A 144,179-nucleotide genomic window follows, 5' to 3' on the forward strand; every position below is an offset into this window, starting at 1 on the left:
GAGTCTGGCCCAAAGCCTGTTTTTCCCCCCATTCGGTCATCCACAGTGTTTGATGCATGGCAATTTAAATCCCCTCTTCTAATTAAATGTGATCTGCACTTGAGCTAAATGACATTTTTACAGAAGGCTATCTCGTACCTTCAAGACAAGGTGACATTCCACTTTCCATTATACAGGATTATAACAAGTAGCCGGACTCTCACAAAGTACGGCTTGAGCGCTGACTCTCGCTGCAAAAATCAGTTATGGTGATGTGCAGGCAGCTTTGAGGAATCAAAGGGATTTGGGACTTAATTCACAGCTTAGCCATTACATCCCAGGTGTCAGCACAATGCAAAGTTCAGCACTAAATCATTAATAAAATAATGTCATCAGTGGTTTCCTGAAGAGTTTGTTAAATGCAAGGAATTCCAGTGAATTCTTTCTGTATGGATACTGTTTATACACAGTTGTACAACAGTGTATCTGATATCTGTAATCTGATTCTTCAAGTTGCGTTCCAGGAGTTTTGCAAAGCACTGGGACTTTTAGTTTGCTTCAGTCAGACTGTCATTGTGTGTATTAGTAGTGGGGATTTTTCAGTAAATCTTTTTGCTGTTTACATTGTTATGCGAATAGGTGGCAACAAGTGACTGGCTTTACAAGCGAGTTATTTTAATCAGTCATTCAACCCATTTGTTCAGTCGCTCTGGTAAATTTAGAAACGATGAGTTATTTGAATCATTCACTTAATTGATTCATTCAAAAATGCTGAATCCTTCAGGGATGATGATAGAGTCGTTAGCTATGTTTCCATCCAAAGATTTTAATTAAACTTATACGCAAAACTGGAATATTGCATAAAACATTCGCAAATAAAGCACTGTTTCCAACCAACGAGTCAAAGAGAACAAAATCGTCACTTCCTGGTAAACTGGCACTTAATATCACTAAGAAAACTAGGAGAAGCCACTGATATAATGTTCATATAAGATAAATTACTTGTGCCTTAGAGCGAGCAGACGAAACACAATAAATGCAGTCATTGCTTTCGGATGTGGATGCCAGCTGTTTGGGAACGCAGTCGTTTGTGTAAGACAATTATACCGAAATACTTTGAAAATAGACTCATGACCATAACAACATATAGATGCTGTGAACGAGATCAGTCCGATGCAGGTCAAGTTATCTCACAGCGCAAAGTCACATGACTTTTCCGATGTGCATGAAGGAATTTAATTAGTAAATGTGTTTCCATCATAGTTTATGTGCATTTTTTCTTATTGGATAAAAAGTTTATCCTACTCAGATGTGTGCATAAGTTTCTTATGCACATTTTTTTTTATTTATGCACATCTTTTTATATATATGCGATATTCCAAAATGCATTTAAAAATAGGTGGATGGAAAAATAGAAATCGAATCATTCGCACAAATTCTTTTAGAAATGAAACAAGTCTTTATGATGAGTCATTAAATTGTTCCATTAAGGAACCAAATCAACCAAACCAAGTCTTTATGATAAGTCATTTGAATCATAAACTCAGCTGATTTGTTAATTTAGGAATTAAATGGGTCTTTATGAATGAGTCAAATAATTCTTTACTCAACCAATTTGGTTGCAGCATTTCTGCTGTAAATTTCTTTTTAATTGTTTCCACTGGTTGAGCAAAATGAGGCAAAGTAACTGTGGCGGTTGTGTCTAAAATTTAATTTAATATAAATGTTTTATTTGTTGAACTGTTTATGAAAGTGTTATCACACTATTGTGCTGCCATCTTGTTAGGCTAATAACTTCTCAAAAGTGGTCCAAGCCAATTTTGGTAGTTATAATGTAATGTTTTCTAATTAGTAATTGCAATTTTTGAGTTTCACACTAAAGAGGGTCTTTGGGACACTTACTTGTTGGACTGTTGGACTGTTGTATCACTGTGTTGCTTTGCAACACACAAAGCTGGATGCTCATGCTTTTAATAGAAATAATTTGTTGGCATAGAAAATTATATATAAAATTAATATACAACCTATACCTGGCCTTTTTTTTTTTTGTGAAACATAAGTGTGATGTTTAGCACTAACACTATGCATTAAACAGTTCAAAAGTGTTCACTCACATTCAATATGTCCAGTGTTGAGGAGGTCCAGGAAAATGGTTGTGATCCACTGGCATAAAGAGAACAGTCATTAGTAATAAAGTTATAGAAGAGATTTAAATTTCACTTCATGATAGAAACGTCAATCCAGAACGCAGATCATGTTCATACGACAATGTCCCTTAGGTGGATTAATACTACTACCATAAAACTAATACCACTCATCACCCCTGAGCAGTTATGTAGAGGATTTTCTGTACATTCAGCACATTGAATGAAAAATGCTATTTACGCATGACTCATGGAGTATTGTTCACTTCTCTTCTTGAGCGATCCATTTTTACCTTTCAAGTTGGGTGGCCCTAATGACCATGTGTATATATATATAGAAAGACCGGAACTATTATGGCAGTCAATGGATTTTCCCTGTTGGAACATTCAGATGAGAAAATATTGTAGAAAACAATAATGTCTACATTGGATGCGGCAATAACAGCTGTCACTTCCGGTGTAGCCACAGTGCAAGGTGGCAAGTAAATAAGTGTTGAATTGCACTGTCTGTTTGCTTATGTGCATCAATCAGAGTGTAAAATAGTGAGAGATGTTGAGGCAGGTGAAAAGCGTTTGGTTAATCGGGAATATTGACCTATTGTGCATCTTGCTGCCGAGCCCTGCTTGATATAATGATTGATAGGTTGGGGGCGTGATAGGCTCGGAATGCATTTTCAAATCCACATTGATTTAAACTACATTATCGCAGGGTATTTAATGAAAATGCATTTGAAACATCTTAAGTGTAAGTGTCAATGCATTTAAGAAAAGACATTTAAATCACAATTTTGCTACCCTTTTGCTGCACATTTGGCTCAAAATGCATTTGGATATTCACACTGCATTTTGCTAGTATCACAATTAAAATGCAATCTCAAGTGTCCTACCCGTAAGTCTATAAGGGCCCTATCATACACCCGGTGCAATGCGGTGCAAGGCATGGCGCAAGTGTTTTTACCAGTTTCAGCCCGATGCAGTTCTCATTTTCCCGTCCTGCGCCGCGTTGTTTAAATAGCAAATGCATTTGCGCCCATTTGTGCGCCCATGGGCGTGCTGTTATTAAAAAAAGGTGTGTTTAGGCGCATTGTTTGCACGTTGCTATTTTGAGGAACTGAAAATAGATTGCGCCATAGACCAACTCAAATCTGGTCTAAAGTCTAAAGTCAATGACGCAATTTTTTATAATTTTTTTATTTAAAGAGAGCGTTAGTAGAAAATGCCCCTCTGGGAGGGTCCAAAACGCGCATTTACTTTGCTTATCATACACAGGGATGCATGGCAGCACACAAACATTTTTAAATATGAAAAAATAAAAGATTAAAATGTAAAAGATTATTATTGTTTAGGCTACATGAATATAAATATGCCTACTTGTCATAATGGATAGCCATTGCATGTATCAGATTTAGGCTACATGTATTTGCTTGCGCACGAGCAGCTCTGTTTCATCTCTGGAGTCGCGTTCAGTCTTTGCGCTTTAAAAATTCCAGCATGTAAATACCAAATCCACTATGGCACAAGCGCAACTCCCTCTTAAAGGGATGGGAGATGACACTTTGATTGGTTCATTGCACATTACGCCCAAAAAACACCCATTACTCATTAAGAGAATAGGGACAACCCGTTTAGACCATGCGCCCGAGCGCGCCAACTGTTTGTGCTTAAACTAGCAAAAGTGGATTCGGACACACCCAGAGTTCACCTGCTCCATGCTAGATCGTTAAAATAGGGCCCTAAATGTATTTAGGAAAAATGGCAATTAAATTATCATTTTGCTGCAGTTTTTGCTTGGACATGTTAAACATATCTAATCAATTTGGGTAATACAATTTTGTTTTAATTTTGCAACTTATAAAGCGTTAAAATATGTTTTTAATTTGCATATTAAAACTAGTGTAGAAAATAGCAAATGTAAATTATATAATTAAATTTTTATTTTCATTTTGCACTAAATGTTGCACATAGTGTACATGTATGTATGGGAAAATGTAAATTGAAATACAGAAATACATTGCCATTTTACATATTCCATTGTCATTTTGCATATTACATTTCAAAATTAATTTTGCTACCCATATGCTACCCTTCCATAAAGTTTGTCTTCAAAGGGCAATGCTGTATTATATTCACATGCTCAGTGACATATAAAGAACTCACGTTAAAAGTCAATCTTAACAAACCTTTTTTTTTTAATCACCAAGGTTTGGCATGTGCAAAAATAAACCCATCATATTCCATAGTTCATTATCTACTAAGAAAATATAGCAAATTTTTAAGCCTATATAGCATATTTACACAAGTCTTGCATGCATCCTAATTGGCGTATGATATAAAGAGTGTTGCAGGAGTCTTATGTGTAATATTTTCTCACATACTGTGTGACCTCTGAAAAGCCTCAGCAAGAATTATTGCTTAACATGATGGCACATTCCCAGTCACTGCAGATTTAGGGTTGGCAATACCATTAGCACATTTGCAAGCCTTTGGAACAGAGAAAAGCAGCAGTGTACCGCCAGTGCAGTCAGCAGGGAAGATCAATGAAGGACAAGTGCGTTTAGTGGCTGGGACTGAGAGCCACATTCCCTCTTGCATTGCTTGTAACATGAAATCAACTCTGTAAGCTCCTGACATTTTTCTATATATGACACAGATGGGGTTGTATTCACTCCAGCGGTGTAATTCATTGGGCGATGAGCATCGGATGTCCAAATATTCATGATTTGATGGGAGGGTCCCCCACGGTTCAAGCTAAGTGTTGATCAGAAATCAGGTTTTAAGTTGTTGATACTCCAAGACAGAATAATTCTCTCATCAGACATAATTTTTTAACCTAACATGACTGGGCTTAATATAGCTGGTATGTGTGGATCCAATTTCGGTGGCTTTGCTGGAATCCAATTTCCAGCGGCATCTCGCTTTGTGATAGCAGAGCTAGCTGAAGGTGTGATAAATTCTGCTTGATAAGAACAACTAATGACGGACTGGTAGAGGGAAGAAGATGATTATGTTTTACATACTAACCTTGGCTGCCAGGGCCTGTCCTTTAATGACAGCATAATTCAGCGTTCACCTTGGGAAGCTGCCATGGATTTTAGTTTATGAGGTCACCTGCATAACCTCAATCATTCAAGTACAAGCTCTGTCTTTGCATCAGTAGCTCTCTCATTCCCGTTTTTAAGGAAAGGCTTGTGCCACTGATGCCCCGCTGACTTCATTTCCCCTTTTCTCTTTATTCTAAACCCTCTTTCTCTTCATTCTAGTTCTCTGAATTTAAAAGTTCCCGGCTTGTAAAACCAGTGGTGTTAGTGTATTGAACAGATTTGGTGGCTTGTCATTTATTTAGTTTATTTGATTTTACTTTATTGGATTTGCTGGCTTGTGTCCTTAAATGATTCATTATTTCAAAGTTTAGAGTTCAGAGTTAATTGTCTACATTAATGTAGCATTTACATTAATTAATTTGTCAGAATTATATATGTATGTATACTGTATATATATATATATATATATATATATATATATATATATATATACTATATATATATATATATATATATATATATATATATATATATGACTCCATTTATTTAGACCGTAAACACAGTAAAAGCAGTAATACTGAGAAATATTATTAAACAAAAATGTAAAAATTAAAATGAATTGTTATGTAACATTCTACACTGAAAAAAAAATGTCATAGAAACAGTTTTCATTCAAAAATTGCTAGTAAATTTCACAAAGAATCAGCAAGTAACCACTGAATTACTGTAAATGTTACATTTTGAAGTAAAAAGAGTGAAATAGTATTTTCAGGGAAAATGTAGCTACTCTAATAACTTTTTTACAGTGTTGTATGCTGATTTGGTGCTCTAGAAATATTTATCAATGTTTAAAAATGTTGTGCTCCTTAATATTTTTTATGGAAGCCATGATAGAGGTTTTTTTCAGGATTCTGTCCTGAATAGAAAGTTCAGAAGAACAGCATTTATTTGAAATAGAAATCTTTTGTAACATTATAAATGTCTTTACCGTCACTTAAGATCAATAAAATGCATCTTTGCTGAATAAAATAATGAATTTCTTTCAAATATGACATATATCAGAAATGTAATCATGTTCAATGAAAACATGAGTAGTCAAATCTCCTTAATCTCACACAGGTGCCCTAGCACTACACAATTTTTCAGTTATTATTCATTATTATTAATATCTACTTACTAATCAGTTCAACTTATTTTGTGAAATGTTTTGAATGAAAATCAGTGCGTATGTACTGTATATGTATAAGTGTGGGTGTGTGTGGGTGAATGTATGATGTATGCTTTTAATAACAGTATTTTGATTAAAGCTTGTTGTAAACCTTCTGTAGAAGGAACCAAGTTTTTGAGCTCCACCAGCCTTGTAGTTCACTGATATGTAACTTCTACTGCCACCTCATATTTTGCGAGCTCTTTTTGTATAGGACAAAGTGTCCCATGGGATTTGCATTATTAAAGCACTTTGATGTGCTTTACTTGTTTTCATTCTGGAGAATGTATTATCCTGTGGTGTGCGAAGGGGTAAAGTAGCACAGATATGTTAAAAGGCACCGGCAGCCTCCAACCAAAGCACAGGGAGAGAGGACGCTTTACTCTTCAGACATCACAGAGGTGCCATCTGTGAAACAGTACATGAGACGATGCGAGCGGCAGAGGAAGTGTTCCAGATAACCTCCACAACCCCTTTATTTTGCTTTATGCCAGATCACTTTATGATAGTGCCTAGCTTGCATATTCCCTCAGGGAAAGGATTTTCTGTCTGTGGCACTTGTCAACATTGACATCCATACACAGATCACAAAGGGGCTTTAGTTCTAATGCCGCAAGTGTGCGTGGCACAGTGACATTGCTGTGTATGCATTTTTTTGTGTGTAGCAATTTCTTGCCCTTGTCTCTATTCCCTTTAGAATCTCGAACTTCAGACACTTTGCTGCATTTTTCATAAATCAGAACTAACAACTTTGTTAAATCAAATTCACATCCCTTTTACCTTTTTTTTTCTTCCATCCACTAAGTCAAAATACGTTTTACAGCAACTAATGCATTTTTCAAGTAGCTGTTTTTCAGACTGTTTGTTCCTTTTTGTTAAGGACCACTTTAATGCTAATGTGAAATAGCTCTCCGAGAAATCACTGCAAGGTCTGACATGCCTTGCCAGTTCAGCTCTCTTACCCGAGCCTGTCACTGTTCCCGATGCTGTAGACAGCAGAAGAGCTTTGTGAGACATTGGAAAAGCTTGGTGTGTGAGAACGTCATGCTTGTCCTAGACCAGCTGTCCATGGCGAGATCTTAAAAGATACAGGCAGGAATGAGCAATTTAGATATTTTCAGAGTGAAAGACGTCAGTATATTTATTTATCTATTAATTGATTGATTTATTTGCATGTAGTTATTGAATAGTTAGAAATTCAACACATCAGTCTGCAAGATATGTTAGAGATATTACAGTTAAATGGACAAAAATTGCACATTGCACAACCATTTATGTAAGTTATGCATGCTATTTATATATGCGTATGAATGCATCTTTCATCATTTTTAGGAACCTGTCAAGTGGTCTAACAAACGATTTTGAAATGCCTCAGATTAAATTAAGAAAATTAGTGGAGATGCTGTAGACGGTATGGAAAAATAGCTGCTCTCTAGACATGCATACGGACTAATTTTTCCTGTGTCACTACATTGCCACCTAGTGATGGTCACTCGCTTACCTTTTTGTCCGGAAAGATCAAAAATGATCTAAGATTGAGAAAATACTGCTGGCAAGACATTCCCTGTGAAAGTTGCTACTCAGCATATGATGCAGTGCATTTAAAAGTAGTATGGTGGAGACTTTTTATCAATATAATTCAAACAGCAATGTGGTGCATTGTGAAAAGCATCATCTGCAGTGATTGAAACTACTCAGAAATGCAGCCTGTTGAATTTTGCATTATGCTCGATGCTATAAACACCACAAATAGACTTGTTTTCTTTGCTGAAGTTACACAGTAACTTGGATTGTAATACATTTTTAATCTGCGAAGTGCATTAATTGACACAGTAGGTTATTACTTGACAAACTGCATTAATCATAAAAAGTGATGATCAATGTAACAATAATGCAGTGTCATAATGTATTATGAATGACGCGCTGCATGAGAAATGAATTTGTCAGCTAGGACCACATATTTGATTGTCTGATGCAAAGGCAAATTAAAGAAATGTTGGTTGAAGTTAGATTTCCTATATGTTTTCTGGGCTTTTAAATGCCGAAAACAAGTTCTAAAGGCCTAATGTGAATACCAAAAGGGCCCCAGTGTACGGGAGTCTCTTTTAATATCTTCAGAGTTGTGGATGTGTTTGTAAGACTTGCCTAGCTTAACTTAAGAAACAACCTTAGGGAGTTTTCATGTCCAATCAATAGTCTAGTCATCAATCGGAACTGGCTCATCCCTGCTTGCTTGTGCTTGATCAACAGTTTACATGCACAAGGGACAAGGCCTTTGCTTAAATTCCACCCCAGGCACAGTGAAAAGTAGGAAAAAATAGTCCAGTCCTTAGTGGGCTCCTCATTTGTGTGGGCCCAGAACAATACTCCCCCATCCATCCTCTTGATGCAGACCCATGACCTGCGACAAAGTTTTTCTGATGGAAGCCAGCATAGCAGCATCAAGACATACTAATTTAAATAATTTTTTTGCATTCTCTTCATATGACTTTAATTGCAATGCCACAGAAGCAAGAAATCTTAGGTGAGGAATCAGATCAAGCAGTTAGATGTTGCTATGGTTGCAAAACACAAGTTTACATGCGCAAGACTAAGTTAGTCACAACATCCAAAAAAAATATATATATATATATATATATATATATATTATATATATATATATATATATATATAGCGTTAAATCTAGCTTTCTGGAAGATTAATAATCATCACAATGTCACAATGTATGGTATCATTACATTATCGAATTTAAGAAGAAATCAAAAGCCTGAGAATATTATGCATTGGTACTGTGAATTATGATTCATGCACAGTTAGATGCAATCTAATCCTTATAAGCTTTTGCAGAAGCAGCATCATGTCCACTGAAACTGAAGGAGCGTGTGCGCCCTAAGAATTTTCATCCAAATGGATTTTAAATGCATGTTTGTCTAGAACACTGTGTCAGAAATCACCCATTCACATGTCTAAATTAGGTCAGCCCAATTCAGTCTCATTTTCTACAGATCATTGCTTTCAAAAAACTGAACATTTTGTCATCATCTACCCTTGCTCATTTTACTGCTACAGAATAAAGCTGTTCATTTCTGTATATTAAAAAGGCATGTGATCACCGCCTTTCATGGGAGTTGCAGTTTTTTATTATATAAAAGTTGATTAATGTATTTTTAGAAATATATTTAATTCTATTATTGTATTTTTATATACTGTAGGTTATACGTTATTTTAAATAATAATAATAATAATAATTCTATATTAGACCAGAATTTGAACCCAGGTCACCTTTCTTGCTAATCAAACACTGTGCCGCTAGACTAACATATCTTATGTGTTTAATGAACTAACAAGCTGTGCAGTTTATTTATTTTTAATTAGTCATGTCTTATCATGCCTAGGTAAGCAAGTGAGCCAGGACTGCCATTGGTTTCTTCTAAAAAATAAAAATAAAAAACAAATGCATGATGTACCTTATACTTTGTAATTTTTTGTGTTTGTGAACATTTCATGATTTGTTAATGAAAATCCATATTCTACAGTTCAAGAAAACATTTTTCCTTCTTTATTTCTTCCTTTAAGACTGCAGCTGGTTGCACAGACTAAGCAACCTAATTGGACAACTTTATAAGCTGAAGTTCACCTGGTAATGTAAGAAGTGTAACAGTGCCGCGACAAATGTTCTTGCACCTTTGGCTACAGATGAGATGAGAAAAGACACATTCATGAAGAGACTCGATTAGAGTTGTATTTTATCAAAAATAGCCACCATCTCTGCACTCAGATTCCTTGTACTAATTAATTTATTATAATTAGCATCATAATGTTTGTCTTTGCTTAGAGGAATATTCTGGGTTCAATATAGCAACACACACACACAAAATTAATAAATTAATTAATTAATAAAAGCTTATTGTATTGCATTGCACAGTTAAAAAATAAGTTTATGTGAAAATATTAGCAAGTGATTTATTTCTAGGGCTGGTCCGAATACCATTTTTTGAGCTTCGAAGCTTCAGTAGTAATCAACACCGAATATTCAAAGCTTCGAAGGGAGGGGCTGAACATATTCTTCTCTCTAATAAAGGCAGGAATCTCTGTGTGTCAGTCTGTTTGCATTTTCTTTATTGTGTCGAGAACCGTTCATCCAATCGACTTCACGTGTGGTGGGTGTGTTGCTGCGGACCCAAGGGAGTGCAGTGTGCATTTTGGTGCAATATGGACACGCTACATGTTCAGAATGAATAAACTTTTAATAAACTACAGAACAACGCAAGCCGGAAGCGGCGTCCCTCATGTGGGCAGGGCTTATATGCTCCAAGAACAGACACTGCACTAGTGATTCAAAACACACAGGTCTTTTAAGAGCAATACTTATATAGAAATATAGAAACATTATTATTAGGCTGGGCTACTGTACTTTTTTTTTTTTTTTTTTTATGGCTGCCATATTCGCAAGTATTTTCCAAGCAAATTAAGTGCACGTTTTTATCATGTGTAAAATTACTGATAAACATGGCGGATAAACCCAGCTCATTTTTTTTTTTTTTACACCAACAATATACTATATGCTTACTACTTACAGAACTTTTGATTTTTCGAACTTGATGTGCTGTTGTGGTAGGCCAGTTTCAAATCGCATATCTGGCAGACTGCCTTTGTCTTGTCCTCACTCAATCTGAAGTGCTTCCACAGCTGAGGTCTTCTGCATTTTTGTCTTCTCTTCCAGATGAACTGAATCATGACGTTCACTCATGGGCAATCATAAGCAGCTTTTACACTATTGGGCCGAATGGTTCTCTTTGCTTAACGTTCCATTCCGTGCCGATCCAGGCCAGTCAGCACGGATACGGTTTCATTTTCCACTGTGGCGCTTATAATGGAGCTCCATGGAATGCAATACAAATGCGTCAGTCCTTGCCTTGGTAACGCAAGTGTAATATAAACAGCGATATGAACGATGATCAGATATTTCTGTTTTTGGGAACCTGGCTTGTGGGATTTACTTCATTCAATAACAGAAAAAAGACAACTCTCTACGTGAAAAATAAAATAAACAGAAGGCGATGACAGGTATAATATCAATATCAAGCACAAATGTTTCCTCCACAGACCAAACTGTCTCAAGACATTTTTTTTTTACTTTTTTTATATTGAACGTAGTGTAGCTGTTTACTTGGCTGTTTGGAGAAACTTGTAGCCAGGCAACAGAGTGGTGGAGTCAAGCACACGCACTCTAACAGGACGGCTATCTAACCGCACCTAGAATTCCCGATAGTAAAAAAAAATGGCTATATTCAAGCGCGAATGAAGACCATTTCATGGGGGATGCCAGGTGCTCAAAAAAAAAAAAAAAAAAAAAATTATTCGAATCTCAAAATTGAAAATCGAATGCCAACCCACCGAACGAATATTCGAATAATCGAATATTCTGGTCCAGCCCTATTTATTTCCACACTAAAATCATAATAATGTTAACACACTGTAAATAAAAAAGTAATAAACAGTTTTAGGAGTTTAAGAAAATACTATTCCAGTAGTTCTACTTAAACATTTCATGTTTAAGCCTGTGTGTTATACTTGCCATTTTTTGTAACTATTAGTGAAGTTTACTAGCAATTTCTAAGGAACAGTGTCTAGTTAGGCTCCATTCACTTCCAATGTGAGTAGCTCACTGTAACCCAGATGTTTGATTTTATTTTTAAAGAAAAGGAGGGACAAGTGGAAATTGATTTTTGTGATAATCAACATTACGCCACAAATTCTGTCGACTGGGTTTGACTTGTACCGAACCTAGAATATTCCTTGAATACGTTCATGAAAAAGTGTGCTAATAAGCACGTCCTCTTCAATACCGCAGCCCTCCGTCTGTGTGTAGAAGGAGCACAGGCTACATCAATACCACATCACAGATCTGCTCTATTGATGTGGCAGCCAGTGTAAAAGTGAAAGAGGGGAAACGGGGACCTGTTATTAGGACTTAACATAAAAGTAGCAAAATTGAAATAATTCAGTTTTGCTTTCATGAAGGAAATAAAGCCGTGCGAGAAGAATAACACAGGTGTCAGCGAGCTTAGAGGCGGCAGCTAAAGCATTGAGAAGTGTAAACTACAGAAATAGAACGCTAGTAAGACTACTGCAGCATGCAAATGAGTTGATAATGGATCTTTAGTAGCACACTATAGCGCGGCCTGTGTTATCTGTTAAGAAAACAGAAAGGTAATCATATTTTTATTAATCTCAGTGGGGTATTTGCATAGATTGCAGCTCGCTTTCCCACCGGAATTCCATGTTCCAGCACGGAGGCTCTTAGGCTTGCCATTTAAACGCTAACCTAATGGGTGAAGATAAATGACCTCTATGTTTTGAACTTGGCCACACCGCCTACGGCAAGAGGGGAAAGTTGTTGTTTGTCTCCAACAACAGCAACAACAACTGCGTGTCCTTGTTTTTCTCCATGGCAAGCAGTTCAATTTATGGTCGGACTCGTACTTTGGTGCGGTTGTTAAATCATCCTTATAAATTAAACAGCAGGTGCTAATTGAGGAAGGGAAAAACGCACCCATAATTATTAGCATCCAGCAGAGACACATGTCGGAGGACAGGCATCGGACGCTCTGCTGCCTTGACAAATAAGAGCAAGTCGAAAGTAACTGCTGCCGTGTATGTCAGCAAATATAGGTTGAATTTGAAAGGCATAGCATTTTCTTTATCACTTTTCCTCAAATAAGTGGATTTGCTGTCTACCTTTGTATTAGCAATAGAGTAGTGCAAGTGAGCAAGGCAGATATGAAGCGACACATCAATTTATGTATTTCCAAAGCAGAAGCTGGCCATTTTTGTTGGTGAAGTTGATTGCACATTTTAGGATTGGCTGTACCTTAACCGCTCGGATGTCTCGATCTATTGTACTGTGTCGCCAGTATAAACTGATTTAACGAACATCTGGTTTTTAAAGTGTGCCTAATGATGTCACATTCATCTTACTCTAAATGGCTTAAGTGCATGTAATTATATTTTTAATTAACCATGAATCTGTTTCTGTCAATTACAGCAATTTGTCATTTTCTTATGAAATATACAGTGCGATGTGAGACGGGATGCATTCAGTCAAATTAAATAACATATCTTTTTCCTCGGATCGTTTTAGATTTTCTTTTAGGCATGACAGGGAAAAATTTAATAGGTCCTCATCTGTTTCAGCTTCTCAGGTTTCATAGTAGGTGGCAATTTGATTACCTAAAGACTAAATTGCATTTTCCTTCCAATTGTTCAAAATGCAAAACCAACCATGTGTTACTTTGAAATAAAACATTGAAATTAATATAATCTTGTAATGTATCAATTGGCACTTTTGCCACTTCTCCAAAGTGGAAGCATATTTTTTGACTTAAATGATGAGTTGCACGTATCAGTCAGACAGTCGTTCCGTCTCCTCACTGCTCCTTTGATAGGCTTTTTTTTTTTTTTTTTGATGGATCGCTAATTCCTCATTAAAAATGATGAGCTCCTTCATCACCTTGCTTTTGAAAAGGTTACTCCTTAGCCCAGAGGAGCAGAAGGGAGTCCTTCGCCTCCACCTGACAGCTTTCTCCCAGGTTTGCTCATATTGATCAGGGACTTCAGGTTGCCTTTCCTCCATTTGAACCCAATGTGGTGTCTGCAGTGCGGCATACTAAAATGATGTATAATCAATGATTCATAAGCACCAACCTGGCTTGTGCAAAGCTATCAAAATTATACAGTACCATAGGCGATGACTTAGTGCTGAAAAGACCTGGAACCATCAACAAAAGGTGGATAAAATGTGATTCTTAGTCCATGTTAAGGTATGGTTTAAGAAGAACAAAAAGACATACACACATAATTGGGATGAATGTATTGTGTACTATGTTTAAGTTTGTATGCAACTAATTTGAAATGCTCTATCTATCTATCTATCTATCTATCTATCTATCTATCTATCTATCTATCTATCTATCCTTACAAGATACTACTGTTCTCAAGGTTTCTAATCTGAAGTCAAATTCTCTGATGATGAATGTCTTATATACAGATACAATGTCTTTATTGTAAGAGTTCTGACACACGGCAGAGCTACAAACATCTGTATCGAAAATAGAAGTGTCCTTGAGGATGAAAAATCAGTTCATCTTATTTCAGCTACTTGTGTGGGAGAGCCGTAATTGAAAAAGTTAAGTTGTTGAACTAGTTTGCAACACATACTGTGTGTATATGAGAGAGAGAGAGAGAGTCAGATTTAGTCGCCTAAATTGAATCAGGTCAACTGTATCATCACGAATACAATTTGGGCCATTATATCTCTAGTCTTTGCCATTGGACAAAGGGGTAAAATAGCTCTATAATGGTTAGAAAATGATGTAGAAAGCAAGGGGCATGAAGATGTGTTGAGCATGACTCCAGACATGAGTGGAAATAGTGAAGTACAAACAGATATAATTCCTCCTCTACCTCTTTAATCATTTTGCCTCATTTTAACAAAGAAACCATTAATAATGTCATGGATATTTAGAGTGTGCTTTGATAAATGAGATCCTGCCCCCTCTGTCTGGTGGGATTCCCATCCTCTTCTGAAACCCTGAATTAATACAATATCGCCGCCTGCTCAAAAAAAAGGACTTCACAAGTACTAGTATTAATTACAAGTGGGAAATGACTTTGTTCATCAATCAAATAATTTTCCTCAACTTGTCAAAAGCAATGCTGTCGCACTATGCATGAAGCCCCCTCTGCTTTGTTAACGGTGCTATTGTTTTGACAGAGAGTGAATGGAAAGCAGCTGCCTCTTGTTCGTCTGGTTGTCATGAGCAGCTCAGCCACCCTGCGGAGGCAAAGTTCACTTATAAACCCCAAACAGAGCGGAAACAAATTATCACATCAAGGTAGATTAATAGCACGTGCTACGGAATAATCATTGCTGCTTTGAACGCGAGAGACGTCTGTGACAAATGCTTGAAGATCTTACAGATCAGCCTTCCTTGTACTCACTGAGCAAGCTCTGTGTAAAGGGCAACTCAGATTGCAAATCGTGCTGTTCTGTTTTTTGGATGTGCTAATTTGAGGGATGAATTCACAAAGAAGATGCGTTGTTTTTGTGGCAGTATTTTAGCGCAAAACTTCACTGCCATAAGGGCCAGTCACACTACATTTTTTGTTCCATTAACTGCCATTAATATAAATACATACATGCGAATTTCGCAGCATTCCAAAGCTGGAACCGTCTGAGAAACCAATAGATTAGCGTAGCCTCATAGCTGAATTAAAAAAAACGCAAACTTTAAATCTGCAGGATTGGAGCGTTGCAGTAATATGAAGTAGATGTTTTTACATGTTGCATTTATACTATGTAGAATTATTTTTAATAAATGCTGGAGAGTGTGATAGTATATTGCAACCATTGTCTGTAGAAATTTTGCATGCACAAAATTTTGTTTTATTCGCAAACAACTTGCCATATAGCACAAGATTATTTTGCTGAATTGCAGACATAAGAAGAGAAATAAATGTAGCAGGTCATATGAAACAAATGCTTTAAGACCAAGCAGAAGCTTCTGCCAGCTGGTGGGTGGGACTAATTCACAAGCAGTATTCCTATTGGCCAGTGCTCACTTTTCACCGTCCGCTTTTTGTTTTCAACTTTGCACCAACACAGGATTTGTATTATTATTATTATTATTCTTTTGAGAGCAAATGCTGAGAAACACTTGCACGTTTTAACTTTGGTTGGTTCAAATATTGACTACAAGATACGATTTTATAGATAGTTTGTACTTAAACTCCCCATGAATTGGGACACAGCTATTATTTGTGGCCGAATGTGCACACGAGTAGAAACTAACTTCTGTCTTGTAAACTCTCAGAAAGTTTAGCATGGTAATGTACATGACAATGTTAATGTGTCTGGTCTTGGCGGGATAGATCTAATATGCTACTTCTGCTGCAGCAGAGCAAGTACCAAGACTGCCAGTACATCCACAGACATGCTGCTGTGAGCATGTAAGAAATACTGCTGCTGCACATATATATGAAATAACCCCAGTATATAACATACATGAAATCCATACAGGTGGAGCTGGGGAAGGTGGAGGGTTTCTGAAGCATGCTGCAACTGCTACAACAAGCACTAGCCAAGTATTTGAAATGTTTAGCAGCAAGTTCACCCCCACCCACCAAAAAAAAAAACACAATTTCTATCACGGGGGACCACTTGCTGAGTATTTTGTATGTAGTATGAACGTAAGTAATATGAATGGAATCAGGCCTTAATACATCCATCATGTTGTTATACAGTGCCTACAGTGTCAGCTGCTTTGCTGTTTTTTATAGATGGCCTCATAGGAATCAGATTGGAATCAGTGCACTTCAGAATCTCAACAGAAATAATAGGTCATCCTGTACTTTTCGCCTACTGTTTTATGAACGCTATGCATTTAGACATACTGCTCATTTCACATAAATGCTACTGCTTTTCACCTACTATATACAGTAGGGAAGTGTCTCAGCACCACCAGCACCATAATTCTTGTTGTGTTTAATAAAATATTGCATTTTCATTCATACACTGTCGCAACAGTGTACTAGTTCTAATTATTTAAGCTCTGCTTGTGAAAAATGCTTGATTGCCGGCATTGTTTATGGAGTTACGTGATTTGCATAATTCTTTTAGTGAATCGGGTTAAAACAATGCAGAGAGTGTGCAAATAAACAATGCTATCAGCAGTCCTACTTCGTTCTTAGTGAAAAGTCTACAACTGGAAGTTTCAGTAATCAGTCTCATTATATGTATTTGCATTTGTACCAAGATCACAGAGCTTTGTGGCTTGACTGTATATCTTAACTGTTATGTAGTGAATTGTATTGTGACTTTTTTTTTTTAGATATTTCTCTGCATGCAACAAAATTAAATACTTCAGCCGCACTGCTTTGATCACTCAACTTGCTGCTTCAGTGACTACAGAGGAGTTCTGCTTGTCATCAGTAAAATTTTGTTTCAACAAAACTTCAGTTAACAAGAATTTCTGATAAGGGCTCTTAAAAGAGGAGATGAGCTGTACACAGTGCTGTGAAATTCACCTTAGCAGTTTGTTTTTACTTTTCCTGACAATCAGAAATATTCACAAAACAAGTAACATTCTTATCTCAGTATTGTTCTTTAACCCTTGTTTTTCTTCCCAGATTACGTTTAAAATCACAAATGCTTCTAAACTAGTCTAGAGCTACTGCGTGATACGTGGAACCATTTTCAAGATGCTGTTTAAGAAATGTCTTGCTCTCCTCAACCTTGCACTCGCTGAAACAGTGAATAAGATGTAGGCTCTTGTGGATATATGTTTGATGAAATTGACACACATTATCGATTTTCCCTTCAGAGAAAATACACAATGTACAGTCTGACATGTCAGCTGGAGAAGTAAAGAGATTTAACTTTCAGCAAGCGCCGCTCTCACAGCCAGAAGATAGTTGGCACAATGTTTCTTAGGATGCAACCACTGTCTATTTATTTCGCCTGGAGCAAAGACTGATATTGCTGCATTTGCATATACATGCATTTGTAAAGATCCAATCAGACATCAAGGTGCAAACACAATTCCAGAATTCAAGGCTTAGACGGGGCTCTGTGAAACAAATGCACATAGCCTAGGGTGCTGGGGAAGCAGATAAAGCGGCTAACTGTATCTAGCTGATAGGACTGAGTGAACATTATTATTTACAAAAAAAAAAGGAAAAGAAAAAAAAGTGGTTGGCATTTTTAGGTGAAAAAGAAAAAAAAGGGTAGGTTTGGACATGTTTGTCCTGTGGACTTTTCGAAAATAAATTAATCCTCACTAGTTTATTCAATGAGTGGGCATACACTCATCAAAGGAGCATTCAGTCATTTTATGAAATATTTCCACTGGATTTCAACTGATATATTGGATTGAATGTCATTCTGTGATGGAAATTATATTTTAAACATTTGGTAATTTGTGTAAAAGAAAAAAGTAATAGTAATAAATTTCATAAAAATATTAAAATGATATATTATTATTATTTTATACTTTTAGATGATCTCATATGTCTAAATGCAATATGTGATCTTATATATATATATTTTATTCTGTATGGCTGCTGGTATGAGACAAGGGTAAAACAATTAAAATCTATACTTAAAAGTCTTTTGAAAAGTAGCAACAGTAATTGTTTTTTTAGAATTAACTTTTCATAATTAATGTGTTTAACGTGACCTTCTTACAACACAAAATGAAAGATGAAATTTGATTTAATTAAAATCATCCCCCCAAAACATAAAGGCACTAGAGTTTCATAAAAGATCTTTTCAATGTCTTTTCATCAAATACATATTTATAATTATAGCCACCATTTCATGTTGACAGATGTTTTAAGCTTTGAATAACAGCTTTGTTTTTTTGTTTGTTTTGTTTTATTTCTTATTGTACTTGTGTGAAGTGAAGTTTATACTTTTACAATTGTAACGGAAATGAACTGCATTGTTGAAATCTTCAGTAAATCATTCTGTACAAATGAGAAAGACTTTCTACATAAAAACCTGCAAGGTTAAACTGCACCGTGTTCTCATACAACACATTGTGCATGGAATACTTGAAATTATTATATTATTTCATCCGCATCAATATGTCACATTCATAATATTTTACATCCCAGAAATGTAATTTCTGCTTGCAATAATGTTGCAACTTATTACTCCCAAATAACAGACCAATGCAAGGCTCAAATATCCAGCTCAAGACATTCACATCCCACACCCGTGCCTTCAAAAGGATTTTATGGTAAAATCTCTCATACTAGTTAGACTGCGGTGATTTAAAAAGTTGAAAGAGAGCAGAAGTCAGGAGCTCTGGAATATATTAAACACAGTATGAGAAGATAGCAGAAATTTTCATCATTCCGAGACTTCAGAATGCATTACCAAAGAACAATTTCAACAAGCTCTTAGTACCTCTCATTAGACGGTGTATCAAACCAGAACAAAACTCACTTCTCCTAACTACGTGGAGGAAGTGGATTGGAAAATTAAATGGAAGAGACAGCACAGCCTTTGCCATGGTATTGTCGCCAGGCCTCGTTCACGCTCAAAAGTCCCTCAGCTGCTAAATTACATGCTCTTTAATATCACATCATTGGCTGTCTTTGAATGCCTAAGCATATCAGAAAACACATAAAAATAATTGCTCGAAGACCCATTGTCTCGAGTTCACTCGAAGATGCCCTTACTTTTGAAGATTTCAAAGTTTGCATGCTGGTGTGAGTTGGTAAAGCGAAGACCTTCTTCTTGACCAGCTTCTTTTTAAACCTGGAGTTTCACCGAGCATCAGTGGCAAGTTTGTCTGCAGGCTTTCTTTTTGTGTAGCGGTGACAGTTGCTCAACTCATGGTGAATATCTTATGAGTAATATTTAATTGGGCTGGCATGGCCATGTCAACTGCCCCTCCTCTTTGCTTTCTTATGCATTGGAAGCAGTCCTCAAATGAGTCGAGTCTCTCATCTCTGTCTGCTATAGGGAATCAGATAAAAGCCTCTTCAGAGAAACCTGTTCCTTTGCATAAGCACTACAGCCAAATCAAACAGTCCTTTCCTTCATTGTGCTCTGACAGCAATATGACAAAGGTACACCTTTGGTTCTTTCCAATGGGACAATAGTCGTATCATGCACATCAAGGGAAGTTTTAAACATTTCAAGAGCCCTGAGTTGTCCTTTGCATGCAAATATTCTCTTTGCCTCTGTGCATGTGTGGCTTGAAAGACAGAAGGCTCACGTTCCCCAGAGAACAGTGGTTTGAGAGCACAGTTTTGCCCGTCTTTGGATGCTAGCTTCATCCATATGCATTGTGCATTATTTTTATTTTTATTTTTTTCTGAAAATACCCTCAGGCCTTCCAAGATGTAGATGAGTTTGTTTCTTCATCAGAACAGATTTGGAGAAATGTAGTATTACATCCCTTGCTCACCAATGGATCCTCTGCAGTGAATGGGTGCCGTCAGAATGAGAGTCCAAACAGCTGATTAAAAACATCACAATAATCCACACCACTCCAGTTCATCAATTAATGTCTTGTGAAGTGAAAAGGTGCGTGTTTATATTTAAAAAAAAATGAATCAACATTAAGATGCTTTCACTTTAAATTGTCACTTCTGTGCAAATTACCAGTCAGTAATTCATAATAACAATTCCTCCAGTGAAAAGGTCCATCCCCTCTTGCTCTAGCATCAAAATCCACTGACACATTTGTTTGGAACCGGAATGTTTTGGACTGATTTTGCCTGTACATGGTGCTTGATCTGTGTATATTTCTCTCCTGATTCAGATAAGACTACTTTTTCACTGGAGGAAGCAACATTATGGATAGAGGACTCGCCTCTACTATTTTAGCAGAAAGCAATGGTTTGAAGTTAAAATACCTTAATGATGGATTTCTGTTTATTTTAAACATACAAGTTTTCACTTCACACGATTTTTAATTGATGAAGTGCATGGAACTATTCCTTTAATGCACTGCACATAATATGTGTGCAGAATAGACAAGCTTATGTTTTTGTAAGTTGAAGGCAAAATGCTATTACTTTTTTGAAAATTAGCCTTTGGTTTGGACTGAAATTAAAAGTAATTTACAATAATTTAGCAAAATTAAAAACATTTACAATACTCTATATAGAATATGAAACTATATACAGAATGTTTACAATTAGTTGCATAAACATATGCCAAACAGTTTTTTTCTAAAAAAGCTCTAAGAATAGATCCGTAGTTCACAGACAAAATCCACCACCTTCAATACATCTGCTGTTTCTGATCAGTTAAAATATTATTGGGCCCTTCTTTATGATTGCAACAGTAAACTACTTCCACTGCAGCATTTTTGGCTCAAGTCTAGGATTCTGAAATCTTTATTCCCTAACAATTGGTCTGAAGACGAAAGTCAACTATAACATGGAACAGACAAAATAACCATCCAATTCACTCAACAGCCTTTTGCAATCACATATTGAAATGGAAATTACACCCTCTTGGAAGTGCCTAGCTGATTCATGAATTACTTTTGCATTGATTGTGTGTTTTGCATGCATCCAACAACTTGCATTTTGCACAGTTGCTGATAACATATGGAGTGTTGTAATCTACAGCCAATTGTGTATTTTCACTGCTTGAAAGTGACACAAATCATTTTTGATCCATTCTGCAAGATTTATTTATTTTGCCACTACACCCATTTTTTTTTTTTTTTTTTTTTTATACTGAGGAAATCTGTGCAAAATTATAGTGCCGCCGTTCAAGACAGAGCACAATGTTAAGGGACAAATCAAGCAGATTGCGAGTCCCGCAACTTGGAGAAGGTAACAAATGTGTCATGACATGCCAAAAATAAGCAATTCTCCTAACAGAGTTGTAAAACACAGCAAATGATTAAAGTGACAGAAGCAACACTACAGAAGCAACACTAAACCTCCCAACAGTGTGTAGAATTATTCTGATTGTCTCTCTTTTAGCTAGTAAAATGAACAATTTTAAATGTATGTCAGAAAAGTTGGCATCTCGACACAGGTCAGCCAGAGAGTTCTTGCTTTTTCCATCATTTAACCAACCTACAGATGACCTTCCAAATCAGGTCTGATAGCGGACACCATTGACTTGGCCTCATCCGTGTCTTGTTTGAAGCTCTCTTATGTACTCTGTGTGACACAACTATTTCTAGCTGATAGTGCATCTCGCCCCAAGTCTTTGTGATCTTAGATATCGTGTTTGACTTTGCCAGCTGATCAATATTCTATGAATTTTTGAAGCTCATTTAGTCTTGGGGAGAGAGAGCAGCCAAACATGTTGGGGCATTTACTGGGCCTAAAAAAAATAAATAAATAGGACATTTCACAGTACAAAAAGTTCTGTTTCTCTTTTGCTTTAAAACACAGTGTATTGTATGCATAAAAATATCTTGATTGTTTGTACAAAGTTGTTAGCCGTCAGATTGATTTTCACACTTCATAACGAAGCAGTTGTTTCGGAGGGAAAAAAGGCAGAATGTTATTTGCTGCACACCATTCGACAGATGCATCCTCTATTCCTTTTGATCAAATGACCATCATACTGCAAGCTTTCACTGTATCCTGCTGTCATTTCATTTAGTAATACTGGAATTGTAAGACCCTCATACTGTGCTTTCTGCCAAGAGATTATTAGGCACTTCAGAGTAGGAGATGACAAAGATGTTTTGAAGAAGGTGAGTAAACTCATCCTCCCTGGCACTGCTTTGTAATTTGTGATGTAACAGTACTTTAGCTAGACTAATGGTGGCAGCAACACAAAGATGTATAAATGTAACAGAAATTGATGTCTGAGAGGTTTGCATGTAGAAGCAGGTCTGATCCAGGAAAGCACATTTTCAGTTTAAAACTTCCCACTCATAGATGTGCATCTGGTGAAGACCATTCAACTTCAAGTCTTCTAAAGATATGCAATGATTAAACTGAAATAGATGTCTGAATATGCTGGACATAAATTGTGTGCAGAATAGACACACTTAAGTTTTTATTATTATTATTATTATTATTATTATTATTAAAATGTATTTATTTACTTCAATGATTCAAATGATTTTAAAATGTTTTTAAAAGTTTCTGAAAATTTCCATGTGATTATAGGCCTAAAACAAAAAATGGCAAAAAAAAAAAAAAACACCAAAACAACAAAATTACTTTTCCATCTTTACACAATTTTTTTTTTTTTTTCTCTGAGTAACATTGTTACGCCAGTCACTCAAAACATTAATTCACTAATAAAACATGAATCATTTATTCATTTGATTCGTTCAAAGCACAAATTAGTTTGAGAATGGAACAATTGACTCTTTATGAGTGAGGCATTGAGTCATTAATTCAACAGATTCATTCAGAAATATGGCAAATAGCAAGTATGTTTATGAACAAGTCATTGACAACCAATTCGTTCAAAACACTAATTCATTCAGCAGGTGTATCTCTCTTGCAGACGCAACAATTGCTTTTGCTTTGCTTTGTTTGGCAGGGGAAAAATAGGCAAAGTGGCAATATTGTGTCTAAAGTGCAAGTTGCTCAAAATTCATAGCTTTTTGTTTGTCGAATTGTTGTATAAAAGCAAACTCGCAACTGTGCCATTCTGAATTTGAGCACAGCTGTGATTCTGCGTGAGGCTGCTGGTAATACCCCTGGTGTGATATGTGACATTGCTTAATTATCCAGCATAGAGTTACATATTCTTGCAAAATGTATAATATATCATAGCTGAAACTTTGTATGTTTGTTGGAAGTACTTTTGTTGCAAGAATTTCCCTTGAGAGAATGCAACCGGACCCGATCATAAGTTTAGCCACCTGTCCAAGAGATTAATTTGAGATGGTTTGTAGTGGGCTTAATGATTAGAGGTACACTCTGGTGCAAGAAAAATAATCACATTAGCTAGTGTCATTAGCACTCCTTTCCCCAGAGGTTAGAGCGTGTGGCACTGTGTGCAACTGAAATTAATTCCCTGACCTAATCAGAACCATATTTCAAGACATGAGTTTGATTTTCTTTTCTTAAGGCTGTTATAGAATTTATAGATTAGATACAATGCGGCTTCCGTAATTATTAGTTACAGTCATGTAATTATATTCTGCAGTAGTATTCCTGTCTTGAGCATGCAGTAAAGGACATGGTTTACACCTCACATACCTCAGTGTTTATTTATCTCCTTCCTGCAAGAAGTTTTAATATGCTTGTTTATTATGCTGTTGTTATAATCACACTGCCATTATAAAAACATAAGGGAGGTTATAAACATGGGGGTAAATTGGACTTGACACTGTGAATTTCAAATTGTAAATCAGGCATAGGCAAGAATTCACTTTTTTAGTCATGCTGAAAGCACACTTACGGTATGTCAAAACAATTGTCATTTCCGAATGAGATTATAGTATCAGTTAATAAGAAATCCATGTTTTGCTTTCGAAATGAAAACATCCTTATCTTCATCTGGCGCCATCAGAGGAAGTCATTAGAATTGATGTCTCCTCAGGACTTAATTCTACAGAATCCACTAGTATTATAATGCACAAACAAATCACTGATTTAAATAACAGATAACAGTTACATTTAACTTCAAACACAGCTTGTATTGTTTTTGTGCTGAAACTTTGGTTATGCATAGACCTTCAGCTCAGTATGGATGACAGCTGTGCAAGATAAGTTGTGCTGTTAAAACGTTTAAGGGCAATTATTTGTAAATTGTGGCAATTGATTTTTTTTAACAGTCCTGAAAATGCATTTTGTTAGCACTGCATTATCACTATAACTATTTTGTCCTCATCTCATTGTGTGGATGGGCAGAATTTTCACTCGGCCAGCAGGCTCCAGCTGTCATAAACATGGATTTGACTTGTTTTAAAGGCTATAAGGGAATGACAGGCTACTGTAAAATATGCTTTCAGACATTACCCTATGTTGGTGCCAGTTCTACAGCTGTGCCACCACTTGCCACAATTTATATGAATCATTCCCACACTCCCCTTGCTGCTTGTGACATACAGTATTTATTGAAAATCTATTCAACACAAGCATGACTTTCAAATATGGCTATGCTGCATGCTACTGAAGAATGAACGTAATACGTTATACTGACCATAAACATAACTTTACAAGCCAGTGCCTGTCATAAAAGATGTAGGGTGTGTGATTATGAATTTTGCATGTTTATCATGCTGGATGACAATATGGCAAAAAATGAATAAATCTTTTAGATTTATTCAGAGAATGAAAGAAACATTAGTCAGAATGCCATACTACATTAATGTCTTAAGAAATCGATGATTACAAACTTATTAGGTTTATTTCAGATTATTAAATATACACTGAGCTGTTTCTGTTTCAAAATGAAAAACTGCAAAAGTTCCATAGTGCTATTGTGACCATATCGTAAATATTGATATTTGTTTACGTTATATTTACTTTTAAATTCATTTAAGAGACAAAAATGACCTAAAAATGAAAATAAGGCCATCCAAAATGTAGATGAGTTTCTTCATCAGAACAGATTTGGAGAAATTTAGCATTCCATCACTTGCTCAACAATGGATCCTCTGAAGTGAATGGGTGCCGTCAGAATGAGAGTCCAAACAGCTGATAAATACATCACAGTAATCCACAAGAGAGATCTATCAGTTAACATCTTTTTGAGCAAAAAGCGTCATGTTTGTAGGAATCAAATCAATAATTAAAACATTTTTTAACTTCGAGTCTTGACTGAATCAGGAAAGACATATGCACAGACCAAGAACCTTTTAGATACGAAAACCATTCAAAACAGTTTAAAACAAATATGTTGGTGGATTTTTATGTGAGGAGACAACAAGTGATGGACTTTTTTTAATGGAGGATTATTAGCAATTATGGACTTCTATTTTAGTAAAAGCAACATTTTAAAGTTAAAACATCTTGATGATGGATTTGTTTCTTACAAACACACTTCACAAGACTTCAACTGATGGACTGTAGTGGTATGGATTACATGTGGATTATTGTGGTGTTTTTATCAGCTGTTTGGATTTATGATAAAAATACATTCTGATGGCACCCATTCACTGCAGAGGATCTATTGGTGAGCAAGTGATGGAATGCTAAATTTCTCAAGATGTAAAAAACAGACTCATCTACTCACAAAACTCATCTTCATCTTGGATGACCTGAGAGTGAATACATTTTAAGCTTACAAAGAAGTGGAACATTTCTGGAAAATTTCCAAAACTTTCCAGAAATTTTGGAAACTTTCCAGGATTTTTTTTTTTTTTGAAACTTTAAGGAAATTTGGGGAATTTTCAGAAACTTTTGGAAAGCTTCCAGAAATGTGCTGGCCGTTTGAAACCCTAATAATTTTTTTTTTTAGCAAATTTTCATTTTTTGGGTGAACTATTCCTTTTTATTTTAAGAAATTAATTCAATACTGTTCCAATAACAGTTCTGTGAAAGAAAATTTGAGTAAAATACATAAGGGAATATAAAAGCTGTCTATAAAAAATATATAAAACTCATTATTTAGACAAACAGTATAGCTGCAGAGAAACTTAATCTAAGATGGCAAAGAAAGGTGTGTGAGAAAAATTCAGCACCTTTTCTTGTCTTAACCCTGAGCAAATACAGTGCGTCATCAACCGCTCAGGAACAAGAATCTCTTTGTTAGTCTGAGCAGGATTTGAGTAAACTCTGAAACAGTGCTTATTGCTCAGTTATCCACTTTTGCTATAATGAAAAGCATGTCCTGAATCTGTCATGGGAGATTAGGTGAATGTGATTACTGTTGTCCTTTTGCCAGTGTTGATTTATACCCAGCGGCAGTACAGTCGAACCATCAGCATGTGTTTTACCTCTCTTTATTCCAGGGAAGATTAACCAGGTTGAATTGATGATAAGGACTTAAAAACTGTTATCGGAATTGTAGTCAAAATAAAAAGAAAATGGATATTTTACTCCCAGTGCCATGCAAATGTATTTACCCCCTTACCGGTTTAGAGTGATTGTTCTATTATTAGTGCGTATGGCTATATTTGCAACAGTTTTTGAGGGTGTTAATACTTCACTTATGAAAGTGTCATCTGATTGCATTGCTTTGTAAGGAGAAGTTGGGAATGGCTCAGGTATACTCGGCCATCCTTTGTTTGCTGCCCATTATAACATCCATGCTGGAGAAAGGTCAAGCAATGTGTCTGACATCCAGCTGAAGATGTGCATTACTGCTGTGTGGTCTTGTACTTCACACACCACAGAACAAGTGACATTTTATTGTGACATATTAAAGAAGGCCTCAATGCATGGATCTCCAAACCTGCTCCTGGAGAGCTATCATCCTGCAGACTTCAGTTCCAACCCTGCTCCAACACACCTGTCTGTAATTATCAAGTAGCCCTGAACACCTTGATTAGCTGGTGTACATGTGTGTTTGATTGGGGTTGGAGCTGAAATCTGCAGGACAGTTGCTCTCCAGGAGCAGGGTTGGAGACCCCTGCCTTAATGCCTGAAATCTTGCTTTTTGGAAAGCTAGCCAGCGTCTTCGTCTTGTCGTACGCTCGGTTCAATGCTGCCAGTATGACGGGGATTGTGGGATGAACTTTTTGTTACTTCACTGTGTGCTTACATAAACAAATATCATCGTGTTTAGTACTTTGGAAACTGCCTACAGTTCTGTGTTGGATTCAATTAACTGAGCAGTCTTTATCTTTACCCGGTCCTATGTTGGCAATAGCTGTGAATGTTACAAGCGTGGGTGCTTTGAGAACAGCTACTACCTAACTGAGAGTGTGAAGAAGCCATTTTCTTTTGGCTCTAATTAGGATATGACAGATTGTAATGCAGTCCAGGTTCAACAGAGTTTCTTTGTAATATTTTACGTATTGTTGTTATTAAAGGGATAGTTCACCCAGAAATAAATATTCTCATCGTTTACTCACCCTTGTGTTTTTCCAACTAGAACAAAGGAGATGTTTTCAGAGCGTTCACACTGCTCGCTTTCATACAATGAAAGTAAATGGTGACCAGAGCTGGTAAGCTCCAGAAATTACAAAAAGCACAATAACAGTGTTGTATATATTTAAAATTGCTGCCAAAAATGAGCCAAATCAACATTTTGTCACAACTTCATTTCTTTACATTTAATCTATTTAAATTTGTGTGGGACTCCATTTGGAGAGTAAATGTTAAAAAGGTGTTATTTAACATGTTTTCGAGTAAAGGGAAACACTTGCTCTTGTTTAATGGTCAGTTTTGTTGAAGGCTTGTTATGAAAGTTTCTGTTATGTTGCATTTTTCATCTGGTTGCCGCTTGCTTTGAAGTTTTTTTGATCAAATTTTGATGGGTTTGAGTTCAGCTTTTACACTGAATCTGAGAATAATTAAGCCAAATCCATCTGTCAAAGAACAAATCATAGTCCGAATAGGAAAACATGAAAAAAGAAAACAAAACATGAAAGCTGATTTTCTCAATCATGATCCAAATCACTATTGTAGGTGTTTTGAAATTAAAATCTTTTTTTTTTATGTTGTTTGTATGTGTCTTATAGCCACAACATCAAATGTGATTTTTTTTTCTTTTTTTTTTCTTTTTTTATGTTGTAAAACTTAACTTTACATAGGCTACAGTTCACTGCAGTTTTCAGCTGGGATGAACACTTGAGGCAGAAATTTATTTCTTTTTCATACAAATTATGATTAGAGGGCCAGGATATTAATTAATAAAGATCTTCATGCAGTTCCTTACAGAATATTATGACCTCAAAAGGTTTTTACTTATTTGTAAACGAATACATGTTGAGGTTTGCATCACTTAAAAAGCTCCTTATGTATAGCTTTTCTGATGCACAGTAATAAACCTGCTTGGCAGCTCACCTAGTACAGCATTACACTTGCGATGCAGAGCACCCCATAAAACACAAGTCACAATAAGAGCTCAAAGAAGCAAGCTAAAATGGCATGGTCGCCTCAGCAAACACATTTTTATCTTGCGTTTATTTTTAACACATTATTTTCAAACACAATGAATCTTGGTTTGAATCGTTAGGGCCTTCATGAAAAGTTTATAATATACCTTGGTTAAAATTTCTCAATGGTACTGTAGCGTAAAACAACACCCTTTTTATACCTTGTCAAAACAGCTCTGTTCACAGCGACCTGTTTCGGTTCATGTCCCTTTAAATGCTAATGAGCATTCACACAGGGCATAAGCATTAATGCTTGACAGAGGGCGTCTGCACTAGGGTATCTGCATAAGGCGATCTAACTGGCTGACGCCTGCGTTGGCTCTTGAAAAGTTGTTTTCAACTTCTCCCATGAGCAATGGACCCAACGCGACGCGATGGACCCATAATTTATTTCGCCAACGCTTGACGTCACTCCATTCAAAGTAAACGAGAGGCGTTGATGCCGACGCCCCATGTGAATGGGTCATGAGACTGTTAACTCTAGCCACATTTGTCGTGGAACTTGCTAACTAGCACATTATTAGGAAAGGTGATTTGCAAAGATTCATAATAAAAAAAAAAAACACTAATTTCCTTTGTAGGTGAAGCTGGATCACGAATGATTCACACGAACATAAATGCATTTAGGTAGATCGGAGGGCACATTTCCTTCAAAACAAAAGTAATCCACTTTTGGATTTTTTTAAAAAAAGCACTGGGTAGATTTTTATCAATATGGGGTGGATGTGTAAACACAGTGCCAATACACATTTATGTTCAAACACCATGTAAAATGAATTTTGCATCCGATGTCCCCCTTTAAGCACCACTTTCAAGACATCCAAAGGTTGGGAGTTCGAGTCTCGGGCCGGCAGGAATTGTCGGTGGGGGGAGTGTATGTACAGCTCTTACTCCACCCTCAATACCACGACTGACAAACTCTCAATACAAACTCTTTCTTTAGCAATCCAATGTTGCAAAGGGCTAAGGTCAAAAGCTTTACAGAAGCATTAGAATTTCAAAACTTATTGAGGGAGTGGCCTTGCCATCAGCCATGTTTGGTGATTGAAGGGAGGTAAGAGAACCGGCTTAATTAGTTTCATCTGAAGAATTATTGGGCTCTAATATAATGGTGCAATTCATCTTTCTCACCATCTGGTCCAAGAGAAGTGCTCCAGTGGTGCTGATTGCCTTCCCTGGTGCTGTGTGGAGGTAATAGGCTGTTCAAAGCCGGCTCCACTGTGGACAGCTGAGCAGAGGTGGGGCAGCAGCATCTGGGCTTGTGCTTGTCACCAGCTGCCTGTCACCCAAACTCCCTTAACTAGCAAGCGAAACCCACTCTATCCAGCATTATGCGCTTATGCTGTAGGGGACCAATCGTTATGTCTTTGGAGGCCTGACGAATGGGCTGATGACACCCAAGGTCGTTAGATGCTTCGTTTGATAAATGGTGTTTCAGTTTCTTGTGATTACTGAACACTAATTTACCCTAGACCTGAGTGATTTTGTACCATTTTGAAAAATAACAAATGGACTATCGTCTAGTCGGAGCAATCATACTAATAATCTGTGTAAGAAAAAGGTTCAAAAGAAATGTGATCAAACCGTTCATCTCCCGCTGAGAGCGTTTTCAAAAAAGCAGTCAATAGTCAAAAGAATAACAAGCTTGACTCAAAGGGCATTGTGTTTCATACTTTCACCCAACAGGCCCTTAGTGCTCCATCCTTGTCACGAGAATATTGATGTCTAATTTTAGAGCCCCGAATAATTACAGAGTCCGGATGACATTTTGCAGCTGATGTGTGGTCTCAGCTAACTCACCTTTTTGACCCAGCCCATCTCCCCTCACAATTATATGAAGTGCGGTTCACAGAGGTCTGCGCTTCATACAAACAAAATATCTGTAGGCAGATTTTTGTTCTTTAAACTTGTGATGCATGGAGCACATTACCTAGCAATCTCGATTCAAAGTCCCAATTAAAAGCGAACGGGGCTTGCTCTTCATTACCCGAACTCCAGGCAATTTTCGGGTCATTAAGCTCTACCTGTATCTGTGGAAATATTTTAGAGGTGAACATCTGGAGGTTGCGAGTTGGAGTATAAAATGAAATGCCTCGCCGTCCTCTCTTTGCCTTTTGTCCTGGAGAGGCCAAAGATAATGAAATGTAATGCCACGTGATAAGGATCTTGGCAGCGTTTTCTGCGACATAATCATCATCGTTTAATAAAGCAGTAAATGGTTTACGGATAATGTTAATTATTTAGCCTGGGCGTTGAAAGGCAACAGTGCTGTAAATCCCCACCTTGCTCATATCACATTGTACGTTATTTTTCAGAAAGCTGTTTCTGTTTACTCTCATGTGTAGATGCAGCTATATAAAGTCTTTACATTTTAATGCCGTGATAGTACAGCATCATTCCTCAAAGCCCTCCAGAGCTCTAGTCTCTATTCACCGCTGTGTGTAAAAGCCTTTTTATCTAAAGACCTCCTCTGCGGTGTCCATGGCATAAGGTAGCACATCTTTTATCACACAGAGGGAATAATACCCCCGAATAACCTTTGTTAAGCTCGATAATATGAGCTCTGTGCATGATATGATTCACTCGTCAAAGAAATGCTCTATAATGGCACCGAAAAAGATTAGTACGACATACACAAGAAGATATGTGGGAGGAGTCGTATATTTAACCATATTTAACAGATTGTGTGGGAGGAGCCTGACGTTTGAAACATTAATTGCGCTCTGTAAATGTGCAAAGTTTTGTGGCAGATTGCAGCGCTGTCTATTAAAGTCTTCAGATCTTTCATAGCTTCAAGGATTGTATAAATGTATTTCTTTCATTCATTTTTGTTTGAATAATTTAGACATTCATCTATGTTAAATGTCCCTACCACTGGTAGATCCAGATGCTGTTAAAGTTCGCCTCGGGCCGACTTCAAGGAGTTTTCGTTGATCAATATTTTTAAAGCAGAGGTACGAGTTAAATTTGTATGAATTATTAACTCCGCACTTTTGAGAACTACTGAAGCAGAATTAAAAGCAAATTGTGAAATTAATAAATATTAACTTTATAGCCAGACTGAGGTGATTTTGATCTAAAACTACATGCGCTGAAAAAAGAAGAAAGCCTTTCCAACAAAGAACTGTTTTATGATTTATGGGAAGCCCGCGTAGTTCAAGCATGCAATATTCATGTTTAATACTGTCCTTCACTTTTTCAAAGCAAATTTTATTCTTGCCTCAATATTGATTGGAGAAGCATGCAGGGAGGAAATTTACAACTGATTTCATTTTAGATCTTTATGCCTGACAATTTAGTTATCTAGATACTCTGGAGATTCAAGTGGTCACATTCTGCGATAAACTTGTATCCTACGACGGCCAGCTAAAGCGGTGTTTTGTTTCTCTAATGGAATCGGAATAACTTAGCAAATATTGGCAGCCTGAAGTGAAAAGAACAACCAAACGCTTTTTCTTCCTGCTCTCACAGCAGGTGGAATAGAAACATAAAATCACAGGGTTCTTCAAGCTTGGGCTGCCTGAGAGACCAGCGCACTATAAAAACAGCAAGATGAGTCAATGTTGCCATCTTGTGGAAGGCATAAATATCCAGTCACATGGCCAGCTCCCTCACGCAAAGACCTGCTCGTTAGAGTCAAAAGAGAACAGATACATCTTGATATGTGATGAATGATGTTAATTAAAATGACAGCTTGCTCCCAATTAGCACACCGAGTATATATAATATAGCTATTTATATGGATATAAACATGTATGACTTAGAAAGATGTGATTTAAAGAGACTTAAAGTTAAAAAGTAGCCTTGACACCTCGAGTTAAAACAACAACAACAACAACGAAAACTTTCATTGCCATTGGTTTGCCTTATGGAGCTGCTGTAATGATCACACTCAGCGGAGTTGTGAGTGTTTTTAAACCCTCTCTTGTTTCTGTGACCATCGTCAAACACTATTTAGAGTCTCGCTGGAGATTTGGCCGCTTGTTGCATTCAGGATGATCCACAGTAATCAGCTCCTTTGAGTCCGTCCTTCTGTGCCTCAGCACATCTTGCTGTGTCTTTATGTTACATCATTCTCCGCATGGCACATTATTAAGCTTATGGGAGCATGCTGGAAGAAAGCCTTGCCCTCCGATTTGTTGTTGCAGCGAGCCTCAGCTGTTACGAGCGCAGATGGAACGCATGCCGACCAACCCAGCACAAGCCATTGAAAGTAATTTATGCATGCTTCTGGAGGACATTCTTGGCTTTGACGTGACTCACATTGCTGCGATGCCTTTGAATGTGATATTAATGACATGAGTTGGCTATGTCAACAGGGATGATTTTTAAAAGGGAACGGAAGAACGACATCAGGCTGTCGGTGGATTCCTGCTTTGCACCTACCGGAACGTAGTCATCTGAAATTCCGACCAGGTGTCGTGTCACGGTGATGCCTGGTTATGCGGTGGTGTTTCTTGTGTGCGCTGCGGCAGATTATCAGAGCTTAACATGCCACACTGGAGATTTATTTTATGTAGCCCATCCTCCAAGTGGCAATGCATGATCCAGGTGCTTATTTCCCTTGAAAACACTGTGAAGGGCATGTTTTGGGAGAGTGTTAGAGCTTGAAACACAATGAAAGTGGCTTTTCTGACATAGAGGCTGCTGGTTTCTCTTGCTCAACTCCCTGTGACAGGACTGTGACTGAAAAGCTCAAAGGCATTGGCAAGAAATCCCTCACTGGCAGACACAGTGTGCCTTTCAATTTATCCCTCTTCACGGCATCATACCTATTAACTCTTGCTGAGTTTAATTGCATCTTCTAATGCTTTCTCTTTTATTCTGAGCATAGTTTTTCAGTTCATTATATAGCATGCAGTCCAGCAAGTTATAGGGCCCCCTGAGTAAAACTTACCTATTATACTGAAAAGTGCAAATCTCTTTAATTTCCCCTAAATTAAATGGACTTCAGAACAACTTAAGGGCCATTACTGTTATGCAGTACCTTTAGCGCTCTGCAGCTTTACTACAATGAACGTGCCACCATTGTATGATATAAGCAGACTTTCAGAATATGCTCTGGTCAAACTCAGGGACTTCAGCTATAACTTGATTGTTTATACATTGTAGGGCTGCACAGTGTATCAAAATGAAATCAATATTGCGATGTGGCTTAATGCAACTGTGACATTGTGCAGGCTGTGATTTAACTAAATAAATATATGTTTTTACATCCATGTAGTTCATGAATAATTTAGTGGTTCAGCATCTGAGAACAGTCAGTTATGATTTAAGTCAACATAAACAGTTAAGAGAGAAATCGGATATGTATCAGTGCATTGGATCTGTGCATTTACTCGTAAAGCGACAGTAGCCTGTACAGTACAGTCGAGGCCTAATGGTTAGAGAGTCAGAACTTGTAACCCAAAGGTTACAGGTTCGAGTCTCAGGTCTTGCAGGGATTGTAGGTGTGGGGGTGAATGTACAGCCATGACTGATGTGAGACCCTTGAGCTAGGCATCGAACCCCCAACGGCTGCCAGGGCGCCCACTGCTCCAGGTGTGTGTTCACAGTGTGTGTGTGTTTGTTCACTTCTCACTGCTGTGTGTGTGTGTGCACTTGGATGGGTGAAAGGTGAAATGCAGAGCACAAATTCCAAGTATGGGTCACCATACCTGGCCACACATCACATCCTTTCCATAATTTATACAGTGAAGACTATGCAGTGTTATTTTACTTTTGATTATTTAATATCTGTACTTGAAAGCTATTATTAGACCAACCTGAAAAATGTGAGCCACTGTGTATTCGTTAGTGTCTTGGTTGAATTGTATTTATTTGTGCTATTGTTTGTAGTTTGTTTATTTTGTTACTGTCTAATTTTATTACTGTTCACTTGTTATCTATAATGTCTCAGCTTTATATTAATTAGTAGTTTTTGCTTTGTTTACTGATTGTGGCAGGGCAATTAAATTTTGACAGTGCAAGAAAAAAAAAAGTTTTTTTTTTTTTTTTTTTACTTTTGTAAAAAATATTTTTATTCATTTTCTACACAGTTGCACTACCCAACAAAATAACCCCACTAACTCTAAAATGATTAATTCTATCCTTTATTCCTGTATTTTTTTTTTTTTTTCATATAGCAATATATGGCAGAAAGATAAAATATATGTACAGCCCTAATATCTTGCCAAGAAAAATAACAGGGTGGAGATAAAGGGCTAAAATCTTTTCTTAATGTAAAATAAAAATACAACTACTTTTTTTTTTTAATTCAGGGCCAATTAAATGCTAATAATAACAGATACAGCTTTTGATTTGAATAATGTATTACTAAATGTTCAAATTAATATTACGAAGATTAATAAATGCATTTCATTGGTAGTTCATATTATCTAATGTAGTTATCTAATGTTAACCAATGAAACCTTATCATTACCAAGTTATGAAGACAGCACTGGATGTTTTAGAATGAGACAAACCAAAACTCCATTGTTAATACTTGCTGATTACTAAGGTCGATATTATTAAAGGACCTGTGTCTTGTTGCAACAAACCTCTTAAGCCCCCCCCCAAAAAAAAACAAAAAAACACTTTGTTATAATTATAATCATATTACTTAATTAGCTTAAAGAGTTTGTTGCAACCAAACACTGGCTTTTGTTAGTTCAATGGATTTCACAAAAGGCTAACGATATGGAAGTAAGCAAATTTGAGAAGAAAGGAAATGCTTATACAATTATTACCATTATTCTCAAGAAAAGTTTATTTGTGACCCTGGACCACAAAACCAGTCATAAGAGTCAATTTTTCTAAATATAGATTTATATATCATCTGAAAGCTGAATAAATAAGCTTTCCATTGATGTATGGTCTGTTATGATAGGATTATATATATATATATATATATATATATATATATATATATATATATGGCCGAGATACAACTATTTGAATATATTGAATCTTAGGGTGCAAAAAAATCTAAATATTGAGAAAAATCGCCTTTAAATTTGTCCAAATGAAGTTCTTAGCAATGCATATTACTAATCAAAAAATATGTTTTGATATATTTACAGTAGGAAATTTACAAAATATCTTCATGGAACATGATCTTTACTTAATATTCTAATGATTTTTGGCATAAAATAAAAATCAATAATTTTGACCCATACAAAAAAATATATATTTCGCCTACTTAAAAAAAAATTACCCCACCCACTAAATACTTTTAATATAATCTTGAAAAAAATTCAAATATATATATTAAAAATTACAATAAAACCAAAATAATAATAATAATAATTGAAATCTTAATTAATTGTCTGTTTTTCATTTTAGAGGTTAGTAAAGCACCCAGGGACAAGAATTTTACCATCCACTCAAACCAAATTACAGATATTATTTAAAATTCACGCCTGTGTCCACATAACTGTGATGAAGTGATAAAAGAAAACTGACTAATTTCATTAAAAGACCCATGATTGACTGTCTAGACATGAACTGCCGTGTGGGGCTCTCTGAAGTCAAACCCCAAGACTATAATAACAAAGAAGGTCAGAGGCAAGTGCCATTGAGTCTGTAATAATCATTCCTTCATCAACCTTTTTATACCAGAAATCTTTCACACTGTCTACATTCACCTTTTTCAGGAGCCTGAGTGAATATAATCCTGGAGTGATTTGTTGCCCTTGTTGAAGGTTCTGCAGACTTTTTGCGCATTCAAAGAGTTTGTCTTAGTCTAAGTCAAAGGGCTGCAAAAATTCTATTTTGTGTGGAGCAAAAGATTAATGTGTGTACATGTTTGTGTTTTGCCAAGGGCGATGAATGGGTTAAGGTCGACGGAGACTGAAGCAGTGAGATGTTGTATGAAGGTCATGTGTGAACCACGGTGGAGAGTTTACTTTCAAGGACGTGCATGTGTGCTACTGTTAGAACATTCAGTCAAGAAAACAGTCTGCTTTCTGAATACAGAGCCAGGACATACAAAATAAAAGACTCGCTGTCTGTTTTCATAAGCTGCATTTTTTTTCTCCACACACTTTCAGTCCTATTTCTATATAGACACTTAACTAACTACTGTTTAATGTTACAGATCCCTGAGACCCCACAAAAAAAAAGAAAAAGAAAAAGAAAATAAAATAAAAAATTCTTATTTTTTTTCCATTATTAATATTTAAAAATTCTCAAATCAAGATACATTTACATGAAATTGTGTAAAGCTTTAAAAAAGAAAAGAAAAGAAAAGAAAAGAAAAGAAAAGAAAAGAAAAGAAAAGAAAAGAAAAGAAAAGAAAGGTGCTTAAAAGGTGCTTAAAACAAGAAAAAAAAAAACATGTCTGTTAGTGGGGTTCCATTAAGTTTATTTTACTTCCTTGTTGTTGTTGTTTTTTTTTTATTATTATTTTTTTATTATTATTATTTAACATTTTAACATCTTAACATGCTTATCTAAATTTTAAAAATGTTTTTATTCTATTTAATTTCCCATTTGTATTTATAATATTCAGCGTTAAATTTCCCATTTGTATTTATAATATTCAGCGTTATATTCAATGTGTGTATGTGTGTAGTATGTAAAATTTTATTCATTTCCTTTAAGGCTTAACATCTCATGTTGCTTCTCAAGCATTCTTGATTTAGGAATGCTTAGATGTTTGTAACGGAAAACAAAACAAAAAATTAGAAAATAAGTTTATGTAGTGCAGTAATGATATAATCATTTTAAAGCTAACCTCTAATCGTCCCATCAGTTTCTTGTATTATATTCCTCTTAACAAGGAGACATATTCATAGAAGCTCTAACTCTTATTTTTATGTGTTGTATTTCTGAAAATGTCTGTGGGGTCATTTTTATTTTTTTAAAGATTATACTATTTAGTTTAAACAGTTGTAGCTTATTTATTTAGTAATATATTCAGTCTATTTTTTAATGCCTAACAGTAGACCGTTCCAGTATGTTTTGCTAAACTTTAGTAATGGTGGATGTGAACGCAGATCACTTCTTAGCTGAATTTCTTGTTTTACATTATGGAGAACCTTTAGATAGTGAAAACCCACTGAATGGACTGCCTTAACAAAAGTCACTGAACTTTACCATTTCCAGTTCTGAATATCCACACAATGATGTAAAGCTTGTTAAACGCATTAAAAAAGGCGGGTTGGGAAAGACGTTTCAAGGCTGAGTTTAAAGAGAATCTGCCTTCTCAGATTTTCAAGCTGAAGGCTACACTACAGTATGTCAACTTATGCAAAGCACCATAGCGCTCCTGTGAAATGCACGGTAAGATCAAATTAATCTTTTGAAGTTGTTAACAGCGATAGGCTGAAATCCAGACTCAGGTGCAGTATGTGCTGCCGTGGGCAGGCCTGCTGGCGGTGCGTATGAGCTTTGGGCTTACACGCTGTGAAGCAGTTTCCCACAGTGATACCCAGGTACAAAGCGATCCAAAAGTGATTAAATTAACTCAGTGTGCTGCAGTACTTATGTCCCTTGGCTGGCAGCTATAGACTACGACCCAAAGGTTAAGCACTGCCACCTCTGCCCTGCTTTCTGTGATTATCCTCTGAATATTTGGGGCCATTGGCTATTGTGAATAACTGTAAGTGACCTGCTTTGCATCTGAATGCGCAGGTGTACACTGTACTGTGCTTATGAGGTTGGGTGCGATTCTACCGGAGCAGATTGCACCAAAATGCCAGTAGGACTATAAAGTGTTGTGGTCCTGTGGTTTGATATGATTTATGATTAAATTTCGTTAGATAAGAGTGATAATGATCTTTCTGTTTGCTGAGCTGTTTTGGTGCCTTGTTTAGCACAGTGCCCTTTTATTGAGGCATTTCAACACTTAGTGGAAAATAACTCCAGAATAACAGAATATCTCTGGGAATTGACAAGGAACTAGACTAACCCAGCCTGAGGTCTTTTTAGAACAGTTAAGCATTGCGGGTAACCGTTTATTCAGCAAAGTAATGGCCTGGAACTTTAATTGTCATGGGTAGTTCATCTTCACCAACAAAAGCAGCTAACAATGAAGTCTCGGTAGAATGCCTACTTTTTGCCTAAACTGGTGGTGATTAAGCTCTCTCTACTTTTTGCAGCTGTGCGGTGCAAAAGAACAGCTCAAGGGCTTTCACGTGTTGATCTATCAACAGATTCAATCATTTTTATGAGATTTAACTAGTATTTACTTCTGGCTTTGTTTAACCTTCAGTGTCTTTAACAAAAACATTAAAAAAAAAAAAAAAGGTTCAATTGTTTCATTATTTACTCACCATTATGTTGTTTTAAATCCGTATGACTACTTGCTTACTGTTACTGAACACAAACTGAGAATTTTTTTTTTTTTTTTTTTTTTTTTGCAGAATGCACTGTATTGTCTTATTTGTCATGTACTTACAATCAATGTAGACTTTCAAGCTTCAGAAAGGCTGCAAAGGCACTATAAAATCATCATGAAAGTAATTCATAGACTATATTAAGAAGTCTTCTAAAGGCATGCAATAAGACAGAGTGAAGAGCAGACTCCGTTAAAGTTGTTTTTCACAGAAAGTATTGACATCCATAGCTCTCCTTGACGCATTTATGAGAGATTCATGACCAAATTTGGTTTACAAAACATAATCTAAATTATTCCCAGCTTAAAATCATTCACTCACTGGAGCAGAAGATTAACGGTGAATAACAATTAAGTCTACAACAAACTTTTTTCGACAATTTTGAATTGTTGACGTTGTCGATAATGTCGACTAATCGTTTCAGCCCTAATAACAATTGAATCTTATGAAGCTCATGAGTTGTATGGACCACATTTAAAAAACGTTTTAATACTTTCATGGTGATTTTGCATCCTTTTTTGAAAACTTGAATCTCCGGGTTGCTATTAATTTCAATAGCATGAAAAAATGACTAGTACATTCTTCATAATATCTCCTTTTGTGTTGCACAGAAAACAAAAAAAAAAAAGAAAAAAACATCATACAGTAAAGAACATCAAATACTGACAGAATTTTCATTTTTGAGTGAACTGTTCCTTTAAAAGTAAGATATTGTAAAACTCTTATTCAAGCTATTTATATTTAGTTTGCTCTGAAAATGTGAGATATGTTGTATTTGCACTCAGTTTGTCACTGTTCCTAAAACTGGAGTCAGACAGCAGATGAATTTAGAAGGGTGTTTAATTAATAATCATGATGCAGCCTGGGGAGCATTTCTGATGTAACTGCAGCATATTATTTACTAGCGTTGCGAAAGTTCTTAGAAGTGTTTAGGGTGTTAAACTTGGCCTTATGTCTGATAGACTTTTGTCATATGCATTTCACATTTTCACTCCTCCGTTTTTGCCCTGTTTTCTCTTTGCTTGAGCTCCTGAGAGGACATTAAAAGACAATCAGTATTTCCAGACAAGGTTGATGTATTTCTTTTCTTTGTGCACTCCTCGCTGAAGTGTGATTAATTCTGTGTTCCCATTCTTCCCTGGTTCAGATGTTACAGATGATTAGAAATGCCTCCCAAAACAAAGTCCACTGCGATTTATACACGAGGTTTCCTGCAGGTAATTTCGATATGCTTGTCATTCATACCTCTGTTAAAAGTTCACTTACGAGCTTGTCTGGGAAATTGGCATTCATATTTGTGGAGGTTCAGCCCTCTTGTGTTTGTAATAGTGACTCGGTGTGTGTAGTCGCTGAATTACAGAATGTCTCCCTTGGAAGTTGAAGCCCATTAAAATGATAGATTGCACTGTGTCGTAGTTTATGCTTAGGGACAGTTTACACCCACAAAGCAGTCTAATTGCATTCATTCCGGTGAAAAATCCACAAACGTTGAAACTGGGCTCTCAGGCGAGTTGGCAGCAGTCTACCTGACATCAGAAGACTGCCTTTGAGGGAGAAGAACGAAAATGTAAATTCTGACAATGAAAAGACAGGGTCTATATCATCTGAAGTCAGTGGACAGGCCTACCGTGCATAATTTCAAAGACGGCACAAAGCCGGTACAAGCAAGCGATGGATGGGTTCATTTCCTCTTCTCTAAAGCTTGTTGATCTGCACGTTCCTCCCTGTCATATCTTGTTAAAATGAATGACAATCAGTGCATCATTTCAGCCTCTGAGACAAAGTCTCTACCTCCCATTGCAAGCTCCGAACATCTGACGAACATCACGTATGAATAGCAATTAAGACATTTTCAAATGAGGCGACTCTGGCACAGCAGTTCTTCTTTCTCTGCCTCTTCCCTCTCTTGCCATATCACTTCTGACATGTTTGACAGCAATTACTATCTTTTTTCATATGCAGGCCTACACAGTATATACAATCATATACACTGTATTGTTGCTTTATTTGTATTTTCTGTTTGCCTTGAGATTCCAGCATATAAATAACCTCCCAAGTTATTTTTGTTGTCGAAGAGTTGTAGTATTTGTTGTAGGGACAAAATGTAATATTCAAATGCTAGAAAAAAAAGATGTATTTTGACATACAATCACTGCATACTGAACAAATATGCATCTGCTGGTCCAATAGATTATTCGTCTCCTCAGCAGAACTATTAGGATCTTTCCCTCAAGTTCCATACCAGTCAATAAAAGGCAAAGAAAAGAAAAAAGTATGCTCTGTTTTTCTGAAACCATAACACAGGTTTTTGTGAGGAAACAGGCCAGTTTTCAAGTTATCAGTTTAGACTTTTTTCTTAGTTTTATTTTATTTTTGTCATAGTTTGCGGGGTTTGACTGACTAGACACTAAACTATCTTTCTATATCAAAAGCTGCATAATGATTATTCCAAATTTTTGGTTTCTTGAAGAAAAGAAGCAGCAGACAGGTTTTGAACAACATGCTGGTGGGTAAATAATGACAGAATTTTCTTTTTTTTGGTGAATAGTTGGAATTCAAAGCATCTTAGTGGCTGTCTTTCAATTCATTATCCATTCACAGACTTTAAAGATGTAGCGTGATTTGTCATAGTAGCAGGATTCTTTTTTTTTTTACATATATAATTTCTTTATATTTCATCAGCCTGGCCTAATAATTATGCAGCATTATTATCTCAATTACTTGCCCTTGACCTAGTTGATGCAAGTTGACATTTATTGTTCATAGCAGGGATAGAGAACTGGCCTTTTGAATTTTTTTTTTTTTTTTTTTTTTCTAATGGGACTAAAAGTGCAACAGCACCATCTGCTGTAAACACACAAATTATGCATACGCATCAAAATGTATAGCCATGTTCTTCAGAGCCGGGTTTAGTCTGTCTCACTGTAAGTCATTGCAAGGTCTGCTGCAACTTTTACTGGATGGAGTCCAGGCTGTCGTGTTTATATTGAATTCTTATTTGAGCTCTGCAATCAGTATGCAAAGTAATTTGATGGTCCGGGTGATATCGACAGGAGCGTAGATTACTTTTATGTAATGTCCAGCAAAATCACACTTGCAGTTTTATTGCAAGATGAAATGAATGTGTGCTGAACATTTTGTGACAGATCATTATAAAGTTTTGTGATTTCAGAAAGCTGAAGCTTAATTGTTCTAATTATAAATTCTTCAATGATAATAAAACAGATGAAATGCTGCGAGTGGATATATATTTCCTTCATTCAGAGGTCTTGGCATTGATTTCTCAGTTCCAGCGTGGATGAAGCAGACACAGCTTTCAATGAGGCCATGAACCGGAGGTCAGGTAATTTCTTTCAGGCTTTTCAGATATTGCCATTTCCAACATCTGGTGAGACTGAAGCAACACCTGCAGTCTTTTTGCCCTTTTGCACTCCCTTTCCACCCGTCTTCTGATGTGCTGCGGCAATTGAGTCGCATTAATAATCAATTTTTATTCCCTTTGAAATGTTCAGTCTTTGTTTTGCTCTTGCTCTGTTGGAGAACAAAGACTATAATTGCAATCTATCCATTTTATCAGATACAATCTGGCTTTGGACATCACTCTGTCCTTTCGCATCACTTTCATCTTGTGACATTTCAGACTATCAGCAAATAACACATTAATTTTTTAAAGGTTACACTGCAACAATTCAGGGTCTTTTTTCTAGACTTGAACCTCCTAGGTCTCTGGGTCTGTTTGATTGAAGTGCTATTGGCTCTTTTCATTTCATATCGATTCAGTTATATCCTTCATGTAGAATAATGATTCTCCTCGTGTACTAGATTTATTGACCTCTGTAGTAATCTTGCTGTTATTGTTATATTTTGACTTCTAATCCATAATGTTTAGCATAAACAAATTAGCCACGTTGGTAACATGTTGATTTTATTGCCGATGGCTAGTGATACAAAGTGACTCGAGTCAATGGTCGTATTTATATTTTCAAACGGAATTAGTTATTAGTTTTGTAGAGGTTGCAAGACATCCACAGCTGAGATGATATGCATCCAATGCTGTACAAGAGACAACCACTGGAGGCCACTGGAGTATTAAAAAAATAAAAATAAAGGGCTTGAAACAGCATATGCATGACATGCAGTGCCTGTTCAGATGGTATAAGACACAGAAATACTCAGAAAAAAGAATAGCTTTTTTATTTCTTCAGCATGCGATATAAAACAATGAAAAATTCAATGAAAGCATTTCTGTATTACAAATGTGTCACACTAGTAAACTTATTCTTGATCAGCATGTTACATTCCAGTTTAGTCAAACAAGTAATAAAACATGTTTATGGCAAGTGAATATCAGTACATCACAAAGCAAGAATTCAGATAACGGTTTTAATGACTGACTTTGACATCATGGTTAAAGACCCTTTGAAATCAACTTATCTATATGTTAGCGTACTTGTAAACTCAGATATACACAATCTTTTCAACCACATAGTATCTTTTTTTTCCTGTTACAAACATTCTAATTATCACAGAAGAACTGGGATAAAAATTTTATTTTGGGGATATAAACACTGATGTGTAGTATTCAAAATAGAGTTAAATCATCTTTTGAAAAAGTAACTTTGCACTTCAAATAAAGATTGTATTATTACATCAATACACCAGTAGGTGGCAACAAGTGACTGTTACAAAATGTATTCAGCCTTGAATCATTCATTCAAGAGATTTGTTCAAAAACACTCATTTAATAATGTAATTTAATAATAAAACAATTAAAAAGTAATTGAATCAGTCATTCAAACTCATTAAAAAAAATAAAAAAAAATAAAAAATATATATATATATATTTCCTTTTTTTTAAATAGACTGCAGTAATCAACATTTTGTCAACACTACTAGCAAATATACATGTTATTTTGTTGTAGCTGTCTATTCAAAATCACTGGAGAATCATGAACTCTGTTTTTAAACAAAACAATCATGGCTGTGACAAATCTAAAGCCTATTAATATGAAAAAAAAAAAAGGGATGAGCCCTTTGATATATCCCACCCCAACTTCTGGTTCATATAATTTGTCAACACAAAACTTAATTCATCAGGTGATTTCACAGGGTCTTTAAAATATTTAATAATGGCATTCAAACATAGAAGTAGCATGCCAGGACAGTTTGAGAATAAATTACACAGGACCAGGGACTATGTACAATACAGATTACAAAACTTTTACATAAAGGTGAAATATCAATATGATATAATAATATATTTTCTACTGTAAACCTTATTACCAATTTAATAATGACTTACCGATACGTGCTAATTACTTTAAGGTTTTTTTCTGTTTTTTTTTTTTTTTTTCTACTTCATAGACAATTTCTTAAAGTAGTTTCGTGCTGAAGCTAGTCTCAGACCAAAAAAAATGTATTCAGATGAGAACTGCATGAGTGTGAGTCCACAAATATTTTAGATAAACCAGAGTGTTCTGTTGCAAGCGTACAGCTGGAAGTATTCACAGTGGTCCTTTAAAATAATTTATCTAAGATCAAAATACATTTCCCACAAAATTGCACAAGTAAACAAGTATGCTGCTGATTTTAAAATTACATTAGATTTTCATATAGTTAGAAATAAGAATGTCAAAAATGTGATGAGGTTAACAACATGTAAATATTAAAATGAAAAATTGTAACACAAATTCTGTTTGGATACATTTTCAAAAGTATTCTTTTAATATAAAACGTCTCATATAATTAAGTAAAATCTTATAAGCATAATTTTTTCCCTTTTATTCCAGTCTGTAATAGTGCTGAATATCTAAGCGAAAAACAGAATGAACTGCACACGGCTGTCTAAATCTATTGAGATGAATCCAGTGTTGACGATAGCTTTGATGAGCTTTGTGTACTGCGTGAAAAGAGCATTCCAAGTGTTGCCATCGCAGGCCTCGTCTTGAGATCACAGTTCAGACTCTGAGCCTTCAAGGCAGTTTCACGACCACCACACATGCCCCCGCCCTCCCGATGTTTAGAGGGACCTCCTAGAATAACAAGAGACAGAGGTTAATGACCAGTGTCCAACCGCAGCAAATTCCCTCCTCCGCAGCTCTCTCAGTCACACTCAGTCTAACAGGTAATCTAACGAAAGAGAGCACAAGACGGAGCCATGGGAAGCTGAGACAGGAGGCAAACTAGACTTGAATAGAGTGTTTGTAACTCAGGCTGGCTAAGGAAAGAGCGTTTAACCTCATGGCTTTCAATGCCATTGTGACACAGTGGAAAACAGATGAATGGCAGGAAATGCTTGCACTTCCCGTTCACAGACGTACATCATCCAAACATTCACAAACCTCACTAACCTTTCCCGAGTAAAGTTACATGGATTTATCTTTTGATGCTATGACAATGTAACATCAAAAACCTTAAATTGCACAAAAACTTTTTTATCAGAGCAACTTCTTCTATTAACACCTGTGTATTATTTGAGCTGTATTGTAAGTGTTTTTATAAAATTATAAGCTTCACACTTTAAAATCTTCCATATAACTGGTCCCATTTAGCTGTATTGTAACAGTAACCTCATTTCTTGACTTTTTATTGATTGATTGAATATATCTTTAAAGCAGTGGTTTTAAACCAGGGCCAACTAAGATTACTTAAAATCAGTGTTTGAATTGAGGGGATGCTGGGGGACTCCTGTAAGCATTCCTGAATTAAATTTTGTGTTTTTAAAAAATCAGTTGAGCACATGATTCAATTACCCATTCATAAAGTCATTGGTCACTTGCTTAATTTTCTTAATGAATCAGTCCTTTTGAATGAATCAAATGATTCAATGACTCACCGATTAAGATGAGTAAGGCATTGAGTCACCGCCTACTAGTGGTTTTAGTTTCATATTTAAAAAGAAAAATTCCTAATCATTTCATATTAATGAGTCAAAACACATTAGAGGTTGAGTCAAATCATGGCTTTAACATATTCAATTTTAATTGCAGTGTAACTGCCTTGTTATTTTTGAGCCACTTAAAATTATTTTAAAAAATTTCTTAAAATTATTTTAAATAAGATCAAAACCAGTTTCTTATTTTAATTCAGGCTTTCCAATATCTTTAAAAATCTGGATATATGAGGAAGCCAAATTTTAAAAGTGTGATTTCTATAATGGAATGGTAAATTAATCAAAACTCCATGGGCATTTCTATAATGTGTATATATAAAAGTCCTGACAAGCTCTAAAATATTTAATAAAGTAGAAATTGTGCATAGAAACATCTAAAAAATATCTAATTCTTCTCCAGTTAATCACAAACAACTGGAAAATCCATGGGGCGTTTGAACATTGTTGTGGACAATGGGGCCCTCGGAGCCAAAAATGCTGAAGCACTACTTTAAAGGCAGCCTGATTTGAAGATGGACTCACCTCAGTCCATTCATTGTTCTGTGCATCATAGGACTCGACACTGTTTAAGTAGGTCTGACCGTCATATCCTCCGACCGCATATAACCTGTCTCCCAGCAGACACACCCCCACTGCATCCCGAGGGACGCTCAGAGAGGACACTGTGGTCCACGTATCTGTTTTGGGGTCATACCTGTAAATTCAGAACAGAACATATGAGAGACAGAACAAAACAGTATAAACCTGTGCAAGCACTTTCAATACAAGCCACTGGATAAAATGCGAGATAATTGCATAGAGAGGTTAAACAGCAGCCAGTCTGTAATCTAGACGATGGAAAATGCCTTGAAAGCACAAGGACTATGATTATCATCCCAAACAATGAAATCTATTGTGTTTTCAGCATACAGAGTAATAACAGAGTAATGAGTTGAAGAAGGTTCTGACGGCTATTGTTCATTAATTAGGATGTATTTTTGCTCTTTATATTTCAGTTATTATTCATTTGGCCTTTTCCCTCAAGTACTTACAGCTATTTGGTCACCTTTTACTGGAAGATATTTTTTGTTGTTGTAGATGTTTGTTGTTGTCAAATTGTAATGGGAAACATTACTGTATTTTTGATCAATTAAATGCAGTCTTGGTGAGCTTTACATTTTAATTATTACAAACTTTAGGCTGTATTTCAGATCATCACCAGCAGGGGGCATCTAACACCAGATTACTGAATTACTTTGGCTAACAGTTTCACAATGGAGTAATGTGTGTCCAGATTTGCAAATAAGCATGCAAATTACAGTACTTGGCACCCATAACTATTTGCCAAGACTCACAGTCTGCTTTTGTGGGGTGTTGTTGAGGTTATGATTAGGTGTTGGATTTTTCTTCGCAGATGCTGTGCTGTGGCAGCTTACCTCTCCACAGAGTCAGAGAGACGTGAGCAATGGTTTGAAGCTGGAGCATCATGTCCCCCGACTGCATACAAGAAACTGTTATATGTGGCCACGCCCACTCCTCCCCTCCTCTTTGACATGGGTGCACACATACTCCATTTATTGGTGTGAGGATCAAAACATTCCATCGATCGCAGACAGGAGCTTCCATCACGACCGCCAACAGCGAACAACCTGTAAATAAATAAAGGTTTCACCTTTTCACAACATATTTAACTTCCATTCTGTGATTTATATCAGAGTAATTTTGATCATGAAAGTTGCCATGTACTTTGTTGGAGCAATCTTAAAAAAAGTTTTAAAGCCTGATTTTAGCTAAAGCAGCAAAAGGTTTTAAATTTTTGTATTTTTTTGGTAATTTAAAATATGTTATGCAAAATGTATAGTAAAACAATAGATTTGGAGATAAACAAAGCATGCGGGATCTATACACAAGTACATTATTATTTAGGCAGAAATATTTTGGCAGGGGTCATTGCCAGAATCGCTGCTGAGAAAACTAGCTTTGGCCAGCCCTGAATGAGTTTACATTCATTATAGAGTATTATTCCCCTCCTGCATCACCACAGGCACAAGTGTCAGAAATAAAGTTTATTTTTTAAGAGGTATTATTTATAAAGTGGCATGAAATCAAAATGTAGCTTATTTATTTTCTTAATTTGTGGTACTGGTCTTATTGTGAACAATTTATCTGGGCATTTTACTTTGGGATCTTTAAGCAAAATGTTGTTACTTGCTCTTGGGATATGCTTACTTGACATCTATGACATATGCAAGGCCACGCTGCAGTTAAGCAAATTGCATTGAGATCCTGTATGCACCACTGACATTTCAACCAGTCAACAATTTATAAATAAAAAACCTATTCTAGTTTTTTTCTTGTTTGTTTCTCTGTTTCACTCAAATATATTTCACAATATGATGGTAAAATTGGTAACGACACGTATTTATAAAAAAAAATATATATATATACTAAAAAAGCAATTCTTTTTATTGATTATTTTTGTATTATTTGAGTTTAAAACCACTAATTTTCTTACCTGAAAAGAGAATTACAGTATATAGATAAAATTAATTATTTGTGGAATAACTCTAGGTTTGCGCACTCCTGGAGGTCCAAGAAATACTGCAGAAATATATATAAAATATCTTAAAAATATTCAAAATGTTTTTCTAAAGATTGTGGTCAAAAGAAATAACTTCCATTATCGGATTAATTTTATAAGGCATGAAAACACCATTAAATGAAAGTAGAGCAGGGCAATATGGCCCAAAATAAAACAGCATGATAAACTGTTTCATATCAGACAATATTGATAATTATCACGATAATTATCAATATTGTCCCAAAATAAAAATTTCAAAATACATTAAGTATAAATGCACAAACACTACAGCTGAATCAAAACAAAACATCAAAATCGAGTTGACCGTAGTAGTAGCTTGAGTTGGGATGCACATAAATTTATGTTCATTATCGAAAACAGTAACATATGTAAAACAATTAACAACCTCATTTTTATATGGCGAAATTTGAATATAAATACTGTTCAATTTTCTTTTTCTTTTTTTTAATTAACCATTGGTTTTCCATAGTAGCATATGCATTTAGATCATGATAACCAGTAAAAACCGCACATGCAGAACCTCAATACCATGGTAAAAATGTAACTACAATATATGGTTTCTGTAGTATTTGTATGTAAAACAGTAGTCTAAATGCATTTAGTATTTAAATGCACAAACACTATAGTTTAATCGTAAAAAATACTGGAATTATATTCCATTACTACTTTAATGTCTATTATAAAATTCGATATGAATATCCCACATTTCTGCCACAATGCCATGCTGTAGTTATTGTTACTACAGTAAATTCTACAGCTTGCTGAGCTTTTCTGTATCGAACAGTTATCTTTTTTTATGAAAATTATATCTTTATAATCGTTGTTATCAATTTATCGCCCAGACATAAACGAAAGTAAATCTCTGTCTGTTGGACTGGAATACATTGATGTGAAGACACTTGGACATGGCCAAGATAAAAAAGGCAGTTAATTGAGAAACTAGGTTTAGCATAACAATAAGCATTTTTATGTCATGGGGTCCTCACAAACAACTTAAAGCATTTTTATGTCATGGGGTCCTCAGATACTGCCTATAGAGGCTGTCAAACCCTGTCCTACAGAACTTCGAAAAGATACCTATGATATGTCCTGGTGAAAAGACCGATCAATTAATCACTTGGAGAAGTAGGACACTGGACTCTAGAGGTAGCTTGAAGGGTTTGTTTTTGACCTGGTTACAGAAAAGCCCCATGAGTCATCAGTCAATGTTCAGCTAGATTCAAACCCAGCCTCCGTTTTCTTGAACAGAGCTAGCAGCAGCTCGCCTGCCACTCAAATGACTTAATGTAAAAGACACCAGAGGGTCTTTGGTCTCAGAGCCTATTAACTCCCATCTGGCTGTACAGGGTTACGCTGTATATTGGATCCAGTACCTAATTCAGACCTCATCATGAGGAGAATCCATGGAGGAAAGCGATCAGCCACAGCACACTGCACATACTGCTACTGATAGAAAAGTCTTTTTACACTTTTTTTTTTTTACACTTTGTATTCAGCAATATATGTTTGAACCAGAAACTGATTCCGAAGAAGAAGAGGACAGGGTCGTCTACAAGCTGATGTAGCTGATGTATAATGTCAGGCTCATAACTGTAAGAGTTTAACTGACTATGTTATCAATCATGAAATGATAGAGATATGAAAAGCCCTATCCCGCAAGTTGACGGGATTGGGTACATGTTTGTGACTGTAGCAAACAGGAAGTTTCAAAATGCATTATTGAGACTCTTTGGTTCACTGCAGTTATAAGCAGAAAATGCTCAGCAGTGGTGTTAACTGATGAATATGAACATGGTTTGTATTTACTCATTAAAAACATCAGACAGACATGTACTTTATTTTCACCACAGGTCTTTAGTTCTTCTAGATTTTCAGTTATACTGAAGAATTTTTTTTTTTCTACACTCAATTAATGATAAGAGGGGGGCAGGGACTAATTTGCATATTCATACTGTAGTTCTACATATACTAAATGAGTTCAGGCTGTAGAGCGATTTCCAGCAATTTACTGACAAATTGCTTTGTTCCTCTTTTGTATGTCGTTTTGAATAAAAGCTTAATACATGTAAATGTTTTAAAATTCTATGGTAGCTTAACAATGCTTAAAATTATAATAAAACAAAATGAATTTCTTACTTTCCATTAAGAGCAGTGACTCCGACGGTGCTGCGCGGTGTGGACATACTGGCCACATAATTCCACTGCCTCGCCTGGGGGTCCCACCTTTCTACTGTGTTCAAATAGCTCCATCCGTCATGGCCTCCCACTGCATACATGGGCCCCTCTAGCACAGCGATTCCTTCCAACAAATAAAACAAAAAGTAAGACTGGCCTCAGCCATTGGCGGTGCACGCCATACATCAGACAAATGCACAATTCAATAGCAAGCGTCCGTCTTCGTCTCCGTGATGTAGTGAAACTGGCAAATGTCAAAATTTTAAATGGTAATATGATGGAATTAATTTCAAGAGCTTTTCCTTTTTTAGCAGATATCAGTAGGTAAAGACATTCTCCTGGTGCGACCCTAAGGATGCTGTGGTAAGCATTAAGTATTCATGCTGCATCTCACCGCTCTTTTTACAATAAGGGTCTCTCGTGTTTCTGTTATAAATCTCTGGCTGTCGCTTTTGGGGTCCTGACACATAAATAGTCTCCTGACCGACATTTTGGTTGTTATATTAGAGTGCACTTTATAGGCCTCAATGAGCAAATAAATTACCTGCCACATTTTTATACACATTTTTATGTGCAGCCCAGATTGCCTTTGTTAATTTATACACACTTGCTTTGATGTTTGACCATCCGGTTATTTTTATTGTTATTTCTTGAGGCACTTGAGCCACACAATTTCTATTATGCCCCAACTTGTTTGCCTTTGGCATGTTCATCGAAATAGACGCACAGCAAGTTTCCCCTTTGTTTTATAATTAATAAAATTCCATTTTCTACTGAATTTAAGTTGGTGAATTTGGTGCCTACATTATTAACTGGAACAAGTGAAACTCGTTGTCATGTAAGGCAACATAGTTACAATTATAACACTATTACTAATTTTCTTTTTACAAAATGCATCTTTGGTAAACATGCTAAACAGCACTACATGTTAGGCGGCACCTGCTGGTAAAGATTTTGCAAATGCAATGAGAACACAGCAAAAACATGTGGACTAAACATGTATCATATTAGGTATCTTTTACATACCAATTGCCAATTTTCACAAACTTGTAGTCTATTAAATGTAATTTACAAATCATGAAATGAGAAGTGTCTGTGGTTCCTTTTATTAATTCAAAACAAAAATTAAAACTTTTCTCTGTTGAACAAAAACAGGATATTTTGCAGAATTCTGGTAACCAAACTGACTTCCACATCTGTTTCCGGGTCCAAGGATCTACTCATTTCACTTGAGAATCCTATCTCAACAGCCATTCATAAGCCCTCTTTATTTATTTTACACATTTAAAAACCCTACAGTGTATACTAAGTCTCCGTGCTCACAAGCCGTCCCAGACAAAAATATTTTAATGATTTACAAAAGATGATTCATTAGCCGCGTTTCCACTGTCGGGCCAAAAGCGGGCGTGCTAGCACGTGCCAGGGCCAGTCGCGTTTCCACTGTCACTTCCGGCGCTTGATTGTGCCTCATCGGTGCTTCCTCTGGGCCAACGGCCCGGGTTTTTTGGCCCGACGAAAACTTTAGGGCCAAAGCGGGCAGCTGGGGCTAGAGGAGTGGTTATGAACAAAGGTGGAGTTTCTCTGCGTCTGCAGAGCGTCAGCGCCTTGGATCATTTCAGAAAGATAACAGATAAAAATGTTTTAAATTAAGTTGAGCTCAAAACTCACTTTCAGTCAGCAGCAAGTGTTTGAAATAACTTGATCCGATGTGGATTATAATCACCATACAAGGCAGAAATATTTATAAGCGATGCAAAAGACTATGCACACTAGGCATTAACGTTACCATAGTAAACATGGAAATTATGACCACTGGCGAAATCAGACGTCGGCTTCTTATTCTCTATATCACAATTGTGTATTTATTTAGTTACATATTTTATCTGTCATAAGTCTCGTCTTGAGAGTTTAGCTCCCATTAATCCAAATCATAAAAACAAATGGCCGCTTTTATCGTGTTCGTTTTGTGAGCGCGCTAGTTCTATCATTAGGCTATTTCTAAATGTGATGTACATAGGCTACTGTGAATACAAATGAACAGAAACAGACTCAACTGAATAAGCAGGCTATGTTCATAACGCTTTATTTCTGTGTATCTAATTTTCAATCCTGATAAATTAATTCGTTATGATGTGTATCACTTGTTCCAGTGACTTATTTCTTATTAGTTTTCTGATGATTTCTTTTTGTCAAAGCATGCAAACAAATGGCCGCTTTTATCGTGTTCGTTTTGTGAGCGCGCTAGTTCCAGTGACTTATTTCTTATTAGTTTTCTGATGATTTCTTTTTGTTGGTGAAATGATGGGTTTGCATGACGTTGTTCCTGAGAGGCGTGTAAAGGGCGGGTTTAAGAGAAGTGCAGCAGAGCTTCTGGCCCGACGGTGGAAACGCAGCGCTATTTTGGCCTCGGTGCTACAGGCCCGAGGCTATTAGCCCCGCCCGGCCTGCTTTAAAGCACTGGCTCGCACTGGCCCGACAGTGGAAAAGCGGCTATTGTCTTTCTATCTGGGATTTCGGTGTGGAGATAGAGGTAAGGATTATAATTTTTGGTAGTACAACATCACATTGTGAGTGTACATTAGCACTGTTTGTTGCTTTGTTGTGGCATCTGACTGATAGAGCATTTGGACCTGGAAGTGGTTATGTGTGATGTCAGGCTTAAGCAGATACTGTAGCTACCATCAACTGATTGGTTACCAGCATTCTGCAAATTATCTTTTGTGTTCAATGGAGTAAATGCCAGAATTTTCATTTTTGGGGTGAACTATCGTTTTAGTTAGGGCTTGGCTAACTAAGCCAATTAGAAACAATTAGGACACAAAATTTTGTAGCATTTCAAAACACCATGACATCTGCTGAAATCGTGTGCCTTGGCCAGTTTGATATGCCCTCTAAACCACTGAAAAAAAAAAAAAAGATATTTAAAGGTTTCAAAATCTCTGAGTCTTATGCAGCAGTATTTTTAAAGCATCCAGTCACTATTCGCCTTTCTCTTTTACAAATCACTTCCTCATGCTCGTTTTGTCTTTGAAAACTGGACCAGAGTGAACCAAAAAAATAAAAAATAATATATTTATATATATATATATATATATATATATATATATATATATATATATATATATATATATATATTATTGTCAAAGTTATTAGCTTTAAAGTAAGGCACAAAATAACATATAATCTCCCTAATGCACCAACCTTTATACGCTAATTAGGTTTCAGACTATGATTGACTGCTTTTGATAAACTAAGACAGTTGACACAACACATTCTTAAATTTCTGTAGGGGCGTCTTTTCTGTTCAGTCGCGTTCAGCTGCTTTTCAGCATCTTGCGCCATGAACCATTTCTAATCGTGTCAAGAGTCAAAAGATTTCAAAACACATGTCTGTGATCTGTTCCATTCCGCTCAGTCTAGCTATTGTTGTACCAAAACACGTCATGTTTGAATATCAATGAAACCGATATCGTTTGGGGTGTGAATATTAATGGAGTCATGCAGACATGGATTGGTAACCTAGAAAGTAAAGCCAATTAGCCAAATAAATATTCATTCATGAACTATGCCCTCATAATAGTAGAATTTCTTCTTCTTCACTAGCTGATTAGCAACGTATTCCTTTCAGCTTATAAGTGAACATAGCTTCTTTAATATTAATGAACAAAGCCTTATAAATATCTTTAATAACATTAACAAACCTAATGCTTAAAGTATTTGTTAAAATACATTTTAAATATATGAAATATGGACATCATGAATGTTCAACCAAGATCATTTCGAATATTTTTTTCTAAATTACTGATATGTTAACTGTCATTTTTTTATGACTAATTAGACTTTCAAAGTTATGTGCTGATGTTGTTTAATTATTTAATACATGTATACCATATTTGTCACATTTATACAGTGACACAGATTGAAGCAAATTTAATTACTAAATATTACTGTGTAACAATTATTCATACAAGCTGTGTGATAAGATTACACAAACATCTGAAGCATTCATATAACACACCTAATCCGTGTCTGTGGGTTGACATTGGCGGCATGGTGGACCACACTTTAGTGATTGGGTTGTAGCACTCCACCATGTTAGAGGTCTTGAGTCCATCCCTTCCTCCAACCACGTAGAGCTTGTTATCGATCACTGCCACGCCGAACTGAAGTCTTCGCCCATTCATGCTACCAACTTGGATCCATCTGTTTGTGCGAAGGTCGTATTTCTCTATTGTTGTGGACCCTAAATGTAGACAGTATACTCTAGAGTTATTGTTAGTTAAACAGTTACATGCTGCTATGCTAATAGCTATTTTACTGTACAAAATTTCTGTTTTTATGGCAGTAAGAGGTACTGCTGTAAGAAAAGTATTAGAAATAATGGTCCACCTTGGAGGCGTCCATGAACTGAATACATTAATATTTAAAGGGGTAACTGTAATCTTACACTGCGAAATGATAACTTAGAAAAGGATTAAATTCATCACAATTATTTAATGAACGAAGCACTCAAAAAAGTATGACAAAACCCTAAAAAAGACAATTAATCATCAGAGCCCTAAAACTGAAATTAAGCAGCATAATTAATTTTAGACAATTTATCATCAGACAAATTAAAAAATTGTAACAACACAAGTTTTTATTGATCTATTTACCTTTTCTAGAATTTGAAAGGTAATAAAGATATTGTTTGATAAGTGATATCTCTGTAGTCCTTGAAAACCAAAAAAGTACTTGCAAGTGCTTGAAAATTATTTTATAGTCCTGGAAATTTCATTTTACAGTATTGTTACGAACCTTGTCCAACTGCATAGAGCGATCCAACAGTGGATTTCCGTGGTTTGGTTCTTGGGCTCTGTAGCATGGGACGGCGCTCTGGCAAAAGATGGTACTTCATGGCTTCCATCAGGAGCTTCTGGCATTCCAGGTCTTCTGAAAACATCTTGTTGTTTTCCAAATCAGCAAGAAGCTACATCAAAAAAATAGTGCTTTAACATCCAACAGAAGAAGGAACTAAAGAGTGCAATGTTAAAGAGTAACATTTAAATATTAGATGAGCAGGACATTTTTCAGTGATTGCATTAAATTGTAACAAAATGACCATGAGTCTTATATGAATGCTATTGACAAACCTGTGGCGGTAAAAGGGGAAGTCGTATATACGCCAGCAACACTCCCAGATCCTTTTGTCGGTGCTGCACATCATAGCGAACCCACATCATCAGTGCTTGGAAAATCGTTTCTTCATCAGGAACGTTGATGTCATCGCTGGCCAAAAGCTTGATAATTTCCGTTGTGGGCAGCAAGAGGAACTCCTGATTCTGAATGACCTCTAAAAAGTGTTCCTGAAATATTAAGCAATTTTGTTTAGTTATAAATCTGTAGGCTGCAAAATAATGAGACATTAACTGCAAGTACTAAAATGCATGTTGTTTATTATTTTAAAAAAAAACATATATACACATATACACATATATATATATATATATATAATATATATATATACATATATATATATATATATATTTCTATAATATATATATATATATATATATACACACACAGTATATATATATATTTTTTTTATGGAAATATAATTTATAGTTCATTATTTTAAATATATAAATGATTTCTCAATGTGCCCAATACAGCAATCCGATTGTTAAAGGTATAGTTCACCCAAAAATTACAATTCTGTCATTAATTACTCACCCTCATGTCGTTCCAAACCTTTAAACTAAGGCCTACGTTCATCTGCAGAACATAAATTATAAAGATATTTTTGATGAAATCCAAGAGCTTTCTGACCATACATACACCAGACAGTAATGCAACTGACCCATTCAAGGCTCAGAAAGGTAGTAAGGACGTTGTTAAAAAAGTCCATGTGACATCTGTGGTTCAACCGTAATGTTATGAAGCAACGAGAATACTTTTTGTGTGCAAAGAAAACAAAAGCAACGACTTCATTCAACAATTTCTTCTCTTTTGTGTCAGTCTTTGACACGTTCACGAGAGTATCATGATGCAAAAAGTATTCTCATAGCTTCATAACATTATGGTTGAGCCACTGATGTCACATGGACTATTTTAACAATGTCCTTACTACCTTTCTGAGCCTTGAATGGGTCAATTGCATTGCTGTCTATGTGAGGTCAGAAATCTCTTGGATTTCATCAAAAATATCTTCATTTGTGTTCAACGAACACAATGTTCAGTTTAACAAAGTTCTTATGGGTTTGGAATGACCTGAGGGTGAGTAATTAATGACTAAGTCTGACTACAATTCACAGTTTCCAGGGCCAATTCCAATCCAAACAACAAACAGTGATGAAAGACACTCACGGTGTGCTGTAGTGCTACTGAAAAACCATGCACCTAACCTAGGGTGACAAAACACCCTTTTTTTCCAGTCATGTCCTTGTCAAAAATTCTAAATTGGCTAAATTATCTTGCGTGTGAAGGTAGGATCTACAGAGAACAGCCAAAGCGATGCAAATACATGTACATAAAATGTGTGAGGACTGTAGAGAGCATGTCAATAGGAAAACAAAACCAAAACCCAGACATTTTAGGCAATTTAGAAATCCCAGCCAGGACATGTTGGGGAAAAGAGGATGCATGGTCTCCAGATATAACCTGTATCTCCATATCAAAATCTCAGTTGGCCAGACAGTGATGCATCTTTTCTAAATCATTAAAATATTGGTAAGCTGTGTGTCTGAAGACTGAAGAGCGTGCCAAAGCTTAGTTTAAAGGTGTGCTAAAAACCAATATTGCTCAATATAATGGCTGTTGAGATAGCACAGTATTTGATACAGCACGATATAACAAGCACATGGCCCTGACACAGAATATATCATCTTGTTTTGAATAGCCCATTATGGAGAATCTAATAACTGTAAAAAACACGTAGGTCTTGTTCTCCATCCATCTCAGCGATATAATGATCTGCTCCAATGCATCCACAAGGACATCCGAGGTTGCTCGCTGATAAAAGCATTTTGCAAGGTTCCACTTGTAGCATGTGAAGAGGATGCCGGAAATCTCTCTAACAAGCTTGTTCATTACTTATGGCACTTCTAGAGTTTCCTTTGTGCATCAGAAGTAATCCCCATTGATTCAGTTGCAAATAAGTGCAGTAAACATCTTATTGATCATTAATCAGATCTAAACAGCAGCGTCTCTGCATGGGCTCTAGGAGCTTAGCTCAAACACACATAATTAAATGAGTACCATGCATTGATTTTCAGCCCCTCCTCAATATAGAATTAAACTCCACTTCTTCTGGTGACATTGATATAGATTCATTATTCGCAATTACCATCACAAGCACCCTGGCAATTAATTGAATACATTAATTCTGTTCCACTGCAAACATTCATTTAGAAGCCTCTCGTGGGCATATATTTTAGGGGAGGGCATTAACTGAACAGCAAGTAACAGGTCCTGCAGCAATATTAGTGTGAGATGCACAAGGCTCAGTAAGATCTACTGTAAATGGATTAAACTGTGAGGGGCGATGTGAGAATTTAATGGCTTGTGCAAAAGCTAATTTTTTTTATGAGGAGAAATGTGACCTAGAGCAGTGTTTGTGTTGACAGTCATTTATCTAAGCATTGTCTCATCTGCCTTCTGCATTCAAAAGAAAATACCTAGACTTCTAGCATGCTCCAGGCCATAGACATCTTGAACTAAGACATTAACCACGCAAGTCTGCAGCTTCTCACCAAAAAAGAAAAACTAACATCAGGATGAGACAGAAACGAGGAAAAACGCTTATCAAAATAGAAGTTTTTAATCTGAACACCACGGCGAGCCAACCAGGAAGCTCTGTTAACGCTGTGTTCATTACCGAAGCGACCAAACAGGAAATTTCCCTGCTTGTGTCCTCTGATTAGATTAACCTCTCTGCTCTGAAAAGCCCTTTGTAAACAGCCTGTGCAGATGTCCTTCAGGAGATAACGGCTATCTTCCTAAGTTGTTTCCGTACTTGGGCAGAGAAATGCCTATCAAGCAAATGTGTTCTGTGGATCCTTGGGCTCCCGAGAATACTTAATGTATTGCCATTATTTAACCAAGGCTGCTTTTGCAGTATTTCTCACACATCAAAGAACTCTGTGTAACTGACCGCATGCTAAGATACAAAATGTCACATCAAATAATTTTATGCTTGTAATTCTTTATGTCAGACAAGGCTTTAAAACCTGTGGCTTTTTTAATATGCAGGAAAAAAAGTTGATGGTTATTAGTTTTAATGATAGTTCACTACAAAATGAAAGTTCTGTCATGATTTACTAATCTAATATTGTTCAAAACCCTTATGAATTTATTATAGTCTATAGAAAAGTAAATGTTATGAAGAATGCTCACACTGCTATCTGTGTATCAATGAAAGAGAAGTCAAACTTGAAAATAGAAAAAAAAAAAAGTTTCTAAAAGCAGTCCATATGTCTTATTCACTCGGAAATCATATATATATTAGTCTGTGATTTACTCAAAATCTTGCATTGAAAATCTTGCTTGACAGACAGTTAACTTTCATTGTATGGAAAAGAACAGCTCGGATGTTCTGCTATAGATTTCTCCTTTTGTGTTCCACAGAAAAAGTCAGCCATATGGGCTTCAAGAAAACATGACGATGAGTAAATTATTACTTAAATAGTCGTGTTTTACATTATTGTATTGAAATCAGAGCAGGCTACAACATTTTCTACCATAACAGAAAAATGTAATCTATATCTCCCTGTATTGTATGTGGAAATATTCTATATTGCAAATGAAATTGTAATTATTCTTTACAATATATCTTTCTACAATTAAGGTGGTTATTTAGTATGCTTGTTTATTGTCAACATTATTGGGTTTTGTATGCCAAGTGGTGATATCTCATACTGTGAATATTCCCAGACTCGTTGTTATCATGGGTAAACCTTCAGTATTAGATATCAACACACTAAAACCCAATGAGACTGACAATCAACAAGCATCATTTTAAATGCCTCTGAGCGTTACAAAATAAGTCAAAAGAGATAGCCAAAACAACAATAATAATATAATAACTTTATTTTCTATAGCGCCTTTAAATGTAGATCTCAAAGTGCTGTACAAAAACAAATAAAACAATACACTGTATAAAATAATACAACAAGCAAAAATATGAAAAGAAATGCAATCAAAACAACAACAAATAAAACAATATAAAAATAATACAAATGTTTAATTAAAAGCTACCCTGTTTTAAGGCGCGATTTAAAAATGCTAAAAGTTTTAGTTTGCCTTATCTCAATCAGTAAAGAATTCTACAGTTTGGGAGCTAATGAAGAAAAAGCCCTATCGCCCATCAATCTTACACGGGTTAATGGAACAGTTAAAAGACCAGTATCAGATGAGCGAAGGTCACGTGTTGGAGTATAAGGAATTAAAAGCCCAGACAAATATTGAGGTGCCAACCCATGCAAAGCCTTGTAAGTAAGCATCAAAATTTTAAAATCAACCCTAAAACTAACAGGGGGCCAATGTAAAGACTCCAAGACTGGAGTAATATGATCTCTCATCCTTGTTCTAGTAAGGATTCTAGCAGCTGAATTTTGCACTACCTGCAACAAAAGCAATAGAAACCAGCAAATAGTAAAACAATGGCACCAAAATTTATTCATGCCAGATTGGATGCTGGGAACATTGCCAGCGTAGACATTACACTAGTAAATCTGTAAATATAGAAGGGATTACTGTAATGCAGACACAGATAATCATTAGTATTCTACAACACCAAGCTGCTACATCACAGTCATTCAACTCCCGTGAAATTTGGAGTATACAGGCATCAATTATTTGTAATTCTACCGTTACTGAAGTGGAAATTACTGTAAGCAAGGTCAGCAACTAGCAGTCCGGAACAAATGTTAGCACTATGTTTAGCTACTTTGTATGCCAGGTCCTACCATAGTGTAGTTGTGAGCAACGTTCAAAAGATCCATGCATCCCTGAGCATCAGCAAACGAACGGATCCCCAGGCAGTTGGATGGGTGCAGTTGTTTCATCAGAAAGTTACAGCAGACCTGAATAACTTGTGAGAGCTGGAGGAGACAAGCAGCAGCTAAAAGACTTTCAATTGTCTCCTCTTTTAGCTCCAGGACTCCTGTACATTTAGAGAAAAATGGAAACTTTTCAGAATTATTCTAGGAACAAAATGGGTTTTAACCTGTGTAGATTGAAGAATGTTAAAACAGTTAGTTTGGGTTTGTAAATTAGTGTTTTGCCCACCGGCATTGACAAAAAACTGAGGGGAATGTGACACTTCTGCTGCGAACAGCACATTTAAATAGTCCGCAAGTGGAATGCAGATACTCACCAGTATATGCAAAATGAACCAGCGCTCGCAGCGCCTCAGGATCAACACCCTCCATTTTAATTTCCTCTTGTTTTGCCTCCCTCACATCATTGGTGAACATGGCAGCAAAGTAGTCTGAAACTGCGCTCAGGACAAGTCTGCAAAAAATGGTGCAAGTGGTTTATATATGCGTCTGCATACTTCGAGATCAACTCAAACAACTTCTCGAGAGCCGTCTTCGTAGAAAATTCCTCCCTACAAAAAGATTTATCTCAGCGCAGCTATTTTCACCAGGTTGTTTCATGCAGCTCTGGGATGATGTTGATTGAGCTCAGTGTCAAACTGGGACACGCAGCAGAGATTTGGCTACAGAGGATTTTTCAACAGAATAGCATCAAAACACTCAGCGGCCGAGAGATTGCTTTAAATAAACAGTGTTTTAGAGTCCTTGAAGAAAGTTCAACATGCTCCGTAGTTTGAAATGGAGCATGCAGCACAGTTTCGACACTTCTTGATGCTACCATTTGCATATCTGTCCTTAAAGGAACAGTTCACGCAAAAAGAATATTCGGTTTTCACTTTAATGTTGCTCCAAACCCAAAGAGTTTTTTTTTTTTTTTGAACAATGTGCTCATCGCCCTTTTCCATGAAATTTAAATGAATTGGCCTTTATCTTTCAAGCTTCAAAAAGAATGCAGAAGCATCAAAAAATTTAAATGAACATGGTCCTTGTGTGCTATATTTCTAGTTTTCTGAAGCCATGCTATTGTGTGAGATATAGACCGAAAATCATTATTCACTGAAAATCTTTCATTCTTTTTATCTACAAAGTAAAAGTTCACTCAACCAAAACACATCAAAACTCTTAAAGGTTTGACACAACATGAGGGTGAGTATTTTCTTTTTTTCATTTTGAACTATTTTGTTTTTCACAGAAAACTAACTTCAGAAGGCTATATAAGAATATGGCATATGAATCATAATCAACACTTTTTTGGTGTGTGCAGAATTGTGTGCAAAATTTCTATTTTCATGTTCTGTAAAAGAAAGCCAGGTGAACTATTCCTCTACAGATAACTAAGAGTTAATTGAAAGCTTTAATACTAGCATTAAGTTTTAAATAGCTGTTGAAGAGTTGGATTCTGTCTTAGAATGATAAATGTGAATTCAGTCTCTTTTTGGTTGATTTCTGCAGAAGTATTGCACTGCATTTTAAGCAGCGTTCCCTTCTGCCCTGTTGATCTGTCTGCTTTTGCAAGTGAAAGTAGGACATTTGAAAGTGAGAAGACTCGATTCGACGGAGACTCACCTGTGTGCGGGGATCTTGTGATCTCCAGCTATCAAAAGTACATCACACAGCTGCTTGTGCTGAAGATAGGTCTCCATCTTTCGAAAGGACTGTTCCGCATGGTTTGTGGCCTGGAAAAACTCATCTGAGCAGTTGGAGCTCATCCTAGAGAAACTACTCAAAGCCAACCTGTGGGAAAGAGGAAGACCGGAGTTGAGCTGGGACCGAGCGATGTGTGCTTCTGTCAGTTTGATATGACTGTTTGATCTATGCAGGTGACTTAACTAACACCTGCACAGGCTGCTGTGTCCACCTGTGACTTTATCTTTTATTTTCTCCCCAGTTGACCCGTCAGGCCTGAGGCTCCACAGAGTGACAGGTCATGATGGTGAAAATGTGTTTGTGTTGCAGCAAAGCATGAGTCACGGACATGTGCATTTCAAAATGTGGTGTTTACAGAACATTGTTCTAAACCTAATAGCTGTTTACTCAGAGATAGGTCAGCTAAAAATAAAATTTACTTCCCTCATATCATTCCAAACATATATGAATTCCTTTCTTTGGTCCACACAATGGGAGATGCTTTAGACCCCATAAACAAAAAGCCTCTAGAAACATTCATTTATTCAATAATGACAGAATGTACATTTTGGTGAACTGTCAGTTTATTATTTGTGTACACATTCCTTAAATATGTGTATGGTAAAGGTTTGTATTATTTGGACATACAGAGTTAATGGATTATTTGACTGGTTCACCCATGACAAATTAAACAGGCAAAGCTTTCTAATATAAATTTGTAATATTTTTCAGAAAAAGCGCTTAGCTCCAGCAAACTTAATAAATATGTCATGAACAATTTTGTGCCATTTTCCATCAATTTCCTCTGCCAAATATAGAAAAATGACTTGGTAACATGCATGCTGTTTGTGTCGTAATGAAAGAAACACATCTGCAGCCTTTTTAAACAATGATTGTGATGCATGATTTCACAACAAAATCTGCTCTATCACTGTTACTTTCACAATTTTAATGCTATTTGATGTCTTAAACCAATTTATGGCGTTTGCACCCACAAAACAAGCTCTGCCAATGACTGTCACCATGTTGTTAAATGCAGTTTTCTGTATGCATGAATTATTCATTGTGCAGAAGTAATAAAAACACTTCTTTTCTCTCCCAATTGGACATTAGTAATTCTGTGTATATCTTCCTTCACACTTGTGAAAGCTAAAATTGAAACCATTAGAGCTAAACTCCGTAAATAAGTGGATTGAAAGCCAGAGTTTTCCAAAGGGGCAGATTACCACTTGCACAAACTTTGCTGTTTTTATTTATTTATTTATTCTTTTGGAAGCACAGGACTTTGTGGGGATCTGGTCTCTTTATAGAGCCTTGATAATGTAAATTCTGAGCTGCTCTCCCTGCAGACCGGTAGATTACAAGCCATTGTGCTGCATCTGAATAATCCCTCTGACTCGCAGCAAACAATCTAAACCCTTTATTTTGCTGTCCTTCACGGAACATATCCATGGCTGACATTTAACCAGTCCACAACACTGTTTAAAAAGTCTAGCTGCCGTAGGGACATACAGTAGAGCTGTGTATTTCGATTACTTGTCTGAATTATATGCCATAGAGAAGGCCGTTTTAAAAAACTCAGTAATTACGGTTTGCTTTGAATGACTGATGACCACCGTCAACAAATATTTGCATAACAAAAACAAAGCATGACCATTATGATCATTTTAATATCTACACGTCCTATTGTCCACTTCATCTTTCAACAAGAGTTGCAAAGCCATAAAGTTGGGAATGAATATTAAGCACCTGATAAAATGTTATGATCTCATAAAAGTTTTAATTAGAGTAAATCCCACAGAAAGCTGTGACTCTGTCCTTAGAGGGACACATAAAGCAGAATTTTGCCCTTGTGACCTCGAATTTAAAGGCAGACACGCTCTATCATATGAGCTAGTTTTTTAAACATACCACCATATAAATCACATTAATTCCAGAGTACATATTTCTACTCTCTCTTTATAGCAGACTACATGTGATAAGTAGTCAGATGGCGCATTTAATATGATGGAGCTGGCTTGACGTGAGTTGGCTTGATGAGCAAGGTGACTTCCATACAGAATACATAATCTTTATCTCTCTCTGGTCAGCTGTCAGGGGTTGGTGATCGCACTGATATTTACAAGCCAAGGGGGGTTGACTTCTAAACATTTAAAATTGTCATGGGGTTGCTCTGATCTAATGTCACATGCAAAGCCAAACTCGGGTAGTCTGGCTGACGGATCATATCAAATAGCCTGCTTTACATATAGAGCATCCAGTGTGCTTAAAGGAACAGTTCACCCCAAAAATATAATTTGCTGAAAATTTTGTCAGCCTCAGGGCATCCAAGATGTAGATGTTTGTTTCTTCATCAAAACAAATTTGGAGAAATGTAGCACTGCATCACTTGGTCACCAATGGATCCTCTGCGGTGAATGGGTGCCGTCAGAATGAGAGTCCAAACAGCTGATAAAAACAATAATCCACAAGAAATCCACACCTAATCCAGTCCATATATTTAAATCTTGTGAAGCAAAAAGTTGCAAGTTTGTAATAAACAAATCCATTGTTAACACATTTTTTACTTAAAATCATCACTTCTAGCCACACCATAATAACACTTCCTCCAGTGAAAAAGTCCATTCCCTGTTGTCCTCTAACATCAAAATCCACTGACTTGTTAAGAAATGTTTTAGATGCCGAATCTGTGCATAATTCTCTCCTGATTCAGACAAGACAAAAAATTTTCAGGGGGGAAGCAATATTATGGATAGAGGACTCATATTGTAGCTTAATGAAATATTTGTTTCTTACAAACACACAGTTTTTCACTTCTCATTAACTGATGGACTGGAGTCTTACCACTTGTGGATTATTGTGATGTTTTTATCAGCTGTTTGGACTCTCATTCTGATGGCACCCATTTACCTCAAAGGATCCATTGGTGAGCAACTGATGAAATGCTAAATTTCTCCAAACCCGCTCTGATGAAGAAACAAACTCATCTACATTTTGGATGGCCTGAGGGTGAGGACATTTTCAGCAAATTTTCATTTTTTGGGTGAACTATTCCTTTAAAATGTTTGTGATAATGGTACTTTATATGGCCCAAATGAATGAAAGAAAGAGTGGTGGTTACTGGTTTTAAAGCAACTGGCTGCTGATGATGCACATGACAATCAAGTGTTAAAGAAGACATTACATTTACATTACATTCTTTACATTATGCCGACTTGTTTTTGTGAATTAAAAGGGACACACAGGCAGCTGCAAGACATTTAGACATTAATAATAGTGTTTAGATTGTGTGGACAGCAAAGACTACCAGTCCCAGACTCCTTCTGGTCATTATAAGGTTGTTTTTATGCTAAATAGACTGGTGATTTATCTCACTGACATTATAACTATATTTTGGCACAGAGCTGGGTGTATTGAATAAGAAATAAGCCAACATAAGAAGGGTTGTAAAACCTAGATGCATTACTTTTGCTCAAAGGAATGCTGAGAGGACTTTTATGTCTACCAATATCAAAGAACCAAATTGCTTCTGTATCACTTTCTGAAAGGTTGTAAATTTACTGAAAATGTTTTCTTTCTGCCTGTGAAATTGGCTTTTTATATAAAGGGTCTTTACGAGCCACAATGCACCTAAAACATGATGCACAGCAACCAAAACATTTTTGTAACCCCTGAATAATATATAACAAGAGTTCCATGCATATTTCATATATGTATGTGTGTTAACATGGCTGTAAATGTTTGTTTTCGCAATTTTATGCAGTTCTATTATATTACTTGTTTTGATATGTTTATCCATTTTATTTTCCATTATATCTCTTTTATTTGTTGTTGTTCGAGCACTACTTCTGGCTAAATAAATCTTCATATCGTTATGCACTGTGAACAGGAAGAATAAACAGCTCAACAGTTGAAACTGATGCATGACATATTTCATACTCAGAGGACTCTTATAGAAATCTATTTGTTGTGTTATCTGGTGCATTACATAACTCATCATATCTCCATATCAGTACAGCATCTGAGCAGTTATTGAACTTGAGCTGGATCACTCTGTTCACCCAGATCAATAACAAGTGGGCAGTTGTTGCAGTTACCTGAGCGTTTCTTGACAAGAGCCTGCCAACAGACTCTTCAAACGCTATTTCAAGAGCCTGACACAGAGAGCATGTTATATGTGGAGCACCCCAATGTGCTTCACCAGATTTTACACACATCATTCCCTTTCTCTCCAAAAGAGATGCTTAATATTATCAGTACATCTGCTTCAAATAGTTTTTATTATTATTATTATTATTATTATTATTATTATTATTATTATTATTTAAAAATGCTGTTTGTTAAAGTGCACTAGCTCTGCATATGTTAAGTGTTTTGATCAATACAACCAACACAAATGGCATAAAAATATTTTGGCAATATTCATGTCTTCTCAATTTTAGTGGTGCAGTTGCCAATCAAATATGAATACAAATTGCTAGAAAGCAGGTATAAAGGATTTTTCAAGGATGTTATAATAAAATATGTATCAGCATCTTTGCTCACATGCGTTCTGTGCATTGGTTGACCTTTCAAGAAATAGCTGCTAGCTGGTTGCAAACATACTGAAGCAGCCCTAAGCGATTTTATTTGGCAGGATCTTATTCCTCATAGAACAGCACATCAATGCCTCTTTCTCGATTTCTGAAGCATGCTTGGTTATTCAGTGATGCTCAGTGCACACATTATGTTGAAACTGCACAACAGTGCTTTCCCGCTTAAAACTGAATAACTGAACCAGTTCTGCGTGTCTCTGGGGTTTTCGTCCATTTTGAAATTTGCTTGCCTTTCCCAAAATATCATTGATCAGGAAAGTTTTTTTTTTATTCTTGTCAATATTTCAAGCACTACAAACATAACAGCACCATCAGGATACTGAGACAATATAATAAAATACCAGGCCAATGTTTGCAAGGGGTTTTATTTTCTGACCTTAAATGCCTTGCATATCTATTAAAGCACCTGGCATATCTATAAATGTAGAATCCTAATAATATGTCTTGTGTGTCTAACAGACAATTCCATAACAATAAACTAAGTGAAGATGAATGAACCTCACTTCTAAAAGAGGATTACAGCTATCTGTGCTCGCTCAAAGCCGTGAGTAGAAATCATCTTTATCGCCCAGACAGCTTAACTGGGGCTTCCTCCCTCCAGCATTTTCACCCACTGTCCTTTAAGTCTGATGTACTGAGTACAGTGGGGGCTCAACTTCATTTTTAGATAGAGCTGTATTCATGTAAGCCCCAGGATTTGTGCTGAAGGAACTATTTTCTTTCTGTTAGATTGCTCAATTCCAGCAATCAAAAAGCATGTCTGTTTAAGAGATAAATATCCAGCCATCAGCATTCAGAAAGTGTTCCTTAAGTCATTTGTCAAAATGGCCATAAATAAACTGAGTATGAGTAAAAATTGCTTAAAAGACAGTTTCAAGGGATTTTAATTTTACATGCATTTTTTTTTTTTTTTTTGTTAATTTTGCCAGCATTATTATTTTGCATTGTTTTAATTATTATAATATTAGAATGCATTGTTAGACAATAATTTGCTTCTTTGTTAGTTGCAATTTGAATTTAACTGTCCACATTAAGTTGAAATGGAATTTGAACTGGAATGAAAGAAAGAGGAATTTACTGAACTGAAAATAAATCAATAAATAAATAATCACAAATAATGTTATTCTAAGTAGGTGTTTAAAGTTCAAGTATTTTTCGGTTCGTCACATGTGTATCAAACGCATAGCCTGCAGTTTTGTTAAATCACTGCATGTGCGGAATTTCAGACAGATTTCTGATTTTAAACTTTTAGGCGACAGCAGCCTACCGTTTATATTGATATATTTTAATATTGCGAACAAAGAGGACTCGAAGTGAGCTGCTGCAACCTGGAACAGTGCACGATACACGTTGTCTTAGACATGTGATGTTATACATATTAAATGCTTCAAACTAAATCATAAACCTGCGCGACTGGCCCTTCTGTCAGATGCGTGTGTTGTTTAATGCGTTTGTGACAGTTTCCATTATTTGTGCACTTACCTGCGAATGTTTGAAATTAACGCGAGTATTTCCATTTTGCATAAACGCTCATCCTGACGGCATATCGACTTTTAGCAAAACTTAAATGAAGGTGCGTCTGCGCGCGCATGCGCTTCAAGACGAAGCTCATTAAAATACGAGCACAGTAAAAGTAAAATATAAATTTAGCATGTTTTGCATTCAAAGGTGCAAGCATATCAAATCTCTTCCCCCATTAACAACAACACCAGAAACTTAACAACAACACCAGAAACTGAAATAATTTTATCTAAATTGACACAGTGAAACACATTCAAAGACTGTGACACACAGTCTTTGTGTGCTAACTGAACTGTACCAAAACATACCGAACTGTGACAAACCGGTATTTCTGTGTAGGCTACCTTACACCCCTTAATTCTAAAAAAAAAATTTCTTTCTTTCTTTCTTTCACATTGGTTCATACAATGAGGATAAATATATAACATGTAATGAAATAAATAGAAATGCCTATCTATTTGTTAAAGTAGGCATATTGTACAGTCAAAGATAGTCATTATTGCAAAATAAATCCATTGAAAGTGATAGCTGCCAGAGTTTATTTTGCTATCTTCCCTTATTTTGCTAAGTAAGGTGCCTAAAATAATGACAGAAATATCACAGGGGGCAGCCACAGTCTATAGGCTTCTTATAATTTTGTTGTAATAATGATGCTATCTATGTACATTTGTTGCTATAAGCCATCCGAATCTCCTTAACAAGAAAAGTCATGTAGACTAGGACTACTGAACGGTTATAGCCCTTTGTGACTGTGAACTCATAACATCGCTGCTGCTGTATAGCAATCCAAATAACTTATTGCCTCAACATGCCTACCTACAGTATTTATGAATTCCACTTGTCAAAAGTCTTGTCCTGTCAGCATACTTTCAACCCAGACTGAATAGAGTTTAAAGGTGTGGCTGGTTTCTTCCCCAAAGTTAATGTCTGAAGTGAGAAAGGATGTATCAATAGATTTACTAACTGGTATTTTCATTCAGCTTTATACGTTTGAATAAGTGGGTAATGGCAAAAGAAGGTTTGTTTTCTTTATTGTTTTTGTTTTTTTAACATGTTGATTCTTAGACTGAGCTATAGTCATTAATATTCCTGCACCCATTCAGTGTCAAAACATTGTCAACTGATGATGCATTCCATTTTAGGATAAAGGTTAATTGCCTGAAATTGGCTTTTAATAATCCACATTCTGCAAACAACTTCTGTGAATGCAGTATTAATGAGACAACAACAAAAACATTATGAACAGCAATACAGGTCACAGATCTTCAGAGCCTTTAATTAGATTGTACTGAACATAAACATACCTCTTGCGGAAACGGTGGTAGCACAATTACCTAGTGTATCAATATGTCTTAATATTCAGTTATAACCCTCTCCATGTGGTAGTTAAAATATTATGAAGTGCATTAAAGACATTTTACTTTGATCATTGTTTTATTTATTGTCTTTTGTAGAGAACTGGTCCTATTAACGATAACACAATAGCTATATGTTGGTAATGTTTGTTTTTGCTTTTAGGGTTGTTTCTCTTTACTGTCTTTCATGTTAGACCATTTTAGCTACACTTCAGTACAAAGATAAAGTTAGAGAGGATATTTGTAAACGTAACCACGCACAGCTCTTCAGAAGCCGAACAGGTGCAAAGATGAAAGCATGTTTTTTCAAAGTGCTATAGAACCTCCAGGTCAGACCCTGCTTATTATCATAAGTATTGCACTTTTTTCTTTATCTTCAGACTATGTTTCCCCTTCAGTGTGCAGTGTCTCATCACCTATTTACCTTGCTAACCATCTGCAAGGTAAATAGTGCTAACCTCAAGGGTTATAAAAACTGTGCAGAAAATTCCAGTACACTACACCAGTGCGGTATTCTTAACCTCAAAGGAAAAGCTGCGGCTCAGCACCCGGGAAAGTCACATGCCATTAAAGGGATAGTTCACCCAAAAATGAAAATTCTGTCATCATTTACTCACCCTCATGTCGTTCCAAACCTGTATGAGCTGCTTTCTCATGTTGAACATAAAAGAAGATATTTTGAAGATTGCTGGTAATCAAACAGTTGGTGGTTCCCATTGACTTCCATAGTATTTCTTTTCCTAAATAATTTTCAAAAATTCTTCTTTTATGTTCAGCATAAGAAAGCAACTCATACAGGTTTGGAACGACATGAGGATGAGTAAATGATCACAGAATTTTTGGGTGAACTATCCCTTTAAGAGTGATTTGACAGAGGGGCTCTGTACATTAAAATTAAGGGGCTTGTTAAAATATACACTATGTGTAAATCCATTATGTTGTAAAATGAATCTGTTTTTCCCCATCATATTCAGTAAGAAAAATTAAGCCAGATGTTTGCTAAATGTGCATTTTTTTTCCTAATATCCTATTCTCAGCAGATGCAAATTATAAACATCTACCAATTATGCTGTGGCTAATAGACATGTTGAAAAGCTGAATTATAATTTGATTATATGCGGAACACTCAGCAGTGTTAGGATAATTTATTGCCTGGCTTTAATGTATTGATCTCAAATGACACCAAATCCTGAATTATCAATAATTATGCTAATAGATTAATTTCAAAGACAAACAACATTCTACATCAGATATACAGAAGTGAGTGTCAATTTTAACTGTGAAAAAATGTATTGTGTGTTTTAAAAATAAATACTGTACACAGGTATGTACAAATACAATGTATATGCTTTATAGTGGTGTAGACATTATAAACACTACAGAATGTTGACTGTAAAGCAGATGTTGTTTTGTTTAGATATTCATGTAAATGTGATATGAAACTAATTATAAAGGCTACTGAGCTTTCTGCCTGATTGGAATGACAGACTGCTGCCGTCTTGAACTATACACAGATTAATGCATTAACTGCTGGCACCCTCTGAAAAGAAGAAATTTTCTCAAGGTTTTTTTGTTTGTTTGTTTTTTGCTGCTGCCCTTTATTTACATTTTTATAAAAGCCCTTGTGAAGTTTAGATATTTCCAGGGTTTTTGTGCAATGCTTTCTTTTGAAAACATAAAAATTAATTCACTGATTAATCAGTAAGCAACAAGCTTTAAACCAAAATCTTGATTTCTAAAGACTATAAAGCAATCTTTTGAAAAGCCCATTTCTAACATTTTTTTTGTTAGAAATAGCGTCCAATAGTTATTTGCTCCATCTCTTTAAACTTCAGTTATTTTAATACTTTAAACCAACTGCAATCATTTCTTGCACAACACATTCAACATTGAACTCGCCTCTTGCGTATTTTCCCTCTCTCACACTACATTTCCATTCCTCAACCTGGACAATGTCTCTTGACCTGTCAATGCTGTATGAAGATACCATAAATCTCTCCCTGAAATGAAGCTCTACTCATCCTGGGACAAGATGGTGTCATTATTTTCCAAGGCAATTGAGATATCATTCAACATAACGGCTGCTGACTCAAGTCTCTGCCGTTTCCTTATTAAAGGGTCAGGGCCAAAATTCCTCTTATAGACAGCGTTTTTATCAACAGAAAGGGATGGTCTTTTTTCATAAGGACTGCTCAGCTAGCAATGCACCGAAAATATTTTTCAGAATGCATTTTTCTGATACGACAGCTTTTGAGAGCTTAAAAATGTTAAAATGGGATGCAATAAATATAGAACTACATGTGATTATTTGAAATACTACAGTAAATCATTATTATTATGTGCACTAATCAATTAACAGATTAACAATGATCAAGGGCTATAAACAATTTAATTTAAATGTATTTAAATACGTATATCTTATCTAAAACACAACATACTTTATTTATTTTATTTTACCTACATTTATGCATAACATCCATTTGTATAGTAGTCTGTGGCTTCTCTGTGTACAGCTATGGAAACTGGAAAGGATTTCCAAAAATCCTTTAGCTAAATTACTTCCAGTGAGTAATTACAGTGAGCTTAGACAATACTCCTTTAGAACTCTCTCAACCTTTCACCAGATTTCATGAAATAATTACAGTGCATTCAAGACAATGCTTTAAAAACTTTAGGGAATGGTCATTAGCATTTCATCAAACATGTTATCATGTCTGCCGTCGTGGCGAATTAAAAAAAAGCCTAAAGATGATTCTCTACTTATTTCATTGCTGTTATTTTCTCATTATGGCACTACCCAGTTGTGTTAAGTCGACCTGGTGATATTTTCATGAGAATGCTTGATATGAACTTTAATTTGCACATAACACTGTTGTAGTTGTAGTTGAACACCCCATGACCCTTTGCAAGCCAGCATGCTGTCAGCTTGTCAGACTAGTTGAAGAAATGGTAACACAGATCACAAACATGGCCCTAAGCCCTTTACGCCTGCAGGGATATGTAGGACACCAAACTCTCTCTCTCCCTGCTCGGCCTTTTTGAAAAGATCAGAAACAGACGTTTCACATAAATATGAATTTACTTGAAATGAGTGCCTATTATAGTGAATAGGCCTAGTTTAATAGCCCAACTAAAGATTCTGCATGTTAGATTGAGTAAGATACTGGTATGAGTGCATGTTGAAATAGAGCAGAAGGTTGGCATTTTGTTAATATTTCCAGTTTTTGAGGTAAAATTTATTAAAAAGACAATGCATTTAACAGATTTCTGCTTGGAGTGTCAGCATGCCCTCCACTAACATAATCTTACTTGTTCAGTTCATCATTACAAAATCACCATGACCTCTCTAATTTCAGCATATATTATATGCCTCTTCATCTCGATTTCTGTTTGAAAAAATAACCCTAAAAAAGATGGATATTTCATCAATCCCTTGAATTATTAATGATGAGCAGGTCTGCAGCCTCAACATTACAGAAAATCGACAGAAACATTCTAAACATAGTATTCAGCAGTTTTCATCAATTCCCATAGTGATACAGCTTCCAGGCTGAATCCAGATTAATTTCTTCCCTAAAATATTTTATTCATTACTGCCTTGGCTGCCTCACAAGATTTTGAGGTTCCACCGGTTTGACGTTTCACTGCTAATGAAATCCATGAGTACTATATCAGATGAATATAGCTTATACAGCATACACTATTAAACATGACTTGTTTGGCACTTTTCATAGTAATGTGTTTTATTTGAATAAATGTAAAAGTTAACATAATTGTGCATCGTGTTGTGAGACATTGCATGTCAATACAAAGTCTTTCTTAGCTTTTTCTTTATTTTTATTAGCAGTGCTGGTGTAGAGAGGAGAGGAAACGGAGGGGGAAATGGGATTGGCAAACAAAGCAAGCCGCTATGATAACGATAAGTATGGAAGATTTTTGTATTTAAATGATTGTGTTAATAGATGGATAAGTTAAGTCCGTATAGTTCACCCATAATGAACCGCAAGAGGACAAGCATTCTGATTCTGCATTTGCAAAACAACTCCTAAGACCAAATGTGTACTAAAATTTATATCCAGCTCATTTTATACACATATTCTATTTTTCTGCTTTTTAATTGCACTCTAATGCATTAAAACCTCCTCTTCAGTTAGCTCCCCTTCACTGATGAATGTCACACAGGGCAATAAAATGCATAACCCATGAATAGTTATTTTTTACCCTTTGGGTAAAAATGTGCATGGAGGAACTTGGTCTGATCTCACTATTAACTCACACACAGAGATGAACAACAAAATCCCTAGTCTAGAGGCACATTAAAGGCCTCATTTCCATTACATTGTGCCTGTAAGGGAAATTTATGCTTTATTTACGCATTCTAAATGAAAAGTGATAAAAGGACGGTGAAGAAAAACACAGAATAACAAACAAATGTAACAGCAGATGTATTATTGTATACCTAGAGGCTCTGAGGTATGATCATTTAAAGCACATGATGTCTTTAGGGATCAAATCTCTTTTGTTTCTATCTAAATCTCTGATTAAGTATTCACAATGCATGATAACCTCACTGTGGCACTCATAAAAACACAGCAGTTCATTTTCAGGGCTTAAGAATGATTTCTAGTGTATAAGATTAAATTTGCAATTTGTTTAAATGTTGCCGCTAATGTCATTTCTGAATGAAAATAGCTCTTTTTCCATGGTAGATGAAGAATGAAGTCATGGTACTTAAGTTCACAAGACCATATCAATCAGTGGACAAGACTATTAACACTAAGAAAGCTTTCAGACCAGCAAAGCAATTAACATAAGCTTTTAAAGGGTCAAAACTTGATGTTTGAGAGTTCATGTCTTGCGTTTATAAGCAATGCAGATAAGACTGACGTGAAGATGGCTCAATAAGGAATATTCTTGCCAGATTTACCTGATTTATTTATTATATATATATTTTACCTGAATTGATTATATTACCATACTGTTAAAAGATAAAAGGCCAAAAAAGCAACACTGCACATACTCTAAAATAATAATAGACTCATAAATATCCATGGGAGAAGTGCCTATAGCAGAGGATATAGCAGAGATTCATTGGGTGCCACAAACCCATGGCTAACTATATTAATATAGTACAATGTAATGTTTTTAATGCCCTTTGACCCATTCATCACACATGTTTGTGAGTATGCGGTCAGTCCAGCCCCAGTTGCAACTAAAGACAATGCTGCTTGCCGGAACAAGCAAGACTGAATAAATAAAAAGCCATTCACACAGGATATGTTTACTTGTTAAAAAATCCCTATACTGCAAATAAAGGGGAAACGATGGGGTATAACATTGTTAGTCTATGGATGCATAAATTGTTAACTTAAAATACTGTAAATGCAAAGTGATAATATTTTAAAAGGTATTGGAAAACAATTATGTAAAGAATTTAAATTATCATTAGGATGCTTTTCTCAGCTATATTAATATATGTGATTAATCAGCATATCATGCAATTAATTTGATTACATAATTGAATCACTTGATACACTACAAATATGTTATTCTTAATCAAGGGTTATTTAAATTCAACATTAATTCTGTCTAAACACAAAAGCATTTGATGGACAGTTATAGTTTTACATGCATATGCATAGGGCCTTATACATGCATAAAAGACTATAAAAGTTCATCAGGTGTAGAACATGATGGACTACTTGTGTGGTCGCATTTTTTGTGTGTGGTTTTGCTTTTATCTCCCATGACATCATCTTTTAGAGTGGGTCAGTCTTGCCACTTCCTTATCTGAGAAGATGTTTACTTCCTGCCTTACGGTGACATTATGCTAGAAAGAGCCACTCAGAGGAAAAAAAAAACAAGACCTTTCTCTCCTAAACATCCAGCACTTAAGATGTGAATTGAAAGCATCTGTGGAAGTAGGGCTTTATAATCTCATAAATTTCGATCGATCGGCGCAAGCAAATTAAATGTCCTCTTTCTCTCGAACTGCAATGATGTGTAAATATCATCCCCACTAAAGATAACTCATCTGTTGCCCTTCCCAAATTTATAGCCCTTGCACCAATGGTCTCTGATGTAATGGTATCCTCTCTGTAGCATTTATTAGTCAAAGGATGCATGCATTAACACGCTGCTTCAGGTTATGAAAATGCAGGCTGCTAAAACCACCTCACGGCTTACAGAATCTGTTATACTGCCGGCTATATCCAGACGCCTCTGTGTTTTCCTCTGTATTTTGTGAGATGTCTGCTTGATGAATAATTTATCTGTGGGTATTTCAGAGCTGTGCTTCTACAACCCGTGTGCCATGTGAATGAACAATTCCCAGGTGAGCAGCGGTGGCAGCTGCAATGGTGGAGTTGATTGAAAAATGATATTCTCCGAAGACCAAAGCGACGTGTAAGTGGTGGCCCTCAGTACTAGCAACACAGCCAACGAAAATTAAACAAACTGCCATTTCTGAGCGAATTTCACTGGCGTAATGAGCCCGAATAAAGTGACAGTTAAATACTGTACTTGTACTCAGTCCTGACGCTCCCTGGGGCTTAACGTAAATCCACTCCGTGCCAAAATAACACCTCACTCATCTCTCGGCACAGTACTGTCTGTTTTCATTACCGCACGAAGGGCAAAAATAGGATTTATAAACTGCAAGTCTTTCCATTTACAGACAGAACTAAGTCGCTTGCACCCTGCATGTGTTAGCTGACAGCAGCAGGCACCTCTTCACACATATGGTTATATGGTTCTATTTCTGCACTCAGCTTTTTTTTTTTTACCTGTCTGTGGCTTCCTCCTCACAGGGATCCTCTGGATTGCTCTTCACATCCTCATGGCTGCTCTTCGCCTCCTCTTTCCTGGCACTGCGAGGTGAGTTGCTCTTGGGAAGCTCCTCACTGGCTTGGAGGTGCTGGATGATGTTTTGCTGGTGCCATGATTGATCGCCTGGCCTGACATAAACAGGCGTGGGTCCAGTGTTGGGTGCCAGAATGCTGTGCACGGGGCTGTTGTTCTTGCGGAGTCCTCCTCTGTCCCGGGAGTGACTCTTCAACCGGACCGGTGTTCCCCGGTGGTCGAAACCTTCCTGTTGGATGTAGCCCCCAGTCCCAGCTGAGGTCTGATTGTTGTGGCTGAACCAGCGCCAGCGGAGCCTTAGGATCTGCTTCACGTCAAACTCTTTTTTTCCAGACACAGACATCCTATTCGCCCTCGATGCTATGCCAGTGGCACATGGAATCCAAAGAATAACGAGGCTGAGTCTCGGCTTCAGAAGCTTCACCTCTTTTGTCTTTGTTGCCAGTTCTGGCCAGTAAAGGGATAGTGTCTGCGGCTTCTGCCTTGTGTCTTATTTCCCCTCTTCTCGAACTCTGTCTGCTCCTTGTCCTTAGTTATAGCGCACACATGATATCCTCTGCCTGTACCACCCTCCTCCCTTCCCTTTGTCGTTCTGTCTCTCTCTGCACATACGACACACACAACACAGAAAATTAGGAATGCTTACAGCAACCTGCTCTGATTCCAGTCTCAAATAACGAACAGCTCTTACCCAGGAAGCTGAGATGCCAAACTGAGAGGACGCAGAGGTCAAACCTTAGTGGGGAAAATCTTGTAGCACAGGAAGGAAAGCCAAAACCAGCACCATCTCCTTCCACAAGCAGCATCATCTGCGCTCGCACTCACACTCTGCCCCTTTCCTTTCTGTGTGCACACACATGCTCTTTCCCTCTCTCTAGCTCTCTCTCGCTCTTCACGCATGCACATAGACATGTCTCCTCGCACAGTCCCCCCATCTGATGGGATCCCGAGGGAGACGGTCTCAGCCTCTCAGCGAAGGAAACCATGCAGAAAAAATATTCTCTCCCCGTCTGTCTCAAGCCGTAGTGACAGATAAACACCAAAATGTTTAACTGTTTTGACTTCACCAGTTAGTATTTCATCTCAAGTAATGTTTGTAAGTATGTGACTGTGTGAACTGTGCTGTAAAATTATGGTAAGAATGCATGCATATATCTTGCATCGATATATCCAAAACATTCTTTGATCTCTGAATACATCAACTTGTGAGAAATTTATTCGTCGATGGTAACAAATTATTTTCAACTATTATTTTTTAACGCAAACTGAAAAAATCACCCTTAAACTGTATATATGGGAAAACGAATATTTATCACAATACTAATACTTGTTGATGTCGGTATGTTAATGTTTTTTTTTCTTTTTTTTTACATCTGAGTGGTTGTGTTTATCCTTTAGACTGTTAGAAATGAGAGATCTAGACAAGCTGCAATGTATGTCGTATTGCTCATTGTCTGTTTGTATGCCAAGATTTTCTGGTCTTATACTGCTGATACTGATAATCATTTATTCATGTACATTGCATTCAGTTGGCTGTTCTATTACTATGCTGAAAATATGGATACCATCCCATCATCCTTTATATTGTATCTGTTACGGTGAGGAGTTCCCTTTGCTTTATTTCTTAAAGTGGTGGAGGGGGTTTGAGCCTCTGACAAATTTGCAAATCAAAACATTAAAATAAAAATGAAAAGAGAGAGACATAGATCTTGTTTTAAGGTGATATGTACAAATTCAACAAAGCGGTATATGATTTTTTTTTTTTTTTTTTTTGCCCAATATCAGCTTTCATTACAATATTTTTTTTTCAATATATTCAATTTAAATATATAATATATTGTTGTTGTTTTTTTTTATTTAGATAGCAAATTTGCTTATTGTTTCAGAACTTTGTTACAAGAATATTTGAACCAAATGTGAAATATTTTGCACCATGTATCTATGCATGTATATAGCTTAACATATCAATAAATTGAGTGTGACGATTTCTCAAAGATTTATGATCAGTACCAACTATGAGGGCATACTGCGCAAACTATGTTAATTTTCAAGCTAAGATGCATTGCTTTGTATAACATATTTTCTCTGGTACATCCAACATTTTAAACTTTATATGTAAAACAATTTCAAAAATTTAGAAAGATCATATCAGCTTTTTATGTCTGTAACGTGCCCTTACATTCTGTCCTCACTGCCCTTAAAGAGCCATAAGTATCCAAAGTTCATAAACACATGCATACATACACACACACACACACACACACATATCCTCTGAAAAGGAATTTGAGGCATAAGACATATATAGGTGAGTACTTTGGTGCAAAACCAGTACACACCAGCATGAACTGAAATAAAAGTGCAGTCTAGCCTCTTATTCCTATCGGAGTCAAGGACACCATCTGTTTAAGTCTCTTTGATACAAGAGATGTCAGCTTAGACTGCTGCTTACTGTATTATTCACAAACATCTGCCCTACCAGATAAAGAGAGATTCTTCCTACCTGCATAACACATAAATAATCCTAATTCTACAACAAGGAGCATTGATAAAGGAACATCACTCCAAACCCACTGACTCTTAATGCACTGGTTATTTTCCGGTGTTAATGCAGATTTGACTCCTTTATTCTTTTATTATTATAACTGTAGTACATGTCATTTTACCTCCTGTCAAAACAGCCTCTTTTCATGGCTTTGATTTAGAAAAGGTATGGCTGAGCAAACATTCTGTGATGCTAAGCATAGAAATTGGAAACCAGTTTACTTCTAATAAATTCTATATTTCCCCTCTTAAAATGTGGCAAAGCTGGAGCAAACAGGAATCAGTACATTAAAAAGTTTGTAATTTGCACATATAAAACAGCACAAAACGGTCTCAGCATCCAACATGTTCAAAGACAAAAGAAATACACCCTAATCCACTCAATTCCTTGTAATGTCAGTAGCATAGTAAAAGACAATCATGTATGTCTTACCTTTCAAACAAAATAGGAAAAATGTGGGTGCTTGCCTGTATTCCTCTTAGCTTATAAAATGCTTGTCATAGATTTCAAGCTAACCATAAAATGGATGGCCTCTCTTCTTCTCACCCCACTTCTACTAATGGATATTTGCATACAAAACAAACCACACTTTCCTTCCTAAAAAGGAATTTCCTGATCATTTCCTTCCTTAGTAATGGTTTGAAGAACCAGGACAGGAAAGCCATTTCCTGTTTTCTTGGTGTTGGCTCCTATCAAAGTATTCATAGAAAGCTGAAAGCATAACGGTTAGATTCAACACATTTGAAAAAATGAAACCTTGTTTTAAGGAGTATGGTGACATTAATATTCAAGTTAATGTTAACAAAACTGTTCTGTGTGGTTTTGTATTACAATACAGAGGATTTGTGCAATCATGTACATTTTTCGTACTTTAATGCAAATGAGTCACATTCAACACACATGTATTGATAATTGTTCACTTTATTAAAAAAAATTTTTGCAACCGATACAAGGGGGAAAAAAGTTAGAAACTTGCAGCCTAAATGTCCCATTATTTACAAGGGCAAATGCACATTTTATGCCTTTTCAAAATGTTAATGTTTTACCATTGGCATTAGCATTCCTGTAGTTATATCACCACATGACAGCACGGCATTTAATAAATTGAGTGAGAGGAAGAGAGAGAGTAAACCGGATGTAAAGAAATGTGGAAAATATAATCAAGAAAAATGCCTTAGAAACCATTAAAAATCAAAGCAAGTCATAGCTTTTGCCAGCTGCTTCTTATTGTGCATTTTAAAGATATTCAAGCAATCATTGAAAAAGACAGTCTTAGATATAAATACTTTGAAAGATTATAATCTCTGTGTAAATTCCATAATATCTGAACTGTCATAATATTTGGGACACACAGTAAAGTTATCCCATGTATCTGTTTTGACTCAAATTATTTACAGTTTGTACAGTCCTTAAACTTCATCGTGCTCACCGAGATCTGGTTTATCACTGCTCAAATTAGTTATTCATATGCAATGAGTACATATGATACAACACTACTAATGTAAGTGAAGCTGAAGTTTTAAAAACCTTTCAAATCTAACTAAAATCACTCCCCTTGCATTTAAATGTGTCCAGACAATTTTAGAAAGGACAACATAGTTCCAAAACTTTCTAAGGTACAAAAATAGAACAAGTTATCAGATGACAGATTTTTATATTAACTACACACATTGTTGGATTGGATTTGAATTTCCTATCTACAAAACAAAATTACATAACAGATTTCTCTTATTTACAGTTAAATTGTGATTCAGAGAAAAAAAAAATATTTATATATATCAATGCCTGTAAAGAACATGTGTGGGAATTGAAGAAACTCAATATGGCAGTGCACTATTGTTTAACTGAAAGACAGATTTACATAGTCATCTAGACTGACAAAAGTGTGTGTGTGTGTGTGTGTGTGTGTGTGTGTGTGTGTGTGTGTGTGTGTGTGTGTGTGTGTGTGTGTGTGTGTGTGAGAGAGAATGTACTGTGTATAGATACTAGCATGAAAACTACTTCTTTGGTGACATCGCTATTTCGAGTTGTGGAAACCGAAAACTGCCTTTTGAACCACTATCACTGCTGGATGATGATGACATTCTGGACTTCTTTGAAGACTGAGCAACTACACCAGCATCCTCAATCCTAACCTCACTTTCATCCGTCACTTCATATGAACCTTTACTTTTTGAGCTAAATCCTCCAATTGTAGCAAACTTCAACTTTCCTTTTTTGCCTTTGGCCTTTTCTCCAACATCACCTGAAATGTTGCCACCCTCTGCCTGTAAGTGGCCTTCAGCCGAAACAGGAGAAGCTAAACCTCCCTCGTCACTTACAGAAGATGAGTGATGTGTTTTTTTGAAGAGGTCAAGGGAGGCAGATTTACTTTTTGGTGAAACTTTAAACCCAGAGCTTCCCTCTACTGCTAACTTGCCACTTGTCAATTCCCCAAAACTAAGGCTCAAATCCTTAGACACCTTTGCACCACCTTTACTTGTAACATCAACACCTTCTCCCTCAACGGTAAGATCAGCTGCACTGCCACCTTTAGATTTAGATTTGACAAATAATTTTGGCATTTTGACTTTCACTTTTCCACCACTGCTTTTCATATCAGTGTTCTCCATTTCCAGACTTTGGGATGTAACTTTAGAACCAGCAGCCAATTCACTTGAACCTACATCAACTCTCATCTCATCTCCATCTACTTTAGGCAATGCAACACCAAACTTTGGTACTTTGATTTTAGGAAAGGTTACATTACCTTCTTGGAACTCCATCACACCAGATAATGATGCATCTGGCTTCATGTCTAACCCACTTGCAGTCTCTCCCTTTTGTCCTCTTACATTAAAGCCTGGTATTTCAATGCTCCCTTTTACTCCTTTTTGTTCAGTGAGATTTAAATCAGCATCTAAAGCACCACCATGGACATTTACAGTAGGCACTCTCAACTCAACATCCTGTATTTTTCCTCCTAATTCAATTTTAGCCTTGCCTTTTCCATTAATGCCTGATCCTGCTACACTGACATCCGGGGACTGAAAGGTCTTTTCTGGAACCTCTAAAGTTGCATCTCTAACAACCAGTTCAGGAGTTTTTATTTCAGAGCCAGAGATGCCGACTTTTGGTACTTTGATTTTTCCTCCTTTTGTTTTGAAATCAGGACTGTCCAAACTAGCATCTGGTGTCTGAATATCAGTTTTAAGGCTTGCAGAAGGCAAACCAGTAGATGATTTTATAGTTCCAGAGGCAGGTGAACTACCTTTAGCTTTTGAAGATTTGATGTCAAATTCCACATCAGGAAAATGTAACTTTCCAAAAAGAGGTTTCTTAACTTTGGTTGACTTCATCTGTAGGTCAGGTTCATTTGTTTCCAACTTGACAGTTTCAGTCTTCATATCACCATCAAGTGTTTTAGACTTCCCCTTCCCTTTGGCCAATTTGAATTTACCTTTCTTTCCTTTCACATTTATGTTCATATCAGGTCCTTCTAAAGTACCACCAGCATCAGGAATATCTGCATCTAATTTTGGGCTCTTAACTCCAAGCGAAAATTTAGATTTTTTCATTTTTGGGACCTTGATATTTGCATCTGGTCCACTGATGTTGACATCAGGGCTTTTGACATCAATACTTGCACCTATATCCTTTTCAGGTATTGAAAGACTGCCACCTGAAGGATTAATTCCAAAGTTGGGACCTTTGAATTTTGGGAACTTAACATGTTTTAAACCACCCTCAGGTCCTTCAATGTCAAGATCAGGAGCTTTAATATCAATTTCTCCTCCTTTAATGTCAACATTTGCTTTGGGAAGATTGACATCAACATCTGGGCCCTCCACTTTAGGACCTTTGAGACCAAATGATGGCATTTTGATTTTAGGCATCCTGATGCCACCTTCTGGGCCCTCGATATCAACATCAGGACCTTCAATGTCCACTTTTGGTGCCTTTATGTCCCCTGAAATCTTTGGTATGGAAACATCCATATCACCCTTGACTTTGGGGCCTTTTATGTTGACATCTGGCATAGAGATCTTTGGACCTGATATGGAAGGCATTTTGAACTTGGGACCTTTGATTTTCCCCTCTGGTCCTTCAATGTCAAGATCAGGAGCTTTAATATCAATTTCTGGTCCTTTAATGTCAATATCTGCTTTGGGGAGATTGATGTCAACATCTGGACCCTCCACTTTAGGACCTTTGAGTCCAAATGATGGCATTTTCATTTTAGGCATCTTGAAGCCACCTTCTGGGCCCTCAATATCAACATCAGGACCTTCAATGTCCACTTTTGGAGCTTTTATGTCCCCTGAAATCTTTGGTACAGAAACATCCAAATCACCCTTGACTTTTGGACTTTTCAAGTTGAAGTCTACATCTGGCATGGAGATTTTTGGACCTGATATGGAAGGCATTTTAAACTTGGGACCTTTGATTTTCCCCTCAGGTCCTTCAATGTCAAGATCAGGAGATTTGATGTCAATTTCTGGTCCTTTTATGTCAACATCTGCTTTGGGGAGATTGATGTCGACATCTGGGCCCTCCACTTTAGGACCTTTGAGTCCAAATGATGGCATTTTGATTTTAGGCATCTTGAAGCCACCTTCCAGGCCCTCAATATCAACATCAGGACCTTCAATGTCCACTTTTGGTGCCTTTATTTCCCCCGAAATCTTAGGTACTGAAACATTCATATCACCTTTGACTTTGGGGCCTTTTAAGTTGACATCTGGCATAGAGATTTTTGGACCTGACATGGAAGGCATTTTAAACTTGGGACCTTTGATTTTCCCCTCTGGTCCTTCAATGTCAAGATCAGGAGTTTTGATGTCAATTTCAGGTCCTTTAATGTCAACATCTGCTTTGGGGAGATTAATGTCAACATCTGGGCCCTCCATTTTAGGACCTTTCAGTCCAAATGATGGCATTTTGATTTTAGGCATCTTGAAGCCACCTTCCGGGCCTTCAATATCAACTTCAGGACCTTCAATGTCCACTTTTGGTGATTTTATGTCCCCTGAAATCTTTGGTACGGAAACATCCATATCACCTTTGACTTTGGGGCCTTTTAAGTTGACATCTGGCATAGAGAATTTTGGACCTGATATGGAAGGCATTTTGAACTTGGGACCTTTGATTTTCCCCTCAGGTCCCTCGATGTCAAGATCAGGAGCGTTAACATCAATTTCAGGTCCTTTGATGTCAACATCTGCTTTGGGGAGATTGATGTCGACATCTGGGCCCTCCACTTTAGGACCTTTGAGTCCAAATGATGGCATTTTCATTTTAGGCATCTTGAAGCCACCTTCCGGGCCCTCAATATCAACATCAGGACCTTCAATGTCCACTTTTGGTGCCTTTATGTCCCCTGAAATCTTTGGTACTGAAACATCCATATCACCTTTGACTTTGGGGCCTTTTAAGTTGACATCTGGCATAGAGAACTTTGGACCTGATATGGAAGGCATTTTGAACTTGGGACCTTTGAGTTTCCCCTCAGGTCCCTCGATGTCAAGATCAGGAGCGTTAACATCAATTTCAGGTCCTTTGATGTCAATATCTGCTTTGGGGAGATTGATGTCGACATCTGGGCCCTCCACTTTAGGACCTTTGAGTCCAAATGATGGCATTTTCATTTTAGGCATCTTGAAGCCACCTTCCGGGCCCTCAATATCAACATCAGGACCTTCAATGTCCACTTTTGGTGCCTTTATGTCCCCTGAAATCTTTGGTACTGAAACATCCATATCACCTTTGACTTTGGGGCCTTTTAAGTTGACATCTGGCATAGAGAATTTCGGACCTGATATGGAAGGCATTTTGAACTTGGGACCTTTGATTTTTCCCTCAGGTCCCTCGATGTCAAGATCAGGAGCGTTAACATCAATTTCAGGTCCTTTGATGTCAACATCTGCTTTGGGGAGATTGATGTCGACATCTGGCCCCTCCACTTTAGGACCTTTGAGTCCAAATGATGGCATTTTCATTTTAGGCATCTTGAAGCCACCTTCCGGGCCCTCAATATCAACATCAGGACCTTCAATGTCCACTTTTGGTGCCTTTATGTCCCCTGAAATCTTTGGTACTGAAACATCCATATCACCTTTGACTTTTGGGCCTTTTAAGTTGACATCTGGCATAGAGAATTTCGGACCTGATATGGAAGGCATTTTGAACTTGGGACCTTTGATTTTCCCCTCAGGTCCCTCGATGTCAAGATCAGGAGCGTTAACATCAATTTCAGGTCCTTTGATGTCAACATCTGCTTTGGGAAGATTGATGTCGACATCTGGGCCCTCCACTTTAGGACCTTTGAGTCCAAATGATGGCATTTTGATTTTAGGCATCTTGAAGCCACCTTCCAGGCTCCCGATATCAACATCAGGACCTTCAATGTCCACTTTTGGAGCTTTTATGTCCCCTGAAATCTTTGGTACTGAAACATCCAAATCACCCTTGACTTTTGGACTTTTCAAGTTGAAGTCTACATCTGGCATGGATATTTTTGGACCTGATATGGAAGGCATTTTAAACTTGGGACCTTTGATTTTCCCCTCAGGTCCTTCAATGTCAAGATCAGGAGTTTTTATGTCAATTTCAGGTCCTTTAATGTCAACATCTGCTTTGGGGAGATTGATGTCAACATCTGGGCCCTCCCCTTTAGGACCTTTGAGCCCAAATGACGGCATTTTTATTTTAGGCATCTTGATGCCACCTTCTGGGCCCTCGATATCAACATCAGGACCTTCAATGTCCACTTTTGGTGCCTTTATGTCACCTGAAAACTTTGGTAAGGAAACATTCATATCACCCTTGACTTTGGGGCCTTTTAAGTTGACATCTGGCATAGAGATCTTTGGACCTGATATGGAAGGCATTTTGAACTTGGGACCTTTAATTTTTCCTTCAGGTCCTTCAATGTCAAGATCAGGAGTTTTGATGTCAATTTCAGGTCCTTTAATGTCAACATCTGCTTTGGGGAGATTGAGGTCAACATCCGGGCCCTCCACTTTAGGACCTTTGAGCCCAAATGATGGCATTTTGATTTTAGGCATTTTGATGCCACCTTCTGGGCCCTCTATATCAACATCAGGACCTTCAATGTCCACTTTTGGAGCCTTTATGTCACCTGCAATCTTGGGTCCAGAAACATCAATATCACCCTTGACTTTTGGACTTTTCAAGCTGAAGTCTACATCTGGCATAGACATCTTTGGACCAGATAAAGAAGGCATTTTGAATTTGGTGCCCTTGGTTTGTCCGTCAGGTCCCTCAACATCAAGATCAGGAGTTTTGATGTCAATATCAGATGATTTAATACCAATGTCACCACTAGGTACGCTTACATCAATTTCTCCTTTGGGTGACTTAAAACCGAACTTTGGCATTTTAAATTTTGGCATCTTGAATCCTCCCTTAGGCTTCTTGACATTTGTTTCTGGAAAATTAACGTCAACATTTGGACCTCCAGGAACAGATACTGATGGCATCTTCACTTTTGGGCCTTTGATTTTTCCTTCTGGTAAATCAATGTCAAGTTCTGGCCCCTTGATACCCAAATCTGGCGTTTTGATGTCTCCTTCAACTTTTGGAATTGAAACATCAACATCACCTTTCAATTTTGGACCTTTTAAATTTAAATCCACATCAGGCATAGAAATCTTTGGACCAGAGATGGTGGGCATCTTGAATTTGGAGCCCTTGATTTTTCCCTCTGGTCCTTCAATATCAAGTTCTGGACCCTTAATGTTCATTTCTGGTGCTTTAATTTCTCCTTCCAGTTTTGGAACGGACACGTCTACATCACCTTTCAGTTTTGGACCTTTCAGATTAAAGTCAACATCTGGCATAGAAATCTTTGGACCAGAGATAGATGGCATCTTAAATTTTGGGCCCTTGATTTTGCCCTCAGGTCCTTCAATGTCAAACTCTGGAGCTTTGATATCAACATCTGGTGCCTTAATGTCAATATCAGCTTTAGGGATTTTCACATCAACATCTGGACCCTCCAGTTTTGAACCCTTCATTCCAAATGATGGCATTTTGATCTTTGGCATCTTAAAACCACCCTCAGGTCCTTCAATTTCTGGGCCTTCAATTTCTATTTTTGGTGCTTTAATATCTCCTTCCACTTTTGGAACAGACACATCAACATCACCTTTAAGTTTTGGACCTTTCAGATTTAGGTCAACATCTGGCATAGACATCTTTGGACCAGAGATTGATGGCATCTTGAATTTGGGGCCCTTGATTTTTCCCTCAGGTCCTTCAATGTCAAACTCTGGAGCACTGATGTCCACATCTGGTGCCTTAATGTCAATATCAGCTTTAGGGATTTTCACATCAACATCTGGACCCTCCAGTTTTGGACCCTTCATTCCGAATGATGGCATTTTGAACTTTGGCATCTTAAAACCTCCCTCAGGTCCTTCAATATCGGGGCCTTCAATTTCCACTTTTGGTGCTTTAATATCTCCTTCCACTTTTGGAACCGATACATCAACATCACCTTTCAGTTTTGGACCTTTCAGATTGAAGTCAACGTCTGGCATAGAAATCTTTGGACCAGAGATTGATGGCATCTTGAATTTTGGGCCCTTGATTTTTCCCTCAGGTCCTTCAATGTCAAACTCTGGAGCACTGATGTCCACATCTGGTGCCTTAATGTCAATATCAGCTTTAGGGATTTTCACATCAACATCTGGACCCTCCAGTTTTGAACCCTTCATTCCAAATGATGGCATTTTGATCTTTGGCATCTTAAAACCACCCTCAGGTCCCTCAATTTCTGGGCCTTCAATTTCCAGTTTTGGTGCTTTAATATCTCCTTCCACTTTTGGAACAGACACATCAACATCGCCTTTCAATTTTGGACCTTTCAGATTGAAATCAATGTCTGGCATAGAAATCTTTGGACCAGAGACAGATGGCATCTTTAACTTTGGGCCCTTGATTTTTCCCTCAGGTCCTTCAATGTCAAACTCTGGAGCTTTGATGTCAACATCTGGTGCCTTAATGTCAATATCAGCTTTAGGGATTTTCACATCAACATCTGGACCCTCCAGTTTTGGACCCTTCATTCCGAATGATGGCATTTTGAACTTTGGCATCTTAAAACCTCCCTCAGGTCCTTCAATGTCTGGGCCTTCAATTTCCATTTTTGGTGCTTTAATATCTCCTTCCACTTTTGGAACAGACACGTCAACATCACCTTTCAGTTTTGGACCTTTCAGATTGAAGTCAACATCTGGCATAGAAATCTTTGGACCAGAGAGTGATGGCATTTTGAATTTGGGGCCCTTAATTTTTCCCTCAGGTCCTTCAATGTCAAACTCTGGAGCACTGATGTCCAAATCTGGTGCTTTAATGTCAATATCGGCTTTAGGGATTTTCACATCAACATCTGGACCCTCCAGTTTTGGACCCTTCATGCCGAATGATGGCATTTTGATCTTTGGCATCTTAAAACCACCCTCAGGTCCCTCAATTTCCGGGCCTTCAATTTCCACTTTTGGTGCTTTGATATCTCCTTCCATTTTTGGAACAGACACATCAACATCGCCTTTCAATTTTGGACCTTTCAGATTGAAGTCAACATCTGGCATAGAAATCTTTGGACCAGAGATAGATGGCATCTTGAATTTTGGGCCCTTGATTTTGCCCTCAGGTCCTTCAATGTCAAACTCTGAAACATTGATGTCAACATCTGGTGCCTTAATGTTAAAATCAGCTTTAGGGATTTTCACATCAACATCTGGACCCTCCAGTTTTGGACCCTTCATTCCGAATGATGGCATTTTGAACTTTGGCATCTTAAAACCTCCCTCAGGTCCTTCAACATCTGGGCCTTCAATTTCCACTTTTGGTGCTTTAATATCTCCTTCCACTTTCGGAACAGACACATCAACATCACCTTTCAGTTTAGGACCTTTCAGATTGAAGTCAACATCTGGCATAGAAATCTTTGGACCAGAGAGTGATGGCATTTTGAATTTGGGGCCCTTGATTTTTCCCTCAGGTCCTTCAATGTCAAACTCTGGAGCACTGATGTCCACATCTGGTGCCTTAATGTCAATATCAGCTTTAGGGATTTTCACATCAACATCTGGACCCTCCAGTTTTGGACCCTTCATTCCGAATGATGGCATTTTGAACTTTGGCATCTTAAAACCTCCCTCATGTCCTTCAATATCTGGGCCTTCAATTTCCACTTTTGGTGCTTTAATATCTCCTTCCACTTTTGGAACAGACACATCAACATCACCTTTCAGTTTAGGACCTTTCAGATTGAAGTCAACGTCTGGCATAGAAATCTTTGGACCAGAGATTGATGGCATCTTGAATTTTGGGCCCTTGATTTTTCCCTCGGGTCCTTCAATGTCAAACTCTGGAGCATTGATGTCAATTTCTGGTGCCTTAATGTCAACATCGGCTTTTGGAATTTTCACATCAAGATCTGGACCCTCCAGTTTTGGACCCTTCATTCCGAATGATGGCATTTTGAACTTTGGCATCTTAAGACCTCCCTCAGGTCCTTCCATTTCTGGGCCTTCAATTTCCACTTTTGGTGCTTTAATATCTCCTTCCACTTTTGGAACAGATACGTCAACATCGCCTTTCAATTTTGGACCTTTCAGATTGAAGTCAACGTCTGGCATAGAAATCTTTGGACCAGAGATAGATGGCATCTTGAATTTTGGGCCCTTGATTTTTCCCTCAGGTCCTTCAATGTCAAACTCTGGAGCTTTGATATCAACATCTGGTGCCTTAATATCAATATCAGCTTTAGGGATTTTCACATCAACATCTGGACCCTCCAGTTTTGGACCCTTCATTCCGAATGATGGCATTTTGAACTTTGGCATCTTAAAACCACCCTCAGGTCCCTCAATTTCCGGGCCTTCAATTTCCACTTTTGGTGCTTTAATATCTCCTTCCACTTTTGGAACGGACACATCAACATCACCTTTCAGTTTTGGACCTTTCAGATTGAAGTCAACGTCTGGCATAGAAATCTTTGGACCAGAGACTGATGGCATCTTGAATTTGGGGCCCTTGATTTTTCCCTCGGGTCCTTCAATGTCAAACTCTGGAGCTTTGATGTCCACATCTGGTGCCTTAATGTCAATATCGGCTTTAGGGATTTTCACATCAACATCTGGACCCTCAAGTTTTGGACCCTTCATTCCGAATGATGGCATTTTGAACTTTGGCATCTTAAACCTCCCTCAGGTCCTTCTATATCGGGGCCTTCAATTTCCACTTTTGGTGCTTTAATATCTCCTTCCACTTTTGGAACAGATACGTCAACATCGCCTTTCAATTTTGGACCTTTCAGATTGAAGTCAACGTCTGGCATAGAAATCTTTGGACCAGAGATTGATGGCATCTTGAATTTAGGGCCCTTGATTTTTCCCTCGGGTCCTTCAATGTCACCTTGGAGCTTTGATGTCAACTTCTGGAGCATTGATGTCAACATTGGCTTTTGGAATTTTCACATCAAGATCTGGACCCTCCAGTTTCGGACCCTTCATTCCAAATGATGGCATTTTGAACTTTGGCATCTTAAAACCTCCCTCAGGTCCTTCAATTTCTGGGCCTTCAATTTCCACTTTCGGTGCTTTAATATCTCCTTCCACTTTTGGAACAGACACGTCAACATCACCTTTCAGTTTTGGACCTTTCAAATTGAAGTCAACATCTGGCATTGAAATCTTTGGACCAGAGACGGATGGCATTTTGAATTTGGGGCCCTTGATTTTTCCCTCAGGTCCTTCAATGTCAAACTCTGGAGCTTTGATGTCCACATCTGGTGCCTTAATGTCAATATCGGCTTTTGGATTTCACATCAAGATCTGGACCCTCCAGTTTTGGACCCTTCATTCCGAATGATGGCATTTTGAACTTTGGCATCTTAAAACCTCCCTCAGGTCCTTCAATATCTGGGCCTTCAATTTCCACTTTTGGTGCTTTAATATCTCCTTCCACTTTTGGAACAGAAACATCAACATCACCTTTCAGTTTTGGTCCTTTAAGATTGAAGTCAACGTCTGGCATAGAAATCTTTGGACCAGAGACTGATGGCATCTTGAATTTGGGGCCCTTGATTTTTCCCTCGGGTCCTTCAATGTCAAACTCTGGAGCTTTGATGTCCACATCTGGTGCCTTAATGTCAACATCGGCTTTTGGAATTTTCAAATCAAGATCTGGACCCTCCAGTTTTGGACCCTTCATTCCAAATGATGGCATTTTGAACTTTGGCATCTTAAAACCACCCTCAGGTCCTTCAATTTCTGGGCCTTCAATTTCCACTTTCGGTGCTTTAATATCTCCTTCCACTTTTGGAACGGACACGTCAACATCACCTTTCAGTTTTGGACCTTTCAGATTGAAGTCAACATCTGGCATTGAAATCTTTGGACCAGAGACGGATGGCATTTTGAATTTGGGGCCCTTGATTTTTCCCTCAGGTCCTTCAATGTCAACCTCTGGAGCTTTGATGTCCACATCTGGTGCCTTAATGTCAATATCGGCTTTTGGAATTTTCACATCAAGATCTGGACCCTCCAGTTTTGGACCCTTCATTCCAAATGATGGCATTTTGATCTTTGGCATCTTAAAACCACCCTCAGGTCCTTCAATTTCTGGGCCTTCAATTTTCACTTTCGGTGCTTTAATATCTCCTTCCACTTTTGGAACGGACACGTCAACATCACCTTTCAGTTTTGGACCTTTCAGATTGAAGTCAACGTCTGGCATAGAAATCTTTGGACCAGAGATTGATGGCATCTTGAATTTTGGGCCCTTGATTTTTCCCTCGGGTCCTTCAATATCAACCTCTGGAGCGTTGATGTCTGCTTTTGGTGCTTTGTCAATATCGGCTTTAATTTTCACATCAAGATCTGGACCCTCCAGTTTTGGACCCTTCATTCCAAATGATGGCATTTTGAACTTTGGCATCTTAAAACCTCCCTCAGGTCCTTCAATTTCTGGGCCTTCAATTTCCACTTTCGGTGCTTTAATATCTCCTTCCACTTGGCACTTTGATTGTCAACATCAGCTTTCAGTTTTGGACCTTTCAGATTGAAGTCAACATCTGGCATTGAAATCTTTGGACCAGAGACTGATGGCATTTTGAATTTGGGGCCCTTGATTTTTCCCTCAGGTCCTTCAATGTCAACCTCTGGAGCTTTGATGTCCACATCTGGTGCTAATGTCAATATCGGCTTTAGGGATTTTCACATCAACATCTGGACCCTCCAGTTTTGGACCCTTCATTCCGAATGATGGCATTTTGATCTTTGGCATCTTAAAACCACCCTCAGGTCCTTCCATTTCTGGGCCTTCAATTTTCTTCACTTTCGGTGCTTTAATATCTCCTTCCACTTTTGGAACGGACACGTCAACATCACCTTTCAGTTTTGGACCTTTCAGATTGAAGTCAACGTCTGGCATAGAAATCTTTGGACCAGAGACTGATGGCATCTTGAATTTCGGGCCTTTGATTTTTCCCTCGGGTCCTTCAATGTCAATCTCTGGAGCTTTGATGTCCACATCTGGTGCTTAATGTCAATATCGGCTTTAGGGATTTTTACATCAACATCTGGACCCTCCAGTTTTGGACCTATTCCAAATTGATGATGGCATTTTGATCTTTGGCATCTTAAAACCACCCTCAGGTCCTTCCATTTCTGGGCCTTCAATTTTCACTTTCGGTGCTTTAATATCGGGCCTTCAATTTCCACTTTCGGTCAGTCCTTCCACTTTTGGAACGGACACGTCAACATCCCCTTTCAGTTTTGGACCTTTCAGATTGAAGTCAACATCTGGCATTGAAATCTTTGGACCAGAGACTGATGGCATCTTGAATTTGGGGCCCTTGATTTTTCCCTCGGGTCCTTCAATGTCAATCTCGGGCTTACATCTGCTTCCACATCTGGTGCCTTAATGTCAATATCAGCCTTTGGAATTTTCACATCAACATCTGGACCCTCCAGTTTTGGACCCTTCATTCCGAATGATGGCATTTTGATCTTTGGCATCTTAAAACCACCCTCAGGTCCTTCCATTTCTGGGCCTTCAATTTTCACTTTCGGTGCTTTAATATCTCCTTCCACTTTTGGAACGGACACGTCAACATCACCTTTCAGTTTTGGACCTTTCAGATTGAAGTCAACATCTGGCATTGAAATCTTTGGACCAGAGACTGATGGCATCTTGAATTTGGGGCCCTTGATTTTTCCCTCGGGTCCTTCAATGTCAATCTCTGGAGCTTTGATGTCCACATCTGGTGCCTTAATGTCAATATCGGCTTTAGGGATTTTCACATCAACATCTGGACCCTCCAGTTTTGGACCCTTCATTCCAAATGATGGCATTTTGATCTTTGGCATCTTAAAACCTCCCTCTGGTCCTTCAATTTCTGGGCCTTCAATTTTCACTTTTGCTGCTTTAATATCTCCTTCCACTTTTGGAACAGACACGTCAACATCAGCTTTCAGTTTTGGACCTTTCAGATTGAAGTCAACATCTGGCATTGAAATCTTTGGACCAGAGACTGATGGCATCTTGAATTTGGGGCCCTTGATTTTTCCCTCGGGTCCTTCAATGTCAATCTCAGGAGCTTTGATGTCTACATCTGGTGCCTTAATGTCAATATCAGCTTTTGGAATTTTCACATCAAGATCTGGACCCTCCAGTTTTGGACCCTTCATTCCGAATGATGGCATTTTGATCTTTGGCATCTTAAAACCACCCTCAGGTCCTTCCATTTCTGGGCCTTCAATTTTCACTTTCGGTGCTTTAATATCTCCTTCCACTTTTGGAACGGACACGTCAACATCACCTTTCAGTTTTGAACCTTTCAGATTGAAGTCAACGTCTGGCATAGAAATCTTTGGGCCAGAGACTGATGGCATCTTGAATTTTGGGCCCTTGATTTTTCCCTCGGGTCCTTCAATATCAACCTCTGGAGCATTGATGTCTACATCTGGTGCCTTAATGTCAATATCGGCTTTTGGAATTTTCACATCAAGATCTGGACCCTCCAGTTTTGGACCCTTCATTCCAAATGATGGCATTTTGATCTTTGGCATCTTAAAACCACCCTCAGGTCCTTCCATTTCTGGGCCTTCAATTTTCACTTTCGGTGCTTTAATATCTCCTTCCACTTTTGGAACAGACACGTCAACATCACCTTTCAGTTTTGGACCTTTCAGATTGAAGTCAACGTCTGGCATAGAAATCTTTGGACCAGAGACTGATGGCATCTTGAATTTGGGGCCCTTGATTTTTCCCTCGGGTCCTTCAATGTCAATCTCTGGAGCTTTGATGTCCACATCTGGTGCCTTAATGTCAATATCGGCTTTAGGGATTTTCACATCAACATCTGGACCCTCCAGTTTTGGACCCTTCATTCCAAATGATGGCATTTTGATCTTTGGCATCTTAAAACCACCTTCAGGTCCTGCAATTTCCGGGCCTTCAATTTCCACTTTCGGTGCTTTAATATCTCCTTCCACTTTTGGAACAGACACGTCAACATCACCTTTCAGTTTTGGACCTTTCAGATTGAAGTCAACATCTGGCATAGAAATCTTTGGACCAGAGACTGATGGCATCTTGAATTTGGGGCCCTTGATTTTTCCCTCAGGTCCTTCAATGTCAACCTCTGGAGCTTTGATGTCCACATCTGGTGCCTTAATGTCAATATCGGCTTTAGGGATTTTCACATCAACATCTGGACCCTCCAGTTTTGGACCCTTCATTCCGAATGATGGCATTTTGATCTTTGGCATCTTAAAACCACCCTCAGGTACTGTAATTTCTGGGCCTTCAATTTCCACTTTCGGTGCTTTAATATCTCCTTCCACTTTTGGAACAGACACGTCAACATCACCTTTCAGTTTTGGACCTTTCAGATTGAAGTCAACATCTGGCATTGAAATCTTTGGACCAGAGATTGATGGAATTTTGATTTTGGGGCCCTTGATTTTTCCCTCAGGTCCTTCAATGTCAACCTCTGGAGCTTTGATGTCCACATCTGGTGCCTTAATGTCAATATCAGCTTTAGGGATTTTCACATCAACATCTGGACCCTCAAGTTTTGGACCCTTCATTCCGAATGATGGCATTTTGATCTTTGGCATCTTAAAACCACCCTCAGGTCCTTCCATTTCTGGGCCTTCAATTTTCACTTTCGGTGCTTTAATATCTCCTTCCACTTTTGGAATGGACACGTCAACATCACCTTTCAGTTTTGGACCTTTAAGATTGAAGTCAACGTCTGGCATAGAAATCTTTGGACCAGAGATTGATGGCATCTTGAATTTAGGGCCCTTGATTTTTCCCTCGGGTCCTTCAATGTCAACCTCTGGAGCTTTGATGTCCACATCTGGTGCCTTAATGTCAATATCGGCTTTAGGGATTTTCACATCAAGATCTGGACCCTCCAGTTTTGGACCCTTCATTCCAAATGATGGCATTTTGATCTTTGGCATCTTAAAACCACCCTCTGGTCCTGCAATTTCTGGGCCTTCAATTTCCACTTTCGGTGCTTTAATATCTCCTTCCACTTTTGTAACAGACACGTCAACATCACCTTTCAGTTTTGGACCTTTCAGATTGAAGTCAACGTCTGGCATTGAAATCTTTGGACCAGAGACCGATGGCATTTTGAATTTGGGGCCCTTGATTTTTCCCTCAGGTCCTTCAATGTCAACCTCTGGAGCTTTGATGTCCACATCTGGTGCCTTAATGTCAATATCAGCTTTAGGGATTTTCACATCAACATCTGGACCCTCAAGTTTTGGACCCTTCATTCCAAATGATGGCATTTTGATCTTTGGCATCTTAAAACCTCCCTCTGGTCCTTCAATTTCTGGGCCTTCAATTTTCACTTTTGCTGCTTTAATATCTCCTTCCACTTTTGGAACAGACACGTCAACATCACCTTTCAGTTTTGGACCTTTCAGATTGAAGTCAACGTCTGGCATAGAAATCTTCGGACCAGAGACTGATGGCATCTTGAATTTGGGGCCCTTGATTTTTCCCTCGGGTCCTTCAATGTCAAACTCTGGAGCTTTGATGTCCACATCTGGTGCCTTAATGTCAATATCGGCTTTAGGGATTTTCACATCAACATCTGGACCCTCCAGTTTTGGACCCTTCATTCCAAATGATGGCATTTTGATCTTTGGCATCTTAAAACCACCTTCAGGTCCTGCAATTTCCGGGCCTTCAATTTCCACTTTCGGTGCTTTGATATCTCCTTCCACTTTTGGAACAGACACGTCAACATCACCTTTTAGTTTTGGACCTTTCAGATTGAAGTCAACATCTGGCATAGAAATCTTTGGACCAGAGACTGATGGCATCTTGAATTTGGGGCCCTTGATTTTTCCCTCAGGTCCTTCAATGTCAACCTCTGGAGCTTTGATGTCCACATCTGGTGCCTTAATGTCAATATCGGCTTTAGGGATTTTCACATCAACATCTGGACCCTCCAGTTTTGGACCCTTAATTCCGAATGATGGCATTTTGATCTTTGGAATCTTAAAACCACCCTCAGGTCCTTCAATGTCTGGGCCTTCAATTTCAACTTTTGGTGCTTTAATATCTCCTTCCACTTTTGGAACGGACACGTCAACATCACCTTTCAGTTTTGGACCTTTTAGATTGAAGTCAACGTCTGGCATAGAAACCTTTGGACCAGAGATTGATGGCGTCGTGAATTTGGGGCCCTTGATTATTCCCTCAGGTCCTTTAATGTCTAACTCTGGAGCTTTGATGTCCAGATCTTGTGCCTTAACTTCAATATCGGCTTTAGGGATTTTCACATCAACATCTGTACCCTCCACTTTTGGACCCTTCAGTCCAAATGATGGCATTTTGATCTTTGGAATCTTAAAACCACCCTCAGGTCCTTCAATGTCTGGGCCTTCAATTTCAACTTTTGGTGCTTTAATATCTCCTTCCACTTTTGGAACGGACACGTCAACATCACCTTTCAGTTTTTGACCTTTTAGATTGAAGTCAACGTCTGGCATAGAAACCTTTGGACCAGAGACTGATGGCATCGTGAATTTGGGGCCCTTGATTTTTCCCTCAGGTCCTTCAATGTCTACCTCTGGAGCTTTGATGTCCAGATCTGGTGCCTTAACTCCGGCTTCAGGGATTTTCACATCAACATCTGTACCCTCCACTTTTGGACCTTTCAGTCCAAATGATGGCATTTTGATCTTTGGCATCTTGAAACCACCCTCAGGTCCTTCAAGTTCAGGGCCTTCAATTTCAACTTTTGATGCTTTAATATCTCCTTCTACTTTTGGAAAAGACACATCAACATCACTTTTTAGTTTTGGGCCTTTCAGATTTAAGTCACCTTTCAATGTTGACCCTTTTACATTTAAGTTCACGTCAGACACCTCAATCTTAGGACCGGAGACTGGTGGCATCTTGATTTCAGAATCATTGACTTTTATTTCAGATCTCTCAACATTAAGCTCTGGACTCTTGATATCCACATTTGGTGCTTTAATCTCCATTTTGGCTTTCACGAGATTTACATCAGCATCAGGACACCTTACTTCTGAAGTTTTTATTCCAAATGAGGACATTTTGACCTTTGTAACAGTAAAGTCACCTTTGGTACCCTCGAGATCTGGCCTTTTAATTTCAACTTTTGAAGTTGCAACATTCCCTTCAACATTCGGAATGGACACATTAACATCTCCTTTCACTTTTTGTCCTTTGAGATTTAAATCCACATCTGGCATAGAAATTTGACCAGTGACTGATGGCGCATCAAATTTGACATCTTTGACTGTACGCTCATGTCCTTTAAAGTGAAGCTCTGGACCCCTGACGTCCATATCTGGTGGTGTGATTTTTACATCAGCTTTAGGTAGACTTACTACTGTATCAGGTTCCTGAACCCGAGCTGACATTTCCTGATTCCCAGTTATGGTGAAACCTCTCTGACTAACATCTTTAAGATTTTGAGTGTTAAAATTCACTTCTACATTTTGACCTTCCTTGGGCCTTTGCACATCTATGGTAACTTTAGACAGTTTTGTTTTATCAGCAGACCCATCCTTATGCTCTTCAGACGAAGATTCCCTGCCAATACTGCCCCCTGTATCTCCACTAATGGAAAAACCTGAAACGCGAGTGTTCAGAACAGGGCCCTTTAATGTAGCAACCTCAGTTCCTCCCATCATACTTGAAGCTTTAAAACCAGCTTCCACTGGAGAAGAAATATTTCTCACGTCTTTGTCTAACCCCATGGTTACTTTGCCAGAGAGATCACTACTGCCTGCAGAAGCTTCAGTCTTTCCAAAATGTTCTATCACCTTCTGTCCTCTACCACCTGACAGTCCAGTGTCTGACACATTAATTATAATCTCTTTCCCACTACCATCTAATTCACTTGTTGCTTCTAAAGATCCTGTGCTAGAGTGCTTCACAGTGGAGCCAGTGACATGGGGCCCACTAAGAGTTATGTCCCCCATTTTTATAGCTCCGTGTGCACCACTAACAAGGCTACTATGTGGTAATCTGATTTGAGTAGAATCTCCCTCTGACTGCTCATGCTGCAAGACCTGAATTTTGAAATCAGGGTTTGAGTGATCAATCTGCTGACTAGTCTCCCCAGGCACATCCACAGTGTAGGTAGTTATTCGACGAGTGATTGTAGTAATGGTGCAACCATCACTGCTTGTGCTGCTGTGACGTTCTGTGCGCACATCAACACCCTCAGCAAGATCCTCTGACTTTAGTCTAGGTTTAATCTTCTTAGTGTAGATTCTCTTGTAATCTTCATCATCCCCACTCTACAGGAAATGGAATATAACAAATTACTTCGACATGCCATTTCTGTGTGAAACTTATGCAAGAGAGAAATGTGTAAAACATTTCTGTTAAATTTAGTTTTTAAATACTGAAGTACTGATCATACTGAAAATCAACGATTTACGAGGCAACCTTACCAGAAGAATGTCTGAACTAGACCCTCCACGTCCTTCCCGTGACAATGTCCCCATTGGAGAACGGCAAGGTGACTTGTCTCCAGACTTATTTTGTAATTTTAGTCCAACCTTATGTCGGTTAAGAGTCTTTAACAGTTCAGCCGTTTCTTCTGAGCTCATGTTGTCAAAGTAAATGGTGGCCCCCACAATTTGGTCACCTGTGACAAAAAAACAGTACATGGTAAGTTCAAACAAAATGAATTACAATAGATAAATTATATCTGGAAGACCTACAAGAGCATTAGCTCATTTAAAAAATAAAATAAAAAAGTCACCAAAAGGGGGTGACAAATGTTGTTCAGAGAATAAAAACTTTCGAGAAATGTTAGAAAATTAGGTTTTCTAAATGTTTACACATTACATTACAACCTGCAGGGTTTTTTTTTGACTTCATACCTTCGTATACTTTCCCAGTATGAGCAGCAGGGGACTCATCTTTCACCTCTTTGACAAAAATCTCTCCTTGACCTTTTTGTTCTATGGTGAGCCCAAGCTTATCAGTGCCTGTCCACTGTGGGAAAAGCACTTCCCTTGTGTCCTGCTCGTCAGCCATCTTATAAATAAATAAAATGAGAAATTACACAATACACAATGAAACACAGTAAAACAGTTACACAATTACACAACACCAAATATATGTTGACTACTATACAGTTTCAAGCTGAATGAGCATAAGCTTTTTTCAGAAGAGAAATTACCTTATAAACAGTAAAAAAGTGCTTAGTATTTTTCAGTAACTGATAAAAAAAAAAAAAAAAATTAACTATGCTTTGCTGTGAATTACATGTAGATATTAACATCACAGCTAAAACGCATCTAACATTTCATTTTGTATACCTCTAAACGTGTTACTTCTTCACCTGTCCCCTAGTGTGGACCGTGTCAGCCCTTGTTCTTTCCTTAACACAGAAAAAAAGAAAGTTAGTGTCTTGCATTCAAATGAACCTTTCACAGATAGGTTTAACAGTATGTTCATACATTTAAAATAATAATAATAATAATAAATAAATAAATAAATAAAATAAAACAATGCTGTCTTTTTTTTCTTTTTTCTTTTTTCTTTGATAACAGTAAATTAGTTTCAAACTGAGACCACCAGATGGCAATATAGTCTCCAACAAAGTGAAAGTAAACAAGCATGATTTCTGTTTGGGAACTTAGCAGTGGTTTAACTACATATTTCTAGCAAGAACTGAGTTATCTTTATACAATAATTTTCTTCAGCAGCAAAACACTAAGCCGCATGAGGAGAGAAAGCTTTAAAACAAGAGGAATTACTTGTCACTAAATGCATTAAGCTCAGTTTAATACACAGAGATTAAACATATAATTATATCTAAAAATCTGATGTCCATGAAATGAAAATCGGACTGTAGATCTGGGAAGTCTTTGCTTGATGAACATCGCTTCAGAGTTTGTTTGTTTTTTAGCTGACATAGGCCTGCCATCACAGCTTTCAACACAGAAAGTTCTTTGTTTCAGGGATATCAAAATCATCCACCCTGCAAGATCTCTTGAACATGAAAACACCTAGGCCTACATTCATATTTCACTACACATTGGTAAATGTGTTGCACTAGTTTATTTTAATTATGAAAAAAAATATACATCTTGTTATACCAAAAGCTAAGTAGAACTCAAAAAAAACTGGTATTACACAAAAATATTTGTTTGCTCAATAACATGATTGATCTGTCAGAATAAAGTATTCCAAAATGCCATACAGAGTGTAAGAAATGGAAATGGAAAAAGCTTTGTCTCATGTGAACATGAATTGGTGGGATCTTAGGGTTATTCAAGCAATCCAAATGCTCCCTTGATTCAAAATAGTAAGTATACTCCCTTCTGAAATAAGCCTGACCTGACCTGTGGATTACTGAAGGAATGTACACACTCAAAATAAAATGTGAAAACAATGCTGCAAATATTAAAGGCTTAGGTGCAACTCCACCATTCATGAAGCTAATGATAAAAAGTTCATTCAAATTTATTTCTATTAAAAAAAAAAATATGTAAATTGAAATAATTTATTTCAGCAGCAATCAAGGAATTGCAAAGATGTAAATACATTGCTAAAGTTGCTTTTAGTCTGTCTATTAGTTTTAAGTTCATCTATATGCAAGTATCTAAACACTAACAAAGTTGAACAGATATATGCATTTAAGATCAAGATATGCATTTAAAATATACAGTCTCTGTCTTCTGGAAATTGGTTAATTGGAAAATTGATTATTCATAAATGACTAGAGAAATTCTGTGTATTTTATAGAATGAGAACATTTTCTCCCCTCTAAATTATAAATACCACTTGCCTCCCACTAAATATGCTTCCCACTGGAGTAAAAGAAGCCTAGATTTGTGTCCATGTCAACCATTATACTCCAGAGACAGGATAATACAGAGCAGATCATTTGAGAGAGTCAATCATGCTTCCCTCTGTTTGAATTGTACACAAAATTTTCTATTTATACTAAAGCACTATTAGAGGCTGTTAGATATTAAAAGAATAGACGGGTTTAACATTATAAACAATAAGGAGAAAACAAGACGACACTACAACTACACATCAACATTACAATAATTTAACACATTTTACTGTTGCTTTAACTGGAATTCTGAAAGAAACGTTAGTTTCATGTGGAATCTACTTTGATTATGTGATTGTTAACAAATTCTAAATGCTTTAAAAAAGGATTAGTCAACATCACATGCAACAGAATAATGCACAACATTTTACATTTAATAGACATTAAGTCTGAATGTAATTTCAGTAAAACCTCTCAAAGTGCACAGGGGTAGAAATGCTACACATGGGACATGAAAGCTGTGAAACCCAAGCCTGAAAAAAGTGCCTTATTGTTGTTGGCTAAAGCTGATATTTACAAAAGGAAAAGGGGAAAACCTACATTGCTGTGTACTTAAGAACTCCCTAGCAAGCCATGCAAAAGCTTATTATTTCTCTCCCAGCCTGGTCTATGTTCTGCCTCTTAACATGTTGCCACTCCCTCTATCAACATTCCTGTACCACTATACATACATGTTCTACTTCCTTTACCCTTTTTTAAACCTATATAGTGCACGGTACTATTTGCACAGCGGCTGTTGTCACAAATCTGACAGATTCCTCACAGTGCACTTTTGGAGGAGCAAACTGAGTGGGAGGGTAAGAAAAAAAGAAATCAAAAAAAAAAAAAAAAATAGAGGCAGATGTGTACATTCATGACTGAAACATGGAACTATCATGGAACAAAGTGGCAGCAGAAGCACATTACATTGCCCAACACATTAATTGTGCCCAAGGAGGCACACCTTTCTTTCTCTTAACCACAGAGACTGAGCTCAAAACAACTCTGACACCAAGTATAGCACAGATTATCTTACTTTGTATAAGTGAGATATCCTTAAGCTTTTACAAGAGTATAAACCACGTCATTACCAGAGTATTACTGCAGGGTATTTGCTTTAAGCAGATGGCTCTTACCCAAAATCATATGACCTGCTATGATCCATGTAAGCAGACGCTTCAAAATACCTCTGGTGTTTGTACGATCATAAGACCTCAGCGATGAAATAGAACACATCTTTGTGAACTGTTGAGTTGTAATCGGGACCTTTTAAGCAGACCTAGCTTTGAGGTCTAGCAAAAAAAAAAAACGAACATCTTACTGTAAAATTTAAAAAAAAAAACAAAAAAAGGAAAAACCAAAACCCCAAATTAGAATTACTGTTGTACAAAAAGGAGCAAGAGGACCTAAAAAGGATATGGAGGGAACCCATTATAAACCTTAATTGATTTGTGTATGAATCATAATTGGGTGACACAGCATACACCCAGCAATTCTTGCTGAATGACAAGTGGGTGTTACTGCTTATGCTTTCATTCATTCCATTGTCAAAGCAACAAATTGGCAGAAGGTTCTGCTTAGTCTTATAGCTGATGTTTTATGCATGTCAAACTTATAAATAAAGGAACCTACTGAATTGCCAAGGCTAATGCTCAAACTCTCTCCCGTCTTCCTTTATATTCTGAAAGAAAGCAAGAAAGGAGAGGGAAATCAGATGTAATATAAGTAAATATTTCAATGCATCAAATAGCCAGATGTCAAAACCATCAATTACAAAATGTACATTCAACCCAAGTATCACACTTTTATCTTTTAAAGCAAAAAACTTTATAATAATAGTTTTGTTGCATGGTTTTGAGACCTTAAGCTAGTGGATCAGACTGACTTTATTTCCTTTTTCCTTTAAAAATGCAGCCCCACCCTAGTTGGCTTTATACTTTGGTTTACCCTAAGAGGGCGACATTGACTGAAACGGTTACAATACGGGCGCACAGAACGGGGAGTTTTCCTTTGCACGAACCAAAGACAGAAGCGCACACGTGTCTGCACAAGATTAAACGTTTCCTCTGGATGTTGCTGTTGAATAATTGTCTGACTAGTCTGACAAGTGAAAGTCACAATTACTTTTGTGTTTAAATATTAAGTTTGATAACTAATTATTGTTAAATACAATTAACAGCATCACTCCCTCAAAATAAACTCAGCCTCACATGGCTGCAAATCCACCCTGCACTCCAAACACTGGGAATCTGTTTGGGCAGCTACAGAAAGAGTGAAATTGCTGGTCACTGTCAGATATTACTGTGTTTGAAAATGTTTTAGTTGCCTTACACACGCATATGAGTGAGAGTCAAACTCTTACACTCTCATCTATGCGTTTGTTTGCAACATTTGATGTCAAGAAGCAATTCAAGACGACTGTAAACTAAAAACCTAAAATGATGTGAAGCCATTCATAGTAACCATGCCAATAGCATGAAACTGTCACTTGCCACAAACAAAAAAAAAGTTCAAGTAAGTTTCTCTCACAGGAAAGCAAACATCATGTGCAAATCCTCATTTGATCGCCTAAAAACTCCTCAATTCACATGGTTATGGCCGAAGACACTGGAGGCTAAACTACACAGTCATTTCACTCATTTAATTTCACACAAACCAAATTATCAAACTTCATTATCCACCCTTATCTTAGTCCATTTTTGTTTCATTTAATAAAAAGGTTTAGACGGCCAGATCATGTGGGAAACAACTCCTTTCTATCAAGCAGTATTTGCTCTAATAATGTACTTCTCGAGTTACTCAAAAATTATAAGTTTCAATTGTTCAAAAGCATAAGCTGCGAGGCTTTTGTCAAGACTAAATCGAGTGACTTCATACCAAACACCTAAAATACTCCTGCAGCTCAGGCATCATGAAGAGAAACTTTAAAGAGCAAGTGCCATTAGCGCTCATGCACATTCTTTAAATCTGTGAAGTGTTGAATTTTCCTTCACACTCCATGGCCTTTGAAGCTGTCCCGTGGCTTCTTGTCCAATTTAGCGTTTGATAATTTCTGCATGGAGGAAGCGGAGGACAAAGAGTTATCTGTTTTAAGCCTTTCAGTCCAGGCTAGAGAAATGTTGGGAATTTGTTTCATTTCATAAACATGTATTTCAGGCCTTTAAAGCAATGATGCATGACAAGACAAGATACATGTGCGTTTCTGTGAACACTGTGACAAAGGGAAATGAAATGTGGTTTCGGTGACACTAATATAATTCAAAATGATAATAATAAAACCTTACGGCTTGGGTCAGATCACAGATGTGGTTACTTGAAATTGAGAGGTTTTCCCTACAGCAGAAAAGCAAGAAAAGTCTTAATGTAACACTAGCACTGCAAACAAATGCTGGAATCAGCACAGACAGGTACATGCTTGCGGGGGCCTGCCCTGATATCAGTTCTCTCCAGTACTATTCCACTGTTACTGACTCTGTTAGAAAACAACTGTTAACAGCAAAAGTAATCATTTAAAGCTGTCCCAAGAAAACTATATATTCACCCCAACTTAAAACTTAATGTACCTCTCTGTCCCATTCAAAAAGGATGGGAAACCTTTGCTCTAAATATTTACAGAAGTATTAATTTGGGGAGTTACAACCCATCTTGAAAATGACCAGCTATTTTAAAGTAAACGGCTCTTCACAGATTTGTGGAGTCGCATAATTAGAAACATTTTTTTCTGCTTCTCCCGACGTCTTATTTGGAAACCATTGCTAGAACCTCTCACTACCCTGTTGTTTCATTAACGGATGGTTATTTCTGAGCTGTGACTGAAATAGTCATGGGCTCGCTGTGATAAAGGCCAGTCTGGACGAGGCTGTCACACTGTTTGCAAAGAACAACATTTGGCAGAGCAGCTGTGTCCACTCAAACGGGTGATATCTACGAGCCCTGTACTTAGTTGTATCAAGTTTGCTGTCACCTCACTAAAGATGGACCCAGCTGAACAAAACGGCATGTTGCAAACACGATCAACTATAATTACAAATTATTGCGTGTCAAATTTCAGAAAGAGTTAAAGTTTTAAAAAATAGTTCAGTTTCACAGAATAAATACACTTATATCTGGTTCATATTGTTGGGCATGAGAAAGACTGGTACTAGAACAAAATGCGACTATAATCACAGGTCTAAATGTGTCAGACGACACCGCAACGCTTCCATCTGGTAGAGGTCGTCTGGCAACAACTGTGCAACTCTAAAAGGAGCAGAGTTTATGGCACAACACAGACGGCAAACATCGCAAATCCAAAGTAGGGGACACGCCCTTCGTACAATGAGAAACTACACACACACCATCTCTCAGCCCGCACATAGCGCACAGTGAGCCGCGAGCCCCACCCAGGCCTCCAGTCACATGCATTCCTTGATAGAGCCCTCAGGCCAACTGGAAGAGAGCCCAGCCTCTCCTGCAGTGACTAACTCCAAAGCAATGTCCTACACTCTACCCAACCACTCAAATCACCCAGTGGGTCTGAGCTGGGTACAAAAACAGGGGATTCTTTCATGGTTTCCACTTACTAACAGCCAGTGGAGCAGGGTCATTTTTTTTTTTTTTAAAGCAAACAAATTTCCACGTTTTGTAAACACTAATAGAAACCCCTCATGACACTGATTAATGCACAGCAAAAGAGGTCATTAAAAAAAGTTTGTAAGCTCTTAGTGCTCCAATGTAAATGGGAGATATTGCACAACTATAAATCTACATTTATAAAGATTCAGCAATGCTGTGGGTTAGATAAGTGATAGAATTGTTGGGCAAACAACCAGACCACTAATTATAGAAAAGCCACTGCAAGCGTTTCATGCCACACTTTTTCCATTAAAGAGTTGTAATGTTTAATAAGAGACACACACACACACACATACAGTCGTCCTTTACACAATGCAATAACATAAATTGTGGCCTTTGGCTTTGCCTACAGGAGTTGCTTGGTGGCTCGCCCTTTAGCAGACACGTTTTTTTCCAAAGCAAATTACAGGATACAAATTTTAATGCAACAAGTGCAAGTCATATTTCTTCATTAAATGCTCATTATTCATTTCTGACAAAGGGAGATCTGATACATGAAAACGGATAATTACCATTTGGTTAAAAGTTCCACTTTTACTTCCACATGCGCTCAATTCAAAACCACAAGTGACCAAACTCTCGTGCAAAGACATACGCTTTCAATCTTACGGTGGAAATATCACCTATTTAGAGGAACAAACAGAAGACAAAGATAAAACCATAAAAACGCGCTGTGGTGAATTGCAAAAAATAACATCACGAAGCCTTAAACGTATACGTATAGATACATGTATATTAGCTAAAGGCTTTGACTTGAATTGAGGCACATTTTAGTCTATTCTGACTTGTTTGTTTATCCTGTTAACAAGGCTTTTCAAACCGAGTCAAAGGATATGAGTCAGCAATCAAATACACAGCGATGACTGATGGCAAGGTGGTTCTCTTACCAGCTCGGAGTGCATTATATTTCATTTTCCATCAGCTGGTTTTATAGTTAGGCCTGTGTCACCACTGCCAAGCGCTTTGTAGAAGTGAAAAGGCATGTGGTTTGAAACGTCCAAATAAGTCCGATCCGAACTCTCCGCTTATCTATAATTCAACTAGAAACAAACTCATGTAAACTGCACATGGAACCATCTAACCTCTGCAGCCAGTATCCTTGGTCTGTTGTAAACAAGTAGATGTGCATACCTACATTACTGAAATGGCGTGATGTAGTACGAGCTGTAGTCAAACACTTATTCTACGTCAAGACATGCCGATCATTAAATCACCTTACAGCACATTTTGGAACACATTAGAACTAGTAAACTACGGCCATGCTGTGTACTTTGTCTTACAAATTTATTTTTAAAATAAGTGTGCAACTTTTATATACCACAAGCAGCTCTTACATCACTCACTAGAACCAAGAAAACATATCAAGTGTCACTGCAGTGCATATCTTTACTGTTATACATTGATATGGAATATTAGTTAGCAGTAAACACACTTGCATAATGTACTTGGTCAATTAAAAGTGCACAATAAACCTAAATCAACATTTAATCCATTATATCATGCAGCACTGCCAGGTGTGGTTAACAGGAAATAACATGTCACGCAAGTCAGTGCATGTATTTCACCTTGGTTACAATATAACCTATTTACTTGCTGCATCATTAAATTATGGTTTGTGCATATGAAGCACATCATTTCTAAAAGTAACTATTTGAAAACAAGAGGACTCATACATAATTAAAGCATTAAAGTCAAGCCAAAAACAAACAGCCTTGAACAGACACTGAAGCCTAACCATCTTGCTGTCATGTGATACTAAACTTTAATGAAATGCAGACCGTATCTTCTATTACAAGGCTGACAACAAATGTAATCTAGTAATCCAAACTGAATTGCAGAAGTACAATGGAAGTACAGTTTATCATGCGTCATAGGCACACGTACAAAAAGAAATCTGACTATGTGAGGTCCAAAATGTATAATAAATAAAATATTAATTTCAACACTGAGATAATACAAAAACGTAAAACTATAAAAAAATAAGTAGGCCTATTTAAAAAAAAAAAAAACTGTTAGTAAATGGAATCAATTGGAAATGTCAACAATTATAATAATAAAAAATAAAAATATTAAGGCACGTGTGCCAAGCTGTTACAACACAACTCTGTCAATATGGAAAATGATGAAATATGAATGCCTGACTCTGACTCAGAGCCATATTGGCAAACAGATAGTGTATTGTCCAACTCTGTTTTAGCTTCAAGCCAGTATTTCTCAACTATGGAATGATGAGAACTCCAGGGTCTGTCTGAACAGGAAGACACGTACTAAGATAATGCAAGTTCAGGCTTCATACTTCAAAACTCTTCAAATGGTCCCGACATCCTGTGCGGCACCATGCTGACAACTTATCTGCGATGGATCATCATCACAATTTCACGGAGAACTGATTTCTTTCATTCTGTACCCTTATAGAAAAAAATCAAATGAAGATTCGAGATGTGAGAAACCGAACAAACAGCGAATGAAACGCTCAGCAACAAAAGCCTGCCACTCCTCCCTTGGCGTTGTCACCGCAAGTCCTCGACAAGCCTTTAAGGAAACGACAAAGGAAGTGTGCACGAGTCCAGGCTCTTTCCGTTTCACGCTAGAATAGATGGTCCTATGAAATACACACTAATCTGACCTATCAACACAGAAGAGGAGAAAGTTTTGCCTCCGCTGTAAACTTCCAGGACAATCCTGCATCAGAAAATGATACACGGACCCTAAAACTTTGTTTCTATTCAAAATTCAATTCCTAAATCATTCAAGATACGCAAGAAGCACCCTGTTCTGTTTTAAACAAAATACATTGTAACCTTCAAATACAACCAAGGTTGAAAGAAACTGCCGAACATGAATTGCATGAAACCACACATACAGATTTTTATTATTATTATTAAATTAAAATTGACTTTATTTTTGAAGTTAGTCTAGCACAACCTTAAAACTCTACATTATTACTGTTTGACTGCTTTAGTCTGCTATAGAGTCATCAGTCCTGACATAACAGAAGAAAGATTTGGGTGTGGCAGTACAAAGGGGGATGGGCTCAAAATGTTCCTCCGATGAAAAATCTGCTCACAAACATGTGTAAAAGATAGCTTAAATCAGATAAACTACAAAACAGCGTTTTGCATGTCAACACTCCACACGCATCTCCAAACTATCAGCACTTATCAGCAACATCCCCCCCACCCCCTTTTTGTCCTTCTTACTCTTTTATCTATTCCTTTCACTCTCTTATTCTGTTATATAACAAAATTTCAGTCATCCTACTGCAAAATAGCTCCATAACTAAAGTCATGCTGCTGTCTTGCGTGAATAAAACACCTCGTTCTTTCTTCTCCACAGCAAGCCTTACTTTCTCCCTGTGTGCTTCAAACCTGGTTTCAATTAGTAAGTCTTTCCAAACCACTACATTCCATTACCCCCTCCTCCCTTCACCCCTCTTACTCACTACCCACACCCTAGCTAGGGCTCCAGGTTAAGAAAATCAAGGCAAAATGTTAAAGGATATGCAAACTAAATTAAAACTATCACATTTTATAAGGCTAACAAGAATAATTTAAACAAATTAACATTTCATATATACAAAAAAAAAGAAGAAAAAAAAATAGAGCGAAATATGAGAAAACAATTCACCCACAGTATAGAATATGTGATGACGTTGTCTAAAAATCTTGAGCTATAACCAGATTTGGTATGGCAGGATAATGCTCCTTTTCAAGAGTAAAGTTAAAAACCTATAATAATTTTTAAATACAAGTTTAAGTCACTGTATATAATTATTTTTGTAAAAAAATAAATAAATAATAAATAAATAATATGAGTATATAGCTTTCTTTTAAACCAAATATATTCGTTTTATTTTACAGCGTGGGCAAAGTCATGCAACCAAAGTCAGGCTACCTTCTTATCCACGTTGCACTGTTTTAACTTGGGTGTATCTTTTGCATGACATGCAAAACCCCAGAAAATTTGCCTTAATTATGAATCATGTTTCTTCTCAGTGATTTAGTAGGTCAAGTTAAAGAAACTAAACGTTTAATTCTGAACAATGGTAAACTTTAATATTGTTGGGAAAAAAAACGTGCGCAACAGATGACAATTACAGAGCAGATAGATACACACCCACCCACCCTCTTCATGTTCAACAATACAGTTTTGTATTGAGAGCAGACACAATAAACCAAAAAAAGCAAATATATTACTTTTTTACACATAATTGAGCATATAATCAGTCAAGAAGCAGTCTCTGGAAAAGCACTTTAGAAAAATAGCCTACTTTATGAACGTGCGCATCGCACGCCACAACTGCATAAATAAGTAACTTGAAGAGCTACACAAACTTACCTGGAAAGTTCAACACCTCTGCTCTGGCATCTTCCGCGGTCCACAGCTTTCTGCCACAGCCCAGAAAAGTTTTCCACCACGCTTTCTAAACTAAACTTGAACGTATTCTCTCGTTCTTTCTCGAGGCGCGAAGCCTCACTTTATTTTTTTCTGGTTTTATTATTTATTTTGTCACTTGCGCTCTCTCTCTGTCACTCTCTTCCTCTCACATTCGTGCTGGGTTTTCTCAGTGTGCTTGTAACTCCGGGCTATGGAGAATGGCAGAGTTTGGGCTTGGTCTGTGGAGTACTTCTCTGGAGAAGAAGGCGGGGGTAACGGTGTAGCAAGGAGTGGTCCTTTATAATTTTAGTCCAGCCCACCCACTGTTTGAGTGACATGTGTGTTTAACACAGCGATAAAGCACGTGAATGTAGATTAGAAACAGATTTTAACTAAAAGGTTGAACTGTGTTTTTAGGACAAGAGACAATTTAATTATCAGGTTGGTGTAAAATTCTTTATTGTTAAGTGTAATTATGAACCTATAAAAATGTTTTTGTTTTTTTCTGCTTAATGGTGGAAATAGTTTTGACATAAAATAGTTATGATGTTAAGGTACGTACCTGTGAAGAAATTGATTTAAACTTACAGTAGGCTGCTAAAGTGTGACATCTATCTTGCAAACTATTGCTTAAAATAAAGTGTCACATGGTTAGGTGGCAAATGATCATATTATCTTCTAAGGAAGAAAAAAATAGCTTTCATTATATATTGTTGATGCTAGTCTGGTTTTATGGTGCTCACTGGTTTATTCAGTCCACCTTATTTTTTAATGTAAGAGTGGGCGTGACCATTTTTATTTATAATATGTGGGGCTTCCAGTGTCGTTCACTTTCAGTTATTTTACCTGTGCAAATACAGTTTGTTATGCTGCTTCACATTATTTTTTATTTATCGATTGATTAATTAATTATCATGATCAAAAACACACTAGTTTGTTGCTCAAATCATTTAACCATTTACAGATGGCCTCATTTTTATTCTTCTAGTTATTTAACTTTATCATCAATAGTCTCGCACATTCACAGAAAATAGCTTACTACCCTGTAGCAAAATAAGGTTTATTATAGATACAGCAAAAACATGATGATACTGGAATTTTAATTTGCAGAATAGAATTTAGGAGAATATAGAGCTAGTCCAGTCCTGCTCCTGGGGGGCCACTGTCCTGCAGAATTTAGCTCCAACCCCAATTAAACACACCTGAACCAGCTAATCAAGCTCTTATACTATAAAAGTTCTAGGCAGGTGTGCCGAGGCAAGTTGTAGCTAAACTCTACAGTGGCCCTCCCAAAGTTTGGATACCGCTGAACTGTACTCTGAAAAAGTTTTGTGCAATTTGACCCTAAATATTATGGTGAGATATCACTCTTGTGACTATCCCATGTGATAATTAGCCTTCGTATCACATTCTGTTTGTTAATATTGTCATATGTTTTATAATGCCTTGTGCTTACTGGCATGTGTGCAGTGTGTATATAATTTTGTTTTGTCACAAAATGCCATTTTGCACAACTTACATGTGCAATTTACTTATGTAAATACAGCACAAGAACCTGCTGGAGAGCAGTTCCTCCATGTACAGTACGTGCATTTCTTCATGTTCTTCTGATAAAAAAAGTTTGAATTGGTGTATAGGGATCTGTTTATGAGAGTTTTTGTAAGGAATTTTGCTAAGCTTATTTTATAAGATTTCTTTTTTAATGACAAATGTCAAATATTTGTAGATGTTTGAAGAAGTGCTTCTTGTCTTTGATAATGTGTTCATTGTGTCTCTTAACATGGATATAGTGCTCTCTTTGAGCTAGTCCAGCATAATTTCCATACCATACCATAATTTCCATATTCATAATAGAAAATCCAGTGTAAATCTCTGAGGAGAGTTTCATTCTCATTTCAAGACCATTGGATAGATGAAACATCACTGCAGTTGAATGACTGGATGTTTTTTTTCTTTGAATAACTAAAAATGGCAAAAACATGATCAAGAATATTCCAAAGCTTGTTAGGTGTTGAGTTTTTTTTTTTTAAACTTAAACCATTTACGTTTCATTTTCTAAATGTAAAATGTTAGATATTACTCACAATTTAAATAATATGCAATCAGATGTTAAGTTTAACCATTTTCATTTGCCCATATTGTTTTCAGTAATTTTAGAAATACTTTTTTAGACAAATTTGCTTTTCAAATAAATGCATATTCTAGAATTATAAAATATTTTTCTTTGTAATATCTGTTCAAAAGACTATAGTGCAAATTTGCTTTTTACATTTTTTATGTATTTATTTATTTTGCCAAATGATTTTTGTGCATATCTCTTGCTAAAAAGTTTACTACAAATAAAAAATAAAAAATAAAACAAAACTACAACACAATCAAACAACAAATAAAAACAATCAAAACCGATCACACAGTTCCCCCTTTTCTAATTTACTAAATTAGGCTACAAATTGGTTATTCAGTTTGCTATTTGGAAAAGGAATTGAAACCCACAAACAAGGTCTAAATGACATTACAACACTGGTGCGCTAAAATACAATCTGTATTTTTTTCTTAAAACGTTATATAATCATGAGTCAGAACCCTGCTGTCAAGAAAGCTAGAATAATGTCACAGGAATTTGTTACAATAATGGGGAACTTCATCTGTTTAACTCAGAGATCCTACAGTTGAAATTAAGTATTGTTATCAACTCTTCCTATTTAGCACACTTAATTAAACTTAATTAACTCAAATAATAAAGACTGTGAACATTATAAATCTACAAACTCGATTCCAAAAAAGTTGGGACACTGTACAAATTGTGAATAAAAAGGTTTCAAATTTCAATATCTTATTCAGAATACAACATAGATGACAAATGTTTAAACTGAGAAAATCATCTTAGAGGAAAAATAAGTTGATTTTAAATTTCATGGCATCAACACATCTCAAAAAAGTTGTTTACCACTGTGTGGCATCCCCTCTTCTTTTTAAAACAGTCTGCAAACGTCTGGGGACTGAGGAGACAAGTTGCTCAAGTTTAGGAATAGAAATGTTATCCCATTCTTGTCTAATACAGGCTTCTAGTTGCTCAACTTTCTTAGGTCTTTGTCGCATCTTCCTCTTTATGATGTGCCAAATGTTTTCTATGGGTGAAAGATCTGGACTGCAGGCTGGACATTTCAGTACCCGGATCCTCCTTTTACGCAGCCATGATGTTGTAATTGATGCAGTATGTGGTCTGGCATTGTCATGTTGGAAAATGCAAGTTCTTCCCTGAAAGAGACGACGTCTGGATGGGAGCATATGTTGTTCTAGAACTTGGATATACCTTTCAGCATTAATGGCGCCTTTCCAGATGTGTAAGCTGCCCATGCCACACGCACTCATGCAACCCCATACCATCAGAGATGCAGGCTTCTGAACTGAGCGATCATAACAACTTGGGTTGTCCTTGTCCTCTTTAGTCCGGATGACATGGCGTCCAAGTTTTCCAAAAAGAACTTCAAATTTTGATTCGTCTGACCACAGTACAGTTTTCCACTTTGCCACAGTCCATTTTAAATGAGCCTTGGCCCAGAGAAAACGCCTGCGCTTCTGGATCATGTTTAGATATGGATTATTTTTTGACATATAGAGTTTTAGCCGGCAATGGCGAATAGCACGGTGGATTGTGTTCACCGACAATGTTTTCTGGAAGTGTTCCTGAGCCCATGTTGTGATTTTCATTACAGTAGCATTCCTGTATGTGATGCAGTGCCGTCTAAGGGCCCAAAGATCACGGGCATCCAGTATGGTTTTCCGGCCTTGACCCTTACACACAGAGATTGTTCCAGATTCTCTGAATCTTTGGATGATATTAAGCACTGTAGATGATGATAACTTCAAACTCTTTGCAATTTTTCTCTGAGAAACTCCTTTCTCGTATTGCTCCACAATTTTTCACCGCAGCATTGGGGGAATTGGTGATCCTCTGCCCATCTTGACTTCTGAGAGACACTGCCGCTCTGAGAGGCTCTTTTTATACCCAGTCATGCCAGTTTACCTAAGTTGCAGATTGGTCCTCCAGCTGTTCCTTGTATGTACATTTAACTTTTCCGGCCTCTTATTGCTACCTGTCCCAACTTTTTTGGAATGTGTATCTCTTATGAAATCCAAAATATTCCAATATTTGGCAAGACATTTCAAAATGTCTCACTTTCAACATTTGATATGTTATCTATATTCTATTGTGAATAAAATATAAGTTTATTAGATTTGTAAATTATTCCATTTCTATTTTATTCACAATTTGTACAGTGTCCCAACTTTTTTGGAATCGGGTTTGTAGTATTCAATTAAATTTACTTAGGCTAACTTGTGACAGGTTAATGAGGCAAATAATGTGCAATTCTGATCATAAACTTTTGAAGATGGATTCCCTCCATATAGCTAAAAGAAGCCTGTTTGCAATACACAATACTGCAAAAAGATGGTATGTGCCTTTGTACATTCGTCACAAAAATGTCTTAATCTATTATGTAAATATATATACACACACACACACACACACACACTCACACACTCACCGGCCACTTTATTAGGTATACCTGTTCAATTGCTTGGTAACACAAATTGCTAATCAGCCAATCACATGGCAGCAACTGTATGCATTTAGGCATCTAGATGTGGTGAAGACGACTTGCTGAAGTTCAAACCGAGCATCAGAACGGGAAAGAAAGGGGATTTAAATGACTTTGAACGTGGTTGTTGGTGCCAGACGGGCTGGTCTAAGTATTTTTTTTTTTTTTTTTAATTAATTGAATGTTAATTTCTCTACCATAAGCCATCTCCAAAGGAATTTCAGAGAATTTGGCAGTACATCCAACTGGCCTCACAACCGCAGACCACGTGTAACCACACCAGCCCAGGACCTCCACATCCAGCAATATTCACCTCCAAGATCATCTGAGACCAGCCACCCAGATAGCTGCTGCAACAATCGGTTTGCATAACCAAAGAATTTCTGCACAAACTGTCAGAAACCATCTCAGGGAAGCTCATCTGCATGCTTGTCATCCTCATCGGGGTCTCGACCTGACTGCAGTGAGCAAATGCTCACATTCGATGGTGTCTGGCACTCTGGAGAGGTATTCTCTTCACGGATGAATCCTGGTTTTCACTGTACAGGGCAGATGGCAGACAGCGTGTATGGCTTCGTGGGGGTGAGCGGTTTGCCGATGTCAACGTTGTGGATCAAGTGGCCCATGGTGTAGGTGGGGTTATGGTATGGGCAGGCGTATGTTATGGACAACAAACACAGGTGCATTTTATTGATGGCATTTTGAATGCACAGAGCTACCGTGATGAGATCCTGAGGCCCATTGTTGTGCCATTCATCCACGACCATCACCTCATGTTGCAGCATGATAATGTGTGTAAGCTGCACACCCATATAGCAAAATTTTATATTTTTAATACATTTCAAAGCAATGCAGAAAATATATTTACATATGTTTTCAACCAATATATTTTTTGCATATATGTTAAATGTATTTTAAATGAATAAGTGTGTTTTTAAATGCATAATAAATATATATTTTGCCCTCTGCATATTTCAGTCCAAGAAAATGTAACATTTGTTATCAATAACCAGTGTTGGGGAAAGTTACTTTTAAAAGTAATGCGTTACAATATTGCGTTACTCCCTAAAAAAGTAACTAATTACATGACTGACTTTTTATGGAAAGTTATGCGTTACATTATTTTTGCGTTACTTTCACGTTACTTTTTAAATATGAGAAGTGCTTGATTGTTTTTAATATAAGAAGTTCTATTTATAGCAAATGTAAAAGCCCTTTCACACCAAAAAGTGTGATGAATAAACCTCAGGCTGAAGGAAAATTACATTCACGTCTGTACAGCAGAACACAAGAAGAAGGTTCAACACTATCAGCAATGAAAAAAAAAAGCACATTTGTTAGTTTATCTAAAGTCATTTTTGCTTATTAGTATGGTTGAACTGGATCATCAAAGGTCAGCAGCAAAGACATTGGTTAATAAAATGGGATAAGATACATCTGTATTATTTAACATTTAATTATTGCAGGTTTGCGTCATTATTCTTAGTTTGCATTTCATTGTTTTAATTAATTTTGATGAATACTAAATCTGTTTTTTTTGTTTGTTTTTTTGTGAGTGGGATGAATTAATACACATTCACATTTAGTCTAGAACTACATCATGTTCACACAGTGCACACAACACCTCCGATTTCTCCCAATATGGGGACAGGAGACTTATCAGTCCAAAAAATGGGAAAACAAAGTAACCGGTGTTACTTTTTTGAAAAAGTAACTCAGATATTTTCTTGTGAATTAAAAAGTAATGCGTTACTTTACTAGTTACTTGAAAAAAGTAATCTGATTACATAACTCGCGTTACTTGCAATGCGTTACCTCCAACACTGTCAATAACACATGTAAACTTTATTTTTTTTTTTATTGATTTTTATTTTAATAAAAATCAATAAGGAACATACCTTTAAAATGTTCTAAAAAAAAAAGACAATTACAATATATTAAAAAAATCATTATAAATCTATTTTTGATCTCTAGTAGCCTGTCATTTGCATTTCACCTAAATGTAGGCAATACTGTGAGACTGGAATGTATTTTCTTGCCTCTGAGATACATTTTGAAATATTTTTTGGTATATGAATGTTGAAACTAAATATATTTTCTATTTCAAAAATATATTTCATTGGCCTTTGCTGTTTACAACATATAGCATATATTTAAAATATATTTTGGGCATTTAAAATGTATGAAATGTTTAGATAAAAAGTAAGCCTAGGAGAAAAATATACCTAACCTCAAGCAACTGAACTTCACAGGATTTGCATGGCTGATGAGATACCTGGAAGACCTGGAAAACTCAACTGACTTTCCCTCTATATACCCTGCCGTTGACACTTTTACAGTTCTCTCTGTGTTGTGTACTGCGAGGCCTTCTATTGCTGCAGGTTTTACCCTGCAGTGACCAAATCAATCAAACATTCCCGTCAAAAAGATGCTTTTATCTGAAGCATCTCTCATGTTCCTCCACAATCTGCTCTCTGTACAATAGTTCTGCTTCGTTTTAACCCGCCCTAATCTCACAAAATAGGTTTCACAAGGTCTGATTCGCATTTTATTAAGACGTCTGTGGTTACTTCATTTAAGTAACTGTTTCAGCTGCCTCAGATATTGCTCACGTAGGAAATGCAGGTAAACAGCGTAGGTGTGCACATGTGGTTCTGGGGTGAGTGTGGGATTGGTCGGTTGTGAGGCAAACAGACAGATGGAAAGACAGGCAAAGAGAGAGAACCCTGAGGTGCTTGGTGAACAAATCCACGTGTCACACCCATATTCAGGGCTGTGTAATGGTAAGCAGAAGATGAATTCTCCAAACCAGAAAGGAGTTATACTGTCTGCCTAGTGAAGGAACAAAGGGAGTGGCATGTGGCGCTTTGAGTAAATAAGTGGAAATACACGAGAATTAAGTTACAGAAATCAGTACTTAAAAACCTTCTTGCATGTGCTGTAACCAGAAGAATAGACAAAACGTTTGAGTCGAGAAACAACTGGAACAGTGTGCATATGTTCTAGTGTTCTCTCGTTGGTGTAGGAGTTTTGTCTCCCTAATGCAATAAAAACTTTTGGATCACAAACAGGCGAAGAATGTCAAGGAACAAAACAGTCATGCTTTTCTGCAGAGCTCAAAACCATGTGAGGAAAAAAAAGACATGAAATGGCCACAGCAAATGCAACAAAGCTCTGCAGTTTGAGGCAAATGCATATTTGAGAGATTAGTCACCCTTAAGCTTAACGAGAGGATCTCATGCTTTTCATTTAGATAAAGTGAGTTACCCAATGATGCTGGAGTACTCCTGAAAAATATCTCAATAGTTCAATACTAGGATATGTGGGAACGGGTGTTTCCTGGTGAGTGGCTCATAGGTGTGTCTGCCTGTATGAACTAGTGTGAATAACAGCAGTCAGTGTTGGTGTGTCAGGGTGAGTCATCCTGTATGACTACAATGCACGCAGCAGCGCTATACCGAGAAGCGAAGGAAGGGAAAAGAACAAGGAGGGGCAGAGAGGATGAATTTATTGGGTGTGTCCTGGGATTCAACTCTGGAGGATAAGAGGAGCCACTTTATTTGAAGTTTAAAGAACACAGTGCAGAACAAAGTGATCTCAAATGTGCACTCTTGCTTGTGTTTTTACTTGTAAATCAGAGAACAGCTAGTTTTACTGCAGGGAGTACACATACGCTCTAATATAAAGCCTGAAAGCTTTCATTGATGCTCACCACAACCACACAATGGCCACAAATCATAATCCTGCCCGGCCAAGCAATAAAAGTTGCATTGTTATATTCAATTTTTCACAACTGATCAGTTGATGGATAGTTCTGGTTCCTCAAACGCAAATGGTAGAATTAGTCTGGGAAACATGGTTTGAAGATACAGTGAATTTAATAGGTAAAGAAAAAGGGATTTTATGGGTGTATTTTATGTCATACATTTTATATATATATAAAAGAAAAAGTATTTTAAATATTTGTAATTAATTAATAGTAACAATAATGATCATTTAATTTCTTCCGTATTTAGTAATTATTTTAAATATGTTTTTAAATTCTGCAGTTAATTTCATTTTTAAAAAATTATATTATTAATTTAAATTTAAATGGTCTTTTTAATTATCTATTTTATTTCTTGATAAAAAATAAAATATATACATCTATATATTTTCCATGTTTCTAATATCTGCGACTGATTTAAATTCTTTTAGAAAATGTATTTTAAATATTTATAATTAATTACAAATATTTACAATGTTTTAAATATCTGCAATTGATTTGATCCTAAAATAATATTATCTATAATAATTTGAATTCACTGAATTTTCTATAAACATCTGCAATTTAAATTTTTTAGATAACTACAGATATTTAAAATGTTTTTAAAAATCTGAAATTAATTTTTAAAATATCTGACATTTGTAATATTACCTAACAATTAACAAATCATTATATATATTTATAATAAATAAAAAAAAAAAATTTTAAAAAAAAAAAAAAAAAAAAAAAAAAAAAAATATATATTTAATTTAAAAAAAATATATATATATATATATATATATTTTTTTTTTTTTTTTTAAATATATTTTCTGACATTTTTAGCTTTTGTTAATGTCCTTTTCATGCATGCAATATATGAAAAAGACAGAAGCTAAAATGTCAGCCAAAAAAATTATTCACTCCTCCGAAAATAATCTGCATGCGCTACTTCAGAAGACACATCCCTTTTAACAGACAGATGTGCATATTAATTTAGATACTGTTGACTCCACACACATTGGTGCCAGGTGTTTTTCAGCACTGCTGAACCATTACAGACTTATTGGTTATTGTATCTAGAGCACACCACAAAACAAAGACAACGTTTTGAGTTTTCAATAGGTCCATCCTGTTCTTTGTGGGAGGGCTTGTTGCACAGCAAGGGCGTGGGCTACCTGTGTATGTAGGTTACTTCTGAAGACAGCAATTATTATTATTACAGTTGGCACATATGTTAGTATGGAGGATGTGAGCGTTTTTGCATGAGTAGTGTATGAGTACAGACATTCTGAAACAATATTTATGTGAAAAGGTCAAATGGCCGCTAATTTTTAGTTTTAGTTACGGATTTGTATATGCTTTCATGCAATACTATAAACTCTCTTGAGTAAAAAAAATCTCGCCCCATCCCCCTTTCGAATGGTTTTGATCACTGCAGTCTCCATGGTCACATTTTTTGTGTTTTCATGGAGTTCCCCTCTTTGAGATCCAGTACTAATGTTGTAGTGCAAATGTAGGGGGAGGAACATCATGAGATGCAGACTGAATTGTGGTTTCCCCTGCAGGTTGTGAGTCATAAGCACGAGGGAGGGACAAACTGAAAAGGACTATTCTGGGATGGCTGCCATGGCAACATAATAAGCAAGGGGGAAGGTTATTGCAGTGATGTTTCCATGGCGATCCCCTGTGTGTATATAAATATGGCATGTCAAAATGTTTGAAAAGTAGTAACATGTTGCGTTGCTATGCAGTCAGCAGTGTCATAATGAGACGTAAGCACAGACGAAAAAGTTTGAAACTGTTTTTATTTCTGCTAAACATGCCTCCGTAATACTTTAACACTGGTTTGTGTTTAAAAACCAGAGCGGATTGTTTCACTTCATACATTCACACCTCTAGCCACACGGCCAAAAATACACAGGTTGCAAAAGCGCTTCAAAGCTGCTCCAGCTAGAATTTGTGACATATCTATTGATCTTCAGTTTCATTTCCTTCTAATTTTTAAATTAAACAACAAATAGATGGTCTTAGAAGCAGGATACATTATTATGAGATCCACAGTATGGCTGTATAAAACTATAAACTTTTAACAACATGCATTTCTGTATCACACAGTGAGACATTTAGTCCCACAGTGACATGTTTTTGTTTGTTTTATATAATGAGTGCTATAATTATTGACAGGCAGAAATGATCCACATTATTTCGGCCCCATGGCAGCACTGTTTATTTTAACTTCACTATATACCATTTTGTCTTGTTTTTAGACGCAATAGGCAACCTATGATCATTACATTCCTCTCATAGTTGTGAAGCGTTTCAACAGCGCAGTCTTCTACGGGAGAGTTTCAAAACTCATGCACAAGTTAATACAGGAATGACAAGCAGGCTTTTACCAGCAGAACAATGTATATATTAACAGTAAATCTCATAACAAAAGCCTGATAATTGAGATGATTGAGAAATAAACAAGCAGTTTACAGAATGATTTACTTGTATATTTTACCTTAGCACCACCCCAGCGCTTGTACCTTTTTTTGGTGTATAATAAGATTTACTAACACAGATTTAATATTTACACAATACATTTTTTTAATATACAATTTACAATTATTTTCAATAAACACCAATTGTAGATTTTAAAAAAATGAACAGAAACAGGAAAATACAATCAGCCATTACTGAATGATTTTAAGTTACAAAATAACAATTATGCTAAATAATTTATATTTTTAAACATAAATTAAATACAAACATGCTGCTTTATTAATTCATATATTTTTTACCTTACACACAGAAAATATGTTTCCCTATATATTAATGATCAATATATTGAATGATATTAAAAAAATATACTGGATAATATATTGTGTAAATACATTGAATAAGGATTTGCCACTTTTCACATAGTTAATTATATAATAATAATATATTCACTTATATATTTTAATGCATGCCATTTTATTTTCAGTCATATACATAGATCTACATGTGATAAAATATGGTACTTTGTGCATATAAATATATTTGAACATATATGTACTGTTAATATTCACATTTACATATGAACATAGATGTGTAATGTATTGTGATATACATTCATGTATTTGTACTTGTATATAATACATAAAGCACTCACTTGATTAAGTTAAAAAGTCAAATGTTACTTTCTACTCATGTTGCCGTGACTTAAAACATCCAAAAATCCAAAACTTTTAATATTTGTTTTCAGAAAGCACTTTTTTTCTTAGGTATATTGAAAAATACAAGCACTAGTTTCCCATATATGAAAATACATTAATATACTGCATTATATTTTATTTTCTAGTATATTCTCATATATTTTTGTTTAGCAAGGAAGGTTATCTTACATTACATGTTTATCATGGCATAATATAAATTCCTAATAACACACAAGAATTCCTGTGGTTTTATGGTTTTATGGTTATTGCCGCTTTAAACCAGCTAAAAACAAACATGTTTAACCTAGTCGATCACAAAATGTACACAGCATATTGTAGACGGATGATGCACACATCAAAGGCGAGTGTGAGAACCACAGATTCCTCTGAGGTCCGTGTTATTTCACCTATGAAATGCGTGATATGCTGCATGCCTGTAAATGAAAGTGTGCTGCAAACAACAGCACAGACAGTAATGAGGGCTCTACTGCAGTAATATAACAATTTAACACATATAAAGGCTGCTATATAATAACTGAGCAATATAATAAATTAACACCTACAGGCAGCTATATGATTTTATCAATTATGATTTTATGAACTCCGGTGCTTATAATTTTACACACCCCTTGCATAATTTGTAAGATCCTAAGCATATTTTTAATTCTACTTTGATTTAGCAATGCACAAAAGAAGCTGCATAACAGATAAGCATATTCCATAAGACAAAATAATAACTTAGCACACATTACCGTTTGTTCTTAAAATCCTGTTGCATCTTTGAGCATCAGTGATGGTTTGCAGTGTTTTGAGTCTCTTTAGTGGCAATGCTGTATCTCAACAACATAAGGCCATGAAAAAGGAAGAAAAAGCTCCACATGCAGACCGTACCAGGAAACCAAGACTATCACCGAGAATACAAACAATCACTGCATGGCAACACACAATACTGAGAATCAAAGGGATGTAAAAACTTTACCCTTCTGAGATCACAATGAAATGTTGGTATTCAAAATCCAATTTAAACTTGAAAATAAAAAGAACATCTTGAATAAATGAATAAGTAATTTTTGCATTTATGACAGACCTTTGACCACATTCATGTCATCTAAAGTATTAATCGCTATGGTAACTAACATACTCAAAATTCATAAAGAGAGCTTTTTTTATGTTAGCATATTCTTCAAAGAATAATTAGCCAAAAAGCATGGTTACTGCACTTTTACTATAATATAACCATGGTTAATTTTCTTGGGATCTGAATCTATGTATACTTTATTTATTTCTTTATTTATATGTTCTTTTTCTTTTAACTGCACAGCCTTAATGGACTTGCGATATGTGACCCTGGACCACAAAACCACTCTTAAATCGCTGGTGTACATTTGTAGCAATAGCCAAAAATGCATTGTATGGGTCAAAATTATAGATTTTTCTTTTATACCAAAAATAATTTGGATATTAAGTAAAGGTCATGTTCCATGAAGATATTTTGTAATTTTCCTACTGTAAATATATTAAAACGTAATTTTTGATCAATAATATGTATTTCTAAGAACTTAATTTGGACAACTTTAAAGTCGATTTTCTCAGTATTTAGATTTTTTTACACCCTCAGATTCCAGATTTTCAAATAGTTGTATCTCGGCCAAATATTGTCCTTTCCTAACAAACCACACATCAATGGAAAGCTTATTTACTCAGCTTTTGGATGATGTATAAATCTCAATTTTGAAAAATTGACACTTAAGACAGGTTTTGTGGTCCAAGATCACATATGTGCTTCGAATTGCCGAACTGATTCAAAAGATTCAAATACCCACTCCGAAGTTCCTATCTAAATGAAAAGATTCGCAGACCTGCCCCAAAGTTCTGATTTAAATCAAATGATTTGCAAAGAATCTGCACTCCAAAGTCCCAATCTGACTCAAATGATTTGTGATACGCGCTCCGAAGTTCTGATCTGAATTAAAATATTTGTGAACCCACTCACAAGTTCCGATCTAAATCAAATGATTCACGATACACGCTCCAAAGTTCTGATCTGAATCAAATGATTCACGATACACGCTCCAAAGTTCTGATCTGAATCAAATGATTGTGAATTTAATTGTTCTTGATACCCGCCCGAAGTTCCGATCTGAATCAAATGATTTGCGAACCATCATTTCAGATTGGTACTCAGAGTGTGTATCATCTTTTCATGAAATGATTCGTGAACCCCCTCCTAAGTTCCAATGTGAATCAAAAGATTCACAAACTCATTTTGAAGTTTCTATCTGAATCAAATGATTTATGATACGCACTCAGAAGTCCTGACGTAAATCAAATGATTCGTGATACATACTCCGAAGTCCCGATCTGAATCAAATAATTCACAACACTCAATCTGATGGGAGTGCTTCAAAACAATGATTCATTTTGCAACGTAATGGTTTAACTAATTGGAAATTTCGAAAAGCCCCATTTCACCCATCACAACATGCTTTTTAAAATCATTACATGCGATGTCGAAATTCAAAATTGAAAGGCTTTTGATCTCTTTTGATCTGGTTTTTGCTAGTGAATCGAGTTTCAGTTTGAATCAGTCGGAGTGGTTCCAGTGTAAATGACTCACTGAATCAGTCTGTTTACATGACACTGTCACTACTGTCTTAGCTCACTAGTTTTAGACATTAAGTGAAATAAGCGAAAAAAGTATGTTTACAATAAAATATCCATATTTCCAGCTTTCCACAACATCCATCAACCAAGCATCTAGTTATCTCATACCATTTAAAGTGAATGTTAAATAATCTGCAATGCAAAAAAGAAACATTTCCATTATTTCTGGTCTCAGGCTTTTGGACAATAATGTTTATTTAGCTTAACTTGGGGAAGTCGTGGCCTAGTGGTTAGAGAGTTTGACTCCTAATCCTAAGGTTGTGGGTTTGAGTCTTGGGCCAGCAATACCACGACTGAGGTGTGCTTAAGCAAGGCACCGAACCCCCAACTGCTCCCCGGGCGCCGCAGCATAAATGAATGCCCACTGCTCCGGGTGTGTGTTCACGGTGTGTGTTTACTGCTGTGTGTGTGCACTTTGGATGGGTTAAATGCAGAGTATGAATTCTGAGTATGGCTCACCATACTTGGCTGTATGTCACGTCACTGGTTTTTTTTTTTTTTTTAAGCATTAAAAAAATTACTATAAAATATATGGCTGTGACTTCACTCCATGACGTCTCTGAATTATGACACGCCCTACAAAGTAGATTTATTGTGTAATCCTTTACTTTAGAAAACAATTGTAATAAATTGTCAGTACAGTAACTGAGCACTTAAATATAGCACACATATATGAAAAAAAAAATACTTTGCTGTGATTTACACATTTGTCCTGAAATAAACACTGCCAAATCCACCAGGAAAATAACAGAGTTCCAGCTTCAGCCTTCTGCATCAAACACAAATGATGAAAGAATAGTCTTTTGCGTGACATTTCTGAGCATTGTAGAGCTCTGGATAAAACCAGTGTCTATGCTCCACCTCCCTCAGTGGTAATCTGAGCCTGCAAAGTTATGTATGGGGTCTCATGTCCAAAAATGCAGGGGCTGTCTGTTTTTGCTCTCCCTTCTGATCTCTGCAACGCCTTGCATGAAAATCATCCAGTTACTTTCTCAACCAACACGTTGAGAGGCGTTGGTTGATTTTAAAACTTCTGAAAGGGATGTTAGAAGTTCGATGCAGAAGTTCGATGCAGTACTGAAGAACCTTTCTTGTGGTTCCCAGTGATTGACAGCAACATTCATATTCCTCCCTTTGGCACTCTGACCTTTAACCCCTGCACTGGAATGCCAAAAATTCCTTCTGCACGTCTGCAGAGGGGGGAAAAATATGCAGGCCACAGTTAAATCTCAGACACATACCTGTCTACACTAAGAAACGTCATAATGTATCCAAATTAAAAGCAGAATTTCACCTTCTCATAAGCATTTTGTTAGATTATGATGTAGTTTTGCATGAAATCGAAGTCCAAGAGTATAGTTAAAGAAAACTTCTATGCCGAGTTCTGGTGAGCCTGATGGCGTGGTTATTTTTTCCTGGCAGAAAAGCATGGAGACTGACTCCAGGGGAAAATTTCCATATCAGCACAATGTAGCACAAAACACTTTCAATGATACGCTTTCACAGCCTGGTTTCTGTACTTATGTTCCTCATCTTAAATTGAGGTTTCATTACTGACTCATTGTTGCCATGGCACTACTTTTGTATTGTGACAATGCTCTCGAGTTACCATTGTGATGCATGTTCAAAAACTCTCCAAATACTGACTGAGTGTTTCTCGGTCTGCTTTCCTAACCACTTACTAGACCTCACTCGTTCCAGATATGTGAAACAGAGGCATACCAGGCTTTCTTCTTCATGCACAATACAGACCTTGGGTGCCTCTTGGTTTCTGTAACATTCTGTCACATGTACTTGGTGTAGCCTAATAAAATCAATCCGGAAGGAGTTGTGAGATGGGAGCTAATGGAAGAGCTGGGGAGGGAGTAACAGCGCTGGGGAGCTTCAGGGGGTTGCTGGCAGTAACTGCTGGCATTACAGCACGTATTGTTCTTCAATCTGGTTTAGTTTGACCCTTCAAACTCCAGAAACTCTCAACCAATACAAAGGAAGAGGAGGTTTTCTGGCAAACATTCCAGTTCCACACTCTCACGTTCCTGCGTGCTTCCTAACACGGATCATATGTACACTCACTTGACTTGTAATCTATTGAAAAGAACTAGGTGATCATAAGGAAAAAGAATATCATTTTTAGATTAATACTTCTATTCAGCAAGGACACGTTAAACTGATCAAAAGTGACATTGTAATGTTACAAAAGGTTTATATTTAGGATCAGTGCTGTTCTTTTCAACTTTCTATTCAACAAAGAATCCTGAAGAAAAAAAAAAGTTAAATAATTTCCATAAAAATATTAAGCAGCACAGTTGTTTTAAATGTTAATATGCGTCTTGAGCAGCAAATGAGCATATTAGGAATGATTAGAATGAAGTCTGAAAATTCAGCTTTGCATCAGGAATAAATCACATTTTAAAATATATTTGAAATATATTTTGAGATATACTTTGTTAACATGAGTTAATAAAAAATAGACCTTTTCATGTTAGCTCTGATTCATTATTTTTACTTTAACATGCCTTTTTTTAGTCCGATTGAGATATGAAACCTCTTCTTCCAGGGAGTCCTGGCCAAAATGGCAGCACAAATTAATTAAAATAAATAAATAAAATAAAAAGCATTTTACAAAAACACAAAATACAACACAATAAAAATATAGCACATCGATAAAAATCATATCCAACACTCAAAGATTACTTAAAACAAGCATGTTTCCTTCAGGTAAGTCTGTACAAGATTTCAAAGAACAAATTAATAAATAAAACTATTAAATACAACTTTTAATTTACATAATGTTTTTCGAAAATTAGCATTAAGATGTATAAATGCTATTTTCCATTGTTAGTTCATGTTAACTTATTTAGTTAACTCATCCTAACAAGCTGAACCTTGTTAACCATATGTATTTTTAACAGGTGTTTTACCTGTATTTTAAATTCATTGATTGTGTTATAGGGTTACACAAATGTCTGTAAAATGAATGGGCAGTGGATACTATATATGCGACTTAAAACAAAAACCATGCAGTCCAGAATCAGGCATCCATCACACGATACAAAACGCCCAAAGAACTGCTTGTATCTGAGAACATGGGGGCGAAATCAATGTCCGTACTCTTCAAAGGCATGCAACTGAATCAGCGATCAGTGTGTGACAACGTCCTGCTAACACACTCATAGTGGTATAAGGTTAAGTGAGGGCAGCGCATTCAGCTGTGCTTGAGCCGAGGCCACACCCTGTGAGTGTTCACCACTGAGCAGATGAACCACTCATGAGGAATTTTATCAGTCTAACTCTTTAGCACTAAAGCGATCACATCTTTTGTACTCAGAGTAGGCCTACTTGCTGAAATATTTACTTAGAATCAATCAATCACCCTTAGTTATGATTAAGTTGCTCCCCCATGTGTGTGTTTAATGTACTTACAGCAAATTTCAGGCCATGTTATTTACCTCTCCCACACGGATCAAGGTTGTATTCCTTTACCTTTTTCAAATGTATAGTACAGAGGATTAGTAACCAGATTCAAGCAAGTGAAATCATTGAAGCGTTGGAAACAAAATAAAAGGATAAGTTACCAGTTACGCCCGTGGGTAAGGTGTGGCTCTTTTTTTTCCCTTCTGAAGTTTATACAGTCTTACCTCAGGTGTGTCAACTAACATGACAACCCAGCATAGTCCTATGCCAACAGAAGTGTGTGCATGGACAATAGCAAATGAGTAAATTCTCATCCTGTCACAAGAAAAAGAAAAACTGCAATTCCGGTGGTGCTTTAGAAGAGACAGACATGTTCCAACAGCTTATGCTTGCAATCATTTTCCTTAGTTACACCAATTTCGCAACTTAAAGTCTAGCCTATGGCAATAGATGCTTGCAAATAAATATCCGTGGTAAAGAAGCAGATTATATATGTCCCGGAGACTTTAATGTACTCTACTTTTATGTACTGATGAAGAACTTTGGCAGATACTTTCATCTAATGTAATTTGCAGTACATTTACATGCATATCAGATCCATGACCTTGATAATATTGCAGCAGACCAAGATGCATTTCACAGAATTAAAATTAAGAAATGGCTAGACATTTACCACGAAAAAAAAAAAGAAACAATTAAATAAATTGAGCTACAGTGGAATGCGAAAGTTTGGGAACCCCTTGCAGAATCTGCGAAAATGTTAAACAAAATGAGAGATCATACAAAATGCATGTTATTTTTTATTAAGTACTGTTCTGAGTAAGATATTTTACGTAAAAGATGTTTACATTTAGTCCACGAGACAAAAATAAAAGCTGAAATTATTAAAAATAACCCCATTCAAAAGTTTGTGAACCCTTGGTTCTTAATACTGTGTGTGGTTACCTGGATGATCCACGACTGTTTTTTGTTTTGTGATGGTTGTTGAGGAGTCCCTTGTTTGTTCTGAACAGTTAAACGGAGCTGTTCCTCAGAAAAATCCTCCGGGTCCTGCAGATTCAGTTTTCCAGCATCTTTTGCATATTTGAGGGACTCAAACACAACTATTAAAAAAAGTTCAAACATTCACTGATGATCCAGAAAGAAACACAATGCATTAAGAGCCGGGGGTGAAAACTTTTGGAATTTGAAGATCTAGGTAAATTGTATTTAAATTTGTTTTCCGGGAAACATGCAAGTACCGTCCACTGCTTCCGAAGGGCAGTACTAAATGGGGGGAAAATTATATTTCAACAAAATAAGAAAAATTTGGACATCTTCATCCTGTTCAAAAGTTTTCACCCCCGGCTTTTAATGCATCGTGCTTCCTTCAGGAGCATCAGTGAATGTCTGAACCTTTTTTAATAGTTGTGTTTGAGTCCCTCAATTGTCCTCAGTGTGAAAAGATGGATCTCAAAATCATACAGTCACTGCTGGAAAGGGTTCAAATATGCAAAAGATGCTGGAAAACTGAATCTGCAGGACCCGGAGGATTTTTCTGAGGAAAAGCTCCGTTTAACTGTTCAGAACAAACAAGGGACTCATCAACAACCATTACTAAAAATAAATAAATAAATAAATCGTGGTGGATCATCCAGGTAACCACACACTTTTTTAAGAACCGAGGGTTCACAAACCTTTGAATGGGGTTAAGTTTAATAATTTCAGCTTTTCTTTTCTTTCTTTTTTTGTCTTGTAGACTAAATGTAAACATCTTTTATGTAAAATATCTTACTCAGGACAGTACTAAATAAAAAATAACATGCATTTCATACGGTCTCTCTTATTATGTTAAAATTATTCACATTTTCACAGATTCTGCAAGAGGTTCCTAAACTTTCATGTCACTGTATGAATGTAACATTATTTTTATAATAAATTCACATAACTTTGAAATGGACTTAAATGTGCCAAGTATTTAGCATGAAGACTACAGGGTGCAGAATGTTAAAACGATCATATTTTGGTCTAACAAACCTAACCTATCAAACAGGCTTTTTTTAGGTCCATATTAGGGCGTTAAAACATTCAAGCGATACGTGCCTGAGGCGCCCTCTGGTGGATTTTACTTTTCTTTTTCCCCCCAAATGCCAAAGTCGAAATATGCAAACATTCCCTTAATTAAATGACTGAGACGCCATTTTGATCCAGAGATTCAATGATTTCCAGATTCGAGGAGAGCATCAAAATTTATAAGCTTTCTCAATCGCAGATCCCAGGAGAGCATCATGCACAGTGGAAAAAGACTTTCCGAGAACATTAAAACCAGCACTACCAAATTAAAAGCAAATTTTATACTTTTAACCTCGTTCAAAGCTTGCAAAATTGCACCATTAACCATTTATAAAACATTTTATAACTGCAAGTAAAGTGCAACATGCTTAAGCATTTGAGACAAACAAGATTTGCGAGTAAAACTCACAACAGAACTGTCTCTTATATAAACACTCCTCACAAATGAATGAACACAAGTGTGGTTGTGGAAAAAAAAAGTGTTTTATTTTTCTCAACTCAAGTCTTCTGTTCAAACACAGCTCAAAGCCTTTACATGGGATACGCAAACAATTTTCATGTCCATTGATTCTGATGATAAATGCTAGGTGCAAGATGTTCTCACTTGAAAATCTTGCCCTGGTTGAAAGATTTGCCTACATGCTTGAATTCACCCTCCCATGCAAAGTACTCCTTCACCATGGTCTTGCACTCCTCACTGTCCACATCCAGCTTACGCCAAGTGTATGACTCATAGTCGATCTGCCAATCCTCACTCAGCTGTAAAGAAACGAGAAAAGAAAAAAAAAAAAAGACGACATTAAATCATTTTCGCTGAGGAAATAAAAATTGCTCAACATTTTTATTTTTTAAAAAAAAAGCCCGTAATGCTTAATGTTACATTTTGTTTGTAGTTGCATGCTGAACAAACCTGATTTGCACTGTTAACTTTTAATCAAAACAAGCCAACTAACCGTATCAAAATACACACAGTTCACCAGTTTCCAAAAATTCGTACATTTTTATCTATTTGATGTATCTGGACAAGACTGAATGAAGCACATTTGCAAATGAATAGACAAGTCAAAAGTAGTCAGTTACCCTGGTTATCCCATGCGCAGGTAAAACCTTGATGTAATGTTGTTTTCACATTTTTATTTAGAACAGTGAATCTACTAGATTTGCTTCAGCATCCATATTTCACACTGGACATTAAGGGTGCTGTCTGGCAACCAGACAATCCCAATGTTAATCACACAACAGAAAAAAACCCCCTCAGATTGGCTTCTACAGTAGAATTTGATTGGAATCAGCATCAACAAAAGATACAGGAAATGTTTTCCATGACACAGTGCTCTGCGTGTCACTTCGATTGGGATGGGTAAATGCAGAGCACAAATTCTGAGTAGACCATTTGATTGAATGTCACTTCATCAGCATCAACAAAAGATACAACAGGCTTCTACAGTAAATGTTTTCCACACAGTGCTGGTTTTTACATACACTTCGGTGATGTGCTGGTTTTTATTTACCAGCACTAGAGAATGTGAAAGACTTCGGAGATTCAGGGTGTTTACTCCTGAAGCCTGCTGCATTTGTTGTTGTTCTATCACTACAGCTGTGTTGAGATGGAAAGATTATTTGGTCACATTTGGCCAAAACTCAAAGCAGCTAATGTTCCTCTTACTCGGTGCTTTGCCCAAATATGATGCAAGGCACTGGAGTGAAGCTTTCACCACGCGCCTTGGAATAAAAGATTCTAATCTGGCTGACAGTTTTAAAACCTGATCTAGTCAATGTGATGCATTAGATAAAAAAAAATTTTAAATCGCTGCAAACCACATTAACTGATTTTGCATTGTTAAAACTAAAACACAATAACAGGTTTCAATTATGAATATCGGATTTCTTTGATGTTAACATTCAAGTTAATACAGAAAAAAAAAATGAAGTGTAAGAATATGGATAGTAAAACGCACACATCTCTTTACAACACCAGATAGAAAAATCACCTCCAGAACTGTCAAAACTTGTGAAACGAAAGCTCAGGTGTCTCAAAGGGAGATGAAGCTTTGGTTTTAAAAGCAAACCAATAACATTTTTGGTTTGTTGTTGAGGAAGGGGTACACAAGTCCCACTTTTTGGGAAATACTACACAATCTGGCATCTGTAGTTGTTGCAATACCTTATCTTACATATCCATTTTATATAAGGTGATAGTCTCTGGGTCTATCTATAAACATACATAAAGACCAAATACATGGTTATGGATGCTTGTAAATCACTCACAGTAAATGCAAGCTCCTGGCCTCTGAAGACCCAGATACCAGAGATGCAGCTGTCATTGTTCGCGCCAAAGAGGACGACACTGGCGAAGGCATTTTTACGCAGTTTGTCGAGTCGCTGGAACATTCCTGAGAAAAAGAGCAAGAGCGTACATGTACATACTGTGGAAAAACTATGCAATACCACACTCTCGCAAAAATAACACACTCAAAATTAAAAAAAAAAAACTTAAGAACAAAAAATAACAACACTCCCACCACTTTTATAAAAAAAAAACATCGAACAAAATGAAATCAAAAAGTCAATGTGACCCAACCGTACCGGTGATAAGATTACAGCTCATGAAGGACATGGTCAGCTCTTCAGGGAAGCGGTACTCGGCATACCAGATTGAGAAGCCCTCGCGATCAAAGTGATCCCAGAAGTAAGGCAACGCCACGGTCAGGGTGTCCTCGTTGGAGTATTTCCTCTTGAACTCATCCATGACAAAAGAACTAGTGACAAGAGAACAAAGGCATACTGATTAGAGCACAAACAAACTCTCAAAAACTAGCCATTTCTAAAGTGGAGGTGTATCAAGTACCTTTTTGGAAGATGAGCAAATGGGTCCTTGGCTTTCGGCTCAGAAGCCAAGGCAGCCTCACATTCGTCCATCTCCTCCTCAGCAGGGGCGGCTTTCTTTTCCTCCTTTTTCTTCTCTTTTTTCTCCTGCTGTTGTTGTTGTTGCTGCTGCTTGCCTCCTTCCTTACCACCCTTCTCCTTCTTGGCAGGAGCCTCCTTCTTCGGCTGCATCTCAGCAAACTTCTTGGCTAGAGAAATGACGATGTTAAATAAAAACACTTGCACTCAATATTGAAAAAGATATTAAAAAGCCAAGAACTGCTGCACTATTATTTATGCTTCTAGAAGACATTGGGCATATTATTTGAGCTTCATTACAAACCCACTCAACCACATTTCTATGCACACTTTAACTTCTTCCAAAACAAAAGTGTCAGTTTTCTGCAGTCAGTTATTTTGGAGGAAGCTGAGGTGTGTAGAGCTTCAGGTTAATTTCGCTTAAGGGTCTACTGGCTTCAATATCACAACATTATCTTTGTTAAAATGTGAGAAAAAAGCCCTCAAGGAAAAACCGCTGAGGTAAGAGGGATATGACAAAATGCTGCATTACAAATACTGATAAAATAACCCATGTAAAGCCTATACAAAAAATAAACATATTTTGCAATAGTTTCTTTTTTTCTGGTAAATAGGAAAAAGCTTTATATATATCTAGCAAAATATTGTAAATGCATTTCTTAGTTGCTTTTAGAATGTACACAATTATCTAATTTTATGGGGTTTGTCAATATTTTACTATGCCATAATGGTAGGATGACCTATAAATTATGGATTTAGGAAACATCTTTGTGCTTCATGACACTGTGCTGATAACCCTGAAACCAAACTGATTTTCTACACTTCAATTCAAGCTCAAGCTGAAATGCAAAAACTACGCAGCAAGGAGGTTTGAGAAACGTACCATCAAACTGAGCCATTTTCTCACAGAGCTTGACCTCGCCCAAAACAGCCTTAAACTGAGGTTGGTTGACACAGGTCAAAAACCAGCGAGTGACATTGGGGTAGGGCTGACGGAAAGCAGGCTCAAGAACCTAGATGATGAAAGACACAGTGTGACATCAGCAAACATGAAACCTGTACAGATTACACACTCAACTGAAGACCAAAAACATCTGAATGAAAATACCAATGTCAAACTGAAAGATAATACTGTTAATATAATAGGATAGTTCAACCAAAATGAACATTTATTTATTATACAGCATTAGAACACAAGGCCAAGTAGATAACTGCATTTTTGAACAAACTATCCCTTTAATCATGTAACTGATTATTCAATCACTAATACAACTTATCTAATGTAGGTTTGATCTGTTTATTATCTTGGAGCTTTATCAAGTTCATTTATTGCACATTAGTCATTAAAATGGTTTAACAGGCCAATGAGTGATGATCAGATGACATTCAACAAAATAGACCATTAAGACACACTATAGCCTTAAAAATATACATAAAATAATTTATAATAACAGGGCAGCATAATTTAAAATTAAATCTTCGTCATGCCTCGTAAGGAATCTTAAACGGGAAGAAATCAGTTTTAAAGGGATAGTTCACCCAAAGATGAAAACTCTGTTATTAATTACTCACCCTCATGTCATTCCAAACCTGCAAGATCTTCATTCATCTTCAGAACACAAATGAAGATATTTCTGATGAATTCTGAGAGCTCTCTGAGCCTCACATGGACAGCAAGTATCCCAACACGATCAAGGCTCAGAAACGTATAAGGACATCATTAAAATCGTACATGTGTAGGGCCCAATGATTTCCGCAATGCTGAAAACACAGACGGAATTACTGGATCCAGTCATAAAAACAATTCACAGTTCAACGCGGAATGTCACGGAATTTGTCAAATTTTGAACGCATTATTCAAAAGCAGGTCATTACACTTGAATCAAATCACGATATGGATGGAGAGTATCTGTAAATATTAAGCTGCAAAAGTCTATTTAAATTTGAATCCTGAATGTTCTGCGCGTCTCTGTTAATGAATGGCGCAGAAGCGTGGTTTTGTTTACGACACAAATACTGAAGCGCACGTGGCGCTCTTGGTGATTTCAGCATCTGCCGTCTCACTAAATGAGGACGTAAACATGAACAACATCTCCAGAATTGCTCTGAGAGTCACTTCATGACCATTTGATTTGAGTAAAACTAGCATATCACATACACAGAACTGTAAAGGTATTCACAGCAACCCTTCAAAAAAAAATTCATAAGGCTACTTTAAGAAAAAAAAAATGATTAAATTAAGTTGATGATTTTAATTAATCAGACATGCCTTTTTATTAATAAAATTTAACTATTAAAAAGGAGTCGAGAAAAATTTAATCGGGGGGGGATTATGCTGAGATGATCCACCTCACAGGTGTGGCATATCAAGATGCTGATTAGACAGCGTGATTATTGCACAGGTGTGCCTTAGGCTGGCCACAATAAACGACCACTCCAAAATGTGCAGTTTTACTGTATTGGTGGGTCCGAAAACCAGTCAGTGTGACCACCATTTGCCTCACGCAGCTGCAACACATCTCCTTCGCACAGAGTTGATCAGGTTGTTGATTGTGGAATGTTGGTCCACTCCTCTTCAATGGCTGTGTGAAGTTACTGGATATGGGCAGGAACTGGAACACGCTGTCGTATATGCCCATCCAGAGCATCCCAAACATGCTCAATGGGTGACATGTCCGGTGAGTATACTGGTCATGCAAAACTGGGATGTTTTCAGCTTCCAGGAATTGTGTACAGATCCTTGCAACATGGGGCCTTCCATTATCGTGCTGCAACATGAGGTGATGGTCGTGGATGAATGGCACAACAATGGGCCTCAGGATCTCGTCACAGTATCTCTGTGCATTCAAAATGGCATCAATAAAATACACCTGTGTTTGTTGTTCATAACATATGCCTGCCCATACCATAACCCCACCGCCACCATGGGCCACTCGATCCACAACACTGACATCAGCAAACCACTCACCCACACGACGCCATACACGCTGTCTGCCATCTGCCCTGTACAGTGAAAACCGGGATTCATCCGTGAAGGGAACACCTCTCCAAAGTGCCAGACGCCATCGAATGTGAGCATTTGCCCACTCAAGTCAGTTACGAAGACGAACTGCAGTCAGGTCGAGACCCCGATGAGGATGACAAGCATGCAGATGAGCTTCCCTGAGACGGTTTCTGATAGTTTGTGCAGAAATTCTTTGGTTGTGCAAACCGATTGTTGCAGCAGCTGTCCGGGTGGCTGCTCTCAGATGATCTTGGAGGTGAAGATGCTGGATGTGGAGGTCCTGGGCTGGTGTGGTTACATGTGGTCTGCGGTTTGTAAGGCCGGTTGGATGTACGTACTGCCAAATTCTCTGAAACACCTTTGGAGATGGCTTATGGTAGAGAAATGAACATGTGGTGGACACATTCCTGCAGTCAGCATGCCAACTGCATGCTCCCTCAAAATTTGAGACATCTGTGGCATTGTGCTGTGTGATAAAACTGCACAACTTAGAGTGGCCTTTTATGCTATAATCGGCGAAGGTGAAGTGCTCACCTGGGAGGTGGATGGATTATCTCGGCGAAGGAGAAGTGCTCTCTAATACAGATTTAGACAGATTTGTGAAAAATATTTGAGAGAAACAGGCCTTTTGTGTTCATAGAAAAAGTCTTAGATCTTTGAGTTCAGCTGATAAAAAATGGGGGCAAAAACAAAAGTGCTGCGTTTATAATTTTGTTCAGTGTATGTACGCGGATACGTTGTTTACATTCAGATCAAAGCGTCAGCAACATATCTGCATGCGGTGCTGCTGACACAGAACAGCATATTGTTTACGTATGTGATACTCTCCAAAACAGCGCAAGGGTGACACGTAAGAGACTAATTGTTGAATAAAATCATTATTTTTTTTTTCTTTGCACACAAAAAGTATTCTCGCAGCTTTGTAAAATTATGGTTGAACAACGGATGTCACAAGGATTATTTTAACGATGTCCTTACTACATTTCTGGAACTTGCTCGTGTTAGGATGTTGCTTGTGTTAGGATCCCTGCTGTCTATTTGAGGCTCAGAAAGCTCTCGGAATTGAGGAATGACAATTTTCATTTTTGGGTGAACTATCCCTTTTTAATTTTCAATAAATATATTCTGAAAACTAAAAATCACTAATATCAGAGGCCAGCTGCATACACTTAGCCTCTGTGTTAAGACTGTCTTAATTACTTGCAGTTAGCAATGTGGTAATCAGTCTCGTTTTAAGATTTAACAGACTAATCTACGATGTAATGCAACTAGATTAAAGAAAATTATGGACATTTTTAAAGAAAGAAATTTGATGACTAACTTTTAAAACTAGTCTCAAGCTTTTATGCAACAGGCTCCAGGTGAACTAAGATGAGATCAGATAAATATATATGGACCTATTTTGTGAATCCACATCCCTAATTAATACAACCTGGTCACAGCTCAGGTTTTCATGGCACCCTGCAGACTCACCTGTTTGTAGAGCCAGAGCAGAGAGCAGACAACAGTGATGTCAGCCAGACTGACTCTCTCCCCAACCAGGAAAGTGCGAGTGGTTAAATGCTGATTGAGGATGGCGAGGACACGTTTCACCTCTTCCTTAGCCTGTTCTGTGGCCTGCAAACAAGACAGAGTGCAGACTTACAAAAAACATTCAATTCCCGACAGATGAGACCATTACACTAATATATTAAAAGCTAACCTGTTTGTTGAACTGCATGATACCCAAGGTGGGGAACACCCAGGCACTAGCTGGAGGGATGATCTCAGAGTCAGCAAAACTGACCCACTGCAGCACCTGGGCACTGGCCTGAGGAGTGCTGCCACGGAGGGCATCATTGCTCACTGTCAGCAGGAAACAACAGCATTAACTGGGTGTAATAAAACACTAAACATTTTTTAAAGCATCACAATAGTTCATATGAGCCTATTTACACTTGGCCACTTCAGGCATTTCCTCTGATCGTGAAAAAGACCAGGGACTCGTTTAAAATCTGAACATACAACAGCTCATAAAATAAATAAACATCCGAATGCACACACACAAAAAATAGAAAATTCCGAATGCATCCCTCTTCGTAAACTGCAGGTCATATTAAACTCAAATGCAATATGTACAAGTGCATCAACACCTGTAAAAATACAAGTATCTCTTTATGGATCATATAAATTATTATAATATGCGCTCTCTGAAAACATGTGGCGGGCATTTGATGGTTTCTGCAAATAATGCGTGTAAGCAATTATCGGCAAATTTTCATATAAATTAATGTGATTAATAATCAGCAGTTATAATGTTGCTTATTTTCCAACAAATGAATGCATATTTTGATTACCTTTTTATCTTAACACTTAATAAAAGACATTGAGCTATTTGAATTTCTGGTATACGAGTTGCAAATGCATGCTCTTCAATCAGCGTACACAAGAAAAATTTCATATCAGTTTCTGTCTTTATACACCCTAATTTAAAATCAATGCAATTTAGGATCAGTTTAGGAAAACCCAATGCTCGGCATCGCATCCCAAAGCTCAACACACACTCATCTTCATTAAAACACCTGAATGCACGCTCTCTCACACCTATTACGGCCTTTGAATTTGAAATTGGAGGATGAATGAAATACAACACACATTTGTTTAATTTCCATACACCAAAAGAACTAAAGATTTATATTTGTTTTGAGGATAAAAATTTCTGTGAAAGAGCAAATGGAGCCCTTTTAACAAATCGCCATCCGATCAAAAGAAGTGGCCAAGCATAAACAGGCCCTATAAAGCATACTTACAGAAGTGAGCAATGGCATTGCTCTCAAACAGACAGAAGCCATCATCACCCTGGTAAGCAGGAACCTAAATGGACGGGAACAACATTAATAACTACATCCAGGACACATGCATTTAAAAAGGCATGCGGATACTAACCTTGCCCAAGGGAAAGTTGCTGAGGAAAGCAGGGGATCGGTTCGTCTGCCCAAAGGTGAAGGCAGGGGAGGCGCTCGCAATCTTCAGACGAGCCCCGCTGTACTGGGCAGCGATCTGAGCCTTAAAGGCCCTCCAGTTCTCTGGGTATGTGTAGAGAGTCTGCAGAAACACAAGGTTTGAGATCACATCGCTGAAACGGATGCTGCTCGTTCAGACTCAGTGCCAACAGAAGCTGTCCCTTCATTATGACCCCTCACAGAGCATTACACAGCACTATCCCCGAGGCAGCTGACAAAGTCTATTCCTGAAATAATTGACCTCACACACTATAAACAGTCTGCATGCACAAATAGAGAACAAACACTGGATGCTTCAGTACATTTATTTATAAACCATCTGGTGTTGTTAAGTTTTGAAACCTATGATTAAGACTTTCAACACTAGGTTTCAGAATTGGATGTCAATGGTTTAAAAATGTTTTGACGGCCACACGATGAATGCTTTTCTACCCGCTCGCGCTGCTGATATACATGCGCTTCGCTGTCATGCATTTAATGTGAAACTACAAATAACATGACACTCAGCCATCTACAAAATGTTTAAAGCGGAGTGAAAGGCGTGGACGGGAGAGCAAGGGAAACGTGGCACAATGTCATCACTCTAACCACCTTATAAAGGGGTGTGGGGAATATTTACAGCGCAAATAATCATCACGGCGGCTTTAAAAGAGGCTATAAAATAATACTGCTCAAAAACAGCGTATAAAGATATAAGGATTGGCGTGATTATGGGGTGATTGTGGATGGAGATGTGCTGTAATAAGGCATCAAAGGGTTTTCTCCCATCTTACTCACCCCTGCCGCCATCTTCAGGACGAGAGAAAGGAGGAACGGGTCGCGCGGTGCTGACGTAAAGGCCAGGCCTGTCGCAGAAATAACACGTAATAAGGCCGTGAACGTGAGAGATGGACGTGCCTTTTTTTTCTTTATACATTTGTTTGGAAAGTATCAGATTCATGTGAGAAAATGAACTAAAGATAAGCAATATTTTAAGCATTTTATAAACCAGATTAAATTACATGGATCTCTTTTGAATGACGTAAGAAGCTAAAAAAGGAAGGCACGCCGTGCACTTCTTTAAAGTTATTGTAAATTGTGATTTTCTTGTTCCTTTTTTGGTAACACTTGTTGTGAAATTTATAGACTCATTTCTATCTTGTTTAATTATAATAAACTTGTTTTTATTTTTAGGGAACACTGCGAGTTTTTGATATTCAGACAGAAGTCTCATTTTGGAATAAACAGAATGAATGAATGAATGGATTATTGTCATTCTAAGTTTTGATTATAAAGCTTATTTATATGTTTAAAAAAAATTAAATCCTCCAACCTAAGAAAGTACTGAAATAAATATAAAGTTCTTTTTATAAAAGTGAAAAATTACCTAATAACAGACTGTCCCTACAGTTGTGTCAAGCATCTGCTACAGTTCTGTCAAGCATTGTGTTCCTCTGAATAAAGTAATGCAGGTTTTGAACATTAAGCTTAAATTTAATTTCCATATCAAAAATATAATAGCAAAACAACATCACAATATAAAAAAAAAAAAAAAAAAAATCCATTCAAGATTTCCAATAAAATCAAAACGTGAAGAAAAACAAAAAAAATAGTCTTATCTGTGCATGGATACTATACAACTCAAAAAAGCCTGTGAAGTTCCTATTTAAGGGAAGTAAATGCAGTTGCTCTGATATTTATAAAGGCCTTCCCAAAAGACCACAGTTTATATTCAGTCCCAAAGCAGCCTATGACTTCCTTGTTAGGCATCTTGATGATTACATGTTTGGATCCATTGGCGAGCGAGTGTACTGCTAAATTTATCCAGATTCTGTTCCCACGAAGAAACAGACTCATCTTGAAAAGCCTGATGGTGAGTAAATATTATTTTGTGTGGTGAACTATTCCTTTAAATATTTCAGTAGGCAGCGTGCCACTGTGTGACTGGCATGAAAGAAAGCTGTTGCAATAATAATGATATTGTTTTCAGAGTGGGGTACCAATATCAGCAATGCTCACTGCGTACTATGTATCAAGCCTCTCTCACACAGAATCACAGAACAAGCAATAACTAAAACAAGAAAACCAGACGGAGACACGGTCAACATTTTGTGAGTGCTGTATTACAAAAGAGAAATATATTCAAGTACAGGCTGGCTGGCATTTACAAAAATATGCTTAAAAATGACCTTACATTATAAAATGTGATGAATGATACCGCTGACTTTCCATAACATGCTTGTGAAATGCTTTTGCCCACAGGATCTCTCAATATCTCAAGAGCCCAACTAATGATATTTAAATGAAACAATTCACAGTCTTTCCCATTTAACTTGATGCCGCTCCACAATTGAACTCTTGCCATGGGAAAACTATGGATATACTAACATGGGGATAAAAATAACAATAAAAAGAGGGGAGAAAAAAACACAACTTCAAATGAATGGGAAAATAATTACAGTATATACATAAACTAGTTAGCATCAAGTTTCATATTTCCCATATTCTTGGCAGAAGAATCAGCTCACAAGACCTAGAAGAATGAGAATAAAAGTCTTAGACAATAGTTGGATAGTACAACATAAAATAGACAAAGAATAGACAATACGTTATTGGGAAAAAACAACAGCATTGAAATGAATGGTTTTTGATATAACAGGTACAACAGTTATTGTAAATTATAACTCAATAAAGATATGGCACTGTAAACACAGCTGTGACAGATGTTTTCTTTACAAGAAATACATACCCAGGTAGTCATCCATGAGAGAGCCAATGGCAAACTAATAAAAAAGAAACAAACAAAAAAAAGGAATTAAATAACCTTTAGAATTATATCCAAATTGAAATTTTCTAAATATCAACAAAGTGACAGGGACTTACAATATCATTCTTATCCACTCGGGTTCCCACAATCTTCAGCCGAATTTCATCGTCTTGTTGGATCACAATGTCCTGTTGAAGACAACAAACTGAAACCACCTATATTCGTGCAAATGAGGACTTGAAGAATTCCCCTCAATAAAACGCTTCCTACCTCATCGACTGTCTTATAACATGGAGGATTTGAGTTTTCAAAAAACACCACATAAGAAATAAACTAGATATAACAGAAAAAAAAAAAAAAAAAACAACAACAATCAACAACTAATCATTACACAAACCAATATATAATATATATATATATATATAAACAACCTACATGACGAGAAATGAAACAAGACATGGGGCCAATTTCTGTAAAGAGTCCAACCTGGGAAAGGAAAGAGAGAAAAACATTATACTGAGGTGTAAAAAAATAAATCATCAGCAGGGACGGCGAGTTTTATCAAAATCATTTAAAACATCATCGACCCGTACTTTGTTAACCTGGGTGACGACAGCATCCACAACTTCTCCCTTAAAGGGACGGAACACGATGGCTTTGTATTTGACGGGATACAGCACAAAACCCCTGCCAGGCTGGATAACACCCGCTCCAATATTATCGATCGTGGTTACTGCAATAACAAAGCCGTACCTATGAAACAAAAGAAAGACATCTGAGATTCATTTTTCATAATAATCACTGAAAAGAGTCAGATCTCTTGATTTCTGTTGGACTTACTTTCCTGTACATGTTCCCTCCACCTCAGTGAACAGCTTCTGTTTGACTGTGTTCAACAGGTTCGGTCCAAAGTATCGGGGATGCAGGAGAATCTCATGCTCCAAAGAGATCTATTGGGATGGATATTGAGAAAACAACAAACAAACAATAAATAAATAAATAAATTAATTAGTATGCATATATATATATATATATAGAGAGAGAGAGAGAGAGAGAGAAAGAGAGAGAGAAATTCATAAATAAGTCATACAACAAGTTACATTAAGTAAATGCAATTAATGCATTAATGTACGTATCTAGAATCTGTTTACATTAACAGTTAACTTACATTGACTGATTCGTATTTTCTTATCAAATAAGAAAAATATCAACATAATATCCATAAATCTCCAAAATTACTACATTTAACTAGCTAGCTAGCTTTATTACATCCAGCATTTGTGCAGGAAAAGTTAACTTAACGTTAGCCGAGACAAAACGGCATCAATGCATACATGATAAGAGCGTACGCTAATGTACATTTTACACGTAAAATCGAAACAGTTACGAACTTACGTGATAAAACATCTCTTAAGAGTTTTTATTTTCCAGATATCTCGATTTTAATTCTAAAAAGCGGCGAGTATTGATTTCTGCGTGTTCAGGCGCCGACACTCAAAAGCGCGAATCCAGCAGCAAGTGTGTTTCCGGGAGACTTTTCAAATTAAAAGTCCATTTCCTGGAAGACATTTTCGCATATAAAAGTTCAACCTCGAGTCAATGATTTCTTGAGATATTAATTTTATAAAACAACTATTTATTTTTGGTTTTTGTCATATATTTATTTTAGGTATTCAAAAACACTGGATTATGTGATTTTATAATTTTCTAGCAATAAACATGATTAAAAATAAGTTGATTTAAATAAATGTCCTTCCGTCATGCTGTGATATTGCTTCTTGATTGTCAACGCTTTAATGAATATTTCCGTCCGTCATTTCCTAAATTTTATTTAATGCTACATTTAATCATTTTATACATTTTTATTAAAAGGTTGCCTGCAAACCATGGGGCACAACTGAATATTATGGTTTTGTTCAGTAAAATCAGTATATTGTTTTCTAAATATTTTAAAATCAGTTCAACAAATTATGTAAAAAATTATGACACTTTTGTAAAGTAGCCTACATTAATTGTAAGATACATTGAAACAAGGTTGAGACCTCTGAGGTGTAAAAGGCCAAAAAAAAATAATAATACTAAATTTTTT

At 36.9% G+C, this 144,179-nt stretch overlaps 4 protein-coding genes across 7 annotated transcripts; all 4 read right to left on the reverse strand.

The window, feature by feature from the left end:
• Positions 1–44,460: 44,460 nt before the first annotated feature.
• LOC109086573 (kelch-like protein 4) lies at positions 44,461–80,177 on the reverse strand. Of its 4 annotated transcripts, none has more exons than XM_042738554.1 (12): positions 79,852–80,177; positions 76,802–77,479; positions 62,486–62,653; positions 61,198–61,334; positions 60,788–60,984; positions 55,976–56,188; positions 55,641–55,812; positions 54,862–55,086; positions 50,805–50,967; positions 47,503–47,715; positions 46,610–46,781; positions 44,461–45,227 (listed from the first exon to the last, which is right to left on the reverse strand). In XM_042738554.1, the coding sequence occupies exons 2-12, from the start codon at positions 77,218–77,220 to the stop codon at positions 45,168–45,170; spliced, it is 2,139 nt and encodes a 712-aa protein (XP_042594488.1). In that variant the 5' UTR covers positions 77,221–77,479; positions 79,852–80,177; the 3' UTR covers positions 44,461–45,167. The 4 variants fall into 4 exon arrangements, with proteins under 4 accessions (XP_042594488.1, XP_042594489.1, XP_042594491.1 ...); XM_042738555.1 differs by lacking the exon at positions 79,852–80,177 and adding an exon at positions 77,569–79,031; XM_042738557.1 differs by lacking the exon at positions 76,802–77,479.
• Positions 80,178–80,322: 145 nt separating this feature from the next.
• LOC109077176 (neuroblast differentiation-associated protein AHNAK-like) lies at positions 80,323–111,040 on the reverse strand. The gene is given in 10 exon segments (XM_042738553.1): positions 80,323–90,497; positions 90,867–91,251; positions 91,253–91,967; positions 92,313–92,435; positions 92,787–92,966; positions 93,347–99,242; positions 99,399–99,595; positions 99,834–99,990; positions 100,275–100,336; positions 110,735–111,040. Coding segments are annotated over 8 exon segments (16,734 nt in total). The 5' UTR covers positions 100,275–100,336; positions 110,735–111,040; the 3' UTR covers positions 80,323–81,416.
• A 19,858-nt stretch (positions 111,041–130,898) lies between these two features.
• Positions 130,899–140,250, reverse strand: LOC109109902 (elongation factor 1-gamma). Its single transcript, XM_042738558.1, has 10 exons — positions 140,122–140,250; positions 139,268–139,426; positions 139,132–139,195; positions 138,045–138,187; positions 137,816–137,959; positions 134,222–134,351; positions 133,283–133,508; positions 133,021–133,193; positions 132,703–132,827; positions 130,899–131,193 (listed from the first exon to the last, which is right to left on the reverse strand). The coding sequence occupies exons 1-10, from the start codon at positions 140,131–140,133 to the stop codon at positions 131,035–131,037; spliced, it is 1,335 nt and encodes a 444-aa protein (XP_042594492.1). The 5' UTR covers positions 140,134–140,250; the 3' UTR covers positions 130,899–131,034.
• Positions 140,251–141,424: 1,174 nt separating this feature from the next.
• LOC109110454 (DNA-directed RNA polymerase II subunit RPB7-like) lies at positions 141,425–143,643 on the reverse strand. The gene is made up of 8 exons (XM_042738560.1): positions 143,486–143,643; positions 142,931–143,040; positions 142,684–142,843; positions 142,526–142,576; positions 142,361–142,423; positions 142,207–142,278; positions 142,073–142,106; positions 141,425–141,856 (listed from the first exon to the last, which is right to left on the reverse strand). Exons 1-8 carry the CDS (start codon positions 143,495–143,497, stop codon positions 141,843–141,845), a joined length of 516 nt encoding a protein of 171 aa, XP_042594494.1. The 5' UTR covers positions 143,498–143,643; the 3' UTR covers positions 141,425–141,842.
• Between the last annotated feature and the right edge of the window lie 536 nt (positions 143,644–144,179).

The sequence above is a fragment of the Cyprinus carpio genome, chromosome B14, assembly GCF_018340385.1.
Source record: "Cyprinus carpio isolate SPL01 chromosome B14, ASM1834038v1, whole genome shotgun sequence".
Taxonomy (NCBI): Eukaryota; Metazoa; Chordata; class Actinopteri; order Cypriniformes; family Cyprinidae; genus Cyprinus; species Cyprinus carpio.

What these genes read in the sequence shown, in the direction of transcription:
- LOC109086573 (XM_042738554.1), bottom strand. Translation starts at nt 77,220, where the DNA reads ATGTCTGTGTCTGGAAAAAAAGAGTTTGACGTGAAGCAGATCCTAAGG. An exon ending in GAGGAGGAAGCCACAGACAG is followed by an intron (nt 62,654 to 76,801) that starts GTAAAAAAAAAA and finishes TCTTTCCCACAG; the next exon opens with GTTGGCTTTGAGTAGTTTCT. An exon ending in AACCCACAGACACGGATTAG is followed by an intron (nt 50,968 to 54,861) that starts GTGTGTTATATG and finishes ATTTGTTGGAAG; the next exon opens with GAATCGCTGTGCTAGAGGGG.
- LOC109109902 (XM_042738558.1), bottom strand. An exon ending in TGCTCTGGCTCTACAAACAG is followed by an intron (nt 134,352 to 137,815) that starts GTGAGTCTGCAG and finishes TTCATCATCTAG; the next exon opens with GTTCTTGAGCCTGCTTTCCG. An exon ending in GAAAATGGCTCAGTTTGATG is followed by an intron (nt 133,509 to 134,221) that starts GTACGTTTCTCA and finishes TCATTTCTCTAG; the next exon opens with CCAAGAAGTTTGCTGAGATG.
- LOC109110454 (XM_042738560.1), bottom strand. An exon ending in GAGGGAACATGTACAGGAAA is followed by an intron (nt 142,844 to 142,930) that starts GTAAGTCCAACA and finishes TTTGTTTCATAG; the next exon opens with GTACGGCTTTGTTATTGCAG. An exon ending in TCGTCACCCAGGTTAACAAA is followed by an intron (nt 142,577 to 142,683) that starts GTACGGGTCGAT and finishes TTCCTTTCCCAG; the next exon opens with GTTGGACTCTTTACAGAAAT.